Source organism: Eretmochelys imbricata, chromosome 5 (genome assembly GCF_965152235.1).
Source record: "Eretmochelys imbricata isolate rEreImb1 chromosome 5, rEreImb1.hap1, whole genome shotgun sequence".
NCBI lineage: Eukaryota > Metazoa > Chordata > Testudines > Cheloniidae > Eretmochelys > Eretmochelys imbricata.
This window is the reverse complement of record NC_135576.1, coordinates 35,342,442-35,456,210: the sequence shown is the minus strand read 5'-3', so window position 1 is coordinate 35,456,210 and position 113,769 is coordinate 35,342,442. Positions and strand designations below refer to the sequence as shown.

The 113,769-nt window shown below is 42.9% G+C and overlaps 1 protein-coding gene across 1 annotated transcript; it reads right to left on the bottom strand.

The window, feature by feature from the left end:
- Positions 1 to 39,615: 39,615 nt before the first annotated feature.
- IL31RA (interleukin 31 receptor A) lies at positions 39,616 to 110,024 on the bottom strand. Its single transcript, XM_077817246.1, is given in 18 exon segments — positions 39,616 to 42,943; positions 42,946 to 43,402; positions 44,866 to 44,944; positions 49,056 to 49,149; positions 51,082 to 51,222; positions 53,412 to 53,558; positions 54,997 to 55,098; positions 63,057 to 63,239; positions 65,385 to 65,601; positions 67,525 to 67,607; positions 68,050 to 68,215; positions 71,235 to 71,380; positions 74,126 to 74,206; positions 85,316 to 85,479; positions 86,159 to 86,279; positions 88,062 to 88,358; positions 90,471 to 90,488; positions 109,736 to 110,024. Coding segments are annotated over 18 exon segments (2,916 nt in total). The 3' UTR covers positions 39,616 to 42,812.
- Between the last annotated feature and the right edge of the window lie 3,745 nt (positions 110,025 to 113,769).

Below are 113,769 nucleotides of genomic sequence, written 5' to 3'. Positions count from 1 at the left end.
TCTATGTAGATGTACTCATAAAATTCACAACAGGTAAAAGTAATGAGCAGTTACAGCCTGTTCATGACATTTTTGTCTGTGCCAAAATTATACACTGTGCAGTGTTCAGCTTTTGACCTGAAATAGTTAACTTTAGTTTTGTACTTTTAAGTCTGGAAAATACCCTTACACTTAATTTTATATTGGACACTGTATCTTGCAAGCAGTTTTTTAAATGTGGATGTGCATTAACAGTCTACCTAGTCTTCTGACTATTACTATACACACAAAGGCAGACTTTTTTTTTATTATGGTGCACTTCAAGAAAAAATAAAGGCATTATTAAAATAAAACTACACTTAACACTGACATTGCTGTGTGCCCATTTTGATTAATTGCCTAGACTGGCATGCCTCAGATGGGAAAGTAGAAATCTTGTAAAGTATGTTATTTGTTCAACAGCAGGGAACATGGAGAGTTAAGAATAAGCATCTTTTGTGCACCAGCACACTTCGAATGTCTGCGTGATGCAAATTAGCTAGTTGCTTGTCTCTTTATTCCTACAACTATAAATGTTTTTTTAATACCATACTTAACCATGGCTTGGTAATATTCTGTCCGGCTGCAGCTGGGATCTGTTGGAGATCCTTTATGTCTAAATAGTCAGCCCAGACAAAGCCCCAGTCCTTGGCAGTGGCCAAGGATTGCAAGGCATAGCCTGGAGGCAGCAGAGCAGAAGTGACTTTAAGCCACCTTTGTGTTCCTCAGAATTGGGCTGGCTGTGCACCATGCTAGGTGCCTGGCTTAAGTTACAGCAGCCTGAGGATCACACTAAGGTTGATTGTCAGGGGTGGCTGGGACATTGGAGTGTGTGGCTGGGGATTCCTTATTTTGGCATTTGGGAGAGGGTTGGCACGGGGTGATTATATGAGTTATTCAGCACCAGGGGACCCCACTGCAGCTTGCGTGGAAGTGAGTCTCCTATGGCTGGGTTTAGAATCCTTCTGCACCAGCAGCGCAGCTGAGGATTGAAACCTAAATCAGCCTTTTAGTGTGTGAATATCATGTGCCTGCTGCTGCAAGCCCTCTTGTTGACTTCAGTAGTAGCTGTCATGCAGCTCTTTGGGGGTACAGAGCCCTAATCATTGTCTGTGTTCTTATATCATTCACATCATTGCAGTGCTTGAACCATGTTGACTCAACCGAAAATAGTTTCCCAAGCTGTTTATGGTCCATGGAGACCTGACTGAACATGGGATGCTCTTCCTTGTTTCTAGTTATTTGATTGCATTAAAAAAGGCTAAAGTAAATTTCCTGATATTATTTTTCCATATAATCAGTTGCTACCATTGGGACTGTCTGTCATGTGAACCCCCATTCCTCCCAATCTCTTTGCTAAAATGTGCTCCCTCCTAACGGGCAAACATTTTGACAGCCTTGTCTTAACCATTTACGTCTAACTTTACTACTGCACCAAAAGTAAATTTGACACTAAAAATGCTGCTATTTCAGTTTTCTTTGACTGTCACAGGGATCGGCAGCCTTTGGCCCGCACCCGCGCCACTTCCTGCAGCCCCCATCGGCCTGGAGCGGCGAACCGCAGCCAGTGGGAGCCGTGATCAGCCGAACCTGCAGGCGCTGCAGGTAAACAAACCGTCCCAGCCAGCCGGCAGATTTCCCTGACGGGCTGCGTACCAAAGGTTGCCGATCCCTGGGCTATAATAGGCTTGCAATTCATTTTAAATATAACAAAATGCATTTCTGAAGTCTCTATTTTAGGCATCATCCCATTTCAATTAAGGGCCAAGCAGAAACTTAACATTTTCTCATAAACTTGGTTCATGAAACAGAAAACTGCACTTTGTGGAGTGGGGGGGAGGGGTGAGAAGAGTTTTTGAAGCCAGGGACTCATGAGACTCTTGATTCATAAATCTTGGTTATGCACTCAAAAAAATAAAGTAAGGGAAAAGGTGAAGCTATTGTTCTACCAGCCTATTCTCAATATTTGCTTCCTCATTTATCATTGATTTTGCACACTAAACCATTCTTTAAGGGAAAGCAAGGAGTCTCCATTTTCATTGTATTGAATCTAATCTAAAAGTAATTTCAACATGTCTGTTCTTGAGAAGCTGATACTTTGTGAGGGCCCAATCCGAATGGGTGCTGAGCCTCATCTCCTGTTGACTTTAGCGTCCGCAGTTGCCAGCACAGCAGAGAGCTCCTCAGCATGGAGCCCTTAGCAATTTCACATTTGCTTTAAAGAGATCTTTGCAAGTAAGGAATGCAATAAAAGCGTCAATACTTTAGAAACACATTTCTTCTGCAATGGATTTAATATAAGTAGATAACACTAGAGCTGTGATAACGATAATGAGTAGAACAGTTTGACTTCCATCTTGTTTTATGGACTTAGATGTCTTCCAGGCAGTGCATTACCTGTAATGGTTACATTTCTTTGTTGACAATTACAAACTTACTGGCTTTTAAAGCAGTAAATGAGCAGCCTTTGCTATTTTGTTTCAGATCACACCTCTTTTTTGTCTTTTCCGTGTCAAAACTTATTCCTTAAGGGGACACTATCAAAGTGCAAGTTAGTGGGGGGGTTTTCTTTTTTGTTTTAAGTTAAGTAGTAACAGGTGCTACACCTACCCCTTAAAACTTTGCAGTCACATTTTCCTAATTATAAATATTTTCCTGAATGTGTGAAAAAATGCAATAAAAGGGGAAACTGTGAACCTGAGGATGCAAAGTATTTTTTTTTCCCACTCTAGTGCTCTTCATTGTTCCAAATCAAACGATTTTTTAAAGGTTATTCCTTTTAGCATGTTGTCTGCCCTCTGACAGGTAGATAGGAAGGGAGTGCATTTCAAATCTAGGTGTGAAAGCACACGCACAATACTTGTGCTTCTCTATACTCAGTGCAGTAAAAATGTAGCCTAAAATATTGATATGGCAATGAGTTACTAAGTAACAAACTGGCTGTAATATTTTCTTATTGGGTTCCAGAGGCAAGACTACTAAATATTAAATACTGGTGGGTGATTATATAGGCATCTAGACAACCTCAGGCATAGGCCACAGACGCTTTCTTGTTAATGAAAATGTCCAACACAATTTCAAGACCTCTGTAACATTTGACAGTGAATGTAAATACCAAATGGAGTTTAATACTGTTTATATATTCAGAGTAATTATGGCTTGCAAAACTAATATTGATTTTGTATGCCAGCTCTCAATAATTCATTTAACCAGAATTTAAACTCATAAGTGCTGCTTAAGCCTCCTCTGTATAGCAACCTGCTGAAATCACATTCCAGTATTAATCCCTTTGCAAGCTACTGCATGTTTATTGTTATGTAAGTGTTGTGAATTGTGCTGTCAACAATTTTTATTGTAACTTTGAATGTCTGTCTCCTCTTTATTGTATTGTACCTTAACGTTGCTTTTCTATAACTATATTTTATAAAGTAAAAAAAAAATCCCAAACCTGCCATTACTCTGTTTGCATTTGTCAGTGTTGTCCTAAGATTAACTGTATGTATTGACATTGAAGACAAAGAAGTTTGAACTTTTTTTTGGCTTTCTACAGTTGTTATGCAACTATTGCATCTTGGCCACTGTACCCATAGGCTAAAATCAAAAAAACTTTCCAGAGGTGGAGATGTCTCTTTAACATGAGATTGAGCAAAAGGATGTGAGTATATATTGGAGCACCGGCTAGACTGGTGGGCACTGAACTCTTTTCTAGTTGCTTATGTCATGCCTTTTACCACTCTGGTACTATGTGACAGTGGCAACTGGTCTGGGAGACAGTGTACCCTAGTGAAAAGAGTCATGGGCTGGGAGTCAGAAAACCTGTGTTGTATTCGTGGGTTTACTTGACTAGATGTGACACTGTGGGGGCAAGTCACATAATAAATTAGGTATTGTCAGGAAAGAATATGCCATTGTCTGATAGTTAGCAGAGAACTTGTTGAAAGTTTGAGGATAGAGTTCCAGGCAGCATCGTTTGTGACTAAGTTTAGTGGGAGTAAAGATGTCAAAATCAGGCCTTTACTGGAAGGCTACAACCCTAATTGAGTAATACAGACAGATATGCTTATTTTCCAGCATGTTGGGCTTCTCCCATGGAGGAATTATAATAGTCCATGTAAAATCTAACTTGTTCTGATCTACATGCGATGCATCCTCAGCCAAATTGTGTTCTGACACTTGACTTCGTGAATGACCAACGATGTGGTGGGGGCGCAAATGGCTGTCATTTCGGACAGAGTGTGGCCTATTGAGAGTTTTTCCGGCGAGGCAGGGGGTTGCGTAGCAGCACCAGGGCCGGGCGGGCTGTGGCTGCCTCTGCCTCGGAGCAGCCCGAGGAGCCGGGGCTCGGCACCGTATGTGGGGAGGAGGGGGGAGGTTAGTAGGACGGGATCTGGGGGCGGGGTCGGTCGGGGGAGGGGGGTCGGTTGGGGGAAGGGGCGGGGGGGCTGGGGGAGGTGGCCAAGGACGAATGGTCTGGTGGGGGGCTGTGGAGAGAGGCAGAGAGGGGGCCCTTAGGGCGCTGTCTGGTTATACAGCGCCCCCCCAGGTGTGTGGGGTGGCCACAGGGACCTGGCTCGTTCAGGGCAATGACTGGGACACTTGCTGCCAAAACTGTTGGGAGGGGGAAGAGAAGGGGGGTCGGTCAGGGGAAGGGGGGTCGATTGGGGGAAGGGGCGGGGGGGCTGGGGGAGGTGGCCAAGGACAAATGGTCTGGTGGGGAGCCGTGGAGAGAGGCGGAGAGGGGGCCCTTAGGGCGCTGTCCGGTTATACAGCGCCCCCCCAGGTGTGTGGGGTGGCCACAGGGACCTGGCTCGTTCAGGGCAGTGACTGGGACACTTGCTGCCAAAACTTTTTTTGTAAGTTTAGTGATTAAGCAAATAACCCAATTTAAAAACCCCAAGATCCTTCCCCTGCCCTGTGCCTCGGCCCCAGGAAACGAGCTCTAATCCGTCCTGACGAGTGCCCTCTGACTTTAATGTCTGGTAATATTTCATATCCTCCTCATCAACCTGGCCCAGGCTGGTGGAGTCTGAGCTGCTTGGGCTGCTGCTAAATTGTTGCTGAGAAAATGGGGTGAAATCACTGAGGTTTGGGGCATAGGGAGGTTCTGCCTCCTTGTGTTGCATCATAAATGACTGGTGCTGCTCACAATAAATGCTCTCCCAATAGGTTCCCACAATTACTTTTTAATTGGGTAGGGAATTGTCGCTGTTATGGTGAATTATTGAAATGTGTAGCCTCTGGGTGCTACTTTAATTCAGGCAGGATTGTGGCCCTTTTTTTTCTATACCCCCCTAGGAAAGCACAGTCTAGAACACAGTGGCATACAGAGACAAGAGGTGAGGGAACTGATCAAATATATACAATGTCTATATATGAACTATATAGACACTCTACACTGATAAAAGGGAATGTGGAGAACATTTAGCACAGGGGTCGGCAACCTTTCAGAAGTGGTGTGCCGAGTCTTCATTTATTCACTCTAATTTAAGGTTTCGCGTGCCCGTCATACATTTTAACATTTTTAGAAGGTCTCTTTCTATAAGTCTATAATATATAACTAAACTGTTATTGTATGTAAAGTAAATAAGGTTTTAAAAATGTTTTAAGAAGCTTCATTTAAAATTAAATGAAAATGCAGAGGCGCCTCCCCTCCCACCCCCCCCGACCGGTGGCCAGGACCCGAGCAGTGTGAATGCCACTGAAAATCAGCTCGTGTGCCACAGGTGGCCTACCCCTGATTTAGCACGTTGTGGTTTTCTAAGTGCTGTATGAATCTGTTGTCTTTCAGAGCTCAGTTGTTTGCTCAGGCCTTTGAGGAAGGGTCTGGGGCGCTGTTCCCTCTAAGCTGTGTGTGCACACACAGATCCTAAACCCCGCGCGCACAGCAAAACACCATGCGCACAAAAATTGGCACAGAAGAAATTGTTTTGTGCACACGGGCTGTCAAAAATTAGAGGGAAGTTGGTCTGGGGTGTGGGGAAGTGGGGACTGAAGTGGAATAGAGTTTATGGAGGGGGTGGTATAAGTTTATGGAGGGGATGGTATGATGGCATAGCCTAATTTTGGCAATTAATTGATCTTTGACTATTAGTGGTAAATATGCCCAATGGACTGTGATGGGACACTAGATGTGGTGGGATCTGAGTTACTACAGAGAATTTTTTCCTGGGTGTCTGGCTGGTGAGTCTTGCCCACATGCTCAGGGTTTAGCTGATCGCCATATTTGGGGTCGGGAAGGAATTTTCCTCCAGGGCAGATTGGCAGAGGCCCTGGAGGGTTTTCGCCTTCCTCTGCAGCGTGGGGCATGGGTCACTTGCTGGAGGATTCTCTGCACCTTGAAGTCTTTAAACCATGATTTGAGGACTTCAGTAGCTCAGACATGGGTCAGGGGTTTTACAGGAGTGGGTGGGTGAGATTCTGTAGCCTGCGTTGTGCAGGAGGTCAGACTAGACGATCATAATGGTCCCTTCTGACCTTAAAGTCTATGATTCTATGAGTGCAATAAAGTGGAGAAGGAAAAAAAATGAAAAGCTGAAATAGTACTTCTAACAGCGTTGAGGACGTACATAAAATACCTGGAATGGGAGTGAGTATAAAGAGCTGAGGAGTGTAGCTCTTTATACAGAGGAGAATATATTGAACACACTAATAACGAGGAAATAACTTATTCATAAAATTCTGCTCTTAAAAAGTTAGACCCAGTGTTCATGTGCTAAAACTTTTACCCACTTGTTCTGCATTTACTGTACTCTCCCTGCAAATGAAGTGATGAAGACACACAAAGCAGCCTAATAGCCATTTGCTGTGCAATCACAGTTACAGCCCTTGCAACTGTAAAATTTATATCTATGCATGGAAGACCACAGGCTTCCCTTCCTTAAATTACCTGCCCACTAAGAATTTGGGACTAAATAGATAATTCTTTGTGGCTGCAATTCTATTGACTTTTCAAGACTGATCAAATCTCAGCATACCAGAGCTTGCCTTTCTTAGACATCTTTTTCTGCTTCTTGGGGGGGGAACCCTCTTATGTTAAGATAAAACCTTAAATAATGTATTTTACTATGGTAGTGTCTATTGCCATGGCAGGTAGACATTTTGCTTTATATATCATGAGAATGGAAACTAGGGGCAGAACAAAAAGCAATGGATCGTATTAGAGGCAAAATAAATGTATCTTAAGACTTAGTTAACATGGCGAATGTAATCTAAAGAGTCTATATGAAGAGAGATGGTAGCTAACATACGTGACTGGGACAAAGGGAGTCTGGGTGCTCCTAGCTATGCCATCAACTTGATGTGTGACTTTCTGTAAATCACTTAAACTTTCTACATCTCAGTTCCCCAATCTGTAAAAGGGGATGTCCCTTACTTTCTATGCTGAGATTAAAATCATTGTTTGCAAAGCATTTTGTGATCCTCAGACAAAAGGTGATGTCAGTGGCTTTCATTTTCAAGAGTGGCAACTGAGGACAAGTATGGGGTGGGAGAAAGTGGCAGTTTTCTCTCTAGCAGGGTATTTTCTGACTTCAGTGGGGTCGTATAACATTTTACCGAGAGCTGAATTTGACTCATCTTTAACACTTGAGTTACATGCAGTCCAATCATGAAAACCACTCTTCCCCCACAGTTTGTATTATTTCTATTTCCCAAATGTCTTACACCACCAAATAAAATAAAATGGAACAGTAAGTAAAGTTCACTATAAATTGGGGCACAGTCTATACTTCAGTGTTAATTAGCATATAATTCAAATAGACTCTGACCCTTTTCCCTTTATAGATAATTCCTGAGAAAGTCTTCAGGTTTAAAATGCTGCTGTATTTTTAGTATGTCGTCTTGATAACCCCTTCGTTCCAGCTGGGACTCCTTAAGTAGCTGCACTGGCATCTTTTTATTCTGTATATCGGCATCGTCCACTCTCAAGAAGCAATACAGCTCCTAGGAAGGGTGTGAAACCAGTTAGTCTTCATCTGGACATACAATGAACACAGCTGCACTCTGCCTGCATAGGCACAAGATCAGCAGTTAGCTTAATGAACAGGGTAATAACTAGTGAGTGCTGGAAACTTGAACCTACTTATTTAAACAGTTACTGGAACCCACAGAACTGAAAGTGAACGGGGAGTGACGGGAAGGGTTTGCTTTCTACAGGAAATACATACTGATGTAGAACACTCATCAAAACAGTATAACCATGCCAGCTTTCAGGGAGTACAGATTTGGCTCCATTAACATAATTGTGGAAGAAAGGAAGCAGGCAAGCAAAGTACAAGTAGGTAACCCTTAGCTCCTCTAAGGGACAAAGTTGGTATAGCAGGCCAGTACTGAAATAGCTGTATTCACAAAGAATGTTTTTATCTTAAACCATCAGTAATATTATCTACTTATTTTTCTAAATAGATGCACTGTTTATAATTTTTTAAGGTAGTAACCATGATACACGAAATGACTCCCTGGTCCTTCATGTTCACAAAACAAGAACTAGCTTAGGCCAGCAGCCCCATAGTGTATAGAAAATTAACTCGAAGGTTGAGATTTTTTTCAAAGGAGATGATGGCATTACAGGCCTAGCTCCCTTTGAAAGTCAGGGGGAGCTGGGTTCCTAAGAGTGGTCGGCACATTTAGCAAATCCCAGGCCAACCTGGCTCTGTTGTTTTTCAGCGTGATGGGAGGATGAGCCAGTTACTGCCAGCTGAGCAGGAAAGAGAGCAGTTGCCTTGGAATATCTCCCCGGGTCTACTCCATGTTACTGAGCCTACCTACTGCCAGTCGCTCCCCACGACTGTGATGTTGTTCAGCACTCTGCAGACTCAGGCTACCGGGGGAAACACTGTTTGGACTTTGCAGCACATCAAATGGATACAGAACCTGTCCCTACAAACACTACACAACACTTGGTTTTATGTGTGGTGCTGAGTATTAAACAGCCTAGACACCACAATTACCCTGAGTGGGGGCTGTTCTCTCTTTTCCTGTCAGCACAAAGCAACCTAGAACCTGTAGGTTGCAATGAAGATCCTGTGCCTAGCTCTAGAGACACATTTCTATGCACCCTTTTGTCAGAGACAAGATGGCAACTTAACCCTCACCAACATGAAGGATCAGACCCCTCCTCTCCCATATTGCTGTGCTCCCAGGCTCCAGTAAAAACACTTAACCAGATGATGGCAAATAGTCTGGTTGAAGTTCAGTGCTCAAGTAATTTGAGTCCAGGCCCACTGTTTGCAAAATTGGACTGTGCTGAGTTCTAACTCCAGGGGCATATTGCAGCTTCTCATGTATGGCTCCATGTAAGTCATGATGAGAGGCACCACACAGGGCCAGTGCCAGGATCTTAGAATGTGGATCATATTTCAATAAAATAAATGGAGAGGCTAGGGAATGGGGTGGCGATGATGTCTTTATCCTCATCCGATGAAGTGAGCTGTAGCTCACGAAAGCTTATGCTCAAATAAATTGGTTAGTCTCTAAGGTGCCACAAGTCCTCCTTTTCTTTTTGTCTTTATCCTGTAATCGTTGCAGAGGAGGGAATCTTGTCTTCTATTTATTACCAAAGTGATTAGACAGCTTGGCCTCTAAATCAAATACTACAGCCCATTCCCCTGGCGGTGGGAGTGTCCTATAACAGTGAGAAATGGAAGCGAGGCAAATTCAGCGTGGCAATAAGTCCTACCTTTTTAACAGTGAGTGGGATTAACCGCTGGAACAATTTACCGAGGGTCGTGGTCTTTTGGCCAAAGATTAGGCTCTAGGAATTATTTTGGGGAAGTGCTACAGCTGGTGTCATGGAGGAAGCCAGTTTCAACGAGGACAATGGTCCCCTCCGGTATTGGCATCTATGCAAAAGTCTCTGGTCCAAATCAGGCAGTGCAGAGCTTTGACTGTGGGGCTCCTGGTCATTGGGATTCTCATTTGTCATAAGAAAGGGCTGCTCTGGCTCGGAGCCCTACCATCAGGCAAAGGTTCATGGCTGAGCATACCAAGCCTCTATCTGACCTGTCCTTCAGATACCTAAATAAGTGTGAGGCTCAGGGCCTAAGCCCTGCGCCATTCCTCGTCACGTCACTGCTGCCTAGGTGGGGGTAATATCCAGCCCAGCTTGCTGCCTTGTGAGATGCCCTGAACATGCCCCATACAAAGCACAGAGCACCTGGGCACCTAACTCCTGGCTAGGAATTCCCCTCTGTGACCGGGCGTTAGGTGCTACGATGCCTTCGTATATTAGAGAGTTCGCCCTAAAGCTTTACTACACAGAGCACGCAGGGGCGCTGACTGGGTTGCACACGCCCCCCCCCCCTCCCCCCCCGGGACCATAAAATGAGACGGGAGCAAAAATACACCGTGACTGCCATCTACAAACCCACACGTGTGCGTGCCCGGGCCTGCTCACGTTGTCAAAGAGCAGCTTTTCAATTTGTTCCCCAAGCCTTCACTTGCACTGGCTCGCCCTGATGATGCTGGTCGTGCCAGACGGGGGGCAGGCCCTACGGAGCAGTGCACTGACGTCAGAGCAGGTTCAGGGGAGGGGGGGCCAAGCGGCCCCGCCCAACTACGTTTTGAACCCAACGATTAGGGAACCAGAAATGTTCACGCCAGTTCTGTGCTGGGAACACCAGCCATGGAAGGTGGCACCGTGGACCTACTGTGGTCGTGCCCTTGGTCAATGAGTTGGGGGGCCTATTGCCTCCATTGTCAGTAGGCAGCAGCGGTTCACTCAGCATAGCACCTGCCTAGCCCAGCCGCTACATTTAACAATCAGCCATTTTGCCCTTAGTATTTTGTTCCCTTTGTTTTCATTAACTGCTCTCGTTGGCAGTCGGAGCTTTCACACAAACCCCAACCCCCGCCCGAATGCATAAGTCAGTCCAGGCCCCTGTGTGTGGGTCTGGGTGGCACCAGCAGTGGTTGGCCTGGTTCAAGGAGGCTGGCTCATGCCTTGCCTGGCCCTGGGGGGAGGAGGAAGAGGGGACAGGTGGGGCTGACCCGCATACTGGGAGGCTGCGAGCATGGAGCTCTGGCTCAGACATTGCTAATGAGCCAGCATGATCTGGCAGCGGTAGCTAGCTGTAAATATTGTCATGCATGTAAGGAGCAAGGTCCCTGCTGTGGAGGCTCCATTTTTTTGGCTCCGACCTCTGGCAGCAGGACTCAGACACTTCCTGCAAAAGTGGCTGCAGCTTTTTCCCTTGTGGTCACACATTTCCCACTAGGCATGACCTGCAGATACATGGAGGAGGGGGAGGTGACATACAAACCCCCCACTACTGTCTCTGACCAGGGCCCTGCCCTCTATGCCTGGGTAGGGCTGGGGCAAGGGGGAAGGTGTTGCTTTGCAACAGGCTGGGGAGAAAAGTAGGGGATTATGCAGCTAGGCACAGATTTTTTTTTTGCAAGTACAGTGGTCATCCTCTAACAGGGATCCTTGGCTGCCAGGTAACACAGTGGGGCTTGGGCTAGGACCCACCCAGCCCCAGTAAGGGTGAGTTGTTTAGCATGTAAAAGCCGACACTGGCTATGATTCACTGTGCAAAGGAGCAGGCGTAGGGCTTGCACTGGGGAGGGGCGGGGGGCAGGGCTAGGTGCCAGGCGATAGGGTGCACCCCCACATTAACATGGCGTTGTCAAGAACAAATTATGCAAACCAACCTCATTTCCTTCTTTGCCAGGGTTACTGAGGGAAAGCTGTACAAGTGTTATGGCGTCTGACACACCTACATGCAAACTAGAGCCCTATGGTCTCCATGAAATTACTATAAGGTGAATGCACAGTTGCTTGAAAGACCATACTCAGAGTGGCTATCAATGGTTTGCTGTCAACTGGGTGGGTGTGACTAGTGGGTCTTGCAGCAGGGGTCTGGTACTGGCCAACATTTTCATTAATGGCATGGCCTGGCTTGTAGACATATAAAATTTGCATCTGACAACAAGCTGGGAGGGGTTGCAAGCACTTTGGGGGACCAGGACTTGCAGTCAAAATGACCTTGATAAACTGGAGAATGGGGCTGTAACAAGCTGCCAAGCCAATAAAGACAAGTGCAAAGTACTTCCCTTAGGAAGAAAAAAATACAAATACAAACTGGGGACTAACTGTAGTACTGCTGAAAACAATCTGGAGGTTATAGTGGTTCACAAATTAAACGTGCACCAACAAAATGATGCAGTTGTGAAAAAGATTAGCAAGGTAATTGTTCCCTGCACTTGGCACTGGTGCGGCCTCAGCTGCAGTGTTGTGGCCAATTCTGAGTGCCACAAGGTAGGAAAGATGTGGCCAAATTAGGGAGAGTCTAGGGGAGAGTACCAAAAACGATACAAAGTTTAGAAAAAACCTGACCTATGAGGAAAGGTTAAAAAAAACCTCTGGTCATGTTTAGTCATGCAACAAGATTGATGGGGGGACCTGATAACAGTCACCAAACATGTTAAGGACTGAAACAAAGATGACGATGATCAGTTGTTCTTCATGTCGGCTGAAGTTAGGACGAGACATAGTTTAAGCTGCAGTGATGGAGATTTAAATTACATATTGGGAAAAGCTTTTAACTATAAGGGTAGTTAATATCCGGAACAGGCTCCCAAGGGAGCTTGTGGAATCCCCGTCCTTGAAAGTTTTTAAGAACAGGGTCGGACAAACACCTGTCAGGGCTGGTCTAGGTTTAATTGGTCCTGCCACTGTGCAGGGGGCTGGACTAGACAACCACCAGAGGTCCCTTCCATTCCTGAGATAACAGGAAGAGTCTCCTGCCCAACCAGCTGTTAGGGGATGGGAGTCCCCTGCAGAACGTGACCGTGCCCCCTGGAGTCTGGGGCACTCTCAGAGTTTAAGGCTGGTGCTGCAATCCCAGCTAGGGTGGCTAAATGAATTCAGCCCACAGCACAGCTTAGCCATGGTGGGTTTTTTTAAATAGAAGCCTGGCTTTAGGCTGAAATAGTCATAGTTAGGCAGCTAATTGAGTGGCGTGTTGGCTAACAAGTGCTGAGCAGCTGCTACTGACACTATACCCATCTGTTAAGATCCTGGCCCTACTCACTGCAGCTGCTGTGCCGGGAGAGCAAGCTGGAGTGGGCAGGAGCCTCCTGCCACTCACAGTACCAGCAACTCCTTCCAATTCACCCTGTTCTCCCTAGTGAAGGAGCCTCCAACCTGCACCAGACTTTGGATCAGGCCCAAAGTCACAGGCCCGACCACACACCAGAACCCCTCCCTTCCTCCTTCCCACACAGAAGACTCCCCCTTTCTACCCGCCAATGCAGAGCCCTCTGACTTCCCCTCAACCCAGTGACCTTCTCTTGTTTCCTTTCCAACACCACCATCTCCTAAGCTGCAGCCCTTCCCCGTACCCACCAACCAGCTACCATTGAGTCCCCGTATCCCCAACAGGCTCATCACAGAGCTGATCAGCTGCCATTCAGGCTCTTATCCACCCACTCCTCCTGCTACCCACCTAGCCTGCCTAACACTCACTCAGCTGGGCTCCCTCCCAGCCTCTCATCCACTCAACCCCCATTTGGCACCTGTCCATCCTTCCTATCTCCCACCCTCCTTCTCAACAATGACATCCCTGGAAAGTTTTCCAAATCCTTGTCCAGGCAGCTGCTGGCCCCGTGAAGTGCTCCAGAGCACACGCACGCACAAACACACACACACACACACACTGAATGGGACACCGCTCACCCACCCCCATCCCAGCCAGCACAACAGGGCCCAGGTTTACCATGTTGAGAATCAGGTTAGAATCATAGAATCACAGAATATCAGGGTTGGAAGGAACCTCAGGAAGTCATCTAGTCCAACCCCCTGCTCAAAGCAGGACCAATCCCCAACTAAATCATCCCAGCCAGAGTTTTCTCAAGCCTGACCTTAAAAACCTCTAAGGAAAGAGATTCCACCACCTCCCTAGGTAACGCATTCCAGGGCTTCACCACCCTCCTAGTGAAAAAGTTCTTCCTAATATCCAACCTAAACCTCCCCCACTGCAACTTGAGACCATTACGCCTCGTTCTGTCATCTGCTACCACTGAGAACGGTCTAGATCCATCCTCTTTGGAACCCCCTTTCAGATAGCTGAAAGCCGCTATCAAATCCCCCCTCATTCTTCTCTTCTGCAGACTAAACAATCCCAGTTCCCTCAGCGTCTCCTCATAAGTCATGTGTTCCAGTCCCCTAATCATTTTGGTTGCCCTGCGCTGGACGTTTTCCAATTTTTCCACATCCTTCTTGTAGTGTGGGGCCCAAAACTGGACACAGTACTCCAGATGAGACCTCACCAACGTCAAATAGAGGGGAACGATCACATTCCTTGATCTGCTGGCAATGCACCTATTTATACAGCCCAAAATGCCATTGGCCTTCTTGGCAACAAGGGCACACTGTTGACTCATATCCAGCTTCTCGTCCACTGTAACCCCTAGGTCCTTTTCTGCAGAACTGCTGCTGAGCCATTTGGTCCCTAGTTTGTAGCGGTGCATGGGATTCTTCCGTCCTAAGTGCAGGACTCTGCACTTGTCCTTGTTGAACCTCATCAGATTTCTTTTGGCCCAATCCTCTAATTTGTCTAGGTCCCTCTGTATCCTATCCCTACCCTCCAGCATATCTACCACTCCTCCCAGTTTAATGTCATCTGCAAACTTGCTGAGGGTGCAATCCACACCATCCTCCAGATCATTTATGAAGATATTGAACAAAACCGGCCCGAGGACCGATCCTTGGGGCACTCCTCTTGATACCGGCTGCCAACTAGACATGGAGCCATTGATCACTACCTGTTGAGCCCGACAAGCTAGCCAACTTTCTATCCACCTTGTAGTGCATCCATCCAGCCCATACTACTTTAACTTGCTGGCAAGAATACTGTGGGAGACCGTGTCAAAAGCTTTGCTAAAGTCAAGGAACAACACGTCCACTGCGTTCCCCTCATCCACAGAGCCAGTTATCTTGTCATAGAAGGCAGTTAGATTAGTCAGGCATGACTTGCCCTTGGTGAATCCATGCTGACTGTTCCTGATCACTTTCCTCTCCTCTAAGTGCTTCAGAATTGATTCCTTGAGGACCTGCTCCATGATTTTTCCAGGGACTGAGGTGAGGCTGACTGGCCTGTAGTTCCCAGGATCCTCCTCCTTCTCTTTTTTAAAGATGGGCAATACATTAGCCTTTTTCCAGTCGTCCGGGACTTCCCCGGACCGCCATGAGTTTTCAAAGATAACGGCCAATTGCTCTGCAATCACATTCACCAACTCCTTTAGCACTCGGCTGCAGCGCATCCGGCCACATGGACTTGTGCTCATCCAGCTTTTCTCAACAATCCTGAACCACTTCTTTCTCCGCAGAGGGCTGGTCACCTCCTCCCCATGCTGTGCTGCCCAGTGCAGTAGTCTCGGAGCTGACTTTGTTCATAAAGACAGAGGCAAAAAAAAGCATTGAGTACATTAGCTTTTTCCACATCTTCTGTCACTAGGTTGCCTCCCTCATTCAGTAAGGGGCCCACACTTTCCTTGACTTTCTTCTTGTTGCTAACATACCTGAAGAAACCCTTCTTGTTACTCTTAACATCTCTTGCTAGCTGCATGTCCAGGTGTGATTTGGCCTTCCTGATTTCACTCCTGCATGCCCGAGCAATATTTTTATACTTTTTCCTGGTCATTTGTCCAATCTTCCACTTCTTGTAAGCTTCTTTTTTGTGTTTAAGATCAGCAAGGATTTCACTGTTAAGCCAAGCTGGTCGCCTGCCATATTTACTATTTCTACACATCGGGGTGGTTTGTCCCTTTAACCGCAATAAGAATTCTTTAAAATACAGCCAGCTCTCCTGGACTCCTTTCCCCCTCATGTTATTCTCCCAGGGGATCCTGTCCATCAGTTCCCTGGGGGAGTCAAAGTCTGCTTTTCTGAAGTCCAGGGTCTGTATTCTGCTGCTCTCCTTTCTTCCCTGTGTCAGGATCCTGAACTTGACCATCTCATGGTCACTGCCTCCCAGGTTCCCATCCACTTAGTTGGGATGCATTTAAAAGATGAGTGCACTCACTGGAGTGTGAGACATAGGTGCTGACTTTTGGTTTTGCCTGTGGGTGCCCCATCCCTTCCCCAAGGCCCTGCTCCCAATCTGCCCCACGCCACCTCTTTCTGCCCCTGCTCTGCCCCCTCCCCTTAGGTCTTCTCCCCTGAGCATCTCCTGCCCCCTGCTCACTCCTTTCTGCCCCCCCGCACCTTGAAGTCGAGGTGTGTGTGTTTGGGGGGGCTCAGCCTCCCCCCAAAACTGGCAATTTTCAGCATATTTATAGACTTCTTTTATATTCTGTCATTGAATGTGTCTATCATTGGCATCTTAACAATTATTAAAATAGTAATGAAATATATCATTACATTATCATGAATTACAGTATATTAAAAACATTACACTCAGCTACAAGCTGTCTTCACTAACATCCCTGTTTAAAGACATTATGTTCACTCTGGGCTTCACACTTGCTTGGGGCCTGTTTGGGAGCTGAGGCCACTGATAGCTGTGGGAAGAAGGTGGATGGGAGGGCCAAGCAATGGAAAGTCTTTCCCCTCTCCCTGCCCCTTTCTCCTCTCCCTTCCTTTCGCTCTCCCTACCCCTTTCCCTTGTTTCTTCTCTAAGCCCTTGCTCCCCTTCCTGATGTTTCCCCCTTCTTGCTTCCCACTCTGTCCCTTTTCCCATCTCTCTCTGCTCCCCACCTCCTGGTGGCTCTCTCTAGTGCCTGCTCCCACCCACCCACTCAAAGTGGCAAAGGAGGTTCCCGCTCCTTGGGTGGGAAGGTTGCCTAGTAGTTAATGCACAGGCCTTGGGCTCAGGTGTTCTGGCTTTGATTCTCTGCTCTGCCACAGACTCCCTGCTTAGCCTTGGGAAAGTCACCTCTTAGATCCCACCTGCCAAATGGGGCTAATGCTGACCCTGCCTCCTATGCTAAATCCATTCATGGCTGTGATGATGGAGGAAATGGAGATACCGAGGTGGGTAGATTTGGGCTGAATTTCTCCACAGCCAGAGAATGAGAGCCAGCTCCACAGGGGGGATAGAAGAGAGAAGGGTTCAGGCCAGCTCCTCACAGAGTAGGGTCAGGGCTTCAGCTCTGCACTTCTGCCACTAGGGTGGCTGGGGCTCCGAGCTGGGGACTTCAGCCCCACATGTTCTGCCAGGGTCCAGGGCTTCTCCTCCCCCAGCCCTGCACGGCTCCTGCTGGGGTCTGGGGCTTCTCTCCCCCGCAAGCACGTCTCCTGCCAGAGCTTCTCCCCCTCAGCATGGCTCCTGCCGGTGTCTAGGGCTTCTTCTCCCTCCCTTCCCCCTCAGGGAGGCTCCTACTGGGGTCCAAGGCTTTTCCTCCCCCTAATCCACTACTGCACCCAGCCCTAGCCTAGCTGGGGTCCCTTGGGTCACCTGGTGCCTGCTGTGGCCAGAGTGGAGCCTGGCTGGCAGGGAGCAACCAGACACGTGGAGGACATGGCCATCAGCCCAAGAGATATGGGGCAGCAGAGGGTGAGCAGGGGCTGGCAGTGCTGCTGCTGAGAGCCCAGCACTCCCGCCCACACCTAATGCTAGGGCTTTTTTTTTTTTTTTTTTTTTTTGTTGAGACTCACTCAGCCCTTGCTGGAGCAGGGAGGTGGGAAACAGCTGATCTGAGCCTGCCTGCAAAACAGCTGATCGCATCTGTGCACAGGCTGCCCCTAGGAAACAGCTCAGCTGCCAAGGCACCCACAAAACAGTTGATCCCTGGCTGCCAACAGCTGGTCATCCCAGTGGGTACGGAGCACCCCCTATTTTTTTCCATGGGTGCTCCAGCCCCGGAGCACCCACGGAGTCGGGGCCTATGGTGTGGGTGGGAGGGAGGAAGGAAGGGCAGGAGGGTTGATGGAGAAGCGGTGGAAGGAATGGGGTGGAGGAAGGGCATGCTGAGTTTCTAAGCCACCTCCCTTGGTTTATTTAACCAGGGGAGTGATGAGAAGTTGTACCCATCAGAATCCCCATCCTCCTGGGATGGTGCAGTTGTCACCAAGAGGCAGTCAGGTTGAGTTTGGATTGACTTGGTAAGCCAGCCTCTCTTCCTTGCCCTTTGCCCAGCCTCGGCCCTTCTCTCTGACATGCTCTCCTCTCTCCCCAGGCTGAGAAAATCCAGACCCTTTCTCCAGGATCAGGGGCTCTCAACCTTTTTCTTTCTGAGGCTCCCTCAAAAGGCTATAAAAGCACCAGGGCCCACCTGTGTCACAACTGGTTTTCTACATATAAAAGCCAGGGCCTGCGTGAGGGGGTAGCAAGCAGGACACACCACAGGAGCCCCTGCAGAGCTACAGAGCTCAGGCTTCAGCCTCAACCCCAGCTAGTGGAATTCAGGGCCCCAGGCTTCAGCCTCATGCAGTGGGGCTTCGGCTGGCCCCGATCGGCAGACCCCCTGAAACCAGCTCATGGCCCCCAGGGGGCCCAGGACCCCTGCTGGAGAACCACTGTCCAAGACCACAAAGCAACACAAAGATGAGAGGGAGCTATGCTTGCATCATTTGTGAGAAAGGTAGCTGGTAACAGGAACACATGTAGCTGCAACCGTGCTAGGTATTTCAAATAGGACCTTGGCTTTCAGACACTGGCAGCTGAGTTCAAAACTTTGACCAGACAGGTCACAGCTGAAGGGACAGGTGCATTGTGGGATTGTTGTTGGAGGAATGTTTGTTGCAATAGGACACAAAATTAAGTATGGACGCATGCCGGGTTGTACCAAACCCAAGGCAAATTTTGCCAGTCAAACTTCCTAGCATAGACTCTGCTTCTCTCTTGGACAGCAGGCTAGGGCTCTAACTCCCTTTTTCTGAGTACACGGCTACACTGGGTTCACTTGTGTTGTGGATATATTCTGAGTGATCATTTTAGATTTTGACCCTTGATTTAAATCTTATAATCAATGCCATGAACACTCTCACATGTTTTCAATCTTTTTTCCTATGGGGCCTGAGGTCACATTAATAGTACTGTTATTTGTAATAGTACCATGGTGCCAGGCTCCATTAGACACACACTTTCACACAGAGTCATGTTTCTCCTATAGATGTTTCTCTAACATAAATGCCACATTCCTAGGCTACTTGTGGCACCTTAGAGACCAACAAATTTATTTGAGCATAAGCTTTCGTGAGCTACAGCTCACTTCATTGGCTGTAGCTCACAAAAGCTTATGCTCAAATAAATTTGTTGGTCTCTAAGGTGCCACAAGTCCTCCTTTTCTTTTTGCGAATACAGACTAACACGGCTTCTACTCTGAAATCTGATTCCTAGGCTACTCACTGAAGGCACCTACAGTATAAATAATGTGTTCTCACAAATAGGAACTCAGGCTAAAATTTTCCAACTTGGGTTCCTAAAGTCAGGCACCCAAAGCCACATCAGAACCTAAATAAAGATTGGCCTGATGTTCAGAGGTGCTGAGCAGTTGCAACTCTCATTGATAGCAGTGTGTCGGGTCAAAGGATCTTGATTTGGGGGCCTGGTTAAGGGTGGAAGTATGTGTTTAGCTGGCAGATTTCAAACACCCAAGTCTGAAAGTTTTGACCTCTTTGTGCTATTTGATTGGTTAATGTTTGAACAGCACTATGAAAATGTGGTTATGGCTTTCTTAAGGAAACACACAGGTCACTCAGGTACTAGTGTTTAAACCAAGTTTAACTCAGTTCACCTTAGCATTCACATTAATCAAACCTTGCTTTAATTTGCAGGTATTTTCCACAGATACGCTCTTTGTAAAGAATTCATGAAGGAAGGGGAGACAAGAAAAGGACCATGGGTTTTTTTAGATACACCAGGAAAGAGTTGTACCATATTCAGCTTCTATTCTTTATACAATTTGGAGAGTAATGCTTTGGGAACTGTCTACACCATGTGTTTACACATATGTTTTAGCCAATATGTTGAGATTAAACAGATTCCAAAACAGTCTCTTTACAGAAGAGGATCAGCCAAGAGGAAACTTCTCCTCCCACCCCTCCTATTGGAGAGCCTTTAAAGTCTGTTTCCAGAGCTCATTTTCATGATTTGATTCAAGGGAGATTTACATAACACAGTGGTTTTAATTAAATAGCAAAATGTCAATGCACTGGCTTTTCAACCTTGTAAACAAACGGAAAATAAAATAATCAAACAAGCATGGGAAAAGTTCATATAAGTTTTAAAATTTTAAATACAGAAGTTTAAGACACACAAGCTCCATATACTTTGGCTACATGATAGAAATTCTGTAATCAAATTGTAAAGATATCAAGTAACTTAAAGGAATTAAATGGGCAATATTTACTTTATAAGCTGCACCAAGACAACAAACTAATCAGTTGGAAGCACAAGGAATATCTGAAAAAGGTACAGAATTAGAATTCCGATAACAACTTGGAGTTCTGACTGAGAATAGTCTGTGTAATAGTTCTCTTTAGGATTGCCACCCATCTGGTTTTTACCCAGACAGTGGAGTTTTTGGCTTGTGTGTCTGGGTGCCATTTACCAGGTGCCCGTTTTTCAGGGATCTGGCAACCCTAAATGGCACCCGAACCAAAAACCTGGTTACTGCGAGGCAGGGGGAGGTGCTGGATCATTAACTCACGCCAGCCCCTGCTGAGCCAGGGTTGCCTCCCACCAGCAGGGCAGGTTCCTTGACATGATCCTGCGAGGAATTGGGGGAGGAGATGGGGGAGAGAAGTGCATGACAGGGGCAGGGCCCTGGGGGGAAAAGGAAGAGAAGGGGTGGGCCTGGGGGAAGAGTCAGAGAAGGAGGCAGGACCTCAGGGGTCCAGTTACCAGGAATTAGAAAGGTACACTGGCAACTCTAATTTTCTTGGGAAATGGAAGATTATACAGAAGTGTTAGAACCTGCAAAGCCCCACTCAGAATAAGGAACTTTTATCTTGAAATGTTAACAAAGAAGTGAAGAAGAGGAAGAACCAAACAAAATGGCAGCAAGCAGGAGACACTAAGGAAACCAGGAAATCCAGCATTAATATTACAAGAAACGTGAAAGAACACTAGTCTTGCAAACATTAAAACCATAGGAGATAAGTTACGATTATCATTCCAAATGTCCCAAACATTTGAAAGTAAGGAAATCCACAGCTCAGCTCAAACAGCCGCAACTCTGCTCCCAGGGTGATGCTAGCCTCCCTATCTTCCCTTCATACTGGCTTGATAAGGGTGTTATTTTTGGATCCAGGGCATTTCCCTTGAAGGCTTAGAGAAGTCTATATCCTATGGCCAAGATGTGCAAAAGTTAGTATTGGTTTTGGCTGCCTTTAATTTTGGATGTCCAACTTGAGACTTCGTAAAGGGGCCTGATTTTCAGAAAGTGCAGAGTACCAGTGCCCACCCTCTGATAATCAGGTGTCAATCTGGGCAACCAAAAATGGGAAATACCTATTCACTGTTGAAAATCCTGGCCAGAGGCTACCGTCATCTTACATCTGGAGAATCACTGGACTGTATAATTTGTGGGTCACGCTTTTCAAATATTAACCAGTTCATCACTTTTAAAATTGGCTTCATACATAAATGTGTCTGATAAGAAGTAATATTTTAGCATGTAAAGATGAGGAAAGTAAATTCTGTAGTTTCCTGGTCCAGACTATGGTTCCATTGATACACTAGCACCATGTCTGAGGACACTTGTGTAATTGGTGGCATAGGCTGTTTGGATGAAATCCTGCCCCCAGTGTTTTGCCATGGACTTCAGTGGGCTAGGATTTCACCCTTTGTGAAAATTTATAACAAACTAAATTATAAATGATATTTTTAAAATGTCTCATGTCAGAGTCAGAGCTGGTAGAGTAGCTAATTTGAATTTTACAATTTTACTAAAAGTGCTGTTGACAAAGAACAAAATATGGAATATAATAAAATTGTATTTGTATTCATGAGTTTTCTCTTCTATATCCAAAGTGGCAAACACTCTGTCATTACCAAAAATTACTTCAGTGTTAACACTGAAAAGTTTAGCACTCCAAAACATTAATATAGTTCACATTTCATATACACAATTTCACAAACATTGTGCTATTAACATATCATTATTAATTTTGTAATGCAACATTTTAAAACATAAGAATTATAATCCATGATCCAAAAATCACATGGCAATTATCACTGAGTCCCATTATTCAAACTCTTTGAGGATGCTTTCGAAATTACAATGTTGGGGAAAGGGCATCAGAGTTAGTTCTTTGAATGTAATAATAATGGGTGAATTCAACTATCATCATACTGATTGGATAAATGTCACCGCAGGGCATGATGCAGAGATAAAATTTCTACCCACCAGTACTGACGGCTTCTTGGAGCAGCTACTCTTGGAATCCACAAGGGGAGAGGCAATTCTTGATTTAGTCCTAACTAGAGCAGAGGATCTGGTCCAACCAGTAACTATAGATGATCTGATCGATAATAGAGACCATAAAGTAATTAAATTTAGCATCCTTGTGGAGAGAGGAGTGAGTCAAAAAAAAAACCCCATCACAGTAACATTTTAAAAGGGGAACTACACAAGAATGAAGATGCTAGTTAGATGGAAATAATAAAGAGCAGTCACAAGAGTTAAATGCCTGCAAGCAGCATGGAAACTATTTAAAAGCACTATAATAGAGGCTTGGACTAAATGCATACCCCAAATCAAAAAGAAATGGGAGGACCAAAAGAATAACACCATGGCTAAACAGCAAAGTAATGAAGGCCATTAGAGGCAAAATGGCATCCTTTAAAATTTGGAAGTCTAATCCTAATGAGGAAAATAGGAAGGAGCACAAAGTCTTGCAAGTAAAATATAAAAGTATAAGGCAGCAGGCCAAGAAAGAATTTGAAAAGCAACTTGCTAAAGATGCAAAAATGAACAGTAATTTTTTAAAGTACATCAGAAACAGGAAGCCTGCCAAAAAGGCAGTGGGGTCACTACACATTAAAGGAGCACTCAAAGATGACCAGACCATTTCAGGGAAGTCTAGTGAATCCTTTGCAACAATCTTCACTGCAGAGGATGTGGGGCAAGATACCCACATCAGAGGTATTCTCTTTGTGTGAGAAATCTGAAGTACTGTCCCAAATTGATGTATCAATAGAAGAGGTGTTAAAACAAATTGATCATCTAAACAGGTATAAGTCACCAGGACCAGATGGTGTTCCCCCAAGTATACTCAGGAACTCAAATATGAAATTTCAGAAACACTAACTATAGTGTGTAAGTGTGGCATGTAGTATGAGAACACCAGATGACTGGAGGAGTAGCAAATGTAAGGCTGATTTTTAAAAGGGGCTCCAGAGGCGATCCTCGCAATTACAGGCCAGAAAGCCTAACTTCAGTACTTCAAATTGGTTAGAAACTATGGTAAAGAACAGAATGATCAGACATATAGACAAAGATGATTTGTTGGGAAAGAATCAGTATGGCTTTTGTAAAGGGAAATCATGCCTCACCAATCTATTAGAATTCTTTGAGGATGTCAACAAGCATATGGACAAGGGTGATCTGATCAATATAGTGTACTTGGATTTACAGAAAGCCTTTGATACTGTCCCTCACCAAAGGCTGTTAAGGAAACTAAATAGACATGGGGTAAGAAGGAAGGTCTTGTGGATCAGTAACTGCTTGAAAGATAGGAAACAAAGGTCAGTTTTTTTCAATGGAGAGAGGTAAACAGTGGGGTCCCCCAAGGATCTGTACTGGGTGGGACCTGTGCTGTTCAGCATATTCATTAATGATATGGAAAAAGGGGTGAACAGTGAAGTTGCAAAGTGTGTCGATGGTACAAAATTATTCAAGATAGTTATGTCCAAAGCCAACAGTGAGGAGTTAAAGGGATCTCACAAAACTGGCTGACTGGGCAACAAAATGAGAGATGAAATTCAACATTGCTAAATGAAAAGTAATGCACAGCAGAAAAAATAATCCCAACTCTGCATATATAATGACGGATTCTAAATTAGCTATTACAACCAAATAAGGAGATCTTGGAGTCACCATGCATGGTTCCTTGAAAACTTCCGCTCAGTGAATAGCAGCGATCAGAAAGACTAACAGTATGTTAGGAACTATTAAGAAAGGGATAAAAAATAACAGAAAATTTCATAATGCCACTATATAAATTCATGATGCAACCACAACTTGAGTACTATGTTCAGTTCTGATCACCCCGTTTCAAAAGGGATATAATGGAATTGGAAGAGGATCAGAGAAGGGCAACAAATGTGATCCAGGGTATGGAACAACTTCCACAGGAGGAGACGCTAAGGAGGGAAATGATAGAGATCTATAAAATCATGAATGGTATGGAAAAAGTGAATAAGGAAGTGTTATTTATCCTTTCACGCAATATAAAAACTAGAAGTCACCCAATGAAGTTAATAGGCAACAGGTTTAACACAAATCAGAGGAAGTACTTTTTCCACATGCACATCTAACCTGTTGAACTCACTGCCATGGGATGTTGTGATGACCAAAAGTATAGCTGTGTTGAAAAAAGAACTGGAGAAGTTTATGGAGGACAGGTCCATCAATGGCTATTAGCCAAGATGGTCAGTGACAAAAAACAATCCCATGCTCGGGGCGACCCTAAACCTCTGGCTGCCAGAAGCTCCATCACTCCATAATTGCTCCCGAAGCTCTGATACTAGTCACTGTCGGGGACAGGATGCTGGGCAAGATGGACCATGGTCTGACCCAGTATGGCAGCTTTTACATTCTTATCTGTTTCTGCGAGGTTTCTTTTAGTACGCCAAACCAAATAATTAAAATACTTAATCAACTCCAGCAGAAGCAGTTAACACTACTTTCATGGAACACATTGGGTACATCGCATCACAGGATTTGGGCCATAGATAACATGATCGCTGATGTTCTTTCCTTTCCTGTATTTTGACAGTAATAAAATATGTGCAGAACAGCCCTACATTATTACATTCATATAATCTTTTGGCTTGCCAAGCTCTCCTCAGCTTAGCTATACTGGCTGCATTGTTCAGCAAAAAACTAGTCACATGGCATTTACTAAAGATGTGAGAAATAATATATTGCTACTGATTTTATTATTGTTAGTACTGTTATTATTTATTGTTTGCATTGAGGTAGCTCCTAGGAGTGCCAGTCATAGACCAGGACCTCATGGACCACTGTGCTAAGTGTTATACAAACACAGAACAAAAAGATGGACCCGGCTCCCAAAAGCTTACACACTAAGTAGTTTACAATCTCAAATGAATGAAGATGACCAGGGGTGTAACTGCTTGTTGCACAAACAGCTCCTCCCTCTGCAGTTACTGTAGTGCACATAACAGGTTCATTGTGAATGTGACCCCACCCACCTATGCTCCGACGCACGCATTCACCTCCCTGGACAGTGTCTCACACCACTCCGGGTCAGGTTCTCCGCTGTTGTGGAGCAACACCAGTTTACAGCCGGTGAGGCTCTGGCCATTAGATTTCTCCTCTTGAAACATTTAATCCAAATGACATCCTGCCAGTGCACATTCTGAAGGTGTGTGGCTAGGTCAAAGCATTTCACCTGTCTTGACTTATGGATGTTCAGTATATTGGAAGGTGGTATTGATTACAAGGATAGCACGAGCTGATTGCTTATCAGTTTCACATATGCATTTGTGTTGGTCTCACCCCAGAGGATTCCTTGAGGCCTTGATACTGGCCTTTTCAGTACAGATGGGCATTAAGTGTGAGGCTTTCTAGCAGAGAAAAGGCTGTATGTAAAATCTGAAATTCTACTAACAATTAGGGGAGTAATTAAAGCAGCAAATGCAGAATATCCATATTATTAATTTAAGACTAGAATATAAGTAGTAAAGAACAAGCAAAATGTGAATAAATCAATTGATTAAAACCAATTCTTTTAAATCTTTATTTTTATCCAGGCTGCTTGAAATCAAGGTAAGATCCACAGTGCAAACAGCAGCTTTACCTGTCTACAGCAGAGGTGATAATGGTGCAGCTACAAGCTGGCTGTAATTGAGGTGGATCCCCAGTCTAAGTCTCCCTTGGGGGAGAATTAAAGTTGACTGTGAACTATTTGTAAATAGCATCTTTAATTTTCAGACCTCAAAGCACTGTACATTACATCTCACAACATCACTGGGGCAAAATGGAGTTAGAGAAGCGGGTTTTGCAGAACAGAGAGCTTAAACTACTAACCAAAGGTAACACAAACTCCGTGGCAGAGCCAGAAATAGAAGCCATGAGTATCCCCAATCCTTTACTCAGCCTAGACCCCTACTGCACACAAATGTGCACCTCTACTTTATGAGAGATACCATGCTACAAACTAAGAGCTAGTCATGCCACCCTTATGAGTTACTGCTTACCAGAGTCAATAAAAGCTGAGGAATCTAGTCATAAACAGTTACCAAAAAGAAAAGGAGTACTTGTGGCACCTTAGAGACCAACCAATTTATTTGAGCATGAGCTTTTGTGAGCTACAGCTCACTTCATCAGATGCAGACCGTGGAAACTGCAGAAGACATTATATACACACAGAGACCATGAAACAATACCTCCTCCCACCCCACTGTCCTGCTGGTAATAGCTTATCTAAAGTGATCATCAAGTTGGGCCATTTCCAGCACAAATCCAGGTTTTCTCACCCTCCACCCCCCCACACACAAACTCACTCTCCTGCTGGTAATAGCCCATCCAAAGTGACCACTCTCTTCACAATGTGTATGATAATCAAGGTGGGCCATTTCCTGCACAAATCCAGGTTCTCTCACTCCCTCACCCCCCTTCAAAAACCACACATACAAACTCACTCTCCTGCTGGTAATAGCTTATCCAAAGTGACCACTCTCCCTACAATGTGCATGATAATCAAGGTGGGCCATTTCCAGCACAAATTGGAATTCATTTGCAAATTGGATACTATTAATTTAGGCTTAAATAGAGACTGGGAGTGGCTAAGTCATTATGCAAGGTAGCCTATTTCCCCTTGTTTTTTCCTACCCCCCCCCCCCACGTTCTGGTTAAACTTGGATTTAAACTTGGACAGTGGTCAGTTTAGATGAGCTATTGCCAGCAGAGGAGAGAGAGAGAGAGAGAGAGAGAGAGAGAGAGAGAGAGAGAGAGAGTGTGTGTGTGTGTGTGTGTGTGTGTGTGTGTGTGTGTGTGTGTGTGTGTGTGTGTGTGTGTGTGTGTGTGTGTGTGTGTGTGTGTGTGTGTGTTCGTTCGTTCGTTCGTTCGTTCGTTCTCCGGGGGAGGGGGGGGTGAGAGAGCCTGGATTTGTGCTGGAAATGGCCCACCTTGATTATCATGCACATTGTAGGCAAGGACTGGCCTGTCTCCCAAGATCTGTGAAAGTGAAGGTTCGTCCTTCAGGATAGGTTGTAGATCCTTGATAATGCGCTAGAGAGGTTTTAGTTGGGGGCTGAAGGTGACGGCTAATGGCGTTCTGTTATTTTCTTTGTTAAGCCTGGCCCCAACTAAAACCCCTCCAACGCATTATTAAGGATCTACAACCTATCCTGAAGGATGACCCAACACACTCACAAATCTTGGGAGACAGGCCAGTCCTTGCCTACAGACAGCCCCCCAACCTGAAGCAAATACTCACCAGCAACCACACACCACACAACAGAACCACTAACCCAGGAACCTATCCTTGCAACAAAGCCCATTGCCAACTATGCCCACATATCTATTCAGGGGACACCATCACAGGGCCTAATAACATCAGCCACACAATCAGAGGCTCGTTCACCTGCACATCCACCAATGTGATATATGCCATCATGTGCCAGCAATGCCCCTCTGCCATGTACATTGGTCAAACTGGACAGTCTCTACGTAAAAGAATAAATGGGGACAAATCAGATGTCAAGAATTATAACATTCATAAACCAGTCGGAGAACACTTCAATCTCTCTGGTCACGCAATTACAGACATGAAAGTTGCGATATTACAACAAAAAAAAACTTCAAATCCAGACTCCAGCGAGAAACTGTTGAATTGGAATTCATTTGCAAATTGGATACAATTAACTTAGGCTCGAATAGAGACTGGGAGTGGCTAAGTCATTATGCAAGGTAACCTATTTCCCCTTGTTTTTTCCTACCCCCCCCCCCGCCTTCCTCAGACGTTCTTGTTACACCCTGGATTTGTGCTGGAAATGGCCCACCTTGATTATCGTACACATTGTAAGGAGAGTGATCACTTTAGATAAGCCATTAGCAGCAGGAGAGTGGGGTGGGGTGAGGTATTTTTTCATGCTTTGTGTGTATAAAAGATCTTCTACACTTTCCACAGTATGCATCCGATGAAGTGAGCTGTAGTTCACGAAAGCTTATGCTCAAATAAATTGGTTAGTCTCTAAGGTGTCACAAGTACTCCCTTTCTTTTTGTGTTATGGGAGTAATGAGATGAAATTATGAAAGGAAAAATTGAGAGACAATCTCAGGGAAAACTTCCTAGAAGTGAAAGTATCCAGCTGTGACAATCTTCCAAAGGTTAGTCACCTGGGATGTTTACATCTAGATTAGATAAAAGACACTAGAAATGTTACTGTGGGGAACAATGTAGGTTAGAGAAACATCTGGACTGAATGACTTAATTGTTTTCTCCATTTCTAACATCTGAGATTTTCAAAGGGAAAACTGTGGTATTCAGGAACAATGGCATCCAGGGTACGTCTAGAGTACTATGTGTGGAGTAAACAAGTAAGGGAGCAATGTGTATGTAACCCTTCTGCCAGGCCAAGTTGATAGCAGCAAGGGCCGGGTTCAGTACACAGGGGTTCCCTCTCATTAAAGCAAATGCAAAACTGGCTCGAGCGCCCACCCAGTGACCTGGGAAAATCTTACACACCCCCTGGGCGCCTCAAGGAGGCAATACTTCCCCTCTCGCAAGCACGGCGTCTCGGTGTAGTAGAGAATCTTTAATAACATGAGGTAAACAACATCAGCATTAAATTGGGGAAACACCGCAACTAGTGTTCATTAACCAAACCATGAACACCGACCCACCCCAGAAAAATTGGGCCACATCCTTTCCCTTAGGCCCTTGAGTCCCAGAGCCCAAATGTCTCTTGAGTCCAGCAATCCACAAATCACCCAAAGTCCAAAAAAGTCGAGCCCCGGAGTTCAAAAGTTCATCTGCCGAGTGTTACTCCCCAGTCTGGCTGAAATGTGCCTGGGTGTGGGGGGGGGGAAGAGGTAAGGGGCACCTTATGTGTCCTGAAGCTGACTGCCCCACAGGGCTCTGCTCCGCTCCACCACGACCGGCTCCGCTCTGCACAGCTCGCCGTCTCACGAACAGCTCTGCTCAGCTCGCCGTCTCACGAACACACCGCCATCTCACGAACACACCGCTGTCTCACGACCGGCTCCGCTCAGCTCACCGTCTCACGCACACACCGCTGTCTCACGACCGGCTCCGCTCAGCTCGCCGTCTCACGAACAAACCGCTGTCTCACAAACAGCTCTGCTCACCCCGCCGTCTCACAAATAGCTCTGCTGCACACTAGATCTTCCGGCTCCCCGCTACTTGACACAGTGCTCAGTGATTTCAGCTCTCAGTGATTTAAGCTCTCAGTGATTTCAGCTCATAGTAGTGGGAGCCTTAGTGCTGGTGCACCATAAGGCTGAAGTGAATTCAGCACAGTACCTGTAACAAAACTCTTAATAGACCCAAAATTAGCTCTGACATTCCACAGTGGAGAGAGACAAAGGTGCAATTGGTGCTTCAGGCCCTCACAAAGGGGCCTACACCACCAGGCACTAATACCTGTCTCAAGTCTCTCTCAATTCACAGAGTTTTGGAACCCATGTCCCTTGCCTAGTGAGTGCTACTCAGTTGATGGTGAGTCCTCCATCATAACAAAAAGGCCAAGTACAGTTCCAAGCACAGTTCCCATAATCAGGGTACTAAAAATTTATTCTTCCCGCCCCAATAACAGAGACACTGGGGATCCCACAGCAGCCAAAGTGACCATTTGGGCAGTTATGGCCTCATTCTAGGCGGGGTGGGTGTGCCTATGCAAATGAGATCAGCCCCTGAAGTTCCTTTCCACAACTTGCCACACCTCACCACCAGATGTCAGGGTGGAGCCCACCCTGTCTCTGCTTACATGTAGTATGTAAAAAATGCTAGTGCACTGCTGGCAACCTGCCAACATTTTGTCCTATGATTGAACTGGAACAATCACACATTCACAAGACTTATTCTGATGGACAAAGAAATCTGGCTTTGGATGAAAGGCAGACTCCAAAGGAAACCAGCAATTCTAAAAAATGCCTGATATTTGCTAAACATATGTTTTTCTCAGAATTAGAAGAGAAGTGTCTTGTACTTGAGTCTTAATTTTCTTTCCTAATTTCATGCATATTAACTTACACTGCAGGCAACAAAACTTTTCATTTGACCTCATTTCCATTTAACTATTCTGGTTCACAATATTTGTTTGAAAGACAGAACTTTAAAATTATTTTTAAAAGATAGAAAGGACACTCTACTGGCTGCAAGCAACCCAAACTCTCCTCAACTCAGCAAAAGAAACCACTGCCCACGTGCCTGGAGCACATCAGACAACGGACTTGGCATTCCAAAATGTACATGAAAGAGAACAAGAGAAATGGCAGGACGTACTGAGTCACCTCACAGCAGTGCTCTCGGCTCTGGTAGATTGTGAGCTTTGGGTGGTTGAAGAGCATTTGTCAATGCACAAAAGGAAAAGATCTGAGGGAAAGGTCATCTGAAAAAAAGAAACCCAAGCCAGGTCTACATTACAGAGCTATATTGGTATAACTGTGTTGCTCAGGAGTGTGAAAAATCCACACCCCTGTGCAACCTACTTATACCAACCTAAACCCCCACGTAGAGAGTGCTATGTCAGTGAGAGAGCTTCTCCTGCCAATATAGCTACCACTTCTCGAGGAGGTGAATTAACTATGCTCTCCCATCAGCATAGGAGCATCTTCACTACAGAGCTAACAGGGGCTCAGTAGTGGTGCTGTAGTGCTGAAGGTGAAGACAACCCCCCAGGATGCCCTCTGGAAACAAGTCAGCTTAAAGAAATATGAGGATCTTTATATACAGGAGTTAATCTAGGATCACTTCCTTTGGAATCACATCTGTGCCAGAGAGTGGGCTAGCGGGAACAAGGAACTAAACCATTAGAGCATGAGACATTTTAGGCATTTCAGATCTTGCTGGAGGGCCATGGGAGAACCCAAAGCCTGCTATAGAAAAGGAATGGTACGCTATATTGCCATTCAAATACCTTGAGTCAGGCTTCAAAAATCACGAAATTGTCTTGGAAGTCATAAGATTTTTTTAAAAATAGTGTTAGATTCTTTTTCTTTGACTTCTGGTTTCTGAATCTATAGGATCATGTTTTCAAGCTTTTCATTACAGCCATGGGGCATACAATTTTTAAATGAAACATACAATACAAGAAACATACAATTTTTAAATGAAAAAACTTCTCATATAATCACTTGACTCCAGGAGCTGGGGCATTAAGGAAAGACTCTATATTGTGAGAGCTGGCAACACTGGTAGAACCTGCTGGTACTAGATTACAAAGATAATTCAGAAAATTAGACACAGACACAAAGAATGGGGTAGATGAGCTTGATTTTGCCAAACAAAATCCATTAACTATATAAAAATAAAACTTTACACTAGAACAGAAGTGTTGGAAAAAGCTTTCTGGGAAAACAGACAAATGGACCATCCCCTGAGGGATTAACGCACCATACAGAGCCAGCAGCTGCAGTGCAGCTTCTCAGCCATCACTGAAAGAAACCTACAGTTGAGCAATTAGCGGTGATCAGTCTCTCCAGCAAATGCAAAGTCGTTAACTCCTGCAATTATATTAAAAGTCCTATGATATTTGGTGGTGGGTATTGTCATGCTCCTGTACCAGGTATGGAGTGGCTACAGAGCTTCCTGATACACACCAGATGTGTTCATCATAAGATCCTTCAACGCTCTGCCAGGCTGCAGATGAGGTTAGCTGAAATGAGGTGTTTTACACACCGCACCACCGAATGGCTGAACAGTAATACAATTTAGCATTTCGTTACATCTCCCTTGTTAAGTTCTACATTCCTGCCGTTTACAATATTTACGCTATCACGCTGTCTTTGAAGTTCAGTATGTATCAGTCTGTTAAGTGTCTCTCATTTCAAATTACATGACTTGAACATGAAACAACTTGGTCATCTGGTCGTCCATTAGCTGCAATGATTGGCTGCAGGGCTGTCCCTACACATTGTGGTGCCTTATGCACTGCCCCCATGGGAGGGGGGGGCTGGCATCTCCAAGCCTCCGTGGGGCAGCGACTGTGCCCAAGGTCTGTGGGGGGGGGCAGAGCGGGTTGGGGCAGGGTCAATCCACTTCCCGCCGCCCGGTGAGTGCAGGGCCTGCCCGACCCCTGCTGCAGTCCCCCAGGACGTAGCTCAGGGGAAGGGGTGGAGTGGGGGCAGGGCTGGGGCAGAGCAGGGGTGGGAAGAGGCAGGATGAGGGTGGAGCAGGGGTGGGGGCTATGAGTAAAGGGTGGAGTGGGCTTGGGGTGGGAGCAGGGGCAGCTTTCCTGGCTGGCTTGGCCGGCCAGGGGATCAGGCTGGCCGCTGGAGCAGCACGCAGCTGCGTAGGGCACCAGGAAATTTGGGGTAATTTGGTGCCCCAAATTTCCTGGTGCCCTACACAGCTGCATAGTTTGCGTATGGGTAAGGACAGCCCTGATTGGCTGTGATCAGTCTGGAATCCTTGAGTCACCTTGTTCGGCATCTGCTAGCTGTAGAATTTGCTCTGTTGATTGTTCTTTCTGAGGAACAAACTAGATGCCAACAGTTCCTGTTGAACTCTCCACTGTCGGTCTTGATCACAGATGGTCCGGGCGCTGAATTCTTTTTCTTCATAACAATTGGAACTGTCTATCCCTTTTCTCCATTCAGTTTGACAAACACACTCACCAGGTTCCAGACCCAACAGTTCTCTGAGTGATGTCTGTTGTAAAAGCTCTTTCACCGTTTTTATCCAATTTGGCTACTCTCTTCATATCTGGCCAAATGGGAGAGAAAACTAGTGTTCCAACTTTGGAAAAGAGCCTAAGTTATCTTTCTATCAGGAAATCTGCTGGACTAAATCCAAGAGCGGCTGTTGATCCATAACTCAGAAGATCAGGTAATAGATACTCCTGCTGTAGGACTTTCTTGGCTATCTGCACAGCTCTCTCAGCCTCTCCATTCACTTATGGGTAATGTGGGCTACGAGTAATGTGATCAAAACCCTATTTCATTTGGAATGACTTAAATACTGCTGCAGCGAATTGTGGTCCGTTCTCCATCACTAGTCGTTCGGGAGGTACCAAAGGAGGGAAAACGTGCTTCAGTTTCTCAACAACGTGCAATATGGCTTTCAAATACAACACTGCTATACAGCTGGGAAAACAGCCCCCAACGACCGGGTAATGTCGCCCTCTGAATCCGTGTAAATCTGCAGCTAGTGTCTTTCAAGATCTCTCTGGTAGGTGTGTTTGTACCCCCATAGTTTTCAACATTGGCTCTTCAGTTCATTTGCACTGGATCTCCTTTCAAAAAGTTCAATGTCACCAAATCCCTTCTCGCATTCTTCCCCCTTTCTCACTAGGCCCATCATGACTGCCACGCTACGCCCAAGGAGGCTGTTGATCACATGCTCGCTGAACGCCTAGCTTTTGTCTTCATAAGTCATTTCTGTGGTGAACTGGCCCATGCAGTTCAGAGTACCTCCAGGGCAAGTCAGAGCTGTGTCAGGTGACTTCAGCTCTTGGAGGGATTGAAGGCAATTGTAAGTCACTTCAGAGTTTGCTTATCCACAGCAGATGTGATCCTCATAAGGTAAGATCCTTTCATTAGGGTGACCAGACATCCTGTTTTTAAAGGGACAGTCCTGTATTTAAGCCCTCCTGCAGGTGTCCTGACTTTTTCTTAAAAATGGGCAAATTGTCCTGTATTTTCTGTTTCCGTGCCATCAGTACTGGTGGGTCCTGCTGCTGGCTGGATCCCTGTTCGCCAGCAGTCTGCCCACCAGCAGTGAGTGGGTGGGTCCACTGGCCAACAATGGGGGTGGGTGTGCAAGGCTGGTGATGGGGCAAAGATGCAGCGTGTGGGGCCAGCTGTTCCCCCTGCTGGTCCATCAGCACAGCCCCTGCTGCGTGCTGGCTCTCAGCCAGCAGGGCCCTGCCCTGCATCCCATTTCCGGCCAGCACAGGCTGCGAGCTGCAGTGGTTGGTGAGTTCGGGCAGGCACCAGGTGGCAGCCAGTTCTGTGTCACCTCTGCTGCCCACCCGTCAGCCCTTTATGTGCTCCACTCCACTCCCTGCTTTGCCTCTCCCCACCAGCCCCACTGCTTCTCCATATCCCCTCCGGCAGGATGTATCCCACTCCCAGCGCTGGCAGAGAACCAGCCCCTGTTCTGAGCACTCCGCTCACTAACAGCCTGGATGGCAGGCTCCTTCCTTCCCTCACTGCCTCTCTGGCTAGTCTGGTGCTCCAGGAAACCCCAAGACCCTCCAGCTTCGGGTGCTGGCCAGGAAGAGCCAAGCCCTGCATTACCCAAAGCCCCGCCCAGCACTGGCACAGGGAAGCCTCTCTAAGCTCTGGAGTGGCAGGGGATGAAGCAATTTCCAGCCTGTTCACACCCCGACCCTGCAGGATCCACAGCAGCCTCCAGAGCAGGGGCTTAGCACCCTCTTCATCCGCATCTCCCTCCCCCTGCCCTGGGGCCTGTCCCCAGGGCGCGTGGGGCTGCTCCATCCCCCAGGCACACTCATCTGCTGAGCCACCTCTCTGGCCTGGTTCACTGAAGTTCCTGCAGTCACGTTCCCTGGGCCCTGGTGCACAATGGATCCTTAGGGCTTAACCCCTTCCTGCCCACGCTGTAGCCAGGGGACAGGAGGCGGCTGGGTTATGTTGGTGGCCAGCGGCAGCCTGGAGGTGTTAGCTGCCTTTAGATACTGTGTGGACAGGAAGGGACAAGCTGCTTCCAGCCCGGGCCGGGGGAGGGGGGTGGAAAAGAAGAGATGAGCTCTACAAATACGCAGGCCAGTTCATCCCTCACCTTTCCCACCCCTGCCCCTGCAGCAGCTCCTGTCCCTTCCTTCCAACACAGTGCCAAAAGGCTGCTACTGACCACATTCTGGTGCGAATCCTGGCAGAAATCTGGGGATGGGGGACATGTGACCCTACGTGCCCCCTTTCCCCAGTGTGTTGCTTTGGGAAGATGCGGTGACAGGCAGTGTTTCCTCTAATTTTTTACGTCCATGTGCGGAATTAATTTTATGTGCACCAGTGCGGAGGTAATAGTGGACATCACCTTCATGTTGGTGCACATAACAAAATTCATGTGGTGGGGGTGGGACTGAGGGGTTTGGAGTGTGGGAGGAGACTTAGGGCTGGGGCAGAGGGTTGAGGTGTGGAGGGGATGAGGGCTCGGGCAGAGGGTTGGAGTGGGGGGGGCTCTTTGGTGGGGCCAGGGATGAGGGATTTGGGGTGCAGGCTGCCCTGGGGCTGTAGTGGGGAAAGATGACTCCCCGCCCCAGCCCTCTCTCACCGCAGCAGCTCAGGGCTGGGAGAGAGGCGCCTCTCCCCAGCCGCAGAAGCTCCAGCGGGGCTCGGCTGGGACAGGCTGGGCCCAGGGAGGGGTTCCTCTCCCCAGCAGCTCTGGCAGGCCTGGGCCGAGCTAAAGGAGGGGCTCCTCCCCTGGCCTAGGCAGGTCCATGCTGGGGCTGGCGGGGAGGGGCACCTCTCCCCGCCACAGCCCTGAGGGGGGCTTAATAGGCAACTGTGCAGCCACACAGCTTAGACGGAACTTAGGTGCCAGGTACCAGGAGAGGCCGGTCTGTCCCGGGGGCCCAACCAGGCACGGAGGGCGGACAGCTTTGGACAGGGAAAGTCAGGTCAATCAGTTATTCCCTGTGTGTGAGAGAGGTGTACAAGAGAGAGAGAGAGAGAGAGAGAGAGAGAAAATGTCTCTCACCTCTCCCCATGTGTTTGGGGTGGGGAAGGTAGGTTTTGTGTGTGAACCCTAAAGATAAGAAGAATCCAACTACACAGTATTTCTTTTTAACAGGGGCTCAGTCAACTTTATGTTAATTTGAAAGTTTAAACGATTGATTGCCGTTGAACGTGGTTGAATACGAGTAATTTTACCAGGTGTCCTCTATTCATCATAGGGAAATATGGTCACCCTATCTGGAATGCTCTCCCAGGTATGGCCAGGCTTCATTTAAATAAGATATTTTACACAGGGTGCCACCTACTGGCCAAACAGTATAATACAGTTTAGCATTCTATTACAATTTGGAGGTTTGCTTTAAGTTTCACAAGAACTCATAATTGCTAAAGTCAAACTCAAAACACTTCCTTTAGTTAATAATGGCCATCTCCCATTACTTTCAGTGGGATTTAAACCAAGCTGCTCATCAGTTCCCTGGTCTTTATACAAGGGAATAAGGTGCTCTAATCCAGTTGTTCTCAACCAGGGGTATGCATACCCTTGGGGGTACACAGAGGTCTTCTAGGAGGGGGTACATCAACTCACCTATTGGCCTAGTTTTACAGCAAGTTACATAAAAAGCACAAGTCAGTACAAACCAAAATTTCATATAGACAATGATTTGTTTATAGGGCTCTATATACTATACACTGAAATGTAAGTACAATATTTATATTCTAATTTATTTTATAATTATATGGTAAAAATGAGAAATTAAGTCATTTTTCAGTAATAATATACTGTGTCACTTTTGTATTTTTATGTCTGAATTTGCAAGCAAATGAGGTGAAATGTGGTTTACGCAAAACAAACACTCCTGAAAGGGGTACAGTAGTTTGGAAAGGTTGAGAGCCATTGTTCTGATCAAGACAGGTGCTGCTCTCTGGCTACATCTACACTGTGAGCTACGAGTGTGATTCACAGCTTGTGTAGACGTACTTGTGCTGGGTCTCATCTCAGCAAGCATGCTAAAAATTATAAATGGGGTGTTTTTTTCAAACCAGTACCTTTCCTATGCACATAGCACTTACCATCTCTGAGGTTCCCCAAGACTGGGAAGAATCTCAGGGAGGTAAAGTCACAAACATATATTACAAAAATGCTATCATGGCCTGTCTGGAGAATGAACAATAATCAGATTTTTTTTCATACTCCAAAAGCCACAGCACCTGCAATGGCCAGACCATCAAGGACAGGGCCTCTATCAAATGCCTGGCCAACCTGGAGTGCCTGGCCTGGAGTGCCTGGCCAACCTGGGGGGGCAAAAAAGAAAGTCGGGATGAGACATTTTCAGACTTCATAGCAGTGTCTTCCCCCTCTTCCCCCCAAATCAAAGCTGGGTAAGAAGTGGAGGCAGTACTGAGGACCCACAGGAAGAAAGAAATGGAGCTCGTAAACAAGACTGTGACAGTGGCCGAGGATAGCACTGCAGTAACCAGCGAAAGCATTACCATAGCCAGAGAGAGCTTGGAAATGGACAGGGAGATACAGAGACAGTTTATGGAGGCTATATCAAGCCAAAATTCACGGCTTCATCACAGGCTGATGCTAGGACAGCAGGCGCTGCAGCCCTGTGTACTGGGACCCAGCCATGTTCTTCAGCCCCTCAACAATACAATATTGGGACCACCCCGCAACTCCTCCCCGATCTACCCCTGCAGCAGTGGTCCCAGAGGCCATTCTCCTTGTAGTCAACCTCTGGACACAGAGGACAGTTGCACTGGGGACCCCAGCGCCCCTGATAACTTTGCACTGTGCCACTCAATCCTAGAGGTCCCGTGAACAACAAGAGGCAGAACCAAAGCACGTACTCCCTGGGACTTTCAGGCCCTCCACCCCTTAACTGTTGTTCTGCCCTGCATTGCATGGTCAATTTTAGCTGCACTATTGTTTTGTTAAATGTATGTTTGACTAAAAGTTGTTTTAGGATTGTTTCTATAACAACTTTATTTTTGGTCTGTTACATTACTGTTGTTTCATAATAAAAAAATTAAAATTCATACATTATGACTCATTATTGCATGAAAGTCAAACTCTTGAATAAAGTTAAAATAATGTGCAGAGTTTTTAAAAAGTACTTGAACAAGGCCTCACTTGCATCACCTATAAGCACTGCACACAGTGAACCCAAACCCCCCTCCACGGGCTAATGGCTGATTTTTCAGAGATGAGACTCACAATAGGCATCCCTAACAATATTTCCCCTTGTGTTTCCATTTACAATGGGACATCTGCTGTTCTTACCACTGAGCAAATATTCTCACGAATATTGTGCAGAACACAGTGATATAATGGTTGGCATGTTTTTTTCTGCTGCTTCCAACCTATTACACAAATGGCACCATCTCCCTTTCAGACAGCCAAATGCATACTTGACTATCGTTCTGCAACTACTGAGTCTGCAATTAAAAAGTCCCTTCCCTCAGTCCAGACGGCCTGTGAATGGTACATTAACCAGTAGGGACTAAGTAAGGTCTCCCAGAATAACTGAAGGAACTAGAGACACTTAATTCGAATTTATATGTCCCACCACTAAAACCTGGATCCTCAAAAACCATCAGTACAGCTACATTTCTCACTGGAAATTAATGCTACTTTATATTTGACTTAGCACTTTTTATCCACGGATCAAAATGTGCTTTAAAATATAGTCTCACTACTCATTTGACAAATAGACATTTTACAGAAAAGGAAACTGAGGTATGGAGAGACTCATCCATCACTGTAGGGAGAGTGGTCACTTTGGATGAGCTATTACAAGCAGGAGAGTGAGTTTGTGTGTGTATGGGGGTGAGAAAACCTGGATTTGTGCTGGAAATGGCCCACCTTGATTATCATGCACATTGTAGGGAGAGTGGTCACTTTGGATAAGCTATTACCAGCAGGAGAGTGAGTTTGTGTGTGTGGTTTTTGGAGGGGGGTGAGGGAGTGAGAGAACCTGGATTTGTGCAGGAAATGGCCCACCTTGATTATCATACACATTGTGAAGAGAGTGGTCACTTTGGATGGGCTATTACCAGCAGGAGAGTGAGTTTGTGTGGGGGGGGGTGGACGGTGAGAAAACCTGGATTTGTGCTGGAAATGGCCCAACTTGATGATCACTTTAGATAAGCTATTACCAGCAGGACAGTGGGGTGGGAGGAGGTATTGTTTCATGGTCTCTGCGTGTATATAATGTCTTCTGCAGTTTCCACGGTATGCATCCGATGAAGTGAGCTGTAGCACACGAAAGCTCATGCTCAAATAAATTGGTTAGTCTCTAAGGTGCCACAAGTACTCCTTTTCTTTTTGCGAATACAGACTAACACGGCTGTTACTCTGAAATCTGTCATCCAAGATTACACAGAAAGGGGAACAGAGCCAGTCCTAATTCCCAGTCCTATGCCTTTCTCACCAAAACCCATCCTTCCTCACTTCTCATTGCTTAGAAAATTTAAGGGTGTGTATTCACATGCTCGAGCAGTAAAAACAACCAACCAAACACAAAAACCCCACTACTACCTTAAAACTCTTACTGATTTATTTTTTAAATAACTGATACAGAGCAGATGCATTCAAAAATAAATGGAAACATCTGATTAAAATAGTGCATTAGATATGACAGTTGTGTGACTGCAATCACTTGTATGGAAAAGATTACAGATTACTGGTCTTGTTCATGCAGTACCTGCATTTATGCATGCAGTCCAGTATTTAATAAAGATTATAGTGTAGACTGTCCTACGTTTTAGACCACTTTCTGTAACTGGTCAATGAACCAATGCTGATCTGTGAAGCACTTACTGGTGGTCTTCAGAAAGCTGGTCACATGTTTATGTCTCCTTATTTCTAGCAGCTAAATTGCATTAATACCTCCCTAATATCACTTCCCCATGTAAACAATTGATACAGATGCCACAATGATATTATTTGATGGTCAATGGGAGGGAAGATGGCCCAGGAGACAATCTCTGCATTCACACTGAATAAGTTTGAGCAAAGTTCTAGGCAATTTGGTGTTTGCAGGAATATGTTTTCAAAGTTTTTTTAAATAGTAAATGTTAGTATCCATTAATTATACACAACAGGCAATGCACACTTTCCCACAGTCTCAATAAGCAGCCTCAGCTCTGATTTGGAGGGATCATCCCTAAGAGGATTAAGTTGACTCTCCATGCACATTCAGTACCCCAGATGAAGAATGCCAGCAAGGATGATGATGATGATGATTACTGTCGTGCCTAGGAGTCCTAGTCTTAGGATACCAATTAATGCAAATTCTGGTAGCCAGCAGCCCAACAATTCATTTCACATTGGTCTCCCACCCTTTTCACATTGTAACAATTTCTGTGGGCTACATTCAATTCACTGATTTCAAAATTAATGGCTTTATAGCCCATTATCAGTCCCTGGCACCATTTAGAATTTATCTACACTGCAGCTGGAAGCATGCCTCCCAGCCCAGGTAGAGACACACACTCTAGCTCTGCTTGAGCTAGCATGCTAAAAATAGCAGTGTGGACATTGCCGCACAGGACAGCCACCCGAGTACAAGCCCACCCAACTGCTTGGATCTTTACTCAGGTAGCTAGCCCATGCCGCTACATCCACACAGCTATTTTTAGCCTGATAGCTCAAGGAGATCTAGCACACATCTGTCTGTCCATGGGGGCTGGGAGGAACACACTTAGCCGCAGTGTAGACATACCCTCAGTCACCTTTGTTGTGCTATTGGGATAAAATGCAAAGAAAATAAAAATGGTTAATAATATCTTGAAAATAATCAATGGACAAGCCATGTATCTCATTAGGCCTGGCTACCCAAACCATGAATGGGGACTTGAACACCTGTCATTTTAACTTTTAATATTTTTTACTGCGCTCTGTCAGTGTGATTGGATCTATACAAATACAGAAGGCGGCTTGGCCTTTATTCTACCTGACTTTTTGATTCCATTTTTCAGGTCTATAAAGAACCAGTCCCCTTATGAACATTTTTCTCTTTTGATTTTTAATGTGCCTCTGGTGTAACCACAAGAGTTTCCCTCTTCCATGTTCAATAGGTTTGCTTACTTTGATTTGTCAAAAACATCTAATACACTTGGCATATTACAATAAAAACATTTTAAAAATTCAGGTGAATTATTTCCAACATTTGCAACCCATCAAAAAAAAATTCTTTCCCTTCAAACATTTCACTGAGACCAGTTTGAGTAACCTGCTCAGGGAAAGCCTGGAAAGACAGGTAGGCCTTGCAGCATGTCTTGGGATGTCAATAAATCGGACCAAGGGGCAGAGGCTGAAGGAAGTCTAGAGTCAACGAGCCATCACAAATGAAATCTGCCACTAACTCCCTCCTGTTCATGGGGTTGAGAACTGTTAGATATTGTATCTCAGTTAATCACAATTAACCGACCTTCCTAACCTGAATAATAGTATTTGAGACATCACCAGAGTGCATACAGAATCATCCCAAAGAACAGGAAGATGGGGATGGTAGAAAAACAAGCAGTAGAAACCAAAGGGAAATTGGAATTAAGTGCTGAAGTATCCACTTACAAGTGTGCATATCTGGGTATTAAGCAACTGAGATGGGTCATTTTTTTAATGTTTTTGCAAATCATCAAATTATCAGAATTCTCTATGGGACTGATTCTGATCTCATTTCAAGAGTAACACTACTAAACTCAATGAAGTTATATAGTGCAAAATTGAGCTCAGGACTGAGTCCTACTTGCCTAGACATTTCTAAAGATGGCATACTCAAAGAAGATTCTAGGATTTCCAAGTGTAATTTCCAGAAAGTCTAGGTTTAATGGGATAATCTTCCAGGGACTCCTTTGACTACTCAGTTCGATTAAGCATTTTCCTTTAATTAGAGGAGTAACACTGCGTTGAATATAGATTCAGTGCTCTTTTCTACACAAGAGGCTGTGTTCAATTAAGCCATTTCAGTTAAGGAAGCCAATGCATCAACTGGAGAAGCAGCTGGAGGGCCAGGAGAGAACTACAGTGACAAAAGGAGTAAGATGATAGGATGGGGCACACAGAGTGACAATGAGTGACAAACAAACAGGAGAAATGAAAAACAGAGTAAAATACAGAAGATAAAACCAAGAGAAAAGGAAACAGGAGCATGACAGAGAATCCAGTAAAATCTATGGCCACAGATAAAATCTTGTCAGACACAAACAGGAAACAGAACATTCAAACCAGACGATTGAAGTGGCAAGAGGAACAGTGAAGCCTCCAACTATTTGACAAATAGCAGGAACACTACAAACAGAACTGAAAACAAAAATTAAGGGAAGGAAGAATGCGAAGAGAGAAGTTCTATTTCTTGTAACTTTAAGAAAGAAGAAAGGAAGGGATTTGAAGATCCTGGCTATGTTTGAGTAAGCATGCACTGCCTTAGCAACAGCCAGCTTCAGGAAGAGACTGTCAAGAAGGAAATCAGCATCCTGCTTGCACTGATGGATGCTGTCACGGTAAAAATAAATTTGTTTTAGTGAACTGGAAGGGAAGGGATAAGAAGAATTAAGTGTGCTTCCTTTGCCTTACTACTGGCACATATTTCTCTGTCTGTTAAACAGACTAATATGAAGTCAAAATTAACAGATGATGAAATGCATGAATTCCTTCAAAGTGGTTCAAACAAACTAGGAATTTTCAGTCAAGTAAGTGATGCCAAGAGAACTTGAATGCATGTACGTATGGAAGGCAACACTCCCTCCAGGAGAAAGCAGGAGACCAGCTGGACAGTACAATACCTCAAAATGACTCTGCAGATATGTACTGATCAGCTGTGGTCAGTTCAAAGGATATCCAGTGTCACATGTGGTTGCCTTAGAGTGTTTCGCTGGAAAGGGCCTAAGACAAGCAACTGGTTTTTGGCTTCCTTATTGTATTCTGGCAAATTCACAGAAATTAGAAATTCCCTTGTATTACAGAATTTTTCAGATATGGATTGATTTTAGTTTCTTCTTTGAAATCTGTGCATTCTAGAATTTCCTCCTTTTCATTCTCTTTGGAATTCTCGACTGAAGAATGCAAGGACTTACATAAGCCCTCTTTTGATATTTCTAGATGCTGATGTTGGATTCTCCTGGTAGGGATCAAAGCTGAAAGCAGCATTTGACTCCTCTGGTCTTGTTCTGTAACTATATATGGAATTGATGGTGATAGTGGTTTTACAACTTCATATTCTTCACCATAAAAAGTATTTTTATGTCCATTACCTATGTCCTTTTTACAAACATTTATATGTTTAGAATCATAGTTCTCATGACTCTTTACTAATAATGCAGTATGGTCTTCAGCAAGAAAGCGTGATTCCAAAACACAGATGCCTTCAGGATCTACTGTCCCATCCTCAGATTGTACTTTCTTCAGAGGCGAATTATTCTGTCAGTAAAAAAAAAAAAAAAAAAGAGACCCTTGAAACTTACATCAGTACAAAGGAAGATACATTAGAAAGATCTTTTAAAAGAACACCCCCCCCCCCCACACACACACACACACTTCAGCTCTGTTCAAGTCTGTATGTTTAAGAAGCCAGTTAATGAAACCTTGATATGCATTTCTCTTGAAATACAGTTTTCCGAAAAGTGACTATGAAAATGGCAGTGTGAAGCTCCACATTTATTGTCTCAATGATTCCATATCAAATTTTCTCAGTTTACTAGTAAAATGACTGTTTTCTAACTGACAAGCCCTGTAAACTCAAACTGTGCCAGGAATCACGCTAGAGTATTTTCATTTTGCATATGATGACCAGTAAATTCTACAGGCAAAATTTTCCCTGAGTTATACCTGCAACCCCATTGTCTTTAAATTACGCTTTTAGTGACATCTGTCCAACTCTATTAGATTTCAGTAAATACTATGCAAATAAATGAAAATGGATCCAGTGGCAAAACTGAAGATATGATACGATAATATGATAGGCACTAAGGAGGAACAGGTCAGTTGGACTCACTTTGCTCTTTATACCATTGGGTGGGGAAGGTGGGGCCTGAGGATAAGCAGGGCACAGACACAGCTCAAAGGACACTGTTGGCCAAAAGATTCCGATCTCAAGCACATGTGCACCAAAAGAAAAATACACGACAGGCACTCAGAGAAGAACCTTGATCTTCGTCCTCCACAGGAAAGCTGAGAGGGGGCCTGGGAAATTAAACACTAAGAACTAAGGGTGACAGAGAAGCACTCTCAGACCCTCTCAGAGACAGGCATACAGACTCCTGCATACCCGTCATCTCCTGTGATGGGTCAGGCTAGAACATTCTTCATGAGTGTTTGTCAGTTTTTGTTAAGTTTATCTTTTATCTTTCTCTGCAACAAAACTTCACAAAAGTATAAACATCTGACAGTTTTAGTAATATGGTTTTGTTTACACTTATTCTGTATGAATTTTGTCTATTAAAAAAGGGTAATAAATGCTATAATTTTAAACATGGTACTCTGACTCATATTTTAGGATGTAAACTCTTAAGATATGTTGTAATCTAATGAGAATGGGTGAATTACTTTAGAGATGACTGCCCACTTAACTGGGCAGACAGATGAGCATCTGGAACATAGGTCCCATCACAGACAGAAACTCATCTCATTCAAGACAAGTTGGGGAAAATGAACTACAGGAGTACAACGTATCATGCTATATTAGAAAGTAGTAAATATAGGTGCCTATGGAGGTATCTATAAAAGAAGGTTACGTTTGGTCAAATTCATCCCTGAGAGAGCATCATTATAATCATCACTGATTTAATTAATCTAGTCCATCATGCTTCAATTGTTTATCAGAAAATTTACTCACATTTACCCACATCACATATTTGTTTTTCTTAACAGCAATCTGATGTTACCTTAAGCACATCAGTAGGCCACTCCACAGCAATGCTCTCTGCAGGATCTGGTATATCAGGCCAGCAAACCTTTTTCAACCTGCAATTCAGAAAGGAGATTTGGCCTTTTGATGTAGGAATTAGATGACTGACATGATGAATGCCATAGGAATCAGTACATGAAAGGATTAAATACAGAAAATGTGAATGGTGAACATTTGTCAAGGGAAGTCCTTTCTCTGTATTCATTATCTAATTATTATAATAAGGGGAACTGCTTTCTCTCAAGTCAATTCTCATGGGCTAGAGAAAAATTGTTTAAAAGCAATACCAATGTGTTACCTGGAACCTGAGTTTTTGGTTTAAACCAATGTTTACCATTAAATACAGAAAATAAAGCTGCAATTGTAACTATTCAAGCTACATAAGCCAAATCTTTATTATGACATGCCTAAATTAGGCTTAGAATGAAGAGTGTCTGGGTTATTTTTTAGAGTATGTCCTCATTGTAAAGTTAACTTAACTCCTCTTGAGTTAATCTAGCTCAAGTGAGAACAGCCGCAGTGCAAAACAATACAGGAACTCCTCACTGTGGTTTTATTAGCAGCTGATGAGTTGTGCTGACTTGAGCTGAAGCCAATACCTAAGGCTACAATTCTTGTCACGGATTCTGTGGCAGGACTTGGGCTTTGGCTTCAGCCCCAGGTGGCAGGGCTCAGGCTTCGACTTCAGCTGAAGCCTGAGCCCCACCGCCCTTAACTTAGCTTCACAGGGTGCCCCGTGGCGTGGGGCCCCAGGCAATTGTATTGATGTAGTGAAAACTGCATTACTGTGTGTACATTTCTGTGATTTATTGTTTATTGCCCATGTCCTCTTCATACCTTTTATTAAAAATACCCATGCCAAAATCATAGCCTTACCAATACCCCCGAGAGGCAAGCCAACTCGAGTGAAGGGTTTGTGCATGTGGATGACATTTGAGTTAACTCGACAGCAAAAATATGCTCTTTGTTTTTTTTAAACTGTAACATAATTATCAGCCTATTTCACAGAAAAGATTGACTGCACTCAGGACACTGTCTCCAAATCAATACTCAGCATTCTGTAGCAGTCAGAAAAAAATTTAAAATTAGAATTTACATGGGAACACAACCTGAACAGTAGGAGCTCCCTGCCAAAATAGGGCAGAGCCAATTCATGTATTTATATATTAAAAAGTGCATAAACCACTTTAATAAACATTAGTAATTAAAATTAGCTTTGTGAATGCTTTAAAGACAAACAGAATTGCTGCCCGTACCAATTATATCCTTGAACTCACAATTATTTACATGTGTGCATAACTTTACTCACATAAGTAGTCCCTTTGAAACCTATGGACTACACATTTGAGTAAAGTTATGCAAGTACTTAGATTTTTGCAGGCTTGGGGCCTAGTTTTTCATAAACATATTAAGAGAGAGACACACACAAATATAAAAGACAAGAGACTACAACGATGTTGAGGCTATATAAGCTCTATGTTACGGTGGGTACTATGAGTGGAGCTGGCAATGCTACGTACCAACATTACTCGAAGCTTCCTATTATAAGACCCTGTTTTCAATCACTATAACTTCACCAAATTTTAACATTTGGGGGCTGAAATTTTCCACATCAGATGTCTGCCTTCAGCAGATTTTTAAGTTTCAGCCTAAACAGCTCAGTCTTTTCTGACAATAAGTTAGGGGAAAATATGTTGTTTTGCAGTGTTAAAAAGTCTTAGGACCATGTCTTTGTCAAGTTCTAGGAATCCTATGCTTTGGAGCAAGGACTGGAAATTTGGCCAGGGGTAGCCTTTACGTCAGGGATATGTTTTTTGCTCTTCGCATGAAAATCTGCCCAAATTTGGCCAAATTGTAACCCTTTAAAAAAAAAAATCAGTTTGCACATGCTCAGTAAAGACTTCTAATGGTTTAGTAGCTAAAGTCTCCAAAGATTTTGTCATCAGTGAGGAGGCACCACACCTCACAGCATCTACATGTGATCAGATTGTGCATACACTATTCTCACAGAGCAACTGCGCATGTTCCAGCCCAGGACTTCAGGTGCAAAGCCACACTTTCCTTGTAATTCTGCTCCAGGCCGAGGCTGGGACAGGCACCAAATATGACAGTAGGGAGACTCTCTTATGTTAACGGAGGGGTGATTAACAAGCAGTACTTAAGTGGGAGAAGGGTGCGAGGATGAGGATGGAATGATCTTGCAGAGAACTGCTGTGCCTAAGGATTCATCTGCCATTGAGTCCTGCACCAAGGTGTAGTGTGCTGCAAAGGTGTGTACCGAACTCCACGTGGCTGCCCTACGTATGTCTGAAGGGAGGCCAAGATTGAAGCCTGTGTTCTCATGGTGTGAGCCCACACCCCGGGGGGGGGGGGGGAGGGAGGGGGGGAGAGAGATGGAGAGGGAGGCCCAATAGTAGGTAGCAGAGTTTAATGCAATCAGAAATCCATTTGGAGATTCTCTGTATGGTGATGACCTGTACCCTAAGTCATTCCGCTACTGCAATAAACAGTCTAGAGGACCTCCTGATTGCTAATGGCCTCTCCAAAACCTAGCAGTTAGTGGGCATGTAAAGACAGAGCAACCTTCCATTGGAGGGTGGAACACACTAATTGCCAGTAAGAGGACTCTCAAAGAGCTGAGGGCGAAACCCGATGACTTTAAAGACAGAACGTAATCCAGGATGAAGGTAATTCCCACTGTTGTGCCAAGACAAGAAACATCTCCACCTGGCTTGGTAACATTGTCCAGTGGAATTCTTCCTGCTGCTGGAGAAAATATCTTGTACAGCCGAAGAACACAACCATTGTAAAGCAGACGCCCATCCAAGTATCACGCACTGAGGTGGAGCGCATGTGGACTGATGCCTGATCTCGCCATTGTACTGGGTCAGCAGCAGGGTGACTAGATAGAAGTGTGAAAAATCAGGACGGGATGGGGGTGTAATAGATTCCTATATAAGAAAAAGCCCCAAATATCAGGACTGTCCCTATAAAATCGGGACATCTGGTCACCCTAGTCAGCAGATTGGGGAAGTTCAGGATGAGAATTGAGGGCAGGATGACATGTGGAGGAGATTGGGAAATCAGAATTGTCTGGTCCAGCAGGGGGCGACCAGAATGTCCATTGTTCTGTCTCATCAGCTCTTGTGCAGCACTCCAGGCAAGAGTGGTCGTGGAGGAAAGGCGTAGTTGAGTTGGTCTGATCAGGAGAGCATTGCCCTAGGAACAATGGCCGAGAGCTCCCCTGAAGCAGTATGTGGTGCATTTGCTTTTCATCTGGGAAGTGAATAGGTCTCTGGTCGGGGTCCCTCATCATGTGAACATGTCATATACCCACTGAGCTGTGAAGTTCCTACCTGACAAGTTGATAGAGCGTCTGATGAGCAAAACATCCGAAGAGTGAGTCTGTGACTACCTTCTGCATTCCAGGAAGATAGACTGCAGACACGAGGATCAGGGGACTGATGCACCAGTTTCAGAGATTTGCTGCTTTATATGCAGAGGCGATCAATCTCATTCCCCTTGTTGATATAGAAAACAGTGGTGGCATGGGTGTGCCACTCTGTCCTGGCTGGCTCTGGTATGGCTTTGTTAATCAGTAATGCTATTCTGGCCGATCCCGATGACATTCATTAAAAAATAAGGCATTAATTAAATTTGTGACTGCACTCCTTGGAGGAGAATTGTATATCTCCTGCTCTGTGGTTTTATCCACATTCTGCCATATATTTCGTGTTATGGCACTCTTTGATGATGACCCAGCACATGCTGTTCCAGAATGGGGATTCAAACCTGAGTTTCCCACACTCCAAGCAAGCATTCTAACTACTGAACTTAAGGCTGCGCAGACAATCTTAGTTCTGACATTTCCTAACTTTTGATTGTCTGACTTTGCAACCTACATGGTCTTTAAATATAGGGTGAGTGTGAGTGAGAGATATAGTTGCAAAAACAAACACTAGTGAAGAAATACATCTATTGGCTGCAGTCACAATAATTCTAAACATATGTCTATTTGTTTAATTTTAGCAAATCAGGACATTTTCTTATCTCCATACAGATTTGAGTCTTTAACAAGCCAGCATTGTCTTTAAATAAAAATACTAACCTTTTGTGTGTTAAAATGCATTATTTTCACCTTTAACAAGCACAGAAAAATTTACTCACGTGTGTTTTTTTAGAGTACAGGTTACGCCAAGGATTAATAATAAGAGCATACAAAATCCAAACGGTAATGTTATAAAAATAAAGTCTTCTTCACCTTTAGAGAAAGAACAAGCATTGAAACATTTCTTAGTATATTACACTACAGAGCAAATTTTCACTTTTAGACTATATAATTAAAGCCATCTTAGTAGCACAAGTTATAAAAGCTCTGGTTGTCACATCCTTGACCAACTGACTAAGGTACTGTCTGCCACTGTACAACACATGCTCAGGCCTTGTCTATACTACGGGGGAGATCGATCTAAGTTATGCAACTTCAGCTATGTGAATAACGTAGCTGAAGTCGACATACTTAGATCTACTTACCGCAGGGTCCGCACTACGCTATGTCAACGGGAGATGCTCGATGTCTAGTTGGCAGCCAGTATCAAGCTGGTATCAAGCCACAAACAAAACCAGAAAATAATTATTTGGTTCATTTCCTACAAATGTTCAAAATCTGTCATCAAACCGGAGAAGTCTAGGTAGCTTCAGCAAACTGTCTCTGGGCATATCCATTACTCATAATGTTTAGTCCAGTGGTTAGGACACTTGCCTGGGATGTTGGAGATCCAAATTTGATTTTCCTTGCTGTAGCAGTAAGTCAAACTCAGCATTGCCCACTCCTACATGAGCATCCTAACCACCAGACTACATGCTAATCTGAAGTTGGTTGCTCTCAGTATCTCCTGTTGAAGCTCCACGTGTTATAAATACTTTAATATTCACAGGACCAAAGAAAGAGAGAGTGAGACTGACTCTATATCTTGGTGATCATCTGGGAGGCAGGAGATTTGGATTTAAACCCCTCCTCTGAATCACGGAGAGAGTACCCCCCCCCCCCCACCCAGTAGCTTTTAGCTTTGCGGTTAGACTGCTCACCTGGAATGTGGGAGATCTGAGTTCAAGTCCCTGCTCCAGAGTGGGGATTCAAACCTGAGTCTCCCACCCCAAGCAAGCATTCTAACTACTGAACTAAAGGACAGACACCCTCACCCTGACAGTTTACTGAAGCTGGCCCTGTAAAACTTCTCAAATTTGATTCAATTGCTTTCAGCTGGGAAGAAGTTTTGGGTCAACCAAAAAAACCCATATTTTGGTGAATAATCTATTTGTCCAAAAAAGATTTGCCTAGCTCTAGTCACAACTGCAGAGCTATAGACAGTACTATGTAATGGGCCTTTCCCAGGATCTCAGAACAGCTGCTTACAGTTTTAGCTGCTGCTTTATTCCAGCAGCTGATCCAGTGCCACCCCCCCGCACACTACAAAATGAACAGAAAGTCAGATACAGGGGACATGTCTCAGAGTGTTCTGCCAGCAGAAATAAGGAAATGTTGGCATTCATTGTTTCTTCCATTTAACATCTTGATATAACAATTTTAACTTCAATTCATAGCTATCCTATGATCTCCCTAGGAGAAAGATACAAATATAGACAGTAAGAAAATAAGAAAAAGATTTTATATTAACCACCAGTGTGTATTGAGTATCCTACTGGCCAAGTTCAATTCAGAGGAAAATGTGGTTGGTTAGCAGGGAGTTGTTCCATATGGGGAGGGGAAAAAAAAAAAAGACAACAACACAATCACAATGCATAAATATTTTGAGTCCAGTTTCTAAGATACACATTTTCCCCTTCTGGTGACATAGTAGGTCCCAGTCCTCTAATTAACAGCACAGAAGCAGACTACTGCATGTGCGCAGAGCGGAGATTCATGTGAGCACAACAGTCTGCCTGTGCATTGTTGCTTGCAGTATTGGGACCTTAGTTTTTAAAACTTTTAATCTTTTGTAGATTTGGCTTACAATGTCTTCCAATGAGCTGAATTAAATTTAAACTATTCTTTTATTTTTCTTTGTTTTGTTCAAAAAGTCAGAGGCAGAGTAGATTGGGATTGGCCTAAGAAATGCCTAAATCAAAAAACTCTGTCTCTTACACAAAAATACTGGAAAAGCAATGACAGTTAACACTGAAAATTACTTACTGAATTTCAAAGTGCTGAAGGTTATCCTGTTTCCATGGGTTCCACCAGCTTTGGTGGCTGCCATGACATGAGCAGTATACTGGGTGTTTGCTTGCAGAGATTTCAGTCTGTATTGCAGAACATCAGAGTTCACAGTTTCATCTTTTCAGTCAAAGATATTATAAATAAAAAAGATATAGAAATTAAAGAAAAGCAAGTGTTAACCATTACAATTTTACATTTATATAGCACTGTTCACACTGAAAGATCCCCAAATGCTTTATAGAGACAAGCTGAAATAAAATATAATCAAAGGGATCATCAGTGTGGAACACTGAAATTGTTAAACAGAGCATAACAATACAACATCACAGTTCAGGACAGAAAGTGAATAATTCTATATCCAACTGAAAATTCACTATTGAGTTTAGATAGGTAAAATATAATAACCAGAGCCAATATTTTACCCTTAATAAAAGTACTATGGCATCTCTGTTATTGCAAGCTGTAGAACCTTGGTATTATGTCTGAACTAAAAGACAGCATTACCATCCCACATTTGTTCAGCACAGCACAGTCCAGTCCACCCTACATACTTAATACCACCATTATATGCCACACCTATGTGTTTCTTGGATGTCTTCCGTTCAAGCAGTGAAACAGCCAAAAAAGTTTTATTTATGAGATCTCACAGAATTGCAGAAAAATGGTAGGGCTGAAAATATTTAGACCCATTAACACAAGGCAGGTCAGGCTGAACTGCAGAGAAGAACTTAAAGAACTATCAGAATAATGATCGTTCAAGTTTGTATAATTTTCTTTGTTAGACTATCCACTGTCTAAACATTAATTAGAAATGCAGAATTAAATTGTTGTTAGGGACAAGTGAATCGGTTAAGAAGCTAAGATTTTAAAATATTTGGTAAACTTTATGTTGTATAATTTTCACAATCCTGCAATTTAATTGTTTCTGTGAGAGATTCTGCAGTCTGTCACTGGACCACCCACAAGATGAGAACCCCAGGTCTAAATAATTAAGGATCTGAGACAGAGGTGCCAACTCCATGGTGCTCCAAAAAAATTAGTGGATGCTTAGCACCCAACGGCAGGCAAGCTCCTCTTCCTGCCGTGGATCAGCTCTTCTGCGACAGGTAGGAGGCACTGGGATGGAGGGGAAGGAGTGGAAACGGGGCACACTCAGGGGAAGAGGCAGGGCAGGCCTTGGGGGAAGGGGTGGAGTGGTGGCAAGGCCTGCGGCTGAGTGGGGGTTGAGTACCTCCAGGGAAAACTGGAAGCCAGCACCACTAATGTGAGAGTAACAGAATCATCTTGAAAGCTGAGTGGTCTTCAGAGATGGCATGGCAAAGAGCATACTGCATAAAACCAGACAAGAAATAAGATAGCAAGAATAAGCGTGGAGATGTCTACATCATATAGGAATAGTTGCAACTTCCTTCTTCCATTTACATATTGGCAAGCGTACTATTGGCCCCTACTATGATTTGGGCATCCAGAAGCAAATGAAGTTCCAATAGGACCCACTGGTTTGAGATTATTTTTTTTTTAAATAAAAGCTAGAATGCCTTAAATGCCTACAGACCAAGAGAGAAGCTTAAAGCAAAAATAAGAAAGAACGCCTAGCAATGGAAATGGACCTTGACACAACAAGCATTTCTGAAATATGGAATGACAAAAAGCAGTGGGATACAGCAGTACCTATCTACAAGACAGGCAGGAAGGACAGGCAATTTCCTACATCCCAAACAAGTGTGTGTGCACACACACACACCCATCTGAAGCCAGCCCTGAAAACCTCATCCCAGCCAAAATGTGTGGAGTCAAACTCACTGATAGTTTCCAGTCAATTGAAACTGTGTTTTTTGGTAAATAAACTATGTTAGTTGAGAAAATTTCAAACAACTTTAGTCATCACTATAGTATCTGAATGCCTTCCAGTAGTGCATTAAGCAACATGACTACATCTGTCACATTTCTGTTTGTTTTGGTTTTTTACTGTGTAGACATACTCTTAGATATTCTGGGCCTGGGTTCTACATAATTGAGCCCTTAGCATTATATAATTTTGAAGAGAATGACAGAGAACAGCAAAGCACTTTTGGTGACCATGACAAAGCACACAAATCATAGATAACTCTGCTGCTCCCCCACCTGAAACATAACTATCTGGAAAGTGATCAGTCACCACTTTAGCCTACAAAGAGTGAAATTCTCTCTGGCAAAACTTTCTAGTGTTTTAAGTAGCAACAGGTATTGTATGCTGATATCTTCATAAAGTAACAGACATCCTGGGTCAGCACACTGGTGTAACAGAGTGGAGAACTTTTACTTACTTAATTCTTTTCCACCTTCAGGTTTATAAAATATTGTATAGTTAATAATAAAGCCATTTCTTTTATCTTTTGGAATCTTTTTCCATTTTATCATAGCCTCATTTTTCCTCAGATTGTCTGTTTTAGCCACAGGACCAACTGATGGACCTACAAAAAATACAGAAATGTAATAAATGTACATAAAATATTTTAAATGGCACAACTTTACTAATCCGTACAGAGCAGGGATATAAAGGGACAGGTACTATTTACCTAATATACCCTTTATCAGAGATCAGACACTATTCCTAGCTTTTCTCATCTTTTCAGAGATGCCATCTACTTGGGTGATGTTTGCACCTTCTCTCTTGATAATTACTGTGGTGGTGATGGTATGTATCTGAACACCTCACAATCACTAAAGGATTTTATCCTTAACACTCCTGTGAGCTAGGAAACTATTACATCCATTTTACAGATGGGAAACCAAGGCACAGGACAGGTTAAGTGACTTGCCCTAGTCACACAGGAGGTCTGTAAGTGGGGAATTGAACCCAGGATTCCCAAGTCCCAGTTCAACGCTCCATCCACAAGATCAGCCTCCTTACCTATGTAATCGAAACTCTATATGCACAATTCAAAAACTATTTAGCAAGAGCTCTGTATGCTCCAGTCCACTCAAAAGGCATAACATCTCGTCCCTCTCTCAAATCAACCACCACTACCATCAAAGCATCTTAACTATAACTAAATAGCATTCAAAACCAACCAGCAACTGTCCCTTCATGAATAAGCCAATACATCGAGGTTTCCTTAACAATTATATGCTCTATTATCATTGTACTGTACCCAGTTCCCTGGAGGCTTCACCAGTCCACAGCCTGAAATCTTGAATCTACCACCAAATTTGGTTCTTACAATTAGCTGTATAATTCAGCCAATTCACATTACAGTTCTACTAAAAACAGTAATCAATGCACGATTTCCGCCCAATGTGAAACGGCAAGATTTTCTACCATTTAAACAAATCTTAATAAGCAGGAACATATATTTTCCATTATACCGTAAAAACAGAGCAAAACTCCAACTTTTCAAACTAGTCATTTTAGTCTGTGCCCCAAAATCACCCTTCCACTGGAAAAAGTGAAATTGAATATAAAAAAATTCAGTAAGTTACATCCTTGAAAAATAGCGTAAACTAAGTCTAAATGAGACTGCAATGTTTAAGATTTGGCCCATATTTACAATAATAAAAACAATTTGAATACATTGTAGCAGCTTTCTTCTACAATGTTTGTAAAGCACTTTTCTCAAAGTGCTTTACAAACATTACTCAAACCTACAACAACCCTGCAAATTAAGCTCTATACTCATATCACAAAATGGGAAAACTGAGGTACACAGATTAAATTACTTTCCATGAAATACACGGCAAGTCAATACCTGAACTGAAAATAAAAACCAGGAATCCTAACTCACAGTTCTATGCACTAATCACTACTTCCTTCCCTTAGTTACACAGGTCTTAAGCACAATACACAGATGCTATTACAAGATAGAGAGTAATACAGATGGTTTGACCATATTGATAGTTTAATATACATACGTCCTTCTTGAACATAAGCTTGTATGGAATGTGGAGTTCCTATTTTATTTCCATAGAGAGGATACACTGAGATATTATAGCATTTGAAAGGTTTAAAGGCACCTGTAAGAAAAAAAATATTTATCAGATACATGTCCTTCATTTAAGATTTACATAAGGAAAATAAAGTTGTATTTTCCTGCTAGTGTTAGGTGAATTTAAGAATGCTCCATACTGGTATTTTCCCTCAGTTTCTAGGAGTGCAATCTATGCTTATTCTCTTTTATACCCATTGCTGTACTTAAGCATGGAGAGAAAACATAGAATGGACTTTATTTGGCAGCTTTTCTAAAAGCATTTGAGTTCAGACTTATTTTTCACTAGAAATATTTTGACTAAGGAATAATTATACTTTTTCTTATGTAGCAATTTACATGTTCACAGTATCTTACCATCATTTGTATTTGACAAGGCTAATTATTGTAAATTTATGAGGTAGGACTGAGAACATCGAGTAGCTGATGATCCTTCTGTTCTTTTTCCGAAACGATTTCCATCTTTTTATGTTTATTTCTTATCAAAAAGAAGTATTCTTTAAGATGTAATAAAAGCATTTAAAAGTAACAAGGGAGCTCCTGCTGGCTCCAGCTATGCAGAATGCAGCTGCTCATCTTGTAAATAACTTGACATCAGGACACCTGAACTGAAATCTCTACAGTGGCATCTTATTTCCAGGTATAATTCTTGGCAATTATCGTTCAAACCCCAAAGGTCTAGCAACCAGTTATGTGTGAGGGCATCTCCCGCTCCAAACCCTATTCAGCCAGTTGAAATTCACTGGGAGACACTTACCACTGGAATTAATGTTCGAAAACACTGGACCAGATTGTCTAGTGTAGCCACGCTGCCAGCCTAATCTTATCTAAATCTACAACCAGTTTATTCAAGTTAAGTAGGATCACCCCATGATTTATCATCAGTTGTGTAAAGCCAGTGCAGAGGCTCTTGTTCTGTTGCCACTGCCTCTCTCTCTCCTTGGCAAGTTTAGCAGGGAAAAGTGGACATGGCCAGACCCTCAAACTATGTCAATTCTCCACTGCTTTTTCAGCTCATTGAATCCATCGCTGACTACCATAAATTAGAGCAGTCTCATGCTGCTAAAATGGTGCAGGGAGATGTGACTGCACAGAGTAGCACCAGAATCAGGACAATGCCAAGATGAGCTTTAAACCACCTTTGCATACACAGGCTGACTTGTGCTCTATGTATTTCAGCCATATGCACAGTTCTGCCCCATATGCCTATGGGGTTAGGTCAAATTTAGCCATGTTAGGTTGATTTTAAAATGAATGTGTCTACACAACCAACACCATTCCGTCGACCTAAAGGGCTCTTAAAATCGACTTCTGTAATCCTCCTCAGCAAGGGGAGTAGAGCTAAAATCAACCTTGCTGCGTTGAATTTGGGGTAGTGCAGACGTAAATCGACATTATTGGCCTCCGGGAGGTATCCCAGAGTGCTCCAATGTGACCACTCTGGACAGCACCTTCAACTCCGATGCACTAGCCAGGTACACAGGAAAAGCCCCGGGAAATTTTGAATTTCATTTCCTGTTTGCTCAGCATGGCGAGCTCAGCAGCACAGGTGACCATGCAGTTCCCCCAGAATCGCAAACGAGCTCCAGCATGGACCGAAAGGGAGACACTGGATCTGATTGCTGTATGGGGAGAAGAATCTGTGCAGGCCGAACTCCAATCAAAAAGAAGAAATTCTAATGTATATGCCAAACATCGCACAGGGCATGGTGGAGAGAGACTACAACAGGGACACACAGCAGTGCCGCGCGAAAGTTAAGGATCTCGGGCAAGCCTACCAAGAGACAAAGGAGGCAAATGGTCGCTCCGGGTCAGAGCCCCATACATGTCGCTTCGATGATCAGCTGCATGGCATTCTAGGGGGGGACCCTACCACTACCACACCACTGTCTGTGGACACCTTCAAGTGGGGAGTCTCATGCAACAGGGCGGAGGATTTTGTGGATGAGGAGGAGGAGGAGAATGAGCAGCAGGCAAGCGGTGAATCTGTTCTCCCCGGCAGCCAGGACCTTTTCATCACCCTGGAGCCAATACCCTCCCAAGGCGGGATTCCCAACCCTGAAGCTGGAAAACACAACTCTGGTGAGTTTTAAACAGTACAGGATTTAAAAGCAATAGTGTTTAATGTCTGATTTGCCCTGAAGAATCGGGATGCATTCGCGACCAGAACAGCTACTGGAAAAGTTTGTTAACGTATCTGAGGATGGAGCGGGAATTCTCCAGGGACATCTCCATGAAGCTCTCCTGGAGGTACTCTGAAAGCCTTTGCAGAAGGTTTCTGGGGAGGGCTGCCTTACTTTGTCCTCCACGATCAGACACTTTACCACGCCAAGCCAGTATCAAGTAGTCTGGAATCACTGCAGCACAAAGCATGGCAGCGAATGGTCCTGGGTTTTGGTCGCATTCAAGCAACATTCGGTCTTTATCTTTCTGTGTTAGCCTCAGGAGAGTGATATCATTCATGGTCACCTGGTTGAAATAGGGGAATTTTTGTAAGGGAACAGTAAAAGGACCCTGTTCATGTTGGGTTGTTTGCACTTGGCTAAAAGGGATCATCCTGAAGAATAGCCATGCGGTGGGGGGAGGGGTGAAGGGATCATCCCAGAGAATAGCCACGCGGTGGAGTGGGGGGAGGTGTGTGCTACACATCCACCCAAAAACCGCAGCCCCTCCTTTTAAATGTGAAACCCAACCGTCATTGCTTGCTGTGGGAAAGGATGGCGCTGCAGTTAGAAACAATTTCCACATGTTATGAAGGCGTAAGAAGCCAACCCTGCATACACTAGTTTATACAGTCCTTTAAATGCTTCCATTACAGAAAATAACACAAAACAAAACAGTCAATCAAATGTTAAACAAGCTAAGTGAGTCTTGATTCTTGTTCTGAGGATTGCTACGCTTGGGGTATGAAATTAGGTCGATTTTATAGAAGTCAATTTTTAGAAATTGATTTTATACAGTTGATTGTGTACGTCCCCACTAAGCGCATTAAGTTGGTGGAATGTGTCCTCAATACCGTGGCTAGCATCGACTTACGGAGCAGTGCACTGTGGGTAGCTATCCCACAGTCTCTCCTGCCCATTGGAATTCTGGGTTAAGCTCCCAGTGCCTGATGGGGCAAAAACATTGTCGCAGGTGGTTTTGGGTATATGTCATCAGTCGCCCTCCCTCCCTGAAAGCAATGGCAGACCATCATTTTGCGCCTTTTTTCCTGTTTTACCCGTGCAAACACCATACCACGGCAAGCACGGAGCCCACTCAGCTCACTGCTGCTGTTGTGAGCATGGTAAACGCCTCGTGCATTATCCTGGAGTATGTGCAAAACCAGGCTAAAAGATGCCAGCACGGGGATGACTGTGATGAAGACATGGACACAGACATTCCTGAAAGCACAGGCTGTGGCAATTGGGACATCCTGGTAGCAGTGGGGCTGGCTGATATAGTGGAATGCCGATTCTGGGCCTGGCAAACAAGCACAGACTGGTGGGACCGCATAGTGTTGCGGATATGGGATGATTCACAGTGGCTGCAAAACTTTCGCATGCGTAATGCCACTTTCCTTGAACTTTGTGAGTTGCTTTCCTCTGCCCTGAAGTGCAGGAATACCAAGTGGAGAGCTGCCCTGACAGTTGAGAAGTGAGTGGCGATAGACCTGTGGAAGCTTGCAACGCCTAACTGCTACCGGTCAGTCGGGAATGAATTTGGAGTGGGCAAGTCTACTGTGGTCAAACTGCTTCTCTGACAAGTCAGTGTTGTCATTTGCTTTTGAAATCTGGAGTACTAGTTTACTGAAAAGAATTTGCTATTTTTAATTGTGCAATTTTATATAATGGAAATCAGAAAAGAGCCCACTGATCAATTAAGAGATTTCCAATTTCAGTTTACCACCAATGAAGAAATGGTTTAAAAACTAAGAAATAATTTTAACAGATCATTTTCTTTTCACTATACTTCCCATATATGTAAAATAAAAGTACAGCAAGATTAGCAAGAATTTCTGTGACCCTTTTTGCACCTACTTCAGTGAAGTAGTAGTTTTAAAAAAATTGATTTAGTTCTCACCTACTGCACATAGTATGAACAATACTGGGGAAAGATTTAAACTGTCTCAAATATATACACTCGACAGACAAATTTCTGTATCTGCAGATAAGGAGCATGAGTTATTCCAGATAAGACGGCCATTAACACGGAAGATTACCCCTTCATATGTTGGTTGATTTTGAATCTAGATACTATAATACAGTTTAATGAGAATTACATATACCTATAACCAAGCCATGATTGTTTGGGGAAACTGCTCAGCAAAATTATGAAATACACCTCTGTTGAAGGGAAGGATCACATCAGATCTTCAACTACTTTGAAGCCGCCCCTAATGCACTAGGAAACTTCTGAGATTTTTAATGTGGATCGGATGATGTCATATGGCTTTAAGTAGCAGTGTACCAGATGGACCAATAATGATATTTGTTTGTTTCTTCTGGTCTTATTTTCCCCCTGTAGCAGTAGTTCGTGCTATATTACTACTTCTCTTTCCTTCTTCTATTTTTTAACCTCTTTGTTATTATATTGTATATGATTGTAATTTTCACTATTTGCAATTTCACTTTTGAAAATCAGGCCATTTAAGCACCTAAACATGAACTTTGGAGCCGAACTTTAGGTCCCAATTTAAAAAATGTTGCCCTTAAATCATAGGAGGATACATTTTCAAGTGCATCTCCTAATGTGCATTAAAAGTACAATCTTGCAATAAGCATGATGTATAAATTGCAAGAGATAAGAAATTATTTTAGAATTATATGTACAGATTTCAATAAATAAGGCAAATGTTTTTGTAGTTATTTCTTTTTATAAAAAGACCATATGACAAGTTGCATGAGCTCAAACCCAATTAGACAAGTTTGTGAAAAAAATGTAAGGTCTTTTAAAATTAGTCGTCCTTCACTTTATAGTGTTGAATCTGCACTAAGACCTTGATCCAGCAGAGAGATTTTCAAAAGCTCCAAGTATACTTAGGTGCCAAACTCCTATTGACTTTCAATGTTTTGAAATTCAATGGGAGTTGAGCACCTTTATGCCTTTGAAAGTCTCCTCCCTCTTCAGTACATGCTTAACCTTAAGCATATGAATAGTCAATGGGACTACTCAGATGCTTAAAGTTAAGCATATGTTTAAGAATTTTGATGGATGGGGTCTTATTAATTACTATTTGACATAATAATGTGAGTTTTATTCTCAGTTTGACTGTCCGGAAATTCATTCTTCTTGATTCTGTTTCCTAAAGTTATTTTGACACTTAGATTAAATAGTTGTACTTTGGGGGTGAAATCCCGGCCTGACTGAAGTCAGTGGGAATTCCCTGGTATTATTGAATTGAAAGCCATCAAAATATTTTTAAATTTCTTTAGAACAGAGACAAGTATACAGACAGCAACAAAATTGCCGAAGCAGTTTACCAGCCTACTGAAAGGAAAAGGGGAAACAGACACTCAAAACTGCTTAAAGAGAATCTTCTCATGCTGAGAATCCTGAATCATCATCACAGGAAGACAAAATATTGCATCAAAGGATTATGCCAAGCAAACATATTGAATGGGAGGAACGTTAGCACAGCATTTATGAAAGCAGTTCAAAACAAATGCCTCTACTCAACCTAATACAGTGTTTTCAATGTTAACTCATCATCAGTGGATTTCTTTTTATTTTTTATTTTATTTATTTATTTATTTATTTTACAAAGCAGCTTTATTAATCTTCCACTTTTATAAATGTTTCTTTACCTCATTAAAAACACAATATAATGTCAGAGCATATGAAATGAAAGCTGTAGATAGGTCTTCTGATCCTAAAATCTTTTTCCTCTAACATTCCCAAGTGTTCCAGCAAGGCCTGAAGAGCGATGGGAAAAGCCTTTTAGGGAACCCCAGAGTAGAAGTCTAAATTTCTTTAGAACTCCTATGTGGTGAGGTGGGGAAGACGAGTAGGGTAGGTCAATTGGAACTGCCTCAAGACTACCTCAAGACACTTTTAGTAACTAACATAGGCACCATCTGATGTGCTACTTTCCCATTCACCTCCCAAGCCTAATCTATTTCTGTGGGGGTGGAAGGGCAGCATTTTGGATTAGTAATACATTGGCTGACAGTTGGACACAGGGATAAAGGTGGGATGGGTGAGATTTAGAGGAAGTAAAAAATTCAAACTAACAAAATATTTGCAGCTTTGATATTTTGCTTGCTTATTGTCTGCCTATTACTGTTTGTCTGTCTTGTCATATTTTCCAGATTTAAGATATGTGAGCAGCGCTGGATTAATGCAGGGGCTTTAGGTGCTGCAGCCCAGGGCCCCAGGCTAATGGGGGCCCCAGCACAGCTCAGGCAGGCTGCGTGCATTCCGTGGCCCCCACACCGTTCCTGGAAGCAGCCGGCTGCTGGCACATCTCTGCAGCACCTGGCGGACAGGAGGCGGTTCCACGCGCTGCCCCCACTCACAGCACCGTCTTTGCAGCTCCCAGCCAACGGGAGCTGCGGGGGAGGAACCTGCGGGTGTGGGCAGTGCATAGAGACACACTCTTCCCCTCCCCCCAGGGGAACACAGAGATGTGCCAGCAGCCGGCCACTTCCAGGAGCAGCGTGGGGCCATGGCACGCAGGCAGGCAGCATGCCTGATCCCTGCTGTGCCACCGGCTGGGAGCCGCTTGTGGTAAGCGCCTCCTGGCTGGAGCTTCCACCTCACACCTCCTCCTGCACCCCAACCCCCTGCCCCAGCTCAGAATCCCTTCCTGCACCCAAACTCCCTCCCAGACCCGCACCCCCTTCATGCACCAAACTCCCTCCCAGAGCCCGCACCCCTCACCCTCTCCTGCACTGCAACACTCTGCCCCAGCCTGGAGCCCCTCCTGCACCCAAACTCACTCCCAGAAAGACACTGATGTAACAGCTGTTTTAAGGTAAGGAGTAGGCTATTTTTAATTAAGTTAACTATATTCTACATATTAAGACTGAAATGTAACCACAGAATGGCTTTATGTTAATTAAAAGGCAAGTTTAGTATAGCGTTAATAGCCTTGATGCCATAATTGTGACCATTTTGTTTTAAATTAGGAAAAAGACTTTTACACAGGGACCCCACAATATCTAATAGCCCCAGGCCCACAAGGTAGTTAATCCAGCCCTGTATGTGAGGCAAGGACCATATCTTCCTATATAGAATACTCACAGTGTCATATTGTAGTTCTTGACTTGTGCAATTATTTTTTTAATATTCTATAATTTCCTGTTGCAACATGTTGCCAAAGAGCTTCAAAAATATGTTCATTTCTCTTTAACGAGAATACAAATTTCTACTCCAAAACTACCTGTCTTCATTTCCCAAGAACTGGAAGACATTCAATTTTGTATTTTCTTGTCGCACTCACCTGATCACACCTAAAGAACTATGTATTTGGTAATTGGCCCTAATAGTACAGAAGTTGAATTTTTATTAAATATCTGTATTTAAAGCTTTTGTTGCTATTTTAAACTACTTGCTAGTAATGTCAATGTTTTGTTTATTTTTTCAAAAGATTACTTAAAATTAAAATTATTTATAAGTCTCTACTTGTTTATATTAGTCAATTTATATGCAAAATAGGTGCTGCTACAAATATTGAATGGAAAGGTTCAAAGGCTACATCCATTTCTGCTTCATGATAACTATTTTGTCCACTGTTTGCTGTCATGTGCCGGTGACTCTCAGTCTTGTTATCTTACTAAGCAGTGAAAAATAGTTATGTCTGTGTCTCACCATACTTCTGCTAGACACAAAAGAGTATGTTGCCCACACCCCAGAGAAAGATACTACAGTATAACACACAGCCTATGTTAAACATAGAAACAAAATACATTTTCTTGAACAGAAAATCTGTATTCTAGATTTAGGTTAAGTAGTAACTGATGGAGATGTGAAAATTATAAGGTCACGCAAGCATAGTCAACTTACCTTTCTGAGCTGTCCACTTTGTAGTATTTAATATATATTGCCATGATCTACCCAATGGCTCAGTCTCCAATTCCTCATACCATTCAATGACATATCTGCTTACTTCTGAAACTGATGCTTCCCATTCCACAACCATTTGTTCATTTAAAGTAAGTGTCCTCACTGTATCAATCCATTTAAAAGCTGCAAAATAACACTTAAAAATTAACAGAAATAGATATAAACATTTTAATAGAGCAAACATCCATACTAGTGTACCAATTTAGCAATGAGAGATTCAGATTTTTATCTATAGAACCGTGTTTGATTTAGGAAAAGTCAAACAAGAAATTCAGCTTAATTGTGTAAAGCATTGTTTTATTTATTCATGTACACACACACACACACTATCTGATAACACAGCAAACAATAATGGAATTGTTACAATAAGATGTGAAAGTAGACAGGTGCATACACAAGCAGAGACATGAAGAATTGGAATATATATCCATACAGAGACCTACTTTACATTTTATTGGCTGTAGAAGAACAGAAGCGCAGGTTTTGACTTGTGATTTAATAGGAAATAAGGAATCAATAACAGAGGCCAATTAGTTCAAGACTGACAGTGAAGAAATAGGGAATAATCAACCACAGAAGAGGAACTGAGAGGAAGCCAGAGCTGGCAAAGTAGAGGGAGCAAGATGGGGTACAGGGACAAGAGATTAGATCACAACAGGGAAGTCGATGGGAGCACAGCTATAAAAAAAAAAAAGTAATATTATAGTGGATACAGAAGCGGACAAGGAGACACTCAAGATCAGAAGAGATGTGATCACATCTGCATATACAAGTCAGAAAGCACCTTGCTGTTTTCTGACCACATTGAAATTTGAATATGAGCAACATTGGGAGGTCAAAGCGGAGGGAACTCTAGTTATCTTGGCACGACAAATGAACACATGAGCAATTCAACACGATTATCTCAGTATATCTCCCTTAATCATTTCCCTGCCTCTGCAGCGGCCTCAGATTCTGGTGCACCTCAGTATCTCCCATTCTCTGTCTGTGGCGCATAATAGTTGAGCCTTCTGGGGACTGTAAAACTTTGGTCTCATTTCATTTGTTGGGTTTAGTGCGTGGGTGCTGGGTGGTGTTGGTGGCCTATAATATACAGCAGGTCAGATTATCTAATCTGGTGGTCTGGCCTTAAAATCTATGATCCTAAGAAAATGACAGAAGAGATCTATGTTTTGTTGGTGTTAATAGGCAGACAGACTGTAACAATGTAAAGACAAAGGAGAGTCAAAATAAGACTCTAAAATCATAGAGCTGCGAGGTAAAGGAGGGTTCTTGAACTACTATTTAAAACAAAGTGCAAAGAAAAACAGAACTGTCTGTTTAACATAATAAAACAGTGACTCCTATTAATGGCCTTATAAACAGGAAGCACTATTGCGAATAGGAAAATATATGACAAGCTGAAGTACAATGACATACCAATGCTTTAATACATTCTCTTCCATACCAGAGCATGCTGTTCCATTAGTCTATTGCACTTTTGTTAAATAAAGTAGTGAAACTAGACAATCCTGTACCGATATAGTGATGAGCTAGATGACTTAAAAGAAAACGAGGAGTACTTGTGGCACCTTGGAGACTAAAATTTATTTGGGCATAAGCTTTCGTGGGCTAAAACCCACTTCATCGGATGCATGCAGTGGAAAATACAGTGGGAAGATACATACACACACACAAAGAACATGAAAAAAATAGGTGTTGCCATACCAACTGTAACGAGACCAATTAATTAAGGTGGACTATTATCAGCAGGAGAAAAAAAAACTTTTATAGTGATAATCAGGATGGCCCATTTCAAACAGTTGACAAAAAGGTTTTTTTTCTCCTGCTGATAATAGCCCACCTTAATTAATTGGTCTCATTACAGTTGGTATGGCAACACCCATTTTTTTATGTTGTCTCTGTGTGTGTGTGTGTGTGTGTGTGTATCTATCTATCTATCTTCCTACTGTATTTTCCACTGCATGCATCCGATGAAGTGGGTTTTAGCCCACGAAAGCTTATACCCAAATAAATTTGTTAGTCTCTAAGGTGCCACAAGTACTCCTTGTTGGGTTTTTTTGCTGATACAGACTAACACGGCTACCACTCTAGATGACTTAATAGGTCTTCTCCACCTGTAGAATCTAGGACAAAAAAATCTCTACCACAATTTCACTTTCACTGCAACAGTACTTAAGACAGGCAAAATGAATTATCACATGGATACAGAAAAGGTTATTTCAGTGATCCAAGAGAATATCTACCACACCATTTTATAAAACGTACTTTTTTCACCAACAGATGGAATTCTTAGAGTAGCCTCAGGAGATTCTCCAACAGAGTTATATGCAACAAGAGATATCACATAGGCTTCCCCCGTTAAAAGGAGCATGGCCATCTTGTCAGAGGTGTTGTGCGTCATTTTAAAAGAATCATTGTTTTCTGGATAGTACTGTATTTTGTAGCCAAGTAGACACTCAGAAGATGGAAATTCTTTTAACACCTATTAAAAAAATTAATAAAAAGTTGCGTGTATTTTATAATACCGATTCTATAATCGAAAGCACATTTAATAAGTATATAAAAAATGAATACTGGACACATTGCCAGGACTCCAGAATTTTTCCCTTCTCTACCTCTGGATTATTTTCATGCAAACATATTTCAGTTTTTCAGTAATCTGTTTTCCAGTTTTCCTCATTTGATTACTCAAAAAAGAGATTCCTGAAAAATATTTGGTGAGGTCAACATCCAGAATGTTCTTCCAACTACTTCATAACAGAAATTCTACAAACAATTTGAAATGTTTGAGCATGCCAGAGGGTATATTGGATTACTTTCTGGAGAATTAACTATGTTGCATTCTAAAAACGGATTTTATTGGATTCTAATAAATGTAAAAGCTTAAAAAGTCTGTTAAAATTACAATTGATCAGATAATAGCAGCTGAAAATATTTATACAATGAATATTACTGTTTTTCCATCAAATTTCTTCAAGGAATTCAGTTTTTGGAATATGTTGTTCAACTGAAAACTGCAATACCCAAATTATTCATTTTTCTTGCATTTGACCACTCAAATTAAAATATTTTTAATCACTATTTCAATCAAGATTCTAAAAGCACAATGTTACCATTTAGTTCTTATCTCCAACATGGTCAAGTGGTGATAATTTAATCAAGGAGGTTTCAAAACTGCAAATTAGAATAGAACTGTGAGAAATTATATTAACTAACATTGACGATCATGGCTTAGCAGTCAGTTTTTCCAGATCACGTTGAATATGATGTTGATGGGAACACTGAGCCTTGGGGTGGCTCTGGGGGATCAGATTGTTGCTTTGGTGGGTGTGCATGAAAACTCTGTGGGCATGGGAGGCAGTTACACTTTGTGTAAAATTAATATGGCTAATATAATGTTATGGAGGTTAAACTATATAGAAGGAATGTGCATTTTCCCAGGACGTGTGGAGTGCCTATTGGAGAAGGGGTAAAAGAAATGCAAACAAAACATGGTACTTAATTAAAATCCTATTAGGGCTCCAAAAGGGGCCACAATAGGTTGTGCTTTCCTTTTCAGATCTCTGTGTGTTTTGGAGCAGGAGATGAAAGTGGAAAGTCATCAGAACTCTGGTGGAAGTAAAATGTTTCCCTTTTAAGACAGTGTCTGAGCTGTTAACAGCTTTGGATCCAAAAGCAAGCTAGTAAGCCTCTGTGTAAATGCAAATTACCTAGCTGATGGGCACAAAGGAGCTGCAAATAATGAATACATCTGGTCAGCAAACAAACTACTAGAAGACTCAGATTATAGTCCTCCAGGAAAGGGAGGTGAAAAAACAAGTCAAGCCTGAAAATAAGGGGGACAGGTTAACCTTAAGGGGTGTGTGGGTGGGGGAGATGGGAACAGGGAATGGGGGTAAGGAAATTGGAATCATGTTTTGCTAAAGGGGGAGATGGGAACAGGGAATGGGGGTAAGGAAATAGGAATCATGTTTGCTAAGGGCAGGAATGGGAACAGGGACACAGGTGTAAGGCTCTGTGGTGTCAGAGCTGGGAAGGAGGATACCAAGGAAGGGAACTGGAATCATGCTTGCTGGAAGTTCACCCCAATAAACATCGAATTGTTTGCACCTTTGGACTTCGGGTATTGTTGCTCTCTGTTCATGCAAGAAGGACCAGGGAAGTAAGTGGGTGAAGGAATAAGCCCCCTAACAGATGTCAGCAGGGTCATAGAGTAAATCCTGACTGCAAAGTTGTAATCAACATCATGTTAGTTAACAGAAAACTTCTGTAGGTTCTGTTCTAGCTTTGTATGGAGTTCATCTGAGCCAGACTTGACAGACCTTTATTTCCTATAACACAGATGACAAAATGCAATTTCTACTGGAAAAGGCAGTTCGGATTTTAACATCATGGGTGTACATACCTTCCACATAAGATGCACATATCTATTTGCAGCTGAAGGTGAAGGTTCAATTACTCTCCACAAATCCACTTTTCTTGAGGGAGCTATTAAAACAAACAATAAAAAGTAGAAAACTTGCTGTTACTTTTTAAAGGTTAACAGCAGTGTTGAACTTTTTTTTTCTTTACTGACCCTTGTATACCTTCTCTCTATGTTGCTATCAGTCTCTTATTTCCATTCTTTATGGTCATTTCTCTCTTCTTTCCTAGCTCTATATTTTTATTTCTTTTAAACAATCCCCTTTTTTCTCCTCCATTCTATATTCCTCACTTTTCAGATCTCTCTATCCTTTTCAGTTTGTCTCCTGTTCTGACCTCCCTCTTCTAGTCATCTTTAATTAAATGTATTTGTTTTCATAATTTCAAAGCCAAACTATGACATCACCCAACTGAAAATATGCTGAAAATAGTCTGCTAGTATTAACTTCTGTGCCAAAAGATTCAAAATTAATCCTGTGAAAAACTATGTTGTAAACCATTAGCCTGCCTTGTTGTTCTGTTTTTCCTATTTTCTCTTCACTCCATTCACTCCAGATTTCTGATCCAACACAAACACATTGAATGGCAATAGCATACTCTGTAAAATCCCATAGATGCGTAAGATTAAATGATGTTCTTCTTTTATTTTGATTCATGGTGAAAACAACTGTTACCTAAAAGTGAAAACATGAACACGAAATATGTTGTCTTTATTAACAAAAAAAAAAAAAAAAAACCTCAGCAGATGGTTTATCTGCTTAAAAACCTCCAAGACCATATCCATCATGCCTCCCAGATCACCCATCCAGTATGAATAAAAGGGAAAGCTACTTATCTTGTAAATAGTGCTTGTGTGTGTAGCATCCTCATTTCCGGATATTTGCAATTGTTCCACAAGATCGGCACCAGCTTTTAAGGTTACATTTTACCCTTAATGGCAGTAGTAACGGAGTAGACAGCTTGAGCTAGGCTCTCTGTTGGCCACTGCGCCCTACCCTCTCTGAAGCATCAGTACTGTCCTACAACTGTTTCAGTCATCTCCAACTGCATGGGAACCAAAGGTCCCAGCAATAAGACAATCTAAAGATGATCAACATATGATCAAAATATCTGCACCAATGAAGACAGAAAAAGCATGCACCAAGAGAAACTCCCCCTGAAAAATTATCCTCCAAACTCTGAAGGGAAACAAGTAGATGAGTGGCAGTAATGATTACTTCGAAGAAGAAGAATTATATGGTTTATAATTTTCACCTACTCTAAAGAGGTCATCAGAAGAAGAATCTCAGTCCAGGAAAGCAGGGAAGTGCCATGATTGTCCCAAAACAAAAATGAGAGCAAAGCTAAAACATGCAGTAACCACAAGGCCGACACCAACAGTGGGAACAGGGTGGATTTTTTTTTTTAAATGTATACTAAAAAGGGGTAAGATAACCTCTTAAATCAACATTGAAGATACTGAAGTGTGACAATCAATCAATAAGGAAAGGGGGGAACCACTCAAGTCTCAGCCAATTGAAAAAGAGAAATGCATAAAAAACTTTTGGGGTGGGAGTGGGGAGTTTGGCTACCTCTACGTTGGAGACAAGCTTCAGAGTATGGAGAGTCTGAAATCAAAATTCCCACCTGGAGGCCAAATCCAAGAAATAATGCTTTGTAAATGTGGGGAGAGAGGACCAGAAATCTACGATGGCACCCCTGGTGGCTGCCTTGTCTCTTATTAAGTGAGCCTTGATATGGCTTCTTCCTTTCAGCTCAGCCAAATCATAGCAATACAAAATACAATCAGACATCCCTGAAATGGTCTCCAAAACAAAGAGTTTTATGCATTGTCATAAATATAAAGGGAAGGGTAAACACTTTTAAAATCCCTCCTGGCCAGAGGAAAAACCCTTTCACCTGTAAAGGGTTAAGAAGCTAAGATAACCTCACTGGCACCTGACCACAATGACCAATGAGGAGACCAGATACTTTCAAAGCTTGAGGGGGGGAGAAACAAAGGGTCTGGGTCTGTCTGTGTGATGCTTTTGCCGGGGACAGAACAGGAATGGAGTCTTATAACTTAGTAAGTATTCTAGCTAGATATGCGTTAGATTCTGTTTGTTTAAATGGCTGAGAAAATAAGCTGTGCTGAATGGAATGGATATGCCTGTTTTTGTGTCTTTTTGTAACTTAAGGTTTTGCCTAGAGGGATTCTCTATGTTTTGAATCTAATTACCCTGTCAGGTATGTACCACCCTGATTTTACAGAGGTGATTCTTTTTTACTTTTTCTTCTATTAAAATTCTTCTTTGAAGAAACTGAATGCTTTTTTCATTGTTCTTAAGATCCAAGGGTTTGGGTCTGTGGTCATCTATGCAAATTGGTGAGGATTTTTATCAAACCTTCCCCAGAAAAAACGGGGTAAGATTTTGGAGGATTTTGGGGGAAAAGACATTTCCAAACGAACTCTTTCCTAATAATAATAATACCGGTGTTAGATGTTTGGTGGTGGCAGCGAAAGTCCAAGGGCAAAGGGTAAAATAGTTTGTACCCTGGGGAAGTTTTAACCTAAGCTGGTAAAAGTAAGCTTTGGAAGTTTTCATGCAGGTCCCCACATCTGTACCCTAGTGTTCAGAGTGGGGAAGGAACCTTGACATGCATCTTCTAAAAATTTGAATTCACTCCAGTTAGAACCCCAAAGACTTAACACTGAGCATATGAAAAAGCGCTTCCTGGGGAAGGACATGTGATTATAGGAAGAATGTTGGATGATAGGCTCATTAACAGGTGGAACTTCAACACTACCTTGGAGAAGAACGTCAGTTAAGTCTGCAGTCCCATCTTATTCTTATAAAATCTAGTTAAGGTAGATCCATCAGTAGGGCATGATGCTCACTCATTGTGCAGACTGAAGCCATTGCAGCCAGGAAAATGACCTTCCACGTAAGAGACTTAAACTCACAGGAACTGGGTGCCTCAAAGAGCTTTCTTTTGTCAGCTCTCTCAGGACCAATTCATAACCCTGTGACAAAAGGGTTTGCTTTTTTTTAAATGAAAGGTTTTAAAAGTATCAAGCCATGCAGAGACCTTCAGCTAGTTTGTGATAGGCTCAAATAGCTGCTAAATGTATCTGGAGTTATTTTTATAAGTTGGACTCAGACAGGTGGACAAGCTATTTTTGTGAAGGGAAAGCAGAGGAGCCCACAGCGAACCATTTCCACTTACAATTGTAGATCAGATGGATTGTGAGATGCCAGGAAGACATAAGCCACCTTCTAGAACACACTGCTTACACATTTTTATCCTGCCAGAAGCCAGGCTGTCAGAGAAACATCTCCTACATTTGTTCTAATCTAATCTTGAGTGAACATAATTATTTTATTTGCCAGAAAACAATAGGAAGAAAAACATGTTTCATTGTTGGACTGACTGAGGGTACCTCCACTGAATTTATCCTAGGACAAGTAAGGAGTAGGATGGGCACTGAGACAGAAGGGCAAGAACAATTTACCCTTGACAGTGAAACAGAAGGTCTTATCCATCTCTATTTTCTAAAATTCCAATATCATGCATGCTTATATTACATTTGAGTAAATATTAGTTATTATTAGTGATCTTACATCCTTGCCTTTTGTCATCAGCATTTAAAAGGATCAACATTTATGTCAGTGACAAATGATCTAATATTCTGAAAATAATGATGTAACTTACCGAAGTATTTGAATTTGTATTTCTGTATCGAAGACGACAATTTAAATCTAGTAATGCTGGATCAGGTTTGTCCCACGTTATGTTAAGTAATTGCTTTACACCAGCAATTTTTTCTACTGAAACTATCTTAGGAGGCTTAGTTTTCACTGGAATTAAGAAAAAAAAGCTCTCATACTTTTAAATAGAAAAACATTCTACAACTTGACTTCAATTAAAAGTTTAGAATAGCTTGAGTATGTAAATTCTAGGAAGAGTTCCTTTATTATTCTAAACAACGTTAGTTGTAACCTACTTGCACATATCAATGCATATCACATATATACCAACTGTAATTATGAAAAACTACATATAGGACAGAGATTACATACACAGCTAACTATACTGTTTGTAGACTAATTTCTTTCATATGTAAATGTATTGAATTATTGTTTCTATTTATAATGTGAGTACCACATTCTCCTCTCAAAGGCAGAGGACAGAGAAAACAACAGAGCTGCAACTGAGTCCTATCCGGAGAAATAAGGGAGAACTCAGCTGGAAGACAGTTCGGGGCGACAGGAGTTTGAGGGAAGGGTGGCAGAACTGGAATGGGCAAGTATTGAGAGGAGAGACTAGGCTAAACAACTGCTGCTGATGTAGTGGTAGGTGTCACAGCTGGGAAGTATCCACTGAGGAGGTTGTACCTGTTTTCCTCAGTGTGATCACTTCACAGACAGAATTTTCACATGAACAAAACTGAACTGTAATTGTCAAGAGTCTTTATGTAGACATAAAAATGTGAACTCCATCCTATTCATATTCTATCCTAGCTAAGCTATGGCAAAGCATAACAGAGGAAGAAGTGGAATCAGGCATGATGGAGGGAGGAAGAGGTACACAACATAATGTTATGGTTGCTTGGTTTTGTATGATATGCATAATGGACTTATTTATTTTAAATGATTCACTAGAAGAATGGCACAGTGGAGTGAGCAATGTAGGGATTCTGGGAAAAGATAAAGCCATTTGTTTACTTAGAGCCAAATCCTAAAATCCTTTTGGATGCTGAATAGCACTTCAAATCATCCAATTTAAGTCAAAGTGCTACTTAATATGCCAGATAGTTGAAGAATCTGACCTTCATTTACTAATCCGTAAAAAAAAAAAAAAAAAATCAGTAATTCACACTAGTTCTTACAGTCATTAGTAAATAAATGTACTGCATTACGTATACAACACTGGAAGGGCGTTTAATCACACATTGGTAATGCACTAATGAGGGTAAAGTTTTTCAATACTGATCTATTGCAATATGCTGAAAGAATTGATATGGAAAGGCAAGGAAGCACAACCATAATCAAAAACCTCTTTCAATGAGAGACATACAAGTCTTAAAACAGTTGATGAGCTCTCACCGGACAAATCTGAACATCAGAGAACCACAGTGTTATTTGACACAACTGACGGTTCCTGTTCAGGAGACACTTAACTTAGGGAAGTGTTGAGGTGATTGTGTAGGCAATGTAATAAGAGTCAGACTGACATAGTCTGCATGTATCAGATTATGAAAAGAGCTTTTGCCAATATGATAATCTCTTCAAATATATAAATACATTTTACGTACTACTTACAGTATATATTACACTTTAAGAGGGAACAGCAAGGTAATGTACTTTGATTAATAAAATTTTGTAAATGTTCAAACTAATGCAGATTCAGTTCTGGATTTTGGGTGGAGGATGCATGGGAAGGGTTTGTTTCTTCTTTAAATAGCATGTTCTTGCTGTCAATCCAAGAACACAACTGCTTTGACTCTGCTTTCCCACTGAATCATCCATAGAGCCCCGCGCAGATACAAAATTTGTATCTACATCCAATCTGCAAAAATGATCCATGGATATAAAGCAGATTTGCAAGGTTCTAATCATCCACAGTAATGTATTCCACTGCTAATTTTTTAATGGTAGAGGTGCAAAACCAAAGTAAGAGGAAAAAGGTGGCGCTTTTTGAGGTATTTCTTTTATATAGGCCAGAATTTTCAAAAATAAGACCTAAACTTTGGTTCGTAAATCCACATTGAGGCACTCCAATAAGCAGCATGATTTTGAAAAGTGCTGAGCACCCAGGATCTACCATTAATTCCAATCTCCTGGATAAGGGTCTCTTTCTCTGCTACTTCTCCTCTGTGCTTGTGCCCTCAAACCAGCAGTCCAACTGTGGACTGCAGACCAAGGCTGAAATCTGACATGTATATCCCCTTGTGCTGTTCCCCTTTCTCCTCCAGGAACACCCCCAGTTGGTAGTGCTGATCCCCTCATGAGGAGCACAATTACTAAAATGAGGACATTTCTGGAAGGGAGAGGTAGCAATACATGCAGGGGCAGATGCCTAGGAGTATAACTTAGGGAAAGTATAGTCAGGGGGGTTAATAATGTGGAGAAGGGATACAGAGGGGCAGATATTGTAGTCTTAGCCAATAAATCAGCTGTGGTCCTGCAGAGTGGGGCACATTTGTGGGGAGGGGCAGCTATATAAGGGTAGAGAAGAAGGGAATATCTGTTTATAAACTTTAAGGAGGTTTATTGGCTTAAGAAGCTGTCAGAAGACACAGCAAAATCAGTGGAAGGCAGCTCCAGATGGGATGTTAGGGCAAATCATACACCAATACAGGTGCGTATTGAGGACTCACTCAAATCAGTGCAATGCAACCAACTGAAGAACAATTATTCAAGTGCTAAGACAAAAAAGTATGCTGTATCCTCAATTTGATATTCTATTTTTATTTTTTGTTTTAATGCTTTTCACTTGATTTTTATAAGAAAGTTATTCTGTATAATTAAATGTCAGCATGGTTTTATTTGATCTCTTTTGTTATGTAGTATTTTATCTAAGTATTTTACAAAAGTAGTTACCTATTTTATTCATATTTATAGGAACACAATCAGATATGCCTACACCCAAGACATTTTCAGCTTTCACCTGACAACAATCATCTTCAGCAAATGGAATATATGGGGGGAAAAACGAACATGATCCATTGTTGCTTTGACAGGTATCCTCTTGAAATGCATCCATCAAATTTTGATCCCTGTCATCACAAAAAACAAAGAAAATTTAATTTTCAACCCTTTCTTAAATCAAGGACAACTAAAAGAGTTAATGGGCTTAGTTTTAATTAGAGAGACAAGGTGGGTGAGGTGGTAATATTTATTGGACCAACTTCTATTTGAGAGAGAAAGAAGCTTTCGAGACCTGAAGAAGTGCTTTGTGTAAGCTCAAAAGCTTGTCTCTCTTGTCAACAGAAGTTGGTTGATATTACCTCACCAACCTTGTCTCTCTAATATCCTGGGACCAACCCCACTTCATAAAATGTTAGATTCAATTAGCAATTATAGTTTAAAACAAATATTTACTAAATTCCATACAACAAGCTATGTTCTTCTAGTGAACTTCTCTTAAAGGAAGCTTAACTACCAATAAATGCCATTCCCTCAATGTATTGCCCCTGCAAATCCATACTGTAGGATTTTGTTCAAGTCTTAGAACCATTTAAAAGCTGTTAACTGTTAAGGAGGCATATGTGCAGCCAGCACAAATCCAAACAGATGTAACTGCAGTGAAAATAACAACATTCAAGGAGCAGCAGTGAACAGAAGAATCAATTTAAGGGGGAATCCCTGAGCCTTGTTAATACCAGGTTAAAATCCCAAGCAGGAATATTGCAGATAGATGTACACATGTAACACCCCTCTTGAAAAGCATTTCATAGCAGGATGCATGAACACAGAAGCATCCTCCATAAGAAAAAGGCAAGAAGCAATGAACTACCACATACATTTCAAATGTGGAAAAAGACAAGCCCGACTGTACCAGTGACAAGATATTCCCTGGAAGTAGGAAACAGAGACTTTTTGAAAGAGTTTGTTCCATTTCAGCATACACTTTCCTCATAGATGGTGTGTGTTGTGAGACTAACAAAACCTGTTTCATTTCATCTGACCATAAACAAAATTCTTCATCAACTACAATGCCTCTCAGTCTACCCACTTCCTCTCTCCCAGTCCCAGTCTCCTTGCCCAGCCAGTACCAGTCTTCCCCACCACCTCCACCAGTTCCTTCTGACCAGACCAGGCTTGTTGTCCTAATCTACTCCTTTCCCTCCCACCAGGTCCAGCTCTTGTCCCCTCTGCATTTAAGTGAAGTGGCTTCCTCCTCCATGCTGCCTGGGTACCAGCAAGGGAGTCTTTGAGAGCACAGAAGAGAAAGGCTCACTGCCCTTCATTCTGGTGTCCAGTCCCACTTTGGCCCAGAGTGGACAGGAGCAGCAACTACACGTCCAGCTTTGCACTCCTGGGTTGAAGAAGGTTGCATCACTGTGTGAGGGTAACGCAGGCACAGCCCAGTTAGGCCAATGGGAGCTGTGAGGGAGGTGCCTGCAGGTGGTGGGAGGGCGCTCAGAGCCCCCTGGACACCCCTCCACCTAGGATCCAGAGGAACATGTCACTGCTTCCTGGGAGCTGCCTGAGGTAAGCGCCACCTGGATCCCTCACCCCAACCCTCAGCATAACCCTGAGCTCCCTCCCACCTCCAAACTCCCTCCCAGAGCCTGCACCCTGCACTCCCATCCACACCCCAAATCCCTGCCCCAGCCCCTTCCCCCATCCTGAACCCCTCATTCCTAGCCCCACCCCAGAACCCACACCCCCAGCCTCAGGCAAGAGCCCACACTCCAAATCCCTCAGCCCCACTCACAGCCTGGAGCCTGCACCCTCAGCCAGAGCTCTCACCCCCTCCCACACCTCAACCCCCTGCCCCAGCCCAGAGCCCCCTCTCACACTCTTCAGCCCCATTCTAGAGCCCACGCACCCAGCCAGAGCCCTCACCCCCTCCTGCATCCCAACCCCCTGCCCCAGCGCAAGGGTGTAGGAGAGCAAGTGATGAAGGGGAGGTCGAGTGAGTGGGGGCAAGGCCTCAGAGAAAGGGCAGGGCAGGGGGTGGGGCAAGTTTCTTTCTCAGTTTTCTGCTATTAGAAAGTTGGCAACCCTAAATCCAGTAACAAGTGAGCTGGTGAAACATGCTCAGTCACTTTGTGGGGATAGTGCATGTGCAGTCTGGTCAGCACCAGGAGCTGTGCGGGGATGGAGCGTACTTGGTGAGGATGGACTATTCAAAGATTTTAGCTGCTAACCTCTAACATGTGTATTGAGACTGTGTAAACTGAGATTTTTCAAATCCTTATAATTTGGTCACATTTGGCAGATTTTCACAGGAACAGCAAAAAGTCACATCCCTAATACTATTGTCATCCCTTCTGCCAAATTTTGAGTCCCTGCCCAAAGCGTTGGGACACCAGAGAATCTCAAAGAAAATGACACTAGAATTCTTTTAACATTGCAAAACAATTTATTTTTTCCTAACCTAGTTTTCAGAAAAGGCTGAAATGTTTTCACTGAAATTTTTCATAAAAGATAAAACAATAATAATCAGCCCAAGGCAGACAACTAAATTTCAGCCCAAATGGTTAAAGTTTGTCAAAGTTAGGAGCAACTGAAAATAGGGTATTATGTAAAGTGTTGGGCAACCTTAGTAACAGGTGTTCCTATTAATCCTGCTTATTATATGTTTTCATTAAAATTTTCAGGAAAAAAAAATCCCAAATCTATCAACACAAAAGCTGGATTTGATGTCAAGGCTGCAAATACAAGAGAAAGGGTGAAATGTCAGGACTGCTTAGAGAAAGCAGATTATTAGGTAAGAAATAATGATTGGTGTCCCTCTATACAAAACCTGAAATTAACAGCCTCAATAGCAGTATCCAGTGCTGGGGGGTGGGGGGCGGGAATTGGCCTAGCTAGCCAAGAAGAAAACAAAGGATGGGCTGGTCAGGATGCAGGGCTGGCTCTACGTTTTTTGCCGCCCCGAGCAGGCAAAAATAAATAAATAAATAAATAAAACCTGACAAATACACTGCCGCTGGAGAGAACAGGAACATCAGAGGGAGCTGCCGCCGAATTGCTGCCGACGGCAAGACTCGAGCTAGAAGAGTCGCTGCTGAATTGCCGCCACAGGAAACAACGGAGAGGAGCTGCCGCTGAACTGATTGCCAATGGAGCTGCTGCCGGAGTGCCGGCCCTTCAGCAGCGCCGCCCCAGGCACCAGCTTGCTTAGCTGGTGCCTAGAGCTGGCCCTGCATATATGGTAAATGCCAGTGTTACCCAGGGTTTTCAGAACCCACAGCAGGGGCAACTGAACTATTTCACTTCAGGCGGTGTCAAGAATAAATCAATGGGAACACAGCGATTCCATCTGATAAAAGATTAAAGCAAGTAAGTATGCTCTATCTAAAACTCCAGTTTATTAGATTCTAGTATACAGACAGAAGCACTAGATTTAGAACATTCCAGATATTTACCTCAACTCTGGAACGGTATTGAGTAATTAACAGCAGGTAAGCCAGGGCAGTTGCTTACCCACCAGGGAGATAAGGTGTCAGGAAAAATATCTCTCAAGATGGCTTCAGAGAATTGCTCCAAAGTACACTGTATTAGCTAACCTTTTAAAACTAACTTTTACAAAAACACAGGTCATAATGACCCCCTACTAAGTCATTACTTTTTTAAACTTTCAATAAACATTTAATATCAGAGGAGCCGAGACTCAAGGTCTTCCAACCACCAAGATTTTCAGTCTCACTTCTTTACTTTTCTTTCCCCTCTTCCCATTCTGCTTAGCAGAAACTGCCAGTTAGTTTTGACCTTGCAACTAGAAGCCTGCTTTCCAATTAACCCTTAACTATGTGGTGTTCTATTTTCTTAATTCATGGTGGCTGAATGCATATAATATAGTTGCAATTGTCTTAATTATATTCTGGGGTACACACCCCCCTCAAATCCAAGGTAACACCAGCAGAAGACTTTTGCTTTTTTTCCTGTCCATCTTTTGGTAGGAGGAATTATATCCACTACACCTGGGTTGGCAGAGAGGTAGGCGAAAAATGTACCTAGTATTGACCAATAATTTTTTCCATCTTTGTACTTACAGTAAGATCCCCCTGTTATTTGCTTAAGTATGGCAGCTAATACTGAAGTTAGGCTTGTCAGCAATTTCCTGCAATTTTTTTTTTCTTCTGGTTTTAAGGACTCTATTTACTGACCTGAAATCCTATGTAATATAATGAGTGACAGAGATGACAACATCCTGCCACATCCCTGGGAGACCGTATTGAATTAAGTTTAAGTATCTTTGGAGTACATTGTATTAAATGAATTGTGTATGTATTACTGTGAGCCAGGATTGTGTGTAACCTTTCTAGAGTGGAGATGTGATAGATGTGAGGCCTGTAAGTTTAAAAGACAAGCAAAAATGGACTTTTGGGACAACAAGTGTTCAGTGGATTTCCTGGGGAATACTTAGAAAGAAGTTAATGCAAATTCCTAATCTCTGATTATTCAAAAAAACAGCCTTTTGGAGTTACACCCTGATGAGATGGTGATTGGTTGCTGTTTACTTGTTCACAGAGACTGGAAATTAAAGGCTGTAGCTGTATAAAGGATTGGCTGAACTGCCCAGAGGTAAGACAACTATGAACTTATAACCACAAAGAAAACCCAGCTGTGGGTTTTGAAGGACTGACACCTACCAAAGCCTGAGGTAGGAGTTAGGGGTGACCTTTGGTAAGGTTTTTAGTATGCATACAGGTTATTTATTGTTTTTCATGTTTCCTCTGTAACACTTTCACCTTAAGAATAAACGTGCTTGCTTTTATAGATTGGTTTAACTTATAACTGCGAGCAATACTCTGGAGAGATAGCAAAGTGCAGATGCTAATGTTTTAGGCAGTCTGGCTTGCTCAGGATATCATAGCTTAGGAAGGGAACTGTGCCGCTTTAAAGATTGCCCAATAAGGAGGTACTGAGATGAAGGTCTCCGTTCTAGAAAGGTGATGGCTAGAAGCCAGAAACCTAAAGCACGTGATGGACCATGGAGGGGGAATAATGGTACAATTGCTCTGAAACTGTAACATAACCTTTCTTCTATCAGTTGTTAAAAATGATCTCTAGTGGTTTTTCAGTTTTCTCTGCTAATTCTTTACACTTATATCATCCACCTCTGCTCTTTCATTCAGTTTATCGAGGAATTGTTTCACTACTCTCATCAATCCTTTCAACAGAATTCTCCAGACACTCACTGTGAACTGCACTTCTCATTAAAAAAAAATTATATTATATATATAAGCTGCTGTCAATGTCTGTTGCTTCCACGTCCTCTATAAAGTGGTTTCTTTACTTATTTAGTAGTGATCCTACCCATTCTTCTGTTTTTCTCTTAATCTCAAACTTTTTGATTACTAGAGACCGCAATATTAACAGCATAAAAACTGACTTTTGCTACACCAATGCAATTATCACTGAAGCCAAAAGAAGTTATATGTGCATATCTGAAGGCAGAATTAAGTCTATTGTATTTAATTTTCCAACCATTTGTATTTATCTAACATAAAATATTAAAACATAGTTGCAGATTTACCAAAGCAAGTATAAAACGGAATACTAGGAGATTTATATTCGTACTGCATTTATCCTTGATGCCAGCAGTTTTGTTCTTTCATCATTCTACTCAAATCTGCATTTACATTGGATATGTTGATGTTCATTTCTCAGCAACCTCAATTCCAGTTTGAACAGATAGGGTTAGGGCATGGAAATATATTGCATAATGAATACCAGCAAACTGGTAATAATAAATGCATAAACACATATGAAAGACTGCAGAGGAACAATAGGCAGCACTGTTTCATTAGCTGTGCAAAGTGCTAAGAACTAGATAGTTCTGAATTCCAAATTTAGCTTTGCCATTGATTTAATGTGTGCTCTCGTCAAGCCATTTTACCCTTCTGTGTGTTTGCCTATTTTAGGATAGGATAATACTTGACAATCTACCTCCCGGCTGTGTTGAGGGTTAATTAATGTTTTACAGCAGCCTGAAAATGTAAAGTGTGTATTAATGCCAAGTACTGTTACTGCAAATTAAATATGTACAGTTAGTTTAGACTTCAATCATTCCAAAACTTTCTTATGAGAAAGGTATTAGATACTTACTGAATATTAACCTGAGCATATTTTGTTTTTTTAAGATAGGTAACTTTTCTTGCAGTCCATCTGTGAACACAACAGCCATCATAAAAATAAATGCAGGTAATATTTTTTGTCTTGTCTGCAGAGACTGTAAAATGAAATAAAAACAAGAATTCATCTTCAGGAAAATATCATGTTGTTATAGTACATTTAATTTTTTTTTAGTACTTCTAGTCTTCTGTAGATAACTTTTCTTGTCTTAAACTAATGGATTTCCTTCTTTAGTTGAACCAGCAGAACAGTTACCAAGGAAAACTCTTAGTTATGTGGCGGATGAAAACTATCAAGATAAAAAACAATCTCTGCCCAAACCTGGTATAACCAATGATGCAATGTAAACTGCATCTGCTCTGCATCTAACTTCAGTCTAAAGTATTAAACAAACAAGGTCAATTTCAGATTTGGATATTGTCGTAGCCAGTTCTCCAGTAGTGGGGGAGAAAAAAGAACAAACGGTTACTCACCTTCTCATAACTGTTGTTCTTTGAGATGTGTTGCTCATATCCATTCCAATTAGGTGCGTGCGTGCCACATGCACAGTCGTTGGAAAGTTTTTCCCCCTAGCAGCACCCGTCGGGTCAGCTGTGGAGCCCCCTGGAATGGTGCCTTCATGGCACTCAATATATGACCCTGCCAACCTGGTGCCTCCTCAGTTCCTTCTTGCCGGTTACTCCGACAGAGGGGAAGGCAAGCAGGTTGAGAATGGATATGAGCAACATATCTCGAAGAACAATAGTTACGAGAAGGTGAGTAACTTTTTTCTTTGAGTGATTGCTCATATCGATTGCAATTAGGTGACTCCCAAGCCTTACCTAGGCCGTGAGGTTGGAGTTATGGAATCACTGATTGGAGCACTGCTCTACCAAAAGTTGTATCATCTCTGGCATGTTGGACGATGGTGTAATGAGAGGTGAATGTATGTCCCGAGGACCAAGTTGCTGACCTGCAGATTTCTTGCATCAGGACCTAGGCCAGGAACGCCGCTGATGAGACCTCAGCGCTCGTGAAGCGTGCCATAAGAGATGGGGTTGGTATTTTGGCCAGCTCATAGAACATACGGATGCATGCTGTGATCCAGGAGGATATTCTTTGAGATGAGACCGGGAGTCCTTTCATCTGGTCTGCCACCACTATGAACAACTGGTTCGACTTCCTGGATGGCTTAGTGCGTTCGATTTAAAAAGTTCATGCTCATTGATCATCCAGGGAGTGCAGCCTCTGATCACGGCTACTGGCATGAGGCTTAGAATAAAAAACAGGCAGGAAAATGTCCTGACTAGTGTGGAAGTGTGACACAACCTTAAGAAGAAAGACTGGGTGAGGTCTGAGTTGCACCTTATCCCTGTGGAAAACCATATAAGGTGGGTCTGAGGTAAGGGCCTTTAACTCAGACACTCTCCTTGCTGATGTAATGGTGACCGGAAAGGCTACCTTCCATGACAGATAGAAAAAGGAGCAAGTCACCAGCGCTTCAAATGGGGGCCCCCATTAGCCTGGACAGGACCAGGTTAAAGTCCCACATAGGGACAGGCTGTATGATCTTGTGATGTAGGTGTTCCAGACCCTTGAGGAACTGACCAACCACAGGGTTGGTGAAGATGGAGCATCTAGATGCTCCCAGGTGGAAGGCCGAGATAGCAGCAAGGTGTACCTTTATGGAGGACGCTGCCAGGCCTTGCTGTTTCAGGTGCCTGACAAGGGGGTGTACGACGCTGGTCACACCAAGTAGTAAATCTTTTCCACTTTTCCAGATATGTGGCTCTAGTGGAGGGCTTCCTGCTGCTGAGTGGGCCCTCCCTTACTTGTTCTGAGCACAGAAGCTCCATGGGGTTCAGCCATGAATCTTCCAAGCCATGAGGTGGAGGGACTGCAGGTCAGGGTGACAAAGGCGACCGTGGTCTTGAGCGATCAAGTCAAGGAGGAGAGGCAACATGACCGGAGCATCCACTGACTGTTCCAGGAGTGTGGTGTACCAATGTGGTCGAGGCCACACTGGTCCTACCAGAATTATCTCTGCCCCGTCCCTGCAGACCTTGAGTAGGACCTTGTGAGAGGGAACGGGGGAAAACACGTAGAGCAGGTGGCCTCCCTGGGGTAGCAGGACTGCGTCTGGGATTGAGCCAGAGCTGTGTTTCTGGAAGGAGCAGAACACTAGGCACTTTCTGTTGCTCCCGGTGGCAAACAGATCAACCTGGGGAAACCCCCACCGGAGGCTTGGCTCGAAGGACCGGGGACTGTGGTGCCATCATGGCAATAAGGTCTCTCATGGCCTCAAATGTGTCCGGGATGGATGGCAATTCCACCTCCTCAATTACCTGGCTCGGGGAGTCCAACGGCACTGGACTCGACGGTCCCCCTTGCAGGGCCGAAGTCAACAGTGCCAGCTCCGAAGTCTTTGGCCCTGGGTGCTCCTCTCTGGGATGCACTCCATTGGCCAGCTCCAAAGGGATGAAATCTCTGAGTCAGAGATCCACTCCTCCCCTGCTGCTAGTGCTGCTTCTGCATCAGGGAACAGGATCCCTCCGGTTTCGATCCTGGGGAGCGGTGGTGCCGCGGGTCTGTGCCAGAGTCCTTCCATGGTGCCTTGTCTACCACTGCTGCCGGGACACGGCGCACTGTTGAGCTCGGTGCTGGGTCTTGCCACACTGATGTAGGTTGCAGTCTGAGTGCCACCTCCATAAGGAGCTGCTTGAGGCAAAAGTCTCACTCCTTTTTTGTTCTGGGGCAAAACCCTTTACAAATCCTGCACTTGTCCGCTTGATGTGCTTCCCACAGACACTTTAAGCACGTGTTGTGGGGGTTGCCTGTTGGCACGGGCTTGTTGCAGGACTTACATGCCTAAATCCCAGGGGCTTATGCCCTGCAAGTCCCCCAAGGAGAAAGCAGTTGGGGTGGAGGGTTGGGATGCGCAGGGCTGCGGCGGCCAGAGAAAGAAGTGACTTTCCCCACCCCAGGGCTGCGGCTGTCGGTGAGAGTCCGCCCCCTCCTCCCAGCCCCAGTTTGGGGGCTGATTCAGTGGGGGAGAGAGGGCACATCCATCGCATTAGAAAGGTAAGACTATTGATATTAAAATATGAGTTGTGTGCTTTTATTTGTAGAACAAAAAAATGTTTTTTATTATTAAGATTTTTTTATATAGTGTTTTTATCCAAAGCACTTTATAATAGTTAGCTAACGATACAAACAACATTTGGAAAGGTCATTAAGTGGTCTGCTGAGACCTCAGCAATTTTCAAGTGGTCCTTGAAGAAAAAAAGTTTGAGAACCACTGTTCTAGATTAAAGAGCCCATTATCAAATTTATGTTCCCCATGTAGGTACTTATAGACTGTAAACAAATCCCATTCATCTTTTCTTTGTTAAACTAAGCAGATTGAGTGCTCGCAGTCTTTTACTAATAAGGCATGTTTTTTAATCCTTTAATTGTTCTTATGATTCTTTTCTGAACCTTCTCCAGCTTATCAACATCCTTCTTGAATTGTGGACAACAGAACTAGAAATTGTATTCCAGAAACAGTCACTCCAGTGCCAAATCCAGAGATAATATAACCTCCCTACTCCTACTTGAGATTCCTGTTTACACATCCGAGGATTATATTAGCCCTTTTGGCCATAAAGTTGCACTCAGAGCTCATGTTCAGCTGATGCCAAATCTTTTTCAGATTACTACTTCCCAGGATAGATTTCCCCATCCTGCAAGCATGGCCTGGATTCTTTGTTCCTAGATGTAGGACTTTATATTTGGCTGTATTAAAAGCGATATTGTCTGTGTGCACACAATTACCAAGCAAACCAAATTCCTCTCTATCAGTGACCTGTTTGGAGGCTGCTATTTCTGCAACAGTCTTTGAAAGCACAAGTAAGTTTGTTGACAGACATTTCATATTAAATTGAATAGTAAAAACACTCCAATTGCCCAACAGTCACAGGTTTTATTGAATGTATGTAGCCATCCCAAAACTGATCTGGACATCAGGAAGTTGGTTTCAGAAAAGTAGTTCCAGTCTTAAATAGCACATTTTGTCTTGGGGTGGTCTTTAAAAAGATGGTGGGCAGATTTTCAGAGGTAGTGGGCACCAACAGCTCCCACTGATAGGAAATGCGTACACTTATAATACACATTATTCTATGAACAAAATAGAACTGCTCATTAAATAGCCAGTCAAAACACAATGGTTATGGATTACTTTTAATAAACAACAATTAATATATGGACATAGTATTTGCAAGAAGTGCCTTACTGAGTATTTCTCACTAGAGCTCAGCGGAGGATGGATTTTCCATTTCACACAAAATTTTGAGATTTTAAAGTTTGGCTTCATTCTGAATTGGAAAATTTCAAAATTATTTGCAAAAGAAAATTCTGGAAATAAAAATAATTTCAGATTGACTTAAATGTTTCATTTTGACAAAAATTAAATTAATTGTTTTGTTTTGATTTTTATATAACGAACAATACAAAATTTTAAAACAATTCAAAACAAAGTTATTTCAAATGAAAAACCAAAATTTTTTCTGACAAAAATGTTGAAATGTGATGTTTCAATATTGTCAGAACTTTTTCTCATTTTTCTTCATCACCAAATATTGGCAAAATAGACATGATTTTGCAAAGTATTTCAACCAAACTACATATTCCAACAGAAAATGGTTCAGTCAAAGTTTTTCCAACCAGCTGTATTCTTATCTTATCATGTGTGGGTTCCTTTTAACTGTAACTTAATTGTGAAATTCCTGCAACCTTAACTGTGAATTTCCTGCATTAGTAATACTTGGTTTTGGGTTAACAACAACATCCCAGTAATTTTTTTTTCTTTTTTTGCCCTTAAGAAGCTTATCAAATATGTACTCTCAACACTGGCTCCATCTTAATGTACTTTTTGTCCAGGAATATCCAGGAAATGAAGTTATTAATAACTTAATGAATCTACTCTATGGTCATCAACTATTGATATGTACATCAAATTACCTGATTTTATATCTTGTATAGAGTGAAAATCCATTTGGTCTTCAACTAAAGCATCTTCCTCTCTCACATTAACGTAGTCTCGATCAGTGAATGGATAAAATAAATAGCATACACTTTGATTTGTTTGGCAAATACCATCACAATCTGTCGCCATAAAAATGGGTCTATTACCAAAAAAAAAGAGCAGAAAGAGGAAAACACTTAAAATCATTCTAAAACACAGAAAAAATACTTAGAGGCTATCTTCAACAACTCTTCATTAAAATTCATTTTGCATCAAGTGTATATTTTCTCTCTAGATATTTTATCTTGACAGCCACAATAAGAAACTCTTCCAACCCTAATCTTCTATGATTCTATTACTTATTCCAAAGCATTCTTATGTGTAAGACACATTACTACAAAGTAATCAAATTTGGTGTAGCCAGACAGGATGGTAGGGAGCTTGTTTTAAGTGATTTTCAGTTGAAAGCCTTGGAGGAAAAAAGTCATTTATTTATTCTTATGATAGATGCAATGACAAGGAAAGTTTCTTCACTATACTCCACCAAGATGCCTCCACCCTGACTTTGAAGCACCACATTTAGTTTGAAAAGGTCAGTTAGGTCTCCATATACATTCAGTTTTTGATTTCTTTGGTAAGATTGCAAATAAGGATATAAATGCCAAATTATGATATGAACATCTGCCCATTAAATAGTGGATTAAAAGCATTAATTTATTTAACACAAGAGACTAAAAAGACAACAGAGTAGGACAACTTTACTAATTACAGGCCTCAAGTTAAACTGGTGACCAGAAGGTGACAGTCTCCACCCACCATAGCCGAAGTCCTATACTTACCGCTTTCTAACAAGAGTATATTTTGTTGTAAGGTATGTTTCTTTTCCTGGAATCCAACTGCAAGTAAATTTAACATTGTAATGGTAAATGCAGGAAATATTCCCCGGTGTGCTTGGTGGAACTATAATCAGATAAAAAAAGAGAATTAAACTCTAAGAAAAAAAACATATAATTGAATACTGTACAGAAATAGTATGATCTCAGCCAGTCAGAAGGCTTAGCTTCATGGCAAATTTCAGTAAATTTACAATATACATATCCCTACGTTGACTCACTACTGCCCTTAGAACTCAAACAAATGTTTTTACCCAAATTAATTCTCAAAAAATATATAACTAAGCATTTTGGTATAGTAAAAAAAAAGCAGGCTTGGAAGTACTTTCAGTAGCAATCTTATCATGGGCCAATTTCAGTCTCCAAGTTTATTTCGCTCAGGATATATATTTGTGATTCTCTCTCTCGATATAGATATACAGATATATATATTACTTGCCTCATAAATAAGATGCACCCTCAAGTTTTCTATTGTATTACAAAACCAAACCATAGAACCAGTGATAATGTGATGCAAAGGCAGGGAATTAACTCCCTGCTTAGACTTCCCACAGATGTACTGGGTTGGGGCTGAAGGCCAAATTAGCTCTTTGGAATAAAGGAAGGAAATGCCATGAAAGTTTAGTAGTCAGGGAGAGAAGCAGCCAGCCTCTGAAAAGGCAGAGTTCCTACTGGTTCCTTCTAAGCATCCGACTCCACAACCAGTAATATCACTGATCTAAGGACCTTGCATGAGCCTTTGACTTTGAGGGTTAGGGGAGTTACCTATATCATTTGTCAGCACCTCACACTAAAGAGACCGCTGATTTCCTCCATCTCCTAAAAGCTAGAATACCTCTACCCTAAAAAGGAAACCCACCGTAACCTTTACAGTTGGGAGCCATCTAGGATAATATGAGACTCCAAAGATGTTTCTGTGTCAAAACCAGGCTCCCCATGAGGAAGAGTGGGAGCTGAGTAGGATGAAACTAGTCTCAATGGAACAACCCAACTGAAGTACCCCTCAAACTAAAGCTGCCCTCCCCCACCCAAGATAACAAAAATCAATGGACCTCTCTTTTGTTAAAGTGCTTGTGGCACACTGGACTTGCTGCTTTCTACTCTCCTCTCTAGTGGTGGACTTTACTGCACTGATCCTTGGATCCCAACTTTACTGACGCATTGGCTCCCTCCAGTGCTCAATTTGTAATGAAAGAGGTGCCAAGGCTCAAGCATCTATATGCTGGGGCCCAGGCAACTTTTTTACTTTCATAATTGATGCGGCAAGCCTAGAGGTGCCGGGGCTATGAACTGCCAAGCCTAGAGGTGCCGGGGCTATGAACTGCCAAGCCTAGAGGTGCCGGGGCTCAGCCCCAGCAAGCTCTGGCACAAATTAAGCACCTGCCCCCTCTCAGCCCTGAGCATGAATCTGTAGACCCTGCCTTAATTCATCCCCATTCACAGGAGCTTTAGACTGAAATGCATGTTTATTCAAAAGGCCATCACTTTCAGACAGCTTATACGGCAATTATAATTTGCTGGACAAGAGAAGCTTACTCAGTATCTTCCCTGGTGATTGTTAGGGTAGGGTAGACTAGACGTAACACTTTAACATCTAAGAGCTTGAATAAAAGCCCATGGAAGTCAAGAACTATGAACACGCATCAGTAAGGGAAGCAGGTACTCCTGTGTCATTTCAGAAAAAACAGGAAAAAATGCTTGCACACACATGTCCTAAAATACAACAAACTAACAAATGGATTAATAATTTTAAAACATTTAAAGGTTGTCAACTATAACTATGAAGGGTATCATTTACATTAGTATCTTTTAAAAACTTTTAATTTCAAAATCACATAATTCTACTTACAACCAGATTTAACTTCGGTGTGAACAAGAAGTTGTTCTTTATCTAGATATTTAATTAAGCATTTCACATGTGCACTTTCATTGGTGAAATTATGGATGGTTACACGAGAAACAGTTTCATTGATAATGTTGTAGTTTTCTTGTGCAATCAAATTCTGATTCAACTTCCAGATAATGTGACTTGCATTTCTGTAAGGCATATTGTAGTTTCCCAGAGTGCAAAGAAGTTTTAAGGTCGAACCTCTTTCAATTTCAGGAGACTGAGGAGAAATGTAAGCATTTCTCATAGAATTTCTATCTAAAAAAAAAAGAGTCAGACAAATCAAACATTTTTTTAAAAAGATAGCTTCATTTACCATTACAGGCTATGGGTATGTCTACACTGTAATTAAACACCCATGGCTGGCCTGTGTCAGCTGACTCAGGATCGCAGGGCTCGGGCTAAGGGGTTGTTTAACTGTAGTGTAGATATTTGGGCTCTCTGAGACCCCGGGGGGGGGGGGGTGTCCCAGAACTTAGTCTCCTGAACATCTACACTGAAATTAAAAGTAAAACTAATAAAGTATTTAATTTGTCCATGTATGTAACTGCCTTAGTTGCCACTGGATCATTAGATGATCCTGAATGGGAGAATAAGCAGTTCACATGATAATCCCCATTAAAACGCATTCCTTACCGCAGCACAGCTTGAGAACTCCTGGTGTCAAATTTAAACAGTATCCTACTTCAACTTATTCAAACAAGTGGAGCCCCCTTGTAAGTTAAGCTTTATTTTCCCAGATCTCAGTGAACAGTTGTCACTACAATCAGCAACCCAGGTCCTGTATTAAGGTATTTCACCTTTAACGAATTAATTAAATTTCTCACACTAACACAGAAGTGAAAGGAAAAACTTGAAACACCAAACTAAAGTTGCAATAAGTACAGAACCATAATACATTGTTGAAATAGTATGTCCACAGTCTGATTCCAGATAATCCTCTTAAATATACTTCCTATCCCTCTTTCTGGCCCTATTTGCCAATTAGGGATTCCCTTATGTGCAAAGCAAAAATTGCAAGGGCACTGAGTGACAGGCTGGAACATACTAGCGCCTCAGAGCCCTGTGGACCAGCATTCAAGATGCATAGGCCCTGACATCACCCACACCCTCAATAATAGTCTAAATACTAAGATGGGTGAACTTGAGTGCCTGGTATTAAATGAGGATATTGAAATAACAGGCATCACAAAAACTTGATCTAACGATGACAATCAATGGGACAACATAATATCAGGGTACAAAATATATAGGAATAACAGAATAGATTGGGCTGGTGGGAGTGTGAAACTATATGTGAAAGAAAGCATAGTGTCAAATACAGTAAAAATCTAAATGAATCCAACTGTACCACAGAATCTCTACAGCTAGAAATTCCATGCTTGAATAATAAGAGTAGAGCAGCAGAAATATACAACTGACTACCTCATCAAGATGGTGATAGTAATTGTGAAATGCTCAGGGAGATTTAGAAAAACCACAAAAATAGAAAACTCGGTAATAATGTTGGATTTCAACTATCCTCATATTGACTGGACACATCATCTCTGGACAGCATGAAGAGGCGATTAGAGATGAAAATTGGAAGTCAAATCCTGCTGAAGAAAATAGAAAGGAACAAACTCTGGCAAATCAAGTGTAAAAGTATAATTATGCGTCCAAAAAGAATTTGGAGAGCAACTAGCAAATGACTCAAACAGCAAAAAAATTTAAGTACATGAGAAGCAGGAAGCCTACCAATCAGTAGAGCCACTGGACAATCAAGGTGCTAAAGGAGCACTCAAGACAGACCAGGCCATTGAGGAGAAGATAAATTAAATCTTTGCACAGGTATTCACTGCAGATGTTGTGAGGGAGACTCCCCACCCGAGCCATTTTTAAGAGACAAATCTGAGGAACTGTCTGTGACAGAATACACCCCTATAGTCACACCTTACACCTTATTGTAATAATCTCTGTGCAAAGCATGCCTTGCAATGTATCATTTCAAAACCCATAATTTGCTGGTCAGTATTGTCCCAGTAAAATATGTGTGGCAACATTGTATGTGAAGTTATACAATTCCCCTGTATGGTGTTATTAACACATGTTCCAAATGTCACAGCCCTGCCCAGATGGAAGTTGGCAAACAGGTCTGTCCTAAACAAAGAAATGGGTACTCTACTTAATTTGAATTTTAGCAGTAAACAGAGTCATCAAGCAGAAAGTGAAATGAAGAAAGTTCCAACAGGTGAAAAAACCAGCAGAGAATATCCATCTACAACCTCTTTGGCTCCTGAGTCTCAGGTGGAAATGTTTTTCAAGAGGGGACCTGAAACTAAAAAGGAGGGACAAACACACCAAGGCATCCCTCTTTCACTCCCCACTTACCTATTGCATTCACTGCACCTGAAGAGAAAAAGGAAGCAGGCGTTAGATTCTGGGGGAAGGGTACAGAACAAAATCATTTGTGATCATTTTATTACAGCTAGCTGAGCCATGCATCCTGCCCCTAGAGGTTGCCATATGTTTCATCTCTCATAATAGGAGAGGTTGGTATCACAGTGTATTATTAAGGTTGTCTGATACTTCCTATTATAATATCCTGTTTCCAGTTGCTTATAATTTTGCCAAACTAACTATTTGGGTTCAAATTTTCCATATAGAAAAAAATAATTTAAGATATATGGGCAATCTTAATTCTGACAATTCCTAACTTTTTAGTGCTTGACTTTGCAACCTCAATAACATTCTTTTAACATAGCTGATATTATAAACAAACACATTACACACACAAAACTCTCCTTCATTAGAATGACCTGTACTATGAATATGAAAATAAGAAGCAGATAGGGTGGCGGTCTAGCACTTTGAACTAGATAATGATCACTTCTTAATCAGTGAAATAGTCAAATTTTGTTCTGAATGTGTGTCATTTCCCTCTATGCTACACACTATTAACCCAGCTCTCCTCTCAAACACCATTTGTTAGGGAAGTTTCAAAAAGAAAATTTCCTTTACTTTTCAGTGGTGTCCTGTACCATGACGCACAAACACTAACGTGACTAAAATACAAAGCTTCCAAAACTGCTTTCATATGTAGGTGATCTTTGATTCCTTTTTACTTCTGCACCCCAACAAAGGGAACTCATCTCTTCCATGCTTTTTGCTGTTTTTCTCTAATGCCATATCTTAACCTAAATGTATACATTTACGTAGGTTGAATTGTCTGTTTACTTCTTTTGTTACACAAGTGTCCAAATCAAAGATTTTAAATACTGGTTGCATAGTGATATATCTGATATGCAACTGTTCAGCTGTACCCCTTTCATGGAGTGTTCTGGCTTCTGAAGACATTTGTATATTTCTTGCATGCAACCCAAAGACAAAAAGAGGCAAAATTCCCTTTACACGTGACCTTGTTGCCTGTCTTGTGATAACTGTGCAAAGATTTTAAAGTAATGCATAACAATTTGCATGTGAACTGCCGATATAGCCACTAAAGACTCCATATTTTGCCATATTAGCACTGTTATTTCCTGTTCTAAGGATAAAGGAAAATTGGAATCTCAAATACTATTTTGCACTGAAGACAAATACTAACTCTTTAAATTGTGAATATATGAACATTAAGGTTTATTAAATTTGTCTCTGAATAGGGAATATGAGGCTGTCCACCTCTTGCCTTTACATATTAAATACTGTTAGTTCACATTTGTTTAGTTTAAAATTCTCCAAAAATACTGCATCCTGACTGGCTGACAATGAGAAGCTTTGTCATGGCTTTCCAATACAGATGCCCTCCTCTTCCCTAAGGAACAGGGAAAGAATTATCTAACTAATGTGGTTTGTTCTGTGAGTTTATAATGAGACTAAATAAATATAATGCCAGTATTTGCTATCAGCTTTAATAGTAAATTAAGATCAATTACAATATCTGTGATTACTTCATTTGTTGCTCTATGCTGTACACTACTCCACCAAATACCATTTCCAATTAATTGGGATACAGCTGAACACAATTAGATATTTAGTACATACCTAATTGAAATCCTAGTGTTTTAAATGTACTTTTTCCATTCAGTTACTCTTCAAAAGATAGCAGTTTTTCCTTTTCTTTGGAAAGATTTCTTAAAATAAGATAAGTTAGTAATACAGAAGTGTTTCATCCTACCTGCTTTGTAGGTTCTGCAAAGCACAGTAAATATGCAAAGCAAACAGTAGAACATTTTCTTTACAATAAATGGGAGCAGGGAACACTGTAATAAAATAGACATAAAAAGTTATTTATTTCAACTGATAGGGCACCTCCTCCATCTCTCTCAGTGCTGTACACCACTACAATAATCCATACATAAAATAAATACAAAGGTAAATTAACATTTATTTATTTTTAAGTCTTTTTTCCAGTTGACTGTATTTCCCAAAGGAGGAAGTCAAATTGATAATGTTTTGCCTTATTGGAATCCCTAATTACTAATTTAGAAACTTCCTCACATCCTCTTACCAACAAACCTCGACTCTGTTCAGAGAATCATACTTCAACAGGAGGGATGTGGTACATGTGTCGCAATATATGCATTAATAAGCATTATGAAATCAGTTACTCTATTGGGTATTATAGGTCAACACTGCAATGTAGTTACTGTATAGTAATAAGCCTAGGATAGGCACTTTTTAGGAAGATATAACTCAAAATAAAATCTCTTAGAAGGGTTTTCTTTTCTGTCTATAAAGGGGTTAGCTCCATCCATTAAGGCCTTAATTCAGCAAAGCACTTTACCATGTGCTAAACATTAAGCATAACCCCCAAACTCCCACCAAAGTCAGTGGAGTCATTTATTTTCATAAGTGCTTTGCTGAAACATAACCCAGATTCTCAGATGAGTTACTGATGGACAGTAAAAGTTTAAGTGTAACATGCTGATAATAATGTCCTTATTTCCATGTTATTTATTTATGCATACACTCAAGTTATCCTGGATTTTAAGAGGCATATGTTATTTCCACTCTCTCCCATGTCAACAATGGACAATTTTTTGCCTTGTCTATTCCCTGTTTACTAAATCCTTTTTTTTATATTTATTTATTATTCATCACTGATGGATCCAATCAGAATCAGGGCCCTGTTGTGGTAGGGGTTATACAAATGCATACAAAGATGTGGGGAGCTCACAATCCAGGGGCTTGTAACCATGCCCATGTGAGTACAGGTCACTGTGGACTGATGCAATTTTAGATGCATATCCACAGAATTTAGCAACAGATCAGTTTTGACTTTTCTCTCCCATTAGAGCTGCAGAGACAGCTGAATTTTATTTCATTGTTGACGCAAAAGAAAAAGATACTAAATAAGTTTCAACCAGTTTCACCTGTGCAAGACCATTTAACACAGTGATACTCAAACTGGAGCTCAAGAGATGCAAGTGGCTCTTTTATGTGTGTCTTACAGCTATGCTTTTACTATGTTATTAACCAATTGTAGTTGATAAAATAATAATACTTGCTGTAAGAATAATACATAAAAAATAGTAAATGAAACAATGAATTCACACTACTCTGGTTCTTTTGGGTAATGTTGATGGCTAATTTGGCTCCTGAACCACTGAGGTCTGAGTATCACTGATTCAACATAACATGGTTGCAGACATTAGAGAGTATAATTTGGCCTGCAGAACGTTGCTAGTGGTGATCCACTTGACTCTCTGATGACAGGCTTAGTTTGCAGGGCTAGCAACTAGAGACAAACATTTTTTGCTTGGGGCCATCCACAAATCTGGAAGCTGGGTTGCTTTTCCCTTTTCACATAAATCAAGGCAGCTCCAACCACTCAGCTGCAAGACTGTGACACTCAGATCTGCAGTCAGCAACTCTTCCCCATTAATGGTGGTTGTGTGTTCAACAGGGATTAGGAAAATTATCCATGTTTTATCTGAAAATTTCAATGAAGTCAATGAATAACCAATGAAGTACTAATTAATAATCCTCTCTCTTTTCCCAATTAACATTCAGGGTGGGTTGGGTTTGTGGACCTTATTGCTCTAAGAAAGGAAAGTTCAGATAAGGCACAGATAACCTATCCATATTGTAATGAGGTCCACAGATTCCTGACAAACTGGAGTTTCATAACAGTGTCCTTTTAGGAGGGGAACTATATACAGTTACATACAGAAGTGAAAGGGGATGACCCTTTCATGACAGTTACTGGTATACTACAGCGAGGAACACCTGTCTACTGAAGGCAGCATCAGATGATGACTGGATGTCCAGTTTGTAGAATTTGAAGGTGGTATGAACAGATGACTGCTTTCCAGATTTCCGCGTATGAACATTCTGCCCATGAAGCTGCCACAGTTCTGAGGGACATGACCTCAGATATTGGAAAGTGGAGTTTTGGATTTTTGACTCACATGTTCCTGAGATACAATATCTAAACAACCTGGATATGGAGGATTTTGAAGCCTCCTTTCCCTGGCACCAATAAAAGCACAAAAAAGCATGTGTCTTTCTGACCTGAGTTGTACCGTGAGATTTCTACAGACATCCAAAGTATGCCCCTATTTCTCCTTTGGACACGATGGAGCTGGGCAGAAGGAATTAAAAATAAATTTCCTGTGCCCTATGGAGCCTGGAGCTAGTCTTTAGAATCAACCCTGTCTTCATACTAAGTACCACTGTAGCTTTATGGAAGGTGCAGTATTGAGGTTCCAGGAAAAGAGCCTCCAATGCAGAAAAGACAGTTACCTTTTCCGTAACTGGTGTTCTTCGACATGTGTTGCTCATGTCCATTCCATAATAGGTGTGCGCGCTCACCACATGCACCAATGCTGTAAGGTTTTCCCTCAGCAGTATCCTTAGGGAACCGGCTCTGGCGCCCCCTGGAGTTGTGCCAGCATGGCACAGTATAAGGGGCACCAATTCCCCCCCACCCTCAGTTCCTTCTTGCCCGAAACTCCGACAGTGGGGAAGGAGGGCGGGTCATGGAATGGACATGAGCAAAACATCTCGAAGAACACCAGTTCTGGAAAAGGTAACTTTATTTTCTTCGAGTGCTTGCTCATGTCCATTCCATATTAGGTGACTCCAAAGCAGTAACCCCGGAGGTGGGTAGGAGTTCACGGATGTGTAGATTGCAACACAGCTCTGCCGAACCCAGTGTCATCCCTGGCCTGCTGAGTGGTGGCACAATGAGTAGTAAACGTGTGGACAGAGGACCATGTTGTGGCTCTATAGATGTCCTGGATAGGCATGTGTGCCAGGAAGGCCGCCAAAGATGACTGTGCTCTCATCGAGTGGGCTCTGACAATCAGCTATGGTGGAACCTCCGCAGGTCGTAGCAGGTCCTTATGCACAAGGTAATCCAATGAGAAATCCTCTGTGAGGACACCAGAAGACCCTTCAACCTATCTGCTGAAGCGATGAAGAGTTGAGATTTACAGAAAGGCTTTGTACGTTCTAAGTAAAAAGCCATGGCCCTACAGACGTCCAAGGCGTGAAGACGCCTCTCTTCACTGGTTTTGTGCGGTTTTGGGACAGAATACTGGGAGGAAGATGTCCTGGTTCATATGGAAAATGGACACTACCTTTGGCAGGAAGGCCAGGTGGGGCCACAAATGAACCTCATCTTTATAGAGGACCATGTACAGCGGTAAGGACAAGGCTTTAATTTCAGAGACCAGTCTCGCTGACGTCACCACTACCAGGAACACACCTTCCATGACAGGTGGGACAAGGAGCAGGAACCCAGCTGCTCAAAGGGTGGGCCAGTGAGCCTAGCGAGGACCAAGTTAAGATCCCACTATGAGACAGAAGCCTGTACCTGTGGGAAGAGTATCTCAAGCCCTCTCAAGAATCTGACAGTCATGTCATAGGAAATCATCATCTGTCCTTGGATCAGCAGGTGAAAAGTGGAAATAGCCGTGAGATGCACTCTAATGGAAGAGCGCGCCATGCCCTGATTCCTCAAATGGAACAGGTAGTCAAGGAGAGCCTATATGGAAGAACACGAGGGAGAGATGCCACATTCAGAACCCCAGCGGGAAAACCTAGTCTATTTGGCCAGGTAAATCAACCTAGTTGAGGGCTTCCTACTCCCCAGGAGGACCTGTTGGACTCCTTCCAAACAGGTCCGCTCCTCCAGGTTCAGCCACACAGCATCCAGGCCAAGAGGTGGAGGGACTTGAGGTCAGAGTGCAGGCTCCTGAGCATGCCAAACCAATGCTGGCGAGCCCCGCTGCGATGATAACAACCACCTGCGCCTTGTCTCTCTCGATCTTTGACAGGACCCTGATGATGAGTGGAATCGGAGGGAACGGATACATCAGGCTCCCTGGCCTCGCCAGGAGGAAGGCATCAGAAAGGGAGCCCTTACTCAGACCTTGCAGAGAACAAAACCGGTGGCATTTCCTGTTCTATCTGGTAGCCAACAGGTCCACTTGGTGAGTTCCCCACCTTTGGGGGATCATGCTACCTCTGGATGGAGCAACCACTCATGGTGAGAGGAGAAGTCCCTGCTGAGCTGGTCTGCCAGAGTATTCTTGACACCGGGGAGGTGACAAACTTCCAGGTGAATTTCGTGGTTGATGCACAAGTCCCATAGACGGAGAGCATCCTGACAGAGAACCGACAGCATGCCCCGTCCCCCGACTAAGTCCCGTTTGGGACTAACAAAGAGTTGAGAACTACTGCTAAGGATAACTATATACAGCTATATTACAGGTTTTCAAAGTTCGCAAGAACAGAGGACAAAACAACACTAGCCGAAGCAGCAGATGTTCCAGCACCATCACTGGTGGCAAGAAGGAACTGAAGGTGGGGGAGCTGGCAGCGCCCCTTATACTGCACCATACGGGCACCACTCCAGGGGGCGCCAGAGTCGGTCCCCTATGGATACTGCTGAGGAAAAACTTCCGGCACCGGTGCATGTGATGAGCACACACACCTAATATGGAATGGACATGAGCAAGCATTCAAAGAAGAAACAGACATGATTGCTATCAAAAATGCCACATTACTTTCTAAACATTAATGAGGCACCTTCAGGAGTAGTTCAAACAGAGGGCCTCACTAGCACTGAGAACCAGGTAAGATCCCATAAAAGAACTTCATGCATTTCAGGAAGTGAATGCTTTCATAAGAAAAACCACTGGATATCTGGATAAGACGAAAGTCTCTACTTGTCTACTCCACTAAGGATGCTAAACAAAGCATCAACTTGACTTTTGAGTCTGAACTGCCAGGCCTAGCCTGAGTCCATATTGAAGGAATGTGAGAATCTGTGGCACCTATGTAGTAGTGGGGGTGAGATCTTTGTCCTGGTACCAATGGGTAAGCCTTAACTTGGTCCTTCAACAGGTAGACGATTTAATAAATTGTAGATTTATTTCTGGAAGCTAAAATAGTGGTTATTGGCTCTCTGAATAACCTCTTCAACTTAGGAGGCTCTGGTTAAGCACCAAGCATCTACATTCAGACTGTCTGGATTCTGATGTATGATTGGCCTTTGTAATATCTACTGCCCAGAAGGGATATGGTATTTGTACCATGTCAAGGAGATCAAAGAACTAAGATCTCCTTAGCCAGAATGAGGCTACCAGAATTACCAGTGCTGTATTGCTATTGGTCTTCATTAGCATTACGGTGAGGAGAGGACAAGAGAGTGAAAGCATATATGAGTCCCTTTTGATCATCTTTGTAATAAGGCACTTGTTGGCTTTGCTTTATGATCCCATCAGCAAGAGCAGAACATTGAAACTTTGTCCATGTAGGTAGGCAAACACACACATCTGTTGCTAGTCGACCAAATTTCTTTACCAGGAAATGGAACACCTCTGTGTGTAGTTCACATTCTGAATTTATCTAAGTTTTGCCTGATGAGCCAGAAGGCCATTAACATTCCATTTTCCCATGGAAGTGAAGGGAGTGAATTGACTGCTTATTCTTCTCTGCCCAGTCAACAGGAAGTGAGCTTCTCTCTGCAGAACTGTAGACCTTGTTCCCCTTTGTCTGTTGACATATAACATGGCTGGGTGTTGTCTGTCACAATCAGAGCATGAGGGGAATCAAGACATGTGAGTAAAGCCTTGAGAACATATCAGGTTGCCCTAAGCTTAGCCAAATTATGCTGTGCTTGCTCTACTGTTTGGACCAGATCCCTTGTTCCTATGTGAGTGCCTCCAGGCTTGCATCTCTGATCAACGTCCTCACTGGTTTGCCTATTCAAAAGGCTGACTTTAATCTACTGGGACTCAATCACCATCTGAATGACTTGAGAATCCTCCTGGCAAGAGATACTTTTGCTGAGGCATGAATAAGAGATAGGTGAGAGAGTTTGTATTATAAGGCATGCAAAGGAATCCACATACTGCAATATTTGGGATAGCAGACACTGCACTGAAATACAAACCAAAAAAAGGTTTTGATTGCGTTTGTAGAAATAGTTAATAAATCTTAAATGTTAGATGGAGGGGAAAGATTTGCAGAAGCTAACAAAACCTACATTTTTGTTGTACTAGTTCAAAGTCTTGCATTAGCACATACCATTGCCTTAAAGAGAGATCTGCAAATGAGGAAGAGAGAAATGGGCTTGTAACTTTTTTTGCTTGTTAACGTTCTCCGCTTTTTAGTTTGTTTGTAAATAAGAAATTAAGGTAATCTGCCCTGGAACACACTATAATGACTGGAGAACTTTACAAGAGTCAAGAGAACTAAATCTGAGCAATTGCTTAAAATTCTTGGTTTCTTTTTGTTAACATGTATTTAACTTTAATTACTAATATTTTGGATACAGGATGTCTTTGTTAAAGACATGGCACTCCCTTCAAGTAAAGGGTTAGAGCTCAAAATAAACATTCTTCAAAACCCCCAGAGGTCATTTATCACTTCATGTAATAAACTACTGCATAATGATAGTGGTGTTATCAAACAGTTCTGTTCTACATCAGAGGCTGTCTTTCAATAGTAAGTGGGGTGGTTCCTGTACCATGTGTTCAAATACTATGAACATAACTTTAGATTCCTTCAATTAGTACTAAATAAATAGGTTTATAAACATTAGAAATGCCTACCTTGTTAAATGTAAAATGTTTTCAAAGAACTCATTACAATTATCGTGGCACTAATCTGGCAAACATTTATATACATGGGGGGACGATGCCTCTGTGCGATAAGTATGTGTGTAACTGTTTGTATGAAAGAGCTTGATAAGCAGCCAGTATTCAACAACGAAGGGAAGTGTAGCTCTTTTCTACTTTTTGCTCTTGCAAATTCTTAATCACTAACAGCACATACAAAAATGTGGGAAAAATTTGTTCTCAATTTACTGTATTTGCTTTTCCAGTAAATTAAGACTTTTCAGCTAAATATGTACAACAGATTTTTGTATCAACTGGTTAACAGTTAGAATTTTACATCCTTCAACTAAAAGAAACAAAGTTGAATAACCAGATTTCCCCCTGATGTTTTAAGTCATTGAATAACTATATTTAGCGACAAAAAAAGCATTAAGAGCTACAATAAGATCAAGAGCTATTTTTATGCCAGATTCAATTGCCAAATTTATAGGAGTAGCTCAAAAATAAGCAGCTATAGGGGTTGTGAGATTAATTATAAAATGGAAGGAGCAATGCCACCTGCAGAAGACAGCTTATGTACCTACTGCTCCAGGCATAAAGTGTTAATTGGATTCCCTACCTCAAAAAGCCACCCCAAATAATCAGAAAGTAATGCCTAATGGCCAGCCCAAGGAATTCCAGATGCTTGGTTCTCCCTATGCAGGATATACACAATCCTCACTAAAATTCTAGGTGTGGAAGAATTTGACCTCCCATACCTTGGAAACAGTTTCAGAAGCATGAATCAAAGAAGTGTATGGAGATTATGAATGTCCACAAAAGTTAGTTTAAGACTTTCAGCAACCCCACGAAACGTGGTAGGTGGATGCTGACACCAAAGATGATGAACCAACTCATGCAGAGGACAACCTCTGTTGGCAGCATATGCCCTTCTTCATCTGGGAATCAAATTACTCATTCTGCACAGGTCTTTGATTAAAAGTGTTACCGAAAAAAAAAAATGGCCACATGGCTGGTACCTGAACATGGGAACTGCCATACTGGTCCAAATCCATAGTCCAGTACCCTGCCTCTAAGAATGGCCAGCACCAGGTGCTTCAGAAGAAGGTGCAAACAACTCTGCAGCAGACAGAGGTGGGTTAGTTTCCCCTGCAAAGAAATCCTCTCCAAATCTCTAAAGCTTAAAGACTGCCTTAAGCACTGAAGAATTAAAGTTTAATATCCAATTAAAACTTATTTTTATTATTATAGGCTGGACGGCTAGTACTGTCTATTACTAATGCAGCCTGACACTTTCTATTATAAAACTCTATTTTCAATTGGTTATACCTCTGCCAAACTTTAACTGTTTGGGCTGAAATTTTACATGCTAGTTATCTACCTCAGACCTAATTATTCTGGAAAATTTCAGCCCAAACAGTTTAGCCATTTTTGAGAACTAGGTTAGGGATATGTAATTGTTTTGCACATTAGAAAATTCTTTAGGGATCTTCTTTGAACAGCTCTCATGTCACCATACTTTGGATCAGGGACTTGAAATTTTGCAGGGAAGTAGCCTTTGTATCAGGGATATGCTTTGTGCTGCCCCTGTCAAAATTCTGCCCAACTGGCCTATAGCGAGGAGTAGGGTTGCCAACTTTCTACTTGCACAAAACTGAACACCCTTGCCCCGCCACTTCTCTGAGGCCCCGCTCCATGCTTACTGCATTCCTGCCCCCCCCCCAAGTCGCTCACTCTCCCCACCCTCACTCATTTTCACCAGGCTGGCTCAGAGGATTGGGGTGTGGGAAAAATCAGGAAATTTGTTGGGTGTTGAACAAGTATGAGAGTTTGTTTACCTCTTCCAATCTATGAATAAAAATGAGACATGGAAGGGATGTCGAGAGGTTATCAAGACCAGCCCATTGTGTTGAGGCAGAACCAAGTATACCTGGATCACCAAATAATTCATAGAATATCAGAGTTGGAAGGGACCTCTGGAGGTCATCTAGTCCAACCCCCTGCCCAGAGCAGGACCAATCCCAACTAAATCATCCCAGCCAGGGCTTTGTCAAGCCTGACCTTAAAAACTTCTAAGGAAGGGGATTCCACCTCCTCCCTAGGTAACGCATTCCAGTGTTTCACCACCCTCCTAGTGAAAAAGTTTTTCCTAATATCCAACCTAAATCTCCCCCACTGCAACTTGAGACCATTACTCCTTGTCTTGTCGTCTGCTATCACTGAGAATAGTCTAGATTCATCCTCTTTGGATCCACCTTTCAGGTAGTTAAAAGCAGCTATCAAATCCCCCCACTGTCATTCTTCTCTTCCGTAGACTAAACAATCCCAGTTCCCTCAGCCTCTCCTCATAAGTCATGTGCTCCAGACCCCTAATCATTTTTGTTGCCCTTCGCTGGACTCTCTCCAATTTCTCCACATCCTTGTAGTGCGGGGCCCAAAACAGGACACAGTACTCCAGATGAGGCCTCACCAATGTCAAATAGAGGGGAACGATCACGTCCCTCGATCTGCTCTCTATGCCCCTACTTATACATCCCAAAATGCCACTGGCCTTCTTGGGCACACTGTTGACTCATATCCAGCTTCTCGTCCACTGTCACTCCTAGGTCCTTCTCTGCAGAACTGCTGCCTAGCCATTCGGTCCCTAGTCTGTAGCGGTGCATTGGATTCTTCTGTCCTAAGTGCAGGACTCTGCATTTGTCCTTGTTGAACCTCATCAGATTTCTTTTGGCCCAATCCTCCAATTTGTTTAGGTCCCTCTGTATCCTATCCCTACCCTCCAGCGTATCTACCACTCCTCCCAGTTTAGTGTCATCTGCAAACTTGCTGAGGGTGCAATCCACACCATCCTCCAGATCATTAATGAAGATATTGAACAAAACCGGCCCCAGGACCGACCCTTGGGGCACTCCGCTAGATACCGGCTGCCAACTAGATATGGAGCCATTGATCACTACCCGTTGGGCCCGACAATCTAGCCAACTTTCTACCCACCTTGTAGTGCATCCATCCAGCCCATACTTCTTTAACTTGCTGACAAGAATACTGTGGGAGACCGTGTCAAAAGCTTCGCTAAAGTCGAGGAATAACACGTCCACTGCTTTCCCTTCATCCACAGAACCAGTTATCTCATCATAGAAGGCAATTAGATTAGTCAGGCATGACTTTTCCTTGGTGAATCCATGCTGACTGTTCCTGATCACTTTCCTCTTGTCTAAGTGCTTCAGAATTGATTCCTTGAGGAATTATCCTGTTTATCCTGTTCTGTTCATTCCCTCTGAAGCATCTGGCACTGGCCACTGTCAGAAGACAGGATATTAGGCTAGACAGACCATTGGTCTGACTCAGTATGGCTGCCTTATGTATGTTGATAATTTTAGACCATCCCTGACAGCTGTTTATCTAAGCTGTTCTTAAAAACCTGCAATTATGGGGATTCCACAGCCTTCCTTGGAAGCCTATTTGTCTTTAACTATCATTATAGTCTCCCTTGCTGCAGATTAAACCCATTACTTCATGTCCTGGCTTCAGTGGATATGGAGAACAATTGACTACCATTCTCTTTATAACAGCCCTTAACATATCTGAAGACTTATCAGTCTTCCCTTAGGCTTGTTTTCTCAAAACTAAACATGTCCAGTGTTGTTGTTTTGTCTGTTCGTCGTTTTTTTAAGCTTTTCCTCAGGTCAGGTTTTCTACATAACATTGATCATGCTACCAAAGAGTGTCATGAAACTCTTATCTTCATTATTTCTTTTCCTTTATCTGTAAGAAGGAACAATATTGCTGAAAAACAGTCTTACGGGTACGTCTACACTGAAATTAGACAGCTGTGGCTGCCCTGTTTCAGCCAACTTGGGCGAAGGAGTTGTTTAATTATGGTGCAGGCATTCAGGCTTGGGCTGTAGGACCCTGCAAGATGGGAAGATCCCAGAGTTTAGGCTACAGCCTGAGCCAAGTCAGCTGGCATGGACCAGCTGTGGGTTTTTAATTGCAGCAAAGACTTACCCTAAATTACTTAAATGATGTGTGGATTTTATGTCAGTGTTCCAGGGGTGCTTGATTTTGGAGCTAACCCCATCTTACTCCCTGGGCTGAACTGGGGGGAGCCACATGTTCGAAGGACAGTTTAGTATGACCCTCAGCATTGGACTCTGCCCCATAAGATGATTTAGTTAAGTTCTTGCACATCATGCTTCCTTTGTGCATGAAACCCACCTGGCACCCAGTAGCTAACTATAGATTGAAACAGGAACCTAGTCATGAACTCTTTTCGGCAATCCACTTCAGAAGACAACACCCACGTAACCAACTCTAAAGGGAAAGTTTAAGGATGCTTTCCTAGGTTCTACGTGTGGTGTTTGTGAAAGCCTTATATTCAAGCATCAACTCATTATGTGTTCCTCCCCAAGGCACAGCAGCACCAAATATGTTTTTCTGCTCTAGACATTGTATTATTATAAGAAAATGAGTACTTGTGGCACCTTAGAGCATAAGCTTTCGTGAGCTACAGCTCATGCTCAGATAAATTGGTTAGTCTCTAAGGTGCCACAAGTACTCCTTTTCTTTTTGCGAATACAGACTAACACGGCTGTTACTCTGAAATGTATCATTATAGAAATGAGTTGTCTAGATGCTCCACAACAGCCAGAAGCAGCTCAGTAGAATCATAAGCAAAACCAAAATGCCCTAAGCTACAAACATCTGGCAAAAAGCCTACACTACATAAAACTAGCAATTAAACTTTTCAGAAAAATGGTGCTCAAAAAGAGACTGACAGCTAGTGACAGAGCTGAATTTCAACTTTTACTGATACAGGCAGTGAAAAAAACTGAATAGTTGCTTAAGCTGCAACCCTCTTATATATCCTCTGGTCAGACCCAAAAATATAATCAGGCTGCTCAGCACCAAAGGAGACTGCTATCTATTCTAGACTGTTCTGAACTCATGTAGGCATCACAGACAGCAAAGATCAGTTACTTTTCCACACCAGACATCCTAGAAGATTTAACAGAAACACCACTGTTCATAAGTCTACTTTATTGTAACTGTACAACAGGGATTTCTCTTTAAAGAAGTGCATCCTCCTTCCCCCTCTGAAGGAGGCTATAATGAAATAGGAAGTTACTAAGCAAAGTACAAGTAACACTTTTTCCTGTTTGGACCCAAAGACAAATAGTTAAAAAAAATAAAAGGAAAGACAAAAGAAAGAGAGAGTGCACCACCTCCAGTGCCAGGATCTACCCTAGGGAGCAGAGGGTATTTAGGAAACAAAATCCAGCAGTGCAGAAATGCTGCGCCTTGGGGGTTTGGACATTTAAGAAACTAGCATTTTCCTCCATATATGATGAATGCTATGCCTTAGGAAACCAACACAATACAACTAGCATTTATACATCATCTTTCATATAAATTACATCCCAAAGAGATTACAGAGTTAAATAACAAACAGAGTTCAAACAATCAGAGTTCTTAAGAAAGATTTTCAGGTGAGATTTGGAGAAGTGACCAAGTGTCAGTGTGGTGACAAGACAAAGAGGCTCTTCCTCAGAATAGGAGCTAGAGCTACACCCAGTGTGCCCACAGCGTTACAGGAGCATGGTAGACTGATAGTAGACATAATGAAAGAGGAAAAGCAGCAAAGAGAGAGAAAGAACAGGATAGGTGAAGTCTCTGGAGCAAGTGTACAACCACACTCCAAAAATGACACTCAGACCTTACAAAGGTCCCAGCCCCCGGGGCATCCCTCCAATCCACCCAAGACACGCCGCCTCTGAGTGGATCCCAGCCCCTGGGGTATCCCTCCTACCCACCTGAGACACGCCGCCTCTGAGTGGATCCCAGCCCCCGGGGCATCCTTCCAACCCACCCGAGACACACCACCTCTGAGTGGATCCCAGCCCCCGGGCATCCCTCCAACCCACCCGAGACACACCACCTCTGAGTGGATCCCAGCCCCCGGGCATCCCTCCAACCCACCCGAGACACACCACCTCTGAGTGGATCCCAGCCCCTGGGCATCCCTCCAACCCACCCGAGACACACCACCTCTGAGTAGATCCCAGCCCCCGGGCATCCCTCCAACCCACCCGAGACACACCACCTCTGAGTGGATCCCAGCCCCCGGGCATCCCTCCAACCCACCCGAGACACACCACCTCTGAGTGGATCCCAGCCCCTGGGCATCCCTCCAACCCACCCGAGACACACCACCTCTGAGTGGATCCCAGCCCCTGGGCATCCCTCCAACCCACCCGAGACACACCACCTCTGAGTAGATCCCAGCCCCCGGGCATCCCTCCAACCCACCCGAGACACGCCGCCTCTGAGTGGATCCCAGCCCCTGGGCATCCCTCCAACCCACCCGAGACACACCACCTCTGAGTGGATCCCAGCCCCCGGGCATCCCTCCAACCCACCCGAGACACGCCGCCTCTGAGTGGATCCCAGCCCCCGGGCATCCCTCCAATCCAGCTGACAAACCTGCCAAGCCCCGCAACAAGCACCAGCCTCGCCCCTCAAGACGCTGCCCAGGCGCCAACCCGCCCTGCGCTGAGAGAGGCGCTTGGAGCCGCCGCGCGGGGTGACAGGCGGGGCCGCGCGCGCGCTCTCACCTGAGGATAACGGCCAGGGAGCGGGCCCTGCGCGGGGAGACAGCGCCCCTCGGGCACAGCCGCCGCCGAGCGTGCCCGGCCCGCGCCGCTCCTCAGCTCGGCGCCCCCAGGACAACGCCCAGCTGTGGGGCTGCTGGGGGTAGCGCTGGCCCGCGGGCTGAGGCTGCGATATGCCGCCCTCGGGGGAGGGACAGGACCCCGCTGCCGGGAGCCCCGAAGAGCTGGACGGGCTCAGGCAGCTGCCGACAGATCACGTACCTTAAATGAAACAGCTGCCGGGGGCGGGGGTGTCTTTTCTCCAGGGCGCAGCTTGTCTCCACGCGCGGGACGACTGGACACTTAAGTCTACGCGAGCCGTGATGGCCCTGGCCCGGCGCCGGGGCTTCCCCTCCCTCCCCCCACCACAGCCCCTCTGTCCCTCCCGCTCAGAATAAGATCAGGAGAGATGGCAGTGCCAGGTCATTTCCCCGTAGCATAGGCTGGTATCCCGGGCATAGGTCCGTGGCCACCACAGCTACGGGGAGGAGGGGGAAGAAGAGTACTGACTAGGTAGTTAGGGCATCAACACTGTAAACCAGAAACGATAACAAAAAATGGTGCCCCCTTTCACTGCATATACATTTTTCTAAGCTTAGAAGTGTTTTACAGTAGAAACCCCCTCACCCCCATTTTATGAACTAATGAGGAATTGAGTTAATTAAATCAAGTTAATAAAACTGAACATTTCAAAATTACAGTAGGTACAGCAGAAGTTGCAGGATGCTTTCTTCCCTTTGTCAAACTACTGCAAAGAGATTTCAAACACATTGAAAGAATTGGAATGGGAAAGGATGTTAAGTTTCAGAGTAGCAGCCATGTTAGTCTATATCCACAAAAAAAGGCATACTTGGGGCACCTTAGAGACTAACACATTTATTTGAGCATAAGCTTTCATGAGCTACAGCTCACTTCATGGGATGCATGCAGTGGAAAATATAGCAGGGAGATTTTATATGCACAGAGAACATGAAACAATGGGTGTTACCATACAGACTGTAACGAGATACGGTGAGCTATTACCAGCAGGAGAGGGGGGGAAAAAAGACCTTTTGTAGTGATAATCAAGGTGGGTCATTTCCAGCAGTTGACAAGAATGTGTGAGCAACGGGGGTGGGATGAGCGCGGCACCCAGGGGAATAAACATGGGAAAATAGTTTTACTCCCAGTCTTTATTCAAACTTAATTTAATGGTGTCCAGTTTGCAAATTAATTTCAATTCAGCAGTCTCTCGTTGGAGTCTGTTTTCAGGAAGATCACCAATGGATTGTAGGTTTCAGAGTAACAGCCGTGTTAGTCTGTATTCGCAAAAAGAAAAGGAGGACTTGTGGCACCTTAGAGACTAACCAATTTATTTGAGCATGAGCTTTCGTGAGCTACAGCTCACTTCATCAGATGCATACCGTGGAAACTGCAGCAGACTTTATATATACACAGAGAATATGAAACAATACCTCCTCCCACCCCACTGTCCTGCTGGTAATAGCTTATCTAAAGTAATCATCAGGTTAGGCCATTTCCAGCACAAATCCAGGTTTTCTCACCCTCCACCCCCCCGAGAGTGAATTTGTGTGGGGGGTTGGAGGGTGAGAAAACCTGGATTTGTGCTGGAAATGGCCTAACCTGATGATTACTTTAGATAAGCTATTACCAGCAGGACAGTGGGGTGGGAGGAAGTATTGTTTCATATTCTCTGTGTATATATAAAGTCTGCTGCAGTTTCCACGGTATGCATCTGATGAAGTGAGCTGTAGCTCACGAAAGCTCATGCTCAAATAAATTGGTTAGTCTCTAAGGTGCCACAAGTACTCCTTTTCTCAATGGACTGTAGTTTCCTCAGGAAGTCAGTGGTGTCTCGAAGATAGCTAGGAGTGCTGGTAGCGTAGGGCCTGAGGAGGAATTCTATATAGCCAGACAATCCTGCTGTCAGGGTGCCAATGCCTGAGATGGAACGTCCAGGATTTCCAGGTTTATGAATCTTGGGTAGCAGATAGAATACCCCTGCTTTGGATTCTAGGGGTGTGTCTGTGCGGATTTGTTCTTGTGCTTTTTCAGGGAGTTTCTTGAGCAGATGGTGTAGTTTCTTTTGGTAACCCTCAGTGGGATCAGAGGGTAATGGCGTGTAGAATGTGGTGTTGGAGAACTGCCTAGCAGCCTCTTGTTCATATTCCGACCTATTCATGATGATGACAGCACCTCCTTTGTCAGCCTTTTTGATTATGATGTCAGGGTTGTGTTTCTGAGGCTGTGGATGACATTGTGTTCTGCACGGCTGAGGTTATGGGGCAAGTGATGCTGCTTTTCCACAATTTCAGCCCGTGCACGTCGGTGGAAGCACTCTATGTAGAAGTCCAGTCTGTTGTTTCGACCTTCAGGAGGAGTCCACCCAGAATCCTTCTTTTTGTAGTCTTGGTAGGAAGGTCTCTGTGGGTTAGTATGCTGTTCAGCGGTGTGTTGGAAATATTCCTTGAGTCGGAGACGTCGAAAATAGGATTCCAGGTCACCACAGAAACGTATCATGTTCGTGGGGGTGGAGGGGCAGAAGGAGAGGCCCCGAGATAGCCCAACAGAAGAATCTGTCCTAAGAGTATAGTTGGATAGATTAACAATATTGCTCGGTGGGTTATGGGAACCACTGTTGTGGCCCCTTGAAGCATGTAGTAGTTTACATAGTTTAGTATCCTTTTTCTTCTGTAGAGAAGCAAAGTGTGTGGTGTAAATGGCTTGTCTAGTTTTTGTAAAGTCCAGCCACGAGGAAGTTTGTGTGAAGGGTTGTTTTTTTATGGGAGTATCCAGTTTTGAGAGCTCATTCTTAATCTTTCCCAGTTTGCTGTACAGGCTGTTGATCAGGTGGTTTCGCAGTTTCTTTGAGAGTGTGTGGCACAATCTGTCAGCATAGTCTGTGTGGTATGTAGATTGTAATGGATTTTTTACCTTCAGTCCTTTTGGTATGATGTCCATCTGTTTGCATTTGGAAAGGAAGATGTCTGTCTGCATCTGTATGAGTTTTTTCATGAAGTTGATGGATTTCCACTCCATACGGCTAAATTCAGTGCCTTGCATAATGACAGGTTTCAGAGTAGCAGCCGTGTTAGTCTGTATCCGCAAAAAGAAAAGGAGTACTTGTGGCACTTTATAGACTAACAAATTTATTTGAGCCTAAGCTTTTGTGAGCTACAGCTCACTTCATTGAATGCATTCCATAGAAAATACAGTATATATGTGTATATAAAATCTTCCCACTGTATTTTCCACTGCATGCATCTGATGAAGTGAGCTGTAACTCACGAAAGCTTATGCTCAAATAAATTTTAGTCTCTCAGGTGCCACAAGTACTCCTTTTCTTTTTAAAGGATGTTACGTTGTTATTCAGTATCACTTTGTGATTCCCTCCCACCCCCAGGGAAAAATGGTTCATACAACCAGGCATTCATAGGAGTCGTGTTGATAAAATTGAGGTATACTGTTTTTTAAAAGACTTATGCCCCGATTCAGGAAAACGATCCACCCTTCAGCATCACAAAACTATGGAAGGCATAATGTGACTGAAGCAGGGGGTACAAAACAAGGGGGGGAAAGGACTATGTTTGCAAGGATGTAGATACCATTACCCTTTTTGATCCAAGTGGTTAGCATAGGTTCAAGTCTCCATGGATTGTTTTCATTAGGGGAGAAACAGATACAGTCGGGTATCTTTAATGCAATCCTGCTTATTTTTTAGGATGGCTGAATAGTTCAATCAGTCTTAGGATTCAGAAGGCTACCTCTGTACAACAGCACTAACGGTAGCCTTTTGAACCCTCAGATTGATTGAATAGTTCAGTCATCCCACCAGATTGTCAGGTGGTGTGGTTTTCGTCACTTCCAAGAATCTCACAAGCCTACAGAAACACTCTGGATTCAAAGTTTCTCCACTGATTTGAGTTTAACTCACCTAGGAGAGACCCCAAGTCTGATGAGAATTCCTTCACTAGAACCACTACTACTTTCACAGCCTCTTGGTTTCTTATTGGGCAAACTTCAGTCCCTTTTGTGAAGTAGTCAGTAGGCACCAGCAAATATTCATTGTCAACCTCAGTCTCAGGCAGAAGCCCAAGCACATAAATAGCAATGCACTGAACCAGTGCACCATAACACTTGGCTGCATTTGAGCTCTTCCTGTCTAATGGAACAGTTCTTTGTAATTCAAGCATCACATTGATGCAGGGAATTAATCTCTGCATCCTGACAGCATTTCCCCAGTAGAAATTCTCCCTTAGCTTGGCTAAAGTTTTTGAAACCCCAAAGTGTTCAGCAGTTTTAAAATCATGACAACCTCAGAACCTCTCTTTTCCTTTCTGCTACAATCTGCTAGTCTCCCCCACCCCTACAGTATTTAATCTTTAAAGTGCAAGCTTTTCCACTGTGACCAGAAAGCTTTTATTTTATTTGAGGTGATGCTACCTTCCAAGATGGTTGCATTTGCTAAATGATTTTCCAATCACACTGTATGCTGATATCAGGTTCCTCCCTTTGGGAAACTTTTAGCTATTCTGCAGTCCATTCCTGCAACCTCCACATGCACTGTTCCAATGGATGAACCAAGAACATTTGTACTTCTACACATGATGTGAAGGGAGACAGACATCTCTTGCTGAGTACACACGTTCTCTTGAACAAATTCCTTGCTCTTTTTATTACAGTAGTGTCTGTAATTAGCCTCCCAACAAAGCAGTCTGGACAGGGCATCAAGCACTATCGTGCTTATAGCCAGGTCTGTGTGCAACAGTAAAATCACAGCACTGCAGTTCCTCCATTCACCTAAAATTGAAAGAGCCATGGCAAAGGTGCATTATCTGTCCCGACCACAAACTTCCCCTATAACTAATATTGGAAGCGTTCTACAGATTTAACCACTGACAGGAATTCAGTTTGGATGGTGCAATAATTTCTATCTGGAGAACTTAAGACTTTTGATGTAATAAACCACTACCCGCTTAAGTCCTTTTTGTTTGTCACGGGGTCCACTCACCACTCAGTGTCTCCTGCTGGTTGTCCTGGGAATTAGCTCTGCCAACTTGCGCTCTCCCTCTGGTGGCGTCTTCCCCACATCCTCTCAGTCTGCAGCTCCACTCACTCCTGGATCTGCAGCCTCCTCTTCAGGGCTTGGCCATCTGGCCAGGTCACCAAGGTCCTCCCCTTCCAGGGAATTCAGTCTTTCAATACCTGCTGGCTGGCTGGCATCTCCCATGCCCTGGCCACTCCCCAGTGGTGAGTAGGGGAATTCAGGCCCACCCTCAACAGTGGACCCTCAGCTCAGCAGTCCTGGGCTTTCCTCTTCCAGCCCTCACTGCTCCTTCCCTGGACCGCTTCCTACCACTGGTTCCACTCCTCCCCCTTCCCAGCATCCTCTATCTGTAGCCCACTACCTGGCTTTATAGGACCCACTTGTTCCTGCACAGGTGAGCCTCTTTCTAATTAGCCTCCAGCCCAAAACTCTTCTGTTTGCAGCATAATTAGCTGACAGCGCGCTCCTGATCTAATTCAGCTCCTGAAGGGCTAGTGTGGCAAGCACCCCCCATCACAGTGTTCTTTCAAAAGTGCCCCCAAACCATAAATACAAGCATTTGTGTCAAATATGAAAGGGGATTTGTAAGACATGTAATTGTAAGGTAAAATGGGAGCAGTCACAAGAGCCTTTTTTTTTTTAAACTGAAAATGCTAAATTGCACACTGTTGACCACAGAAATGCTTTTCCTGTCTCACAACCTATGCAGTGGTTTTGCAATGTTGGCAAACCCACAAATAAGCCTTCTTGTAATAGGAGCAGAGTCCTATTCTGCACATCTGAGTGGGGAAGTGACAATTTCTGTATAATTTCCATTTTCTCTTTCCTCAATGGAAATTACCCCTTCACTGATTGTGTGCCCATGGTAAATATTTTTATAACAACTTTTCTTTGGGTTCAGTTTCAGATTGCCAATCTTAAATTTACCAAAGATTATTTGTGTATAAGTGCATCAGCTCTTGTTCAAAGGTTTTAGCATGCACCAAGGTATCATCTAGGCATAGCAAACTGGCTAAGAGGAGCATGTCATGTAATACCCTCTCCATTAGCCTTTCAAATGTGTCTGGTACATTGCACAAGCCAAAAGCCAGCTCTTGAAATTCCCACAGGCCTTGTGCTGCTGTGAAGCAGTTGTTTCACTGATCTTTGACTCAGTTTCTACTTGCCCACATTCACTTTTAAGATCCAATGTGGAAAACCAGATTGGACCTGTCACAGCATCCAGGGTAACATCTGTTTGTGGCACTGGATAAGAATCCTTTAAAGTGACTTCATTTAATTTTCTCTATTTCAGAGTCTGGTGCTGCCACCTTTTTTCTTAACCAGAACTATAGGTAAGACCCAAGGACCAGTGGAAGGCTCAATCATGTGTTGCTAATACGTTTCCTCAATGGTTTGCAATGTCTCTTCCCTCCTGGTTACTGATAAACAATAAGGTGGTGGTTTAATTGTCCAGTTTTTCCCAGTATTTAAATGAATCATTTAAATGAACAGCACTGCACTGGAACTAGTCCAATAGAAATTCTGGGCACTCACTTGCACCCCCTTCCCCTTATAGTTTTACTCTTACAATTTATTAGATTCACTGGTTCATATTTTGTAACCATGGTTCTCCTCTCTCCCCCCCACCCCTTTTTTTAAAATTATTTATAGCTGGTCAAAAACCATTCAGCAAAATGGTCAGGAATCTGTTCTGGATCTGAACACAAAATTTTAGCAGCTAAGAATTGCTTGAGCTCTAGGTTGCAAAATGGATTACAACTACTCACCATTTTACTTTTGCTGGAAAGCTACCACAAAATGGAGCTGATTTCTGCCCCTGGAAACAATACAATTAGTTGATTGCAAACCAATTGCCTACAAATCATCTGCTTCACCACAGACAATTTGTAAGACTCCATTCCTGGTATTTATTACTATTATTAGCCATAATAAAATCCAGACTGATTATTAGCTAATGCACCATTTTGGCTATCCAGACTTCCGACTATCCAAATTCGAGATCCAGTTTTCAGACAAGTGCAGGTTCCCAGTCATAGTCTCCATCTGAAACCAATTAGATAGTAGGCTTTATCCTCTATTCGCTAGCCTTTTCAGCAGGTCTTATGCCTTAAATTTATGTTTAACCACCATGCGCTATCCCCATACCATTCACAGATCCTATTACACACTCAATAGTCAAGCTCATTACTGTTTAACTGCCCAGATCTAAAACTGTTGGGCTGATCCTTGTACTTCCCCACATCCCCCATTTCCTGAACTGGATGAAGAATCTTCATAAACACTTGTGATGCTCTGCCCTAGGCAGCCTTAAATTTATAACAATCCTTTCTGAGGCCAATTTTTTCCACAGTACCAGCACATTTAACTCAATTGCTTTCCTTAATTTTTGCATTATTGCCAATTTCCCTTGTTTAATAAACTGAAGTCATCACTTCTTCTAATCCTTCAAAAACAAACCAGATTAGAATCCCTTTTTCCCGCATCATACATATTAGACATGGAGCTGTATGTACAAGGTTCATGGCAATCAGATTCCATCTTTCTCACGAGAAACTGCCTACTCTTCTGGTGCACTGCTGCAAGGAGAGTCAAGTTCCATGGAAAATTCTAGGGCCGCTAAAAGTGCCTTTGACCTCCTTTTGCTGAACCTGATCTGCAAGTCTAAATCCAACTGAGAGTGTATAAATCTGTCACTAACAAATTAATCCTGGAAGTCCTTAGTGGAAATCTGGATATTCCAACAACAGAAGTCTCCTCCAGTCCTCTGCCAGTTCAGGTGAAGTATCTTGTTTCCCTCACCTCCTATCCAGTTTGGGGCCAGCTTAAATTGATGGCTGGTCCCAAACTGCACATCAAGAGTTTGTACCAGATCTAAACAACAAAAACATCAATTTCACTCTGCAGCTGCCCAGGCTCCT